At 43.0% G+C, this 144,179-nt stretch overlaps 1 protein-coding gene and 1 long non-coding RNA gene across 4 annotated transcripts in view; one reads left to right on the top strand and one right to left on the bottom strand.

The window, feature by feature from the left end:
- Positions 1-49,063: 49,063 nt before the first annotated feature.
- On the top strand, positions 49,064-99,995 carry LOC137786720 (uncharacterized). Of its 3 annotated transcripts, none has more exons than XR_011077596.1 (4): positions 49,064-49,635; positions 83,933-83,994; positions 97,095-97,159; positions 99,195-99,995. It is a non-coding gene; the product is annotated as an uncharacterized lncRNA (long non-coding RNA). The 3 variants fall into 3 exon arrangements; XR_011077597.1 differs by lacking the exon at positions 99,195-99,995 and adding an exon at positions 97,821-98,628; XR_011077595.1 differs by lacking the exon at positions 99,195-99,995 and adding an exon at positions 97,370-98,628.
- A 41,003-nt stretch (positions 99,996-140,998) lies between these two features.
- The window catches only part of LOC137786296 (transcription factor Sox-9-A-like), a 3,972-nt gene continuing 791 nt past the window's right edge, over positions 140,999-144,179 (bottom strand). Inside the window, exons 2-3 of the mRNA XM_068578065.1 lie at positions 143,603-143,850; positions 140,999-143,256 (exon numbers count right to left, since the gene is read on the bottom strand). Coding sequence (XP_068434166.1) covers positions 142,493-143,256; positions 143,603-143,850 — 1,012 coding nt within the window. The 3' untranslated portion in view covers positions 140,999-142,492. The remainder of the gene's footprint in view (positions 143,257-143,602; positions 143,851-144,179) is intronic.

The raw sequence follows: 144,179 nt of genomic DNA, 5'->3' as shown, positions 1-144,179 counted from the left end.
GAGCCATAATCTTAGGATCAACACTTGTTGCGGATAAACAAACGTCTTCCTTCATGCACTGGCTCTGTTTAAATTTTACTTGTCATTTCTGATTTCCAGCTCCACTGAGTCCAATCATCACATTATGGGGTGTGCAGGTCTTCCTTCAAAACATACCTCTTCCCAACACTTCCTCCCAGACGGGTAAATGCCCTTTGCTTTCCCTCCGTCATGTCAAATGACTCTCATTTATCCGACTGACAAAGCAACAGGAACTCCTCTTTGCAAGGAGTGATTGCTAATTGACTCCCATTTACAATCTGAAGTGAATAACTAAATACTAAATTCCACAGTGCTCCTCCCGCTGCTTTGATGGATTCAAACCAGCTGCATTAGAGCTTCACATTATGAAAGCAACACATTGATGATAAAGTTCCAGACTGCTAATGTTGCACAGCGTGTTATTTAAACCCTGAATTTATGAAGAAATGAATCACACAGAGGAGCAATAAATCCACAATTAGCTGTTTTTACACTTTCTGAATCTGGAGATGAGTGTTATTTTTCCCTAGTGGCACTAATAAGGGAGGTAAAATAAATAAATAAAAATAAATAAATAATGGTCATACATCATGCCAAACCATGCATGGGAAGTTAAAACTATTTAGCTTTTAGTATATCTATATGTTATTGGTCTTCCAGTTCATTTTGATCACCCTTTCTTAATATGAGACTTTTTTAACTGCATGTAATTTGTTGTCAGCCTTCACTTTCCTCAGAATATGCTGTCACAGACGTAATTAATTCATGCCATAATACGTATCACGATTCCATTGCAAGGTGCAAAACAAATCAAATAAACACCCGTGGATAAATCATTAACGATTGGTAACTTAATTGCTGAGGCCTTGATATTTACACATGAAGTTCACAGTATTATTAATCTAACCATAAATAGGAAAAATTGCAAAGCAACTGGTGTTTGTCGGTGCACTTAGAGATATTTGTGTTTGTGTGTGTGTGTGTGTGTAGGTGTGTATGTGTGTGTGTGTAGGTGGGAGGCTGTGGTACACTTAATATATTAGCTTTCGGGCTTCGGGGTGCAGATCTGGCTGCGGCTCAGTTCTCGAGGAGAGGTGTAAACAGAATGCACCGCCATCTGCACAACGCCGACCTCTCAACTAGCAACTACAACTGAAACCGCCGCCATCATTCAGATGGCTTGTAAAAGTAAATTAGAACCGAAAGTGGTCTTGACTCAACACAACTCACCGAATTTATCTGATTTGTTCAATGAAAATATGTTTGCATGAGGAACAAGCTAGCCAGAGCTTAAGTAAATGCAAGCCTTCGTTATCTTGTTGAAACCATAATATGTACATATGCTTGTATGCCACATGCTCTTTTTATTGCATTCAAAAGGTCAAAGCATATCTTCTCGGAACTAATGAATCCATTTGGCTTATCTGCCAATAACAATGTGGCATTTTCTTTTCATGTAACAGTTGTGTTTGACTAAAAATACCCACGCTTAATATTGTAACCTCCGTAGACCGTAAGAAAATGAGGAGGACATCAGTCTATTTGAAATCAACAACCATATACAGACACCACGAACAAGGCTGGCAAGCAAATGAAAGACTTCCAGACATCAGTAGAAGGTTGAGTTTATGCGGAGGCTCATGCTTGTAGGCTTCATGAAACCTAAGTCTGATGTTTTGCTCTGATTTGCTGCCTCTTATATTCTCTGTATCTTGCACAACAGCAGACGTTGAAAGCCTTTTCTCGATGTGACGTGGTGAAATCTGAGGAATGTGTTAAACCTTTCCTCCCCCCAAGCCAACCAGCCTGATATTCGAGAATAAGAAGTCTCTCTTTTTAAAAACGTTAAATTAATTATCTGAGCAACCACAACGTTATTAACTTCTTTTAAAGTGCTACAATACTGTAACCCCTTATGCGACTATACATGTGGTTGAAACAATAAATAAACTGTTGAATTTAAGTACTTAAGTAACTACCGTAACTACAGTACGTAACTACCGCAGCGACCGTAACGTTTCACCAAACTCGTGATGCGTACCCCTTAACCAGGTCAGATTTCACTAACAAACACATTCACGTAACCAGTAATCTATGTCCTTATAAACACCCTAATTGTACCTAAAACGTCACTAAACGGCCGCAAATCTTGCTCATAATCACACTAGTTGTTATAAAATGTTATAAAAAAAATTAAAAATTAAAAAAATGATATAAAATAACAAGTATTAGATGTCATTTGGGGTTCATACGACTACTTGAACATAGGGAACAAGAGCTACAAACCCCAATTGGGGCACGACGGGATGGAAAAGTAACTGTCAAACTTACATGAGCTGGTGTAACATCACATCTAAAGAAGGTCAAGGGTGTCATAAGCACCTGAGTCATTCAGATGATCATCATGAGCCAGATGTGACAGCAGTTTAGCAACATAAAGGCAGAAATGTTTGTACCAACCAATTCATAGTTTGCATTTATGGAGTTTATTGAACTCTTTTCTCAGCCCCGATCAGGCAAAGCCCAGGACTTTATTTTCCCAATTATATTAAACTGTCTAAGCTTTTGTCTTCCCTGCAAATCTAAACTCTTCTGTACTGATGATTCAGTGCATTTCTTGTGGAGCCTTTTATGTGGTTTGAACTCACCAATCATTTGACACATTGATTCTTTATGAAAACAAGGAAAACCTTCTTCTTAAATGTAATAAGAAGTTATGAGAATGATGACATTCCATTGTTTGTGTTTCAAAGTCTTGTCTGTATGTTGTATTGTGTTATCATGGTGTGATAACTAGCAAATGGCCATTTGTCATCTTTGACATTACAGATTATACAAATGATTTAAACACATCCACAGCATGAAAAGAATTGCTTAGCACAACAAAAGGCTCATTTAAATGTCCAGTTTAGTAAGGTCGATGGAAAGCAACGGGCTGGAGATGCGTCCACCTTTCCATCTGTGTGTCTGGGATGAGTTGTTTCCAGCTCAGGCTTTATTCATGCTTTCAATGTGCACCCTGTTGGCCCTGTGGGGATTATCTCCGGTGCCATGGATGTGCATATTCATCCTGCTTAAATGCTACCGCCTTGAGTCTCTCTCTCTCTCACACACACACACACACACACACACACACACACACACACACACACACACACACACACACACGGAACATTATAACATGAATAATTTGTATTTAAGCCACTGAAACATTTATTTATCCAGAGTTTTCTGCCTTTTTTAAGCAAATCCCCTTTTATATAACAGTAACCTTATATCTCCTCGAGGAGAGTCTTCGCCTTCGGGTATGGCCCATCCAGCTCCACTGCCTCCTCTTCAGATGTCCTATACTGTTTCTTGTTTGCTGTGTTCGCTCAGGTTGGTATTGTTGACTGTGTTTGGTCAGTGGATATCCATGAGGGGTCTTAGACCGGGATTGATGTCAATGGCGGTCTTCCAAGTGTCTGATATATTCAGTGCACAGTCTTAACCCCACTTGAGTCCCAGCCATTTTTCTCAAAAATTCTGAATGGTTTGCATACCCATGCTAAATACAAAAATATCTCCTCAACCACAATGGCCATGTGAATCATTTCAAATATGAAATCAAAGGTTTATCATACAGAAAACACTTGTGAGAGCAGTTAAGAGGTTCATATAGATGAAAGAACACATCAAAGAAAAACTGATGTTCTGTCAAGCTCCACTGTATATCGGTCTCTTATTGTTAGTCTGGTTCTTGATACATAAGAGGAAGAGGAAATCAGTCACATCTTACCTAATTCCTTTTGCATGCTGCGCTGGCGTTGGTCTGTTTTCATCTTTAATTGGCTACAACTAAGTCAAAAAGTCACATTAATCAGTAAAGAGGAGGTTCATCAACCCAATCATTCATTTATTGTGAGTAACAGCTAAGGATATAGACTTTAAAAGCTGCATCTAATGTTTGCTCGGAAACGCAGATTACAAAGCCAAGGACAGATGGCTACGTAGGGAGAGACAGAAACGCGACAAGTGGCAAACAGAGTGAGGGCGAGAGCTAGAGAGCTAGATACATAGAAAGAGAGAGAGAAGGTTTCTTTCCTGCAGCAGCTGAGGTGTACTAAACAGCAGAGATGCAGTGACAGATATGGAGATCTCAGCTACTTTGGCTGCAGCAACAAACCCTGTTTCAATTAAGCATCGACCTCTTAATTCATCTTTAATATTGAACACAGCAAGAGTAATGCTGTTATTGAAACCCGCCATGTCTTCTGGGCCGTGTAATTGAGATGGAGATTTGTAAATAGTGCAGTAATGAAATATACATTACCCAGAATAATGTTCTCCAAACAGATTATATGCATTGCAAGGTCGGCTATTCTAGCTGGTGTTTAACACTTTCACATAAATTATGACTCATTAAAATACAATATGCTGGAGTGTTTTGCGGTTTACTCTGTTGTGTTGTTGCACTATGTTACTTTGTATGAAGGTGAGCAAATGGGGACAAATCAACACAGGGAACTAAAAACGTCTAAAAACAAGAGAATAGTCTGCCCATTATTTTTTTCCTGTCACACCCATGATAGTGATGTAAAGGACCACTGCTGATCCCTGACCCAAACGGATCCCCTTCGCGGTTTCGACACATGCGAACCTCGGATTAATTAATCAGTTTAACGCTCAGTGTGAAATAAAGTTTTACTGATAATGGTTATCTACCAATATTCAGTAAAATATGCCATCAGAACATCGCAAAGCATTTATGCTTTTCTAGTCGCCAATATCTAATAGTGTTACATTAATAGTGTGTTAAAATCGACAGATAAAATGTAATAATGTATGTATGTAATATATAGTTACGGTGGTAGCTCCACTAAAGTTGTTGAATTATGTGTTCAAGCTCTGTTCAGTGAAAAGAACTATTGGGCAAAGATAAATTACAATGTATCCATGATGTGTTCAGTGTTCACATGTAACCTTGTAAAATGTAGTGTTTGTGAGAAAGTTGAACAGCATAACTAGATATTGGAGATGAACATGTTTACAGCTCTAAGGATCATATAATACATAAGTAACACTAATTTGTTTTAATACATACAAATAAAATCTTTTATGTCCTCATCACCTATATTGTGTGCTTTTATGAAGGAGGAAACTAACTATAAATTACTATAACAAAGCGAAAGGATAACAATTAGAAATTTTGATGGTTTACACTGACTTCTGAGCGCTTGAAATGGTTTTTGGGACGGGCCTTCTCGACCAGCCAGCTAACTAACCAGCTGTATAATCAAAGCGATCGGTATCTGGGGTTTTCTAAAATATATATTTGCTCCCTTTTTTCCTTTTGTGCTGATCCGATCCGTGACTCTGATCCCTGATACAAGCCGAATCGAGAGTTGTATGACCCGTTGCACCTCTACCTGAGAAGCATCCTTTCAAATCACTGTCACATTGTGCTGCAGGGAGAGCGAAAATCCTCAGCTCGTTGCTCATGTTCACATAACTCCTGGTGACAGTGGCACGCTCTGACACTTGCTACCTGCCTCTGTTGGAGGGGAAACTGACATGGATTGATAGGCCTTAAGGGGAGCAAATTGAGAGACGACAACAGCAGACGTAGCCGTGTTACACTCACTATATAGGTCCGCCACGATTTAGAAGACCCGGGTAAACAGAGTCCACTAGTGTCGGTCAGGAGTGTCCATGGCGTCTCTACACACAGTGAATATTTAGCTTGAGGGGAAGATGATGTTCCGTTTCAAGCATTGTGTCACAGGAATGCAGGTCATCACAAATACAACACTTTGTATTCTGAATGGTTTCCTTTAATGCTGCAACCAAGGTTAGAAACTATTAATTGTTATAAGCTGTGGAACTCCAAACAGATTGCAGCCAACAACACAAGCTTGATAATGTCATAATACATACAGGACAGCAGTTAGGGCAGCGCAGTCAGTTCTGCAAGTTTTAAATGTTTTTAATTAAACAAACACAAAATACCTGAAAACATAGTTCAGACCAGAGTGTTATCAATTCACTACGCCAACTAAACTACATCAGCCGGGCCGCTAGCCGACTTACCAGCTTAATCTCCTTCATAAAGAGGAAAAGCCTCTCTTCTCCTCTTTTCACAGCTCTCTCTCCTCCGTCCCCCACCTCCCTCCTCGGCTTTTGTTCACCTCCCTGACGAGGAGATCAGGATCAGGTGTGTCTCATTCCCACACCTGATCTCAATGCTCTCCTGACGAGGAGTCGAGTAGTGGGTGGAGCCTCCTGGCCATTGGTCTATTACACTATTACACTATATATATATATATATATATATATATATATATATATATATATATATATATATATATATATATATATATACATTCATGTGAGAAGTACCACTGTAGTGTAGAAGTGGAACATTAACTGTGTGTGGACTTGACATCATCGCAGAAAACTACTGTGCCGTGACCTAGCTAATCACAGCAGGTGTCAAGACTAATTTTGGACTTGGTGTATCGGGCGCACACCGACATCCCAACCCCTCCTTGAGATTTGCCCGAGCATCCTGACCTTCAGCAAAGTAACGGAGCAGATTATAAATAAATTGAAGCAGCACTAAAGCCACTGAGCATCTTTATTTAAATGACACACATAAAGATGTAAACATGGAGGTGAGTGACTGCAGCTGTCATGGAGCCGTATGGCGACGTAAAATAAGAACAACACTGATTCAAATCATTGGGCATTGTGTCACAGTAGTAACAATGAGAGTGCATGCTGTCTGCAGGATGGATGCATCTGCTGAAGAGAAAAACAAGATATTGGTATTTTGATGAGTCGTATATGTCACAGTGTGGAATTTAAATGGTTTCATTTCCATGAGAGTGGAAGTGGTGAAGGTTTGAGAGGTATAATGAGTAGCTTTAGTTGGTTTAGATGGACTTAGAGAAACAAGGGGTAGCATGATGAGGTGAGCGGCTCCTGGAACTGAGAGCTGTGACACAAACTAATACAACTTAGGTAATTATTTTTGGCGCGCAACACCGATGAAACATTTCATTTTACTTTGTGCCATCTCGTTAGATAGTTAGACGCTCCACTGGTAATGGCAAGCAATACTGATTCAATTGATTTGGCCAGAGCTTTGGTGCAAAAGCAATTCACCATAGTGTTAAACCATATCTCAAACTAATTAAATTCATACTTTATGCAGCTATTTTTCATGAGCTAATAGGTTTTTCTGGGAAAACACAATATGCCACTTATGTCATGAGTTATGTTGTTATATTATGTCATGAGTTATATTGTAATATATATATATATATATATATATATATATATATATATATATATATGTATATATATATATATATATATATATATATATATATATATATATATATATATATATATGTATGTGTCTATCTTTGCCAGTGATAAAGCAGGCAGTGTTATGAGTTTTGAGAATTTTCAAAAAGTTGATCGCCTTGGGGGATGTGATGAATTGTGGATGATAGTCAGCACAGATGGCTCATCATTAAGGTCAGAAGTGTAATCAAATATAGCCAGAGGACATTAGCGCTTGAGCTAGTTTTGTGGGATTCTCATTCTTATGATGTTATCATTTAAACTTGAAATGGCACTTTGAAACTGTAGTGTGTTTTCTCACAAAGAACTGTCAACCTTGTACAATGATATGTTTTAACATTATAAAATAAATACTATTTATTATGATCATCATTATTGTTGTAATATTTACAGAAACTTTCAAACATTGAGCAGCATCACAAACGTGTCTATTATTAATCCATATGCTTACAATCTTAAAAACAAAAACAAATATGTCTTAATGAACTGTGTATGTTTCCCCTGTTGTCTCTTCAAGAGATTCCTGCTCCTTATTTTTTTATTGACTAAAAACTGAAAATAGTTATTCTTCCCTTTATAAGTCACCTACATGGTAATTTAGTTGTAACAAATGACTTGATTACTGTTTAATAAAAACAATATCAATGCTTTAAATTAGTTAGAAGACAACTTTTTGGGTTGCCAGGTTATGAAAACCACTTGTGTTATAACTAAACCATGTATGAAGAGTGCCTCATTAGAACATGCGTGGTTGGTTCCTCATCTGCTTTTTGTGTTTGAAAATGGCTTGAATACATATCGACAGTTCAGTATTCACTAGTAATTCAATATGCACCTTCATGTGGTCAAGTTTGTCTTTCATCACCCCTCAGCAGAAACAGTAAAATCTCTCTGTGGCTTCCTATTTATGTGTGTGTGTGTGTGTGTGTGTGTGTGTGTGTGTGTGTGTGTGTGTGTGTGTGTGTGTGTGTGTGTGCTCCATGTTTGTGTGTTGGTGTTGAAGTTTATTAAGGTGTCAGAAGAAAAAGGCCCAGGCTCAGGGGAGAGAAACATGTGGCATCATCAATCATGTGCCGAGCAGACGGGACTGCCAAAAGGTCAGACTTCATCCAGTAAACAATGCCTCGGGACGTGGGTTGCTTTGGTAGAAATAGATAGTCCATTTTCAGGTTCATACCTAATCGTCTTGTGATATTACATTTATCCTGTGGAGTTTTCATTGTAAACAAAGTTTGACTTATTATGTTTTTCAACAAAACACAAGCTGCATATCTCATCAATTCATCATCCTGAAGAGTCAGTGCTCTGTTAGGTTGTATCTTGGCCAGCTAATTGATTAATGTGGCAAATAATGAAGGCGGAAGGGGATAGACATTCTTGGTGAATTGTTCTTTAAAAGAGGAAAGGCTTTTTGAGCAATATTTGTTAATTCATCATCCAACCTTTTCTCTGCCTTTTATTGGGATAGTTTTGTTCCTTTCTGGCTCATGAGATGCATAAAACACATCACTTTATTAACCCTTGTTTTTATTCAGTAACTTTTTGCAAGCACCATTGACGGATATGTTATTGGTCCCCCTCTTATTTTGCAATAGGACATTTTCATAGCATGCAAATACAATACCAGCTCACAGTCTAACTGCATTAAAGTTTTGGTCTTTTTTGAAACTAATAAAATATGTGAAACTCTTGATGTGCAACAATCAACAAGAACAATAATAAAACCCAGTTCCAGGTCCATTATAACTTTCATTTCTATGTTTCTAATGACCTGATGAATTATATATTTTATGCAGATATTTTTCATGCAGAGCTCTGCGTGACAAAGCACAATATCAGGTTGCCCCGGGCATGATTTAGGTGAAAATTAGAGCCAGAGGGTTTATCCAGAACATACCTGTTGAGAGAGATTAAAATTATGAGATCCCAAATGGGACATTTGTATCGCGATCGGGGGCTTTATAGCTCGAACTGGTCCATCTTCAACCACGAAGAATAGCAGGAAACCTTAATACTGTGTTCACACGGTCCATCTCCCCATTACTGTTCCATTCCGTCTTGTTCTCTCCAGGTTTAACTATCCACATGAAAACTAGTAATTTAATGACACGCTATATGATTTACCAGATGGACGAAATTAACTATTTTAACACGTGCCTGTCTCACGTTTCCATTCACAGACCAGAGCGAAGCCAGTGTGAGGTTAGAAAAAGAATGTAGCTTTTGAGGGAAAACAAGGTTTTTGATGAAAGCTGTCCGCACCACTTTAAGAGTTAAAGGAAATATGTCAGTCTGATAAGTTAGGGACGGCAAAATGAGTTTTCTGGGCTCCTCTTAATGGTTTTATGGCGCTTTTCAATCTATGAAGCTTTAGGGGATTAGTAATAATACTTTCACATTGAACTGAGATATAAAAGCTTCTTAAAAGCTACGTGCCTCATGCTGGCGGGTTTGTGCCACTTTCTTTTCAGGTTTTCACAGCTCAAAGAGTAATTGTTTTTATGTGATTTTTATCTGCAAGATCAGAGTTTTCCTCTGTTTTTGATTTTTGTTTTAAACTATTGAAGCTTTCACACATCCCAGTTTGACACAGACATAATTTATTTTTCATATTGAGCCAGAACATATCCTGGATCGTATTCAGACTTCATTAAATGATAAGCTAATCAATCCAACTGTGCTATTTTTTTTCTTTCTTATCGATCTATTTTGTAAAACCATGTAGGATCTGTAACATGCACCATGAACTTGTATACTGTGCATTATCTTCAGTAATATGTCTTCAGCATCAGACAATATTAAAGTTCTACATTGTTGATTTATCTTTGGTGATGTGGATATCAGCAGAAACACATTGTTCCCCCTGCTTGCTCTCCTGTTTGCTCCATCCTTGTCAGCGATTTCCATCTGTGTTTGGCCGAGCGAGAGCAACACCAGAGCATTTGAAAGCACAGACACCTGATGTGTTATCACAGACCAAAGATCATAGAACATAAGGAAAGGATATTGCCCAAAACCCCAAGCAGCATTCGTCCTGTGTAACACAAGATTGACCGACAAAGAGGGTTTTGTTTGCAAGAGAAGTGGTGACGGTTTCCTTTTCTTCTGTCTGAAAGTTTAAGGGTTTCTTTACGGTTTCTCATTATGAGAGCAGATAGAAGGCTTGATGACAATCCTTTTCATTATAGCTTCAGTCAGCTGTGTCCCCCACAATCGGTATGAGCAGCTGATCTCAGAAACACAACAATAATCTTGTTCGTGGCCAACAACAGGCTTTGATTTGCAGGCTGCAGAAGATAAGGCTTTCGATAATAACACATTTTTATTATTTATTTTACTGCAGAACACAGAGGGTGTGTCAGGTGCAATAGAACACTTTTAAAATGTTGTTTTAATGTTCACAAAATACATTTGTGTATTCATTTTGTCTGTTTAAATAATATAGATATAAGTGATGTGTACAGATAGAAAACACACTATCTGCAGAATCACGTTACATAACCTCAGACAAAGGATGCACACGTGTCCAAGCATCTACTCTAATGGATATACTAATTTATTACCAACTGCAACCCAAAATACTGCCATTAGTTATAATGGAGTTGGAGGATATTCTCCAACTATCAGCACAACCAATGTTTCATTTAATTATATATATTGGATATAAGATCCGAGCATGAATGAATATTTTACTGTGTCAATGATCCCCATGTGAGGTTTAAAGTGTACTTAACACACAATGTTGATTGTTTATGCCCACATTATATTCATTTTAACATAATTGCACCAATTACATTTTTAGTCAGCCATTATATGTGGGAGGCTCTCCAGCTGTGGATGTGAAAAGTATTGTGTTCACAACCTCTGCGGGATGTACTCTCTGGGCTTAGACAGTTTGCTTTATTGGCAGAATGAGTCCTTCAGTCTGAGACAAAACCATTGTTTGCTGTTTAGTAATAAAGGACACATCTTTAAATACAGTAGATACGTATTTTGAAGGACAACTTAGACCTGTCGGATCCAGGAGCTTTAATAAGCTCTTATAAGATCTAAGCTTTAAGCTCTAATAAGATCTAAGCTTTATTAAGCTCCTGGATCAATTACCACTCTGGTTCCAGATGCTGCTCCTGGCAAGATAAGTGTTGTTTGGATGTTGGAGTCTGAAGCAGCGGGCCGTTGTACAAGATAGTGATTAAGACTTGACTCATGGTCAGTCAGAAGAATGCTCGGCAAACGTCTTTTGATGAAGTCTGTGTCTTGAAACAGAACCGGTTGAGACTAATGAGGAACAGAGTTAAAGGCCAAATGCATAGAGTGTCTTTAATCACGACCACCCTCCGATATTTCCCCTTCTTCGCTTTTATTTTCTTATTCATCAAGATACATATTCCTCAGATTTGTCACTTTTACATTTTGTAATGAACCAGCTCTCTGCTCTGTGGGTCAGAACATTTAAGCAAACTACATGAAGTCAAACAGCCTTCAAGAACAACAAACGCTCTTATTCTCTCACGTAAGATGTCATTATTTTAGCAGCTTATTATCTGTAGATTCGTAGGTATTATAGACTAACACGCCATTTAAACATCAGGAGGCGTCGCATTTAAAACCAGAACCTGGTAAGAGACGTTTGAGTCGTCATTCAAGCCCAATACGACACACGCACACACACACACGCACGTGCTGTCGCAGTCGATGTCTGTGTCCTCTCAACAGATGTTGCACATTTCACACATATTGTACGATCGGCTGACATTGATTGCAAAATCATAGCTGGGGGCATCGCCTCCTCTTCAGCGAAACTACATCTCGATGGCAGAATGTAATTATCACAGAGCGATTTTTACAAATCCATCTGAGCAGTTTGTGAGATTAGTCAATCATGACACCTGTTTCCCCCCTTGAGATACAAATATGTAACACTGAATGCACCTCACTTGTGTTTCAGCTCAGCTAAATGAAAGATGTACGCCGAGAAATTCAGAAGCAAGCTCGATGTTGTCTTGCAATTTCCTGGCAGATTCCTGTGATATCTGCTTGTAAAGTCATATTGCATGAATGCACGTTTAAAAAAAAAAAGAAGAAAATTACATGTTTATATCCACATGAGTCTTCACATATTATTGTTTGATAAATGTTGTGCCTAAGTGTAATTTCACAACATGGATTGCCACTTTACATCCGGTGCTCATTTAAGAATGATTATTTTTGATCAAGTTGATATATTCTAATGAGGCACTCTTCGTACATGGTTTGGTTGTAATTAGGGGTAGCACAAGGGTTTTTTTTTAGATTGATAATAGACACATTCATAATGCTACTAAAGTGGTTTGGAAGTGTCTGTGAAGATAACAACAATAATGATGATCATAATAAATAAAAGGTATATATTTACTAATGTGACATTCTGGGTGTAACTGTGCCTACATGTTTGTTTACCGCTTTCTATGCTGAAGGAAACCAGTCATTCCTGCCAAAGTGTGTTCACACCAAATCTTTTCTGTAGGTGTGGTGGCTCACCAAGACTCGGTGTGCAACCACATCCAGGTTTCATAAGCAGCCTCAGTGACCCATCTGTTGGCCTCCTCTTGTGGCCAATACATGCCCCGCCACCAGCTCTCACCAAGCATTTCTCAGCAGTCACCCCGACTGGAAGACAGCTTGACAGCAAGTGAGCCATCCCCTCAGCCAGCAAAGGAATAATGAATCAAAGAGTGAGTCACATTTCATAATTCAATTAAATTCAGCTTTTTTTTTTTTGTGACGAGATGAGCAAAACAGAAAGCAGAGAATTTCATCAAAAAATGAATTCAGCTCTGCAGGTTGTGTCCTAACCAAATGAGCCACCAGGATGCTCCGTTGTCTTCCTCCGTCTTCACTGTCAGCCTCCATGAGGTGTTACTGCGGATCTGTGCTGTGATGTGCTACGTGCCGAGTCCCCAGTAGACGCTTGAAAATCCCTTCGACCGTCTCCTGACATCGCAGGGTTATCACCATGGCTACTTCAAGTCAGTCGTGACATTCGCGGGGACTCGCTCAGACTTAAATTCTTTTACAAAGATATGAGAGCAGTTGGTGAGCTGCAGGAACTTCTCACCTCCCTCTCTCTCCTTGTCAAGCCAGCTGCCTCACGGGGAACACGTACTGTACTCTGTTGTCCAAGTCAGTCATAGAGCAACAGGGCTGCAAGCTGTGGCGTCTTACAACGTGGAGCCATGCAGGCCGTGTGTAATGTACACTCGTACATGTCTTCAGTCACATTCCTTCCCATCTATAAGTCATCACCCATACCTATTGGGGATATATCATATATCATTTTAGGTTAATACATTTGGGAGTTCGACAACAAGAACATGCTTTAATGTTTTCTCATACTATTCATACTGAGAATAGCTTTCAGTTTTGGGGAAGCTACCTGGAACGTGTAGTCTGCTAAGCTACCAGTTATAGTATTATATGTTAAATGAAGCTTTACTACACTGAAGACATGTAGCATTTATAAATGTTTTCACATTGTACCAACTTCCTTGAAGTCAATACTAATGTTAATATAAAAATGAAACTATGTATATATATCGGACTAAAATTATAATGTATATCATATAATAGAGTTAATTTATACATGAACAATTATGCACCCTATTACCATAACAATATCACTCTAAATGTCTTAAAGTACTGAAGACGTGACCTTTTCATTGCATGTGCCCTTTACATATCATCTAATGGCTGAACTCTTTACAATATTCCTATTGACTGTCCCTTTCAATTAGTTGAAACACAGTGATGTTCTCTTTGATCCGTATCAAAAGAGTTGTATGTGGGTAATTTTGCTTATTACGTGAATGCCGACAGTCTGCACTACAAATAGAAACACATATTGAATGGCAAAACAGCGTTTCAGCTTGTTTTTGTTGTTTTCTTTTTGTCTTGTTTTTCAAAACGAAAATCGAACCATCAATTATCGGTGTTTCATCTGCCTGCTCCAGCTTGTTTCAACTTTCGGTTCTTATTGATTTCAATATGCAGACAATGGACCCAGGTTTTTATTGTATGTGTTTGTTCTCAAACACGAGCTGACTTTTGCTGAGTGTAAAACACCTTCCAGCAAAAACTTTCTGCTTATAAGTATACCGCCACCTTGGGAGCCGTTAAATGCGATCCCTGGCGGTGCTTTATTCATGGTTAGCTCTGCTTTGTTACCATCCTCCCACTGACCGCACTTTTCCTATCACACCAGTATTGGAGTAATTGTTTAACAAAGGCCTAAGCTCTCATAAAATCCTGATGTCGATGCAGAAAAAAGGAAATGCTTGCTGACTCGATGGAAATAAAGAAAGCATATTCATAAAAGAAGCTTCCGCATGAATGCTAATCTGGCTACCAATGCTAATGCTAGTAAGCAGTCATGTATCTCGTTATATCGCGACACATCGCTTGTACACTATATCATAAGCATTACTTTGATGGTAAAAAGATCTTGTGACTTCTTAACATCCTTCGCTTTCCAGCCCCAGATTCTCCGTGCTAGCAGCATTGGCTCTAACCTCCTGCTGTGATCCAGCCTGAAGCGTCTCAATAAGATTTGGTACAGACATGCATTACCCCAACAAGATGCAATTTAATAACTTTCGGGATCTCAAGACCGTTAATGTAATACAAGACAACGTTTTAGTATAATATATTTTTTAATATAAACTAAAGTGATGGACATATAACTGTGACCATGGAATAACCAATTACAATGACAATTGCAATTGCCATTGTAATTGTTGACCAATTGCACGGTTTAATCCATGGCTCCCCTGTCCAAAATTGGAAAGATCCTTGGGCAAGACACTGAACCTGAAATGACTCCCAATGGTCAGGCTAATGTCTCACAGGTTAGCTTGTTGTCATTGATGTGTGTGTGTGTGTGTGTGTGTGTGTGTGTGTGTGTGTGTGTGTGTGTGTGTGTGAGAATAAGATAGTGTCGGCAATAAATGTGGCATGGAAATGCAGTGATCTTACAATTTACCATCTCATGATCTATTCTGTCAGCTGTTTAGTGAGAATATGTAGCATGAGGTGAAGCTCAGAGCAGGTAGCATATGGCTCTGTCAATATCACAGAAGGAGAATCCAGGAAATCATGCTATCGCTCATATGTGTGTTGTGTGTGTGTCCGATGCAAATTTGTTGCTGCAGACACCCCTTCGCTCTACTAAATGCACCTTTCTAGTGTTTCTCTTTTATTTACATTAATAGGCCACATATCAGAATTTATTCTAATGGTACAAAAAAAAACATAGCTTTTGTGACCTGTTTACATATATGAAGCCCAAAAATATGATCAAATGTAGCTGCACTCTGCTGTTTTGTTGCACTTTAAGATGCTCGCCTGCTGTGAAATGGGCTGCTACCGGATGGCAGACTCATGTTGACCTGTTTGGGTGCTTTCAGAGGGAAGCATCTCCCCTCTGTCGCATGAGCCGGGCTTATCTCCCACCTCCACAACCTAATGAATCTTGGTTGAATTATATTGCCTGAAGTAGCATCAAAAAGATAAGCAGAGCGGTTACGTTGTATTGGCAAACAGAAGCCAGAGCCATACTGGAGGAAAATTTAATCAACCTGATGATTTCATCATATTTGACAACCACAATGCACAAAGTGTCACTTGAGGCACAGCTTTGCAGCTGACGAATGGTGTTTGCCTTCAATCTGCTGAATTTGAAACCCTTTACTGCATATTGCTGATAAAATTGCCGGTAGAAAAACTTAATAAGTTGTTTCCTTGGGTTAGCTTGTAAATGCCAAGGTACATCCTGACTTCCTGCCTTGGTTTCTCATCATTAAAGTCACAGCAGCACCTTTACATGTTGCGTCTTCCAGCTCAGAGGCAGATTTACAATATTTGTTTATCAGAATCTTCTCTCCTTCTGTGTGCCGGCTTGGAAAATATTTAGTGCTTCTTTCTGTTTGTGGTTCCAAAAGAACAATAACTAAGTTGAAGGAACATATTTCTGTCAAATAGACACTAGACACTATCCTTTCCAAATTCTCTCTGATAGTGACTCTTTTAAATGAGACCTTTTAAAACATGCACTTATTTTTTCCTCAAACAACAAGAAGGGAGCGGGCTCTAAGCTGCAGTTAATTAGAAGTTATATTATCAAGCCATCTTTCCTGCATTCAGTGTACAACACAGATGGCCTCGATGTAGTGAACATTGTTTTGGGGATCATGCATATCACATATAGTTCAACTGTGTGCATCTCAGCTATGATATGCACACATTAATTCCCCTCAGATACATTTCCGTGAGACTTGACCTTTGTGCTCATCACGATAGCTTTTTAATACATTGTGAGTATTCAATTAAAAATCACTAAAGGGAAGACTGTGACGACAAGCTATTATTATGTGTGCTGTGTCTGTGGCTATGTGACGGCTTCGTAATTACCTGACTGACTAAAAACTCAAATGCCAGACCAGAAGGGAGGCTATATAAAGGAAGGTCATTAAAACAGAACACAGCTCATTAGCCTCTGTTGAATAGCACAGGTCTGACCTGCTGCTCTTTATTCATCCTGGGTATGATAAACATGACTGACGAGTCTCCAGCTATAAGCACATCTCTGAGGCTGTATTGAGGAACAGTTGAGCTCAATGCTAACTCCAGCATGATACAGAGGTTCAGTGACGAGCATCTTTTTCAACTTAGTGTTAGCATTAGAAAATCTGCAAATCAGCAGTTAAGACAACGCATAGTTTAGGTTAGTGGGAGTGTCATTAGTTTTTGCAGGTGTCTAGTCAAAGTATTGCACCATTATCTGGTCTGATACTGTGCTGGCAAAGCTACTCCAATACAACCTACCCCTGTACCACTATAGCTACGTGATGATAACTTCTTGTCAGTTGAGCCAAACAAGCCACCACGCGTCAACAATAACCTGGCTCACAAACAGGTTAAATCCAACATTGTTAGTCATTGTTAGAACTGTAATGTAAGTACTCATATCAGTAGTAGGTCTTGGCAAGTACCCTAAGTTAGTACTTGTACTTATTCTGAATTAGTCAGGTGTTAATGCAATGCTAGCTGGTGCCTATCCCAGAATGCACTGGGTTGGAGGCTATACACCCTGTACAGGTTGCCAAGTTACCACAGTCCTACTTTAGCTTAAGAACCAAGTTCACATACTTCTCCTGCAGATTGCACATAGACTTCACGTAGAGCAACATCCCAATGCGGTCAGAAGATCATTTTCTGCCATAAAGTTACAGTTACGTTTGGTGGGTGTATTGACTGAGTGTAGTTCCTTAGCTTTTGTGTCTCATTGAACCCAGTTGAAGTATTGAAAAACAAAGTCTACAAAAATGAGAAAAGATCTGTGGGGAAATTTGAAATAATTGACTGCTGGAAAAATGAGCAAAGCTCATTTGGTGTTTTGGCCTTTATTGTTCAAATCAATGAAACACATAGGAGACCAGGATCGTACAGAGGAGGGCAGCGGGGGTTCTTTTATAGCTGCTTTGATCAATCTTCTGAGAACTCACACTGCAGAGGCTCTGATGGCACACGCCTGCATCCATTGCAGCTTGTTAAAGCATGCTCCTTCTGAAGCTCTTACTTAACATTAAGCAACGTTCTCTCGTATAGATTGCCCTGTGCAGTCAGAAGTGTGTTTTAGAAAAAGGTAATCTTGTAAACGTCACGATTTGCTGAATTTAATGCGTCATTCATAATCGAACAGACACGGACCCTCGACAGCCCTCCTTGCGTCTAAGAGGTGCTCATCAGTTCTCTTTTTAATAATCTCATCTCACAGTTTTGGAGTGTGCTTTGGTGATGTCAGGAATGATGGGCCCTCGGTGTGGTTTGATTGCACATGCAGGAATGTGTGATTAACGCCCACACGGCAACAACAACGTGTCCATCGAAATGCCACTATCTGCATTTACTCTGCCATTTACCATCCGGTGCTTGAGTTCTGCCCGTCGATAAATTAGCAAATAAATGATTATGACTAAATAATTGTTCCCTAGATACTGTCTCGTTCGGCTGCAGTCCCTCGTGATAAGCACAGCCTTCAGTCATGTCTAGACGTGGCACTATTGATTTCAGGAACAAAAGATCTTCAAGTAACTCTTTTCAGTCCATTCCAGCATTGATATTCTCCTCTATCTGACCGCTCTGAGAGCCCTATAGATTTAGCTTGGAGATTTGTTCAATTTGAGGGCGCCGAGCTCACAGTTAGCATCAGATTTACAAGATTATCAACAAACTGGTCCACCGTCTTTTTTTTTAATACTCTGGCTCTGGATGTTTTTGCAAGGCGAGATGAATGTCAGTGATCTCCGACTGATCCGGTTGAAGCCCTGCTAACGCGAAGTGATCTCTCCCACGTCCACCTCGGTCTGCAGCTTGCAGGGGATCTCGGGCTAAACAGCTTCTCATGCAACCAAAAGGAGATTTTCGGTTGAACGATTTCGTCGGCTTTCCCAGATTTGTGAGAAACATACAGAGCAATTTGGTGGTTTGTTAGTCCCAGATGGCTGTGAAGCTGACATTGGCAGGTTTTTGTTGAGATATTTTATTTGATATGAATCAATGTGTTTATTAATTTAAGCTGACATTGATGTTCATGGACACTCACTTTTGCTTTTAAAAAACAGCAAAGTGACACCGGTAGTGATATAAAGCTTAATGTTTTTCAATGTTTCCAATTTATAGCAAACGTGACAACAAGCGTGAAATAGTTGAGATCAACTTTAGAAATGTACCAAAATAACTCTGCCTGCTTATATTTGTTCATTCAGATGTGATTTTGAATCCTTCCCGCAAACAGAGCCTCTCTCTAGCCGCTCTGCAGACATAAGCGGCGTCTTTTCTCATAAACAGTCACTGTGTCTTTTAGGAAAGCCGAGGCTGCTTTCATACGAGAAAAGGTCTGGAAGCAGTAATTGCTCATGAATGAAGCAGGATGCTGGCAGGGGGCTTCAGAGCGTGCACACTGCCAGGAGGGTTATTTATCAGAGTACAATGGCACAGCGACTCTGATGACACACAAGTGAAGAAATCATCAGCGCGCCGTCCAAAAACGAGATGGAGGAGGCGAAGATCAGGTCACCTGATAGGATTTACTGCAGACAACGTGATAGACCATTGCGATAGGGCTATTGGATATTTCCCCTCAGCATCTGAATTATTTGATGGCAGACTTTATAACCCTGCACAGTGTTAACAACTATAATGATTAACGGCTCTGATTTAGTTTACTTCCTGCATTTCACAAGCAATAGTAATTGTTTAGTCTGAATGTATTGCAAGGTAAAGACTGTTTCACTGATGCTTCAATGCTGTATGTAACAAACACAGGGAATTATTCAGATGTAAGAGCTCCAAAACGCTCAAGATGCATCATTCCTGACTGCTCCTTTTGAAACAAATGAATCCTCTCTCTGCTGTGTGGTGTTGCCACCTGGTGGTCAAACCTTGGTTCTACACATTCTTCTGATCAGAATATGGAACTCCATGGCACACGTGTGTCTTATCAACAAGACTCCTACAGCTCAGGCACAGCGTGGTTGTTCAACCTCAGAGTGCCACAGTGTGTTTGCTCAAGATGGGTTGTCTCGGATGCTCCGGACAAAGCGTTCCATTGTTGGAGTGACTTACAGCACTTTCCCTTCTGCCTCTGTGGACTTATGATAAAGACATAATAACCTGCAGAAAACACGCCCTGTAGAATGTGACTCGGTCATGCATCTCTACCTTTGAGTATTTGCATTTATAATATAATTCACTTGCACGCAAGCTGTATTTCTTTGAGATATCAGTGTCAAAGCTGTACACCTGTCTTTGACAGAAATTCCTAATAAATCCCCCCCCTACCCCCTCCACCATGCAGTTCTCCACCGTATGTGTCCGTTCTTGGCTATCCGTGTTTTTAAGAAGGAAAACCAAACCGGAGGAACAAAGAGCCCACTGTGTCTGCTGGAGATATTCGTCACCTGTGGTAATACTATGATGTAGTGGAGCTGGGATTACACAGGTTTAAGAATGTGAAGGGTGACAGTTTGGACAAGATGGCTATTGTTGAGGGTAACACCTGAACTGGTAGCAGAGGTAAAAAAAACAACAACAAATGATCAGATGGAGATGGGAAACGGCTCATCTCCGGCCAAGTAACCATTCTGGCAAGAGTGCATAAACACGGGCTCTTACTGTTTGTAATGGGCCGCAGAAGAAACACGTCCAGAGCTGATAATAGAGTTACAGCAGGCCATAGTCATGTTTAGGCACATTAAAGCCCAAATGTCCACTTAATAACTAATTCTACATGTTGTTTTCTTCATGTATTTACTGTATTTCAAAAATAAGGTCTGCATTTTAAATGTGTTCTCGTTGTTGTCAAATACAAACGAAGACAGGAATACACTTGTCCATGTACCCCCGACATTACTGATGTTCTCCCTGTGATACGGAGACGCCACATCGATCCTCTGTGCAGTGAATTTACCAGCTGTGTAATATAGGTATAGGTTGGATGTTTTGTAAAAGCTTTTAATCTTGAAAAAATCGTCTGAGTTGGAATCTTTGCCAGAGGCCAATTTATGTTTTGTTGTTTATGTACTACTTTCAGTAAGTATTGTGGCAATGAAACAAACTGCCAGGACAAATGCAGAGCCTTAAGTTTCACTGTTGCTGCATCTATGAAACTCTTTAAATCGTCTTAAAGCCCCCCAAGGCTCGTACAGCTGTTCCCTAGAATCAGCTGTCACAGATCCAGGTAGGAACGTTATGTAGAGTGACTCGCATTACTTTATTTCCAGCCCAGTTGGGCTGCATTAGGAAGTAGGCCTGGTCCAGCATACCCGACTATGTCAGCCATAGCAGGTCTGTGCCCCCGAGCATTAGGTGGCCAGCTGCTAAGAGTTTCAAATATTTCTTTAAAAAAAAAAGAAAGAAAGAAAGGTCAAAACATGGAATGACATTTGCTGGGAATGGGGCTGGGTATTTTTTTCACACATATGTAAGGTGCATGTCACGCAGGGCGGTGAGGGGATGTGAATAGAGCAATTGAGAAGCACGAGACCCCGCGGAATGCACCGGAAACCACTGTCCAGATGTGGAGTGGCAAGACAGGGTGGGGGATATGGGATAGTGGGTGTAGTAGTGGTGGGGTGGAGGACTAGATTTTTTACCAGGACGGTGCAGTCCACACTGAGTTAGTTAAAAGACCGTTATTGGCTTTCTTTGAATGACATGAGCTGAGATGATTGGTTTCTGTTTCATGAGGGTTGTATCTCATAGCAGTGCGCTTCAACATTCATACAGTACACTCAGAAAAGTTCTTAAGAGGAAAGGCCTCTTACAAAACTATGTTGTTTCTTTCTTGCATTCTAACGGTATTGTCAGCTTTCCAAATAGAAAAGGTGAAAGTTTATTTACATCGGACACTAAGTGTGTGTGTGTGTGTGTGTGTGTGTGTGTGTGTGTGTGTGTGTGTGTGTGTGTGTGTGTGTGTGTGTGTGTGTGGTTGTTTATTCATGCATACCTCTATACAGTAGTTGCTTGTAACAAGTAGTTGCTTGTGTGTGGCTCTGCAGTGTATTGTAGTTATTAAAGTCAGTAAGAAAGGAGTCTTTGTCACGGCCATCATCTAAACCCAGTCACACGGGCCATCTTGTGCCAGACAGCCCGACTCATTTTTACCTCCGCATTCCTGGGCTGTTTGGTAAGCCCATAGGGGTCCTTCTCTCCTCCTGCCTCCTTCCATCTCCTCTTGTCTGGATTCTTCATTCCATCACCATGTTGGTCCTCACGGGAACATTACACACACACACACGCACGCACGCACGCACGCACGCACGCACGCACGCACACACACACACACACACACACACACACACACACACACACACACACACACACACACACACACACACACACATCATAAAGTCTACTTTTATGAGGCCTGTCATTTTTTTTTTTTACTTCATCACGGAGCTGTTAATCAAAGTAAAGGTTTTAGCCTTGAGGTCAGAGAGGTAAAGGAGGGTTGTACATTATATTGAAAGGATTCCAAGCATGTAAGGGAAGGACAGATCATTTTTTACAACACTTAATATAATGTATTCCAGTCCACAGTATCTTAAATTTGACCTCAATTGTAATACCTACATTTAAATGTAAGATTGTTTTATAACATACTATTCTAGCCTCAGAACGATCACAACATGATTTGTGTAGAGAGTAAGCCTCAATCACAAGGCTTACTCTCATAAGTTGTAAAATGACATTGTGCCATATATTATATGATTTTTATTCCAAACTGGAGGTTGTGTAATATATGTGGGTCATAGGCTCAATCACCATAACGTGACCTTATTTAATGAAAAGATTGTGACTTTTAATAAAACATTTGTTTTTTAATTATGACTTAAACTTGAGGTGATTATATGAAAAAAGACAAGTAACAAAAACAAGACAAAAAAAACAACATAACAGGGTCATAAACACATAATAATCATTCAGCATTATTGTGATGGGAGAGGTTTAGATTAGAAATTAATTTCAAAAGATAACAAAAGAAAGAAAAAGCCCCCTTGTCCCATTTACGCACACTTCTGAGATGGTCCCTCCTTTCTGCTCGTCAGTTCCTGTTCACTCTCAAGTTCCAGCTGGAAGGCAACACCTGGTGAACATCAGTCAAGCTTTATCCTGCACTATCTTGTACTATTACCTGGTTTCAATAGAAGAGAGACGAGATACTATAAGTTTAGCGAGACATTCGGTATCAATATGATCACTTAAGTTGGCAGACGTTGTGTCGCTATCAGGGAGAAGTTGAACTGATGGGTAACTAGTTAAACTGATGGGTAACCAGTTCACATGATGGGTAACCAGTTAAACTGATTGGTAACCAGTGGCTCTTTTCTCATCCGCATTAGTCACTAGAGTTTTAATGTCTCAGTAAACGTCTGCTGGGTTGCTCCCTGCATCGTTTCAGTGGCTGACAAACAAACAATCCATTCATCGGAGAGCCAGACTTCCCAAGAAACTCAATCATATGTTTATACATTCTTTCAGTGAAAGAGCCTATTTGCGGTTGAGCTATTCTAGTTTCCCATGTTCCACTCTCTCCTCTTGTCTCTCAAACATTTTCCAGACTTTTCTTCCTCCTTCCTCCTTTCCTTCTTTCCCCTAACTTGTGTTTTCTTTTGTGTTTCTTTCAGCAACTTTTTTAAAGTGATATTCAATAGAAAGGGTAGATTATGTGGAATAGAAAACTTTACATTTGCCTTGGACTAGAAAGTATGCAGCCTGTTCCACAGTTTATGTGCGGATGACTTCACCTGAAGTGTATTGGTGATGGTGGCCCCTGAATTGCCTTCCTTCATTTCTTCAACATACCAAAACAACATACTTCAATTCAATTTATAAAAGATGGAAGTAAAAAAGTAAAACAAATCCTTAACAGTCGCACAAAAGTAAGAATATGTGTATAAGCACACAACATGTGTGCATGCAGTTTTATTTGTTGGATGACGACGGTGATGATTATTGAGCACCCCTATCTAATCGCACAGTTGAAAATCAACCTAATTCCCTAATATTAATTTCTGTACCTCACTGTGTGGCGTGAGTCACTTCGGCAGTATAAGTATATGGATATTGTAATTCTAGGAGTTTAACGTTGACATTATGGAGGTTTTATTAAATGCATAACTTTATGCAATGTATTCAGAATATTTGGAAATCCAGAATCACCTCAGTGCAATTTCTCAAAGGGTCGGAAGGGAGGTAGGATTATTATCGGACGATATTTCGGCCTCTAATTCCTGAAGCAATCGGAAAAATATTAATGAACTCTGCTGAATGTACATCACTGCTCACATGCCAGAAGAGCTCGTGGATGACTTGTGTGGTTATTTATCCCCCATGGAGTATAGTGCTGGTAATGATTTTTATCAGTGTTTACCATCCATATCCGTCTGACAGTCTTAATTAGTGTTGTCTCCCTTACAACCGGACCTAATCAGTGGGTTTAACTTAATCCATGGGGTTTAATTCCTGCCTCAGAGTGCCAATGTTTTGGTCTGGCCCGGGCATTTAAGGCCTTGTGACTTCCTGACTCTTCCCTGTTTGTCTTGGCAAAGTATCGCTCTCTGCTGGACCTATTTTGCCACCATGCCTCTCCCTATTACAGCACATCAGCCATGCCCAGCTGCTCAAAAGTCATAGTCCACCTCTGTCATGAAGGCTAAACAAAAAATAGTATGTCACATTAATAAACAGAGAATGGGTGTGCAAAATGGCTCATGTTTCCATAGATGACCATGAAGACAGAGCAGCTCTCTGTTTTCTTAACACATCTTTTTCTCCGTGTAGCTTTGGTCTACTTCATACATAATACTAATAATATTGCTTCAGAACATAATTAATATGTTTGACCTGAGCCATGGCCTCCTTTTTCTCTTTAAAGCTTTTCTTAACATGAACGGTAACAGTGGGTTGGACTGGAGCTCAGCAGGAGTCAAACTCTGATACTGGCTTTTGATCAACAAGTATAGTGATTATTATTATTATTATTATTATTATTATTATTATTATTAAGTGTGCTTCAAGGCAAGATTTTACATTTTCTCCTCACAGTTGTGATATTTTTAAACAATGACGGGTGAGTCAAATCATACTTTTAAGGAGTTCCAGTAATTTGACAAGTCTGGCTTTTTTTTTTAGCTGGGAGAAGAAAATGTTCTTCCTTCCTTCCCCTTCCAGCTGACAAAGCTTGTGAACAGAGACCACAGTGAAAACCTTTCCTCCCTGGATACCCTTAGTATATTACTTCCTTAATTCCTCTGTGGAAACATCTCGACAAACCTGGCTGAATAACTGCCAAGGCACATTCTGTACTACAACAAGTAATGCGTTGTGCCCTGTTTGACTTCGGAGTTGTGGAAACACAGAGGGGCTCAGTTCCCTGGACTCTGCAGGTGCTGGGAGCAGATTTCATAAACACCTGCTGGCAGTTCAGCGTGTGGAACTTTGAATCCTGGCTGATCAACACTGTGATTGTCTGAGGTACAGTTAGTGATGGACAGCCAATGCTGTCAACTGTTAGTCAGTTGAGTCGCCACAAGCTAAATACTTCAACATTGTATTGCAAAGAATTTGGCATGACCAGTCAAATTGCTACCACATATTTGCCATTGCCATTGTCTGTATTCCTCAAATTGAAGTATTTCTGGGTGCTCACTTTATTTGCCAGAGTTCCCAAGTGTGAGGGCTCCCGCCACCCTCTCCCCTCAGCCCCAGCCCTAACCTCAGCATCAACCCTGTGGCGGTTTAGAGAGCAGGACTGGGCGAGCTGACCCAAACTTCCCAGGATGAGAAAACTTTAAATCTAAATGTTATTCTTCTGGGTCCTCAAAGGATACATTGTGTGGGGATCCAGAAGGACATACCAGGCTGTGAAAGAGGCTCTTTCTTGTTTTCTGCCCGTTGGCCCCCTCCCAGTCTCTCCGGGGCGGCCTGTCTCTCTCTGACAACAGCTGCTTGCTGCCTGTGGAGGCCGGGGGTGAGCGGCGGAGCTCCAGACATCTGTAGGCCCTGAGCCTGGGCCGCCTAGCTCTCTTTCTTTTAACACACACACTCACACACACACACACACACACACACACACACACACACACACACACACACACACACACACACACTCTCTCTCTCTCTCTCTCTCTCTCTCTCTCTCTCTCTCACACACACTCACACACACACACACACACACACACACACACACACACACACACACACACATACATTGGAGCCCACAGTCTGCCCGGCACAAAGGACTACATTCATCCCCCTCATACAGTCTCAACTGGTGAAGAGGTCGTCTGAAGCTCCCAAGCTCTCACTCTTTTCTGCCTTCTCTCTCTCCTTCTTCTCCATCTTCTGTCATCCTCTCAGATATTCCCTCCCTTCTCAAACTCCGTCTGTCTCCGTCTCTGTCTTCAGTGGAGTGACTGTTCTGCCATTCAGGTCCATGAGACTCACATAATCATTAAACATTATGAGCCGCGGTTAACCCGAACGACAACGAGGGCCACTAGTCTCAATTACACAAGATATATCGTCCATCTTCGGAAGCGCAGAGACCTGTCTTTTGGCTTTTTGTGTTGTCGAAATGTGGGTGTCTTTTTTTAAAAAGATGTGTGAAAGTATATGCATATGTGTTTGTGTGTCACTCTGTGTGCGTTGTACCTCCTAACCCTGAAAACAGGCATTCCAGCGCAGAGGACTTGCCGACTAAGTTCACAAAGGGATACTGAGAGAGGCCAGAGCGAACAGAGATCCTTTGTACAGAATGAATGTGGCCATGAGAAGTTTGGTAACGGCATGGTTTGAGAAACATCACAAAGTTGCTTTTAAAAAGCTCCACTGGTAGGTGATCATCTACTTTCAAAATAGGAGCCTGACGCTGACCATGTGTTCGCCACCTTGCCTTTGCCGGACAGAGTCAGTCACTCAAGTGTGTGAGACCTCAACCGAAAAACACTCTTTGAATAATGAACGGATCTTTAAGTCCGCTTTGCTGTCATTTTTCTCGTCCAAAATATATGTGTGTGAAAGATGCACCGTCTTTCAGCTGGAGTGTCTTTGTTCAACTGGGTCTCCAAGCATCTGCCCAACTGAAGTGCCCTCGAGCAACACCATTTATTTCCCCCAGCTCATCGTACACACTGCGGTGTAGCTGATTGACTCTTAGCTTGAACACTGGAGGTCCTGACAGGTTGCTTGGCGGTCATTTTGCTTTTACAGCCGCAATGTGCACTTTTTGTAAATGATTCCCGCTGGAACTATTAATGGACTTTTTCTTTGAACAGTTTTCTTGGACCTATTTTATTGCACTTTTTCTGTTGGATCCTTTTCCTTTAGTATTGGACCCGCTGGAATATAAACCACCTGTGTTTTGAGTTTATACACATTTGTTTCAACTTGGTGTTAGTTGTATGTAATTGTCCTAGATTTTATTCTATTTCCTTATGTGCTCAGTTTTTTTATTTTATTTGATGGGACCACTGACTTGGTGGCATTGCCGATCACAACACAAGGTGTGACACTATTGTACAGTAAACCATGCAGCTAATTGATAGTGTCTACTCACAAGGCACAAAAATATGGTTGAATCTCTTCTACTGTCAGTGCTGCAGCAGCTGTAGATATTTGTTATGGAAGACACAATTTACACATAAATAGATACCTTTAAAACTGTTACAATTCATTATTTCTGACAAGAAATAATGAAGACGAGCTGAAATACTGTGTGCCTGGATTTGCACATAATTTGCTGACAGTGGTCATAAAATGTGATGCAGACCAGAGTGCATGTTTTACATCTGCATGTTCTGATCTTGACATAAACCATGTTTTTAACCCCAGTCATGTTCCATTGCTCAGCAGTAAAACCCATCTAAGTTCTACACACACTGTCAGTCACACACACACACACACACACACACACACACACACACACACACACACACACACACACACACACACACACACACACACATAGTCACAGTCAGCGCAGAGCGCAACTTGTCTGCTCATCTGCTTCTGATTAGTGACAACATGAGCAATGCCAAATGGGAGATATGGATCTCATTCCTCTGCAGACAAAGCCTCATTCATTGGCAGAAAGCTCAGATGTAGGAAGACGATTCCTGTGACTTGGACGTGAGCCGGTCAGCTCCTTCTGAGCCTCATATTGTCCTGTGAATGGGGACGGGGGTTGTTCCACATATGTTTTGATGGATAAAGGGATGTTGGATTGGACAGTTGGAAGGTGCACATTTACACACAATACTGTATTCCTGTCTGAAGAGAGAGTCATTTCCATAAGATAAATACATGAAGACAAGGTTCATCTAACTTTTGATGGGAGAGAATATCAAATGTTTACCATTTAAGCACATTTTCCAGGTGAGAAAAGACCAGACTCATCAAAATGAAGAATGGATATTAAAATAAGCCATTGGTGTACTGTACTGTTCTTACAATGAATGTTTTCTAATTACATGTCAAGTGGATGTGTGTGTTTTGGATCACTTACAGGATACCAGTAACCTTTTTATTCATCTCTCTGTTTGTTAATGTTGTGTTTGGCCAGGTAGTAGTGAGTGAGAGGCTCACACACATGACAGCTGTAAAGGTAATGGCACACCTTGAGACGCTAGGCAACCTTGTAATGGCAGTTTACCAACAAGCCCTCTTAACTGCTCTGTGTGACTTACCGGGAGAAAGGTGCCAACGTGAGGGTGAACTTTTACCATTCAGCTCCAACAACTATGACCAATACTGCAAACATTCGGGACAATATTCAAACACTGCCAAGAAATGCAAACCAACACCTCCCAGTACAATGAAGGCCAATAAAGGTCATATTCTGCAGTTTAATGTGGATCACCTTATCAGAACAATGGCTGTAAAGCTCTTTACTGGAATGGCTTGTGCTTTATAGTGTCCTGTTTCACTGTTGATTTATTTGCTAAATATTACATCGCTAGTCCCTTATGATAACTACACACTATTTAGCAATAGCAAAGCATGAGTAAAAACTGTATTTATAATTTATAAAGCATTGTTCCAACATGAACACTCATTAGTAACTCATTACTATGCAATTCATAAACACAGGTATTTTAGTCAACATGTTTTGCTCATAAAACTTGACACTACTAAACATTTAATTTTCATATTTGTTGTCATATGATTATACTGCATGTTTGCTAAGACTGGCATCAGGCTCACAGGGTGTTGACCTGTCATTCAAATATGCGCTGCTGAAATACGTCATGGATAATAATGTGTGTGATCATTGTGTCTTTGTTCTTCCCAGGTTCGCAGTCTCTCACACGATCTGATCTCAGCAGTTACATTGCGTCTGGACTCTGTCTCTCTTATTCTCTCCTTTTCTCGTCTCTTGCTCTGAGAGCAATCCACTCCAAAACGTTTGAGGGTAAACTCATCATAAAGTCATTTCCCCCATCATAATAAGCGTACATTTCTGAGGGGATGAAGGGTCGTTGGAAGATTTATTTCAGATCTGGGAGGCAGCTTTGGTGATTTTGGATTGTGCTTCAAACCTCAACCACATCACACACATGCCCAGAAAACTCGCTCATTAGACTTGAGTGTGTGGGTTTTTGTGTGTGTGTGTCTGTTTAAGACACATCTATGTGTTTTTACTGTCTTGACAGGTCCTGATCAACAAAACCAAAAGAAGTGGTCACAAGCAGCTGTTTTTATAAAAGGACGGGTCTGCTTTGTGTTTCCCAGTAAAATACAATGTGTTACAATTTGTCATGTCATCCTAAAGTGTGAATCCTATTATGTTGACATTATTTTTGTTTAAAGTTGGGCAAAATGACAATAGCAAGTCAACAGAGTTGATTTAATGATTCAGGGTGGGTTTATTGTCGTTATACAACACAGGATTGCACAATGAAATGTAGTTGTAACCTCCTCGATGCTTCACACACAGAAAATGTATTATTTAAATTAGAATAGAATGAAATTACCACATAATATAATAACTATAATACTATATATAATTAAAAAATACGTCAGCAGATACTTCTCTCTTCAATTTTGAAGATTTTCCATGAGTTGAAAATGTGATCACGCCGACTAGTTCGCCTTCACAGCTTCGTCGTGTATTCTCACCCTAATAATGTTTGCTTTTTAATTTTGCTGATTGCATTTAGGCTTACAAATATGAAATTTGTGTTAGTTTGTGAAGATTATCTGGCTGAACACAGCATATGCATTATATCAACTTTTTTTCTTTTGCCACAGAGCTTATACACACAGTCTACTACTGTACACTCAGCAGGTGTCATTGGGATGTCCCCTTCTGCCTGTTTGTGTTAATATCTGTTTGTGCATATAGACTTTTCCTTCCTTGCTTCCATCAATGGCATCCTGAGTCTAAAGGAACTAATGTAACGAGTCAACTTGACAAGATCCGAGTACGGCACCACCAAGTTTTCTGTAATCTGCAAAAACAAGTAAATGTTTTGGGCTTTTCTCTCCTGGGCACTCCCCTCCCTCTGCACAGCATGGAGCAGGGTTCATTTGAAAGGCGCTGTTTGTTAAGGCTTTAGCGGTTAGTAAGTGCTTCCTTTGTTTGGTGGGAGCGCGGAGACAGGGGGTTAATATCTCCCAGGGAGTGCATACAAAGAGAGCCTTCAGCTCCCCTGGCCGGAGAGGGGTGGCGAGATGAATGAGGCCGGGCCGTGGGGCAAAGGTGCTAGGGAGGGCACGGGAGGGTGGGGAAGTGCAGGGGGCAGGAGGCAGGGGCAAGTCCGGGAGGACGTGGGGTATTAGACCAGGGAAGGCTGCAGGGGGCTGCAGGGCTGAGCGTTTACATTTTGGGTTGAGAAATGACTTGAAGGCCAGAGGTCACAATCAGGATCAATGTTAAAAGGTTAAAACAGCCACTCCAAATTTAAGTGAAAAGCATACATATGTATAATAATTCAGGAACTGGGTGATTACACCTTTTTGACATTCCTCCGGTCTGTTTTCAGTGCAGGATAGTTAAATACCTAGTGGTTGGGGTTTGAGGGTATTACGTGATTGCAATAGCCGCCTCTGGACCCAGCTGCGTTTCTACCAAGCAGTCAGTGGTTTGGGTGTTACCGTTAGCAAAGGTTGTGGATGGGTCCAATAGAACTGGAGACTGGAGTTCAACCACTGCAAACCACTGATTGATACGTTTTTTTGATAGCCAAGCGAGGGCCTTTTAATTTATATATACAGAGTTAAAAACCTGTAAAACTATGGGTACACTACACCTGACACACTACATAAGCTACAGGATACAATTGACAGGGTACAATTTCTGTTTGGTTGCCATTGCCATTTTTCGAGTGTCCAGTTGAAGATGACGTTCGGCCTGAGAATAACAACTACAGCGAGGGAGCCTTATCTGCAGTGGAAACCTGGCATACGTGGTTCCTTACGCTAGATGCCACAGGTGGCAGCAGAGTCCAGTGGGGATTGTGTGAAGCAGCGATGCGATCACACAACCTCAAACAGACACGCTCTTCATGGCATCCATACGTCCAGTGAGACTATTGAAGAAGATAGTGGGAACATTTTGAGATGATTAGTGCACATTGGATACATGGAAAATTGTGTTTGCATTTGATGAAATTATGTCAAAGTCAATAAATACTCTTTCAATAAAAAATTTTTTAGTGCAACCAGAACAAAAGCTGTCATCAACGCTATTAGAGTTGGTTTTTTACTTTTAACAGCACATGCACACACAAGTGTTTCTTTCACCACTGTCCTTTGCCCTCCACCCCCCTTACATCTGCTTAGGACATCCACAAGTGTGTGCATGTGTGTATTTCGGTACTGAGTTTAACAGGAGTGCAGAGTTTCCCAATAGAGCTCGATAGTGGAGGGTCAGCGTTGTATCATGAAGAACAATGGGATTTCTGTAGTAGTTTTGGATCAGATTGATGCTTTCATTTCATGGGAATTGGTGTATGCCTTGGATTGCAACATGTGTTGGCTTGGGTTTCGATACAGATAAAATGAATGGGGGATTTTGGCTATGGGATTTTTTTTTAAATTGGGATTTGGCAGAAATAATCGGTTCCTGGTATTGATGGTGGATCCATAACAACAGTCTCATTATTTCCCTGTGTGCTTTTATTCTTTTCTGTTATGTCTGTCCAACATTACAGATAATGAACAAAACTAAATTAATAGTGCATGTTAATAATGACAGATAATGTTTTCCAGAAGTATTGCTCATTTTCTTTTTTTAAATAATGTGATTATTACCTTGAATTTGTCCCCTGCCAGCAGTATTGTAATGGTGCATATTTTATGTCAGATGTAGCTAATGCCTGCTCTGAATTATTGAGGGCTGCTTGGGAGGGCTGTGCTGATGTCTCAATCTCATCGTCTCTGTTACAAACTCATTGAGAAAAGAGAGCGTGAGGGAGAAAGATCTGTCTCATTGAGCCCAACTCTTCCCACGGAAACTCCAACTGAATTCCCACTGCATCTCGGGCCAAACCAATGGTCCCTTTGTGCCCGTCTATCAGAGTTCTTCTCTCCCCTAGACACTGCCCTCTCTGTGCCCTGCAACCCAGGACCAACTATCGTCTCTCGTCCTTGCTGTGGGAATCTGGAGACTGCATCGCCCCCAAGTTCGCTGCCTCTACAGTATGGCTAATCTCATGGAAAGATTTGGGGATGTAGTGGTTGACTGTCACTTTATTAAGAGCCACTTGTACTGATATAATTATGTTCTTTTATGAACAGTTATGTTTACAAGGTTTACAACAAGTAGCCTGCGATATGCCTTGCATACCGTATTAGAAAAGCTGACCAACTGGCTCCTATCTCACAATAATATTTCACAGATCACTGCCGCTATGTGAAGTCATACCAGTCTCCCAAACTAATCCGCATTACAGGACTAAATTGCATCATCTGTTGTCACAATATCATCATGCAGGTCTTCCCAAAAAACAGTGTTGGCTGGCCTGAGAATGCCGTGGGAGCCCCCAGAATGAGCTGGAAAATGTTGCGGGTAAGAGGGAAGCCTGGGTCGGCCTACTGGACCTGCTGCCACCGCGACCCGACCCCGGATAAGCGGCTGAAAATGGATAGATGGAAGGATACTCTTGAACTATGCTATCCTTAAAAAGTCCCTGTACAGATTTTAGACAGCAATTCCCTTTTGACTCGCTCTTGTGTCAACCACAATGATTTACATGATTTGATAGGAAATAGGAATAAAACAAATGCCACATTTATTTGGTATAGTGTGGTTGAACGAATGTAAAAATGTAATTTGGAGTTTCCATTGGCTTGCTGTTGGACCGCTCCGTTAATACAGACTGAGCCTCCCTTTGTGTGCGACAAGCCTGAGGGCAAACTGTTATTTGACCGCAGTGAAAATGTTGTTTTTGAATGGATTAAAGCAGATAATGTTGTTAAAAACATGTTGTGAATTACAGAAATAATCACATCCACCTTTTTTTCCAATAGAGCACAGCGTCGCTTGCTGTGTGAGACATTGAGAGAGAGGAGGTGAACTATTGCATGTAATGTTTCTGTAAGTTATCAATAATAACATCTTGAATGTTAGCGACTAAGCTCCAACACTTCAAACTATACGAGTACATACTAGAACTAGAATTGTATACTGGAGACCAAAAGAGGTGGTGACCCCCGACCTTTGAAGTGGTCATAAATTCTGAATATTTCCATTCTTCGTGAACTTATCTTCTTTTAGTCAACAATGGTCCATCAATCAAAAAATAATACATGTTTTATAAAAATGAATCCAAGTTGTGAATGTTGTCATGCAAAGTCCATTGCTAGCTTTGTTTGTCAAATAAAGGCCACACTTTAACTGACACAAACAATGTTTTTTTCTTGTTGCTTTCTTTCATATAGTCTTTCTCCACTTCTCCCTGTTTAGTTTTCACCCCTTTTCGGTATGCGAAGTATGCTTGTTGCTGAATGTGATTGGCAGGTGGGTTTGAAGTGGATCAAGAAAAGTGTTGAAAATGAAAGTCTTGCACTGTCTCGGAGTGTCATATTTAGAATTTGTATTGTTATTGATAAGTTTTACTCAGGCTGGTTTCGATTAAAGAATTTGATAGTATTCCCCATCTTTGCCGAGCATGAGTTTTGGATTTCAAGGCCACTCCAATGATTCATTGCAGTTTTACGGTATACTCTAATGCCTACACTCCTTCCCTCCATTCCTGTTGGCTTTTTTTTTTTTTTTATCTTTTCCTCTTCCCGCAGAATTTTTTTTAACATTTTTTTTTCTGGGTGTCCATAGCGGCATTTTCCCCTGAATGATCTCATCAGATCCAAACAGTTTAAATATGCTGTTCAACGCTGATTCAAAGCAGTTCTGTGAAAAAAATAATATTTATTCCCTTTAATCCCGCTCTCCACCTCACACACATTCCCCCGCCTACATAACTGCAGGAGTGTGCCAACAATAGCACCCCTCCCTTCTTTCCTCTCTCCCTGCCTCCACTTTGCTCTCTCTCCCGAGTCATCTCGGCTGAATCGGGAGTTGGGAGTGGGGGGTGGGGTTGTGGAGGGGGGCGGGGCGGGGTTCAGGTGTTTGGATAAAATGCCATGGAAAGGTTATAGGAAGTATGGAGTTGGCTCAAAAGTATGTAAAGACAGTTTTAAGTTCTAATATAGTTCTGAAAAACATTGTTATAGACCAATGCCGATAACAATATATCACAGCTGTGGAGCACATGATTTAGTGTGCCAGATAAAACAGTGCTGAAAGGTACCGTTGGGTTTCACTGTTTTGGTTAGCTAAATGAATTTCCTCCAGGTGCAGCAATGGAAATATTGGAGGGATTCAGTAAGTGAAGTACCAAAGATGTTTTTCTCACAGAGTTTTGTTAAAACTGCACTCCTAACGTGGTGATGGCGGTAATAGATTTTGCTCTCTCTCTGCAGAGATTTTACGACTTTAAAGAAAAAACAACCCGTTCACAAAACATTGGAATTTCTGAAAACCTTCAAAAGACATCGATAGTGGTTTATGTTTTGTTCACTCTCACCGCTCTTATGCCCTCATTTTCAGCCAAAGCAGGCAGCTTCTTTCTTTGAACAACATTCACTGGACGCTACCTGCTCAGTCCCAAAAAGCAGACGGACAAAGTTGGCGACTAACACAGTGCAGCATTTAGCAGATAAAGAAACAGATATTTCCCTGAGGAGTTAGTAGAGACCAACAACTCAGTTTAAAGAGACTATTGGACTTACATTCATAGGTGACCAAAAATTCAACCAAAAAATGTGATATGTTATTGTTACACTGCCCACAAGATCATAGTTTAAAGCATCCATCAGGTATGAACTACATAAGTCGGATGCTCTCATTTCATTAAACTCTTTTTTTTTCATTTTCAAACTTCAGCCCCTCATGACCAACTTTATCCAGCTCCCTCTCAAAAAAGTTAGAAGAAAAAAAGCAACTGTCATGATTCAATATTTAAGTAAGGCAGCGATGATTGCTGATCTGAAAGAAGTCAACCACGTTAAATCTGCTGCCACCTCGTTGTCAGTTGATGACTCTCTGCATTGTTGCTAAACGTTGGCAGCGGCGGCCAATGGTGTTGTGCAGAAAGGTCCAATATGAACGGCACTCCCACAAAGTGTTGCTCTTAGCTTGAGATTTCAACACACTGTCTTGACGGACGTAGATGTTTTTCCTTCATGCTTGTGGTCAAAAATGTCTGGCACTATTAGTAAATGGAGCATTTTACCAATGCATTATGATGGAGGAATCCAGCATGTCTCCAGAATGAAGCAAACTACTTGGAAAAGCAAACAACTTGGAAAAGCGCGCACACACACACACACACACACACACACACACACACACACACACGCACACTCATCCTCTTATTCAATTTGAGGAATCTTTGCTCCCATCAGGCAAACTTTGCTCGGGATCATTTGTCATCTGTGATACAAAGACTGAAGTTTGTTAGGAACTCCAAAAGGAGTGAAGTCATCAGCTGTGTGGTCAGGCAATGAAAGAGGAGATGAGGAGAGTGAGTTCACCATGACCTCGCTCTGCCCTGAATCCCGGGACATTGGGTTTGGGTTTGGGCCGAGAGACGGGGAGCGAGGTCAGCGCTCGTGGCACCGCACTCTCTTTGACTCTTGGCTCAGTCGGCGCACACTAGTTGAGGTCCAGGGTACTTCCCTTCAGGAACAACCCTTGCTCAAGCTTTCCTTTGTTCTCTTTGCTTTATCTCTCAATCTCACTGAAGAAACATTGCTCCGCAAGATAACACTGATGCAAAACCCCTGGTACAGCGCAAATGATTGTAGCTAAAACAACGTTTGATATGCCGAGGAATCGCTGTATGTATACATCACACTTGATGAGGGAAAACAATGTGCTCGGTGTGGATTCCCAGCAGTGTCTGTTCAGGTGTCATTACAAGACAGGGGAGACCGAGGATAGGTGTAACGTCTAGACCATAGCTAAACAAAACCTGTGTGATTAGCCAGCTCCCACCCTACCCATGATTTGGCAGAGGTGTTGAGCTGCAATCACAGGTGGAGGAGAAGGGTGAGGTTTTGTGAGTTAAGTAGCTGTCAGAGCTGCCATGTGGACATTATCAGGATTAGTGTGATGAAATTCAAGGAATAATGCATCCAGTCATTGTATCCACTATGTTTTTACAAGTATTATGAATGTTTATGACAATTGATGTTATTTTTTCTGATGACCCAACCACTCAGAGTCACACACCTTCTCTTCATACCTGCACTCTCTCACTCCCACTTCCACTCAACAGTTTCTCACCTTGTGTTTTAACCCCTCCCTCCCCTGTCTCCATCTTTTCCCTCTCCCACTCCATTCCTCCGCTTTCTGCCGCTGAAAAGCCTTTCCGTGACTAGCTGTCATTAATCTTCCCTCTCTAGGGGCAGGATCTTGACTGCGTGCCAGCAAGCGCTCATACAAAGCCAAGACAGCCATCCAAAAACAGAGCCGCTTTTCTTGTTTCCAGAGCACCACGTAACTCGCACTCACGCTGCTGCAGCCCTCGGGGCAGAGCTGCTCCACAACAATGGAATGACTCTGGATGCAGTTCACACATCACACTTAGGCTGATATTCATATGTTTAGTTACACAGAGACGTGCAGCTTGGCACGCACATGAAATCTGCCGGTCTTTCCTCTTGAAAACACTCGCACAGGTGTTGTTTGGATGCCGGCTGCGTTAAGTCAAGGGGATTTTGCTGCTTTCAATTCCTTTTACAAATCCTCTAAAATTAATGTTTATATTTAAATATACTTTTTTCACTGATACAATCATCAGCGTCTTCAGCTGTTTTCACTCATCGGTAGCTGCAGGCTCAACAACACTTGCAGCAGCTTCCGGGAGGAAAACATATAGTTACTACAAGCCCATGAGTCGTTCAACCGTTGGCATACAAGTAGGATATTATCAAACCATAAAGATCTATGTAGCATGATAATCGATCGACCCTCGCGGTTCGGCACGCATGTGAACCAAGGATCAATTACACAGTTTAACAGTGTAACGTTGTTGAGCAGTGTGAAATAAAGTTGAACTCGTTATCTGACAATATTCTACTAAGCAGTGTTTAAATTGACAGGAGGAGAGCTAGTAAGGTTAGCAGCTTCGCTAACGGACAACAAACGAAGGATACATTCTCGTACATTATGATGTGCTCCGGCTCTGTTCAGTGAATTTCATTTGAATAATGTGTTTTTATGAAGAAGAAAAAAACACTTTCGATAACATAGTATACAATAACATTTAGTATTGTTGGTGTTTTAAACTGTCTTTTAGAGCTGTTGAAATAATTTGTTGGGACCGTGGTAAAACAAAAGGATTGTCTGGAGCCTTGTAGACCAGCTTCATAATCCAAAAACAAAGAAATGGATCATCAATGATCATCAATTTGTAGACGCGGGGGGAAAAAATACACGATCAGGGATCATGTAAAAGCGATGGATGTAGCCCAAGTACATTTTTTTCATCATAAAATAAAATAGTTTGATATTGTTTGCATATAATTATTTGCGTTCATATTCCGGCTCGTGTGCCTTGTCTTGTTATTCTGCGTCTGTCAGTTGCCTGCGTGACTCATGAGACACTGTGGGTCACCTGACTGCCTCGCTGTCCCCACAATCAGCTCTGACCGGTGTTCAGTAGGTGAACCGATCCTCCGCGTCATCCTCAGTGTGTTGGCAGCGGACTCTGGACTTTGTGTCAAAGGCAGAAATCACACATCATAGTGCTGGAGAGAAGAATGGGCAGTAATTTCCACAGTTACCCCCAATAAAAGCACAGGTCCTTCACCATCATAAAGAGCTACTGTGAGGTTAACAGTCTATTGTTGGTGCTATAAATGTCGGTCAATGGAATGAGGTGAGAAGGAGTGCAAATTTAGCAGCAGCGCCTTTTGTGTGTGCTCATATATATGCTTGTTTAAAGGGATTTTCGGGCTCTCACTATTTCTTATGAATAGGCTGGATCTTTCTTTGCTATCTTTTCACAGACCTTTTGCTAAACCTGGTCCATCAGGTTTCTCCTTTCCTGTGAGAAGAGATACTGTGATCTGCACAGTAAAAAAGACCGAAGGGGCCACTAGCAAGGGGTGTATTGCAAAAGCTCCTTTTTACAACAAGTGCACCATTCAGCCCCTATCAACCACACCAAAACACACACACTTTAGTACACATCACCCCTCTACAAACCACCACATACTACTTAACTTACCCACATCCCTTTGCCCTCAGATCCTTTTAGCTCCTTCACTTCAATCCAGCCGGACCACCATGCTTTCGCTCAAGAGTTCCCCACCTATTCAGTGATCCCACCGCAGGAACTATGCACCGCTTACACCTCTGACTAAATAAACAAAGTGATTATGATGTTGATATAGTTCTCAAAAACCTTCCAACCTTTTATGGGTTTTGCTTTTGCTCAAACCCACATTGTCCTGTGATACGGGTGCAGAGTGATGTGCTGTGGCTCTGTAGTGCACATGATGTGAAAGATGTTGTAAAGTCGCTGTCACTTGCATTAGCTGTTCATTTATCTTAAACATTCCAGATAAAATAATTGCTGTAAGTGCAGCCCTTTTGACATTGCTGTAGGCTTGAGAAAATATTCCTCTTAAAGTGAGTAACTTTCCATAGCTTTAGCCATCTGAGAGACTTGACTTGAACGGTTTTCAAGCTGTCTACAGATCCAGAACAATGTCAGAGTAGACAGCTGCTGTTGGTCTTAAGAGCCAGGCATGTCACTGACTTTCATTATTGTTTTTACAATCCACGATCAATAGCATTACTTGTTCCCTTCAGCTTTATCTTTAAAAAATCTGTATGCTCGGAGCTTGTGTTCTCACGAATAACTCTGCAGCTCAAAACCAACATTGGGCATGTTAAAAGTTGCCATACTGATATGAAAGCACGTCCACTGTGCCAGCTGAGGAACTGAAGTCTTATATCATGTCGAGGTAGTGGTGACATAAACGTTAGACACTCAAACAGAGCTCAGAGTGCACTATCTGCCCAGAGGCGGGATGGATTTGAATGGGGTGGATTCAAGTAGGATTGTAATGATCCATTCCTGTGTGCATTCCTGTGCGTGCAATAAGTGTGGTGTATCGCAGTAATCACTCTGACTTCTTAAATACAAAGACCAGATAAGCCTGGCGTAATTACCGCTCTTTATAGCAAAGGATCTGCTAATAACAACCCCAAAATGTTCCAGAGTCGCGTCTTTCCTCCGCGCTTCATGTCCTCAGCCCTAAAGCACCAGTCAGTCAGTCATTCAGTCAGTCGTAATTCATTGTGTTTGTCTGGAGAGAGAACACATTAAGCGGCCTCGGCTGTCACGCTAACTCCCAGTTGAGTGAGTCGGCATAAGCAAGAGGAGCTGGACCCCATCATACCATTCACACACATCAAGGAGAGGCTACAGTGACTCTGAGCCTGTGTTCACATATTCAACGCTGTTCCCAGACCAGTTCCTTTGAGCTGAACCCTGCTACAAACAACATGTTGGGAAGTGTGACCTCATTCTGTTGCTAGGTACCTAAAAGAGAAATAATGTCAATCTAAGAGTTATTGGTAATCATACTGGATTTGCAAGTCAGATCATATATTGATTGTTCCTTTTTGAAGTGGTTAATAGCTGGCGTTAGCGTCTGACAACAAGCGATGAATAGCAGTGATGTATGGGTTGCACACAGCCAAACCAAATACCAACACTCTTAGTTTGGTGGGTGGGAACAGCTTTTTAATTTCTGATACTTGTAAATCATCTTTGATGTGAAGCTAAACGTTGGCTCTTGTGGCAGAACTCGGTGACATTGTAATATTTTATTTTCTGATCCTGATCACACTTCTTCCTCCAGAAATGTCACTGAGTTTAGGGATTTTTCAGCTTAGCTTCGAAAGCTATTACAAACATACAGTATATTAAATGAATGAACATGTGGTTTACTGCCATCACCAGCATTGAATGCCTTTTAAAAATACAATAATGTTTTGTTTATTCAAATGAAGCAAAACAAAACCACACTGGTCTACAAATCACTCACAGGCGGCACTCTGACTCCTTTGAAGAGCTGCATGGCCTGCGTGCACGTCCACGGTCTTTCCTCCGTATGGTCGTAATACATCAAACGTCAAAACGACAGCCACATTTTTCACGCTTTTGTTTGCGGATGAGTCTCTTGTCTTCATTTCAAAGCTGCTTTGCCAGTGCTGTTCTATTCTTTGTATGAGCATGCCAGGAAGCCACCATTATATTCCAACTCAGCCCTGTCATTAGCTGGCTGTGGTGTTGGATAAATTGTATACAAACAGCTACCTAGTAAGACCAGAGAGAAAGTGGCACACGCGATGGCCTACAACACTCCCCCAACATGTCTGTCTCTGCCTGCGTGACTGGATGACATTATTCTACTTTGCAGTTAAAGTGTCAAAACAAAGCTGTTGTGCAAGGCCATTGAAGCACACCTGTAACGTCTGCCTCTATTAAAAAAAAAAAATGGTTACCAGTATGGTAAACATGTAACAAATAACATATGTAATAGTTACAATTTTTTAAATGGCATTATGTTACATTACGTCAGCCTACCAAATGCCAAAAGGCATCGTATGCCTTATTGTATTTTATGGATACGCACTGAATTGTTAATACGAGTAATGTATAGGAACAATGATTCCTTTAGCAACAATATGAAAAACAAATTGCGGAGACCACATATTTCATTGTGATTTTGCCACGTTGTTGGTTTGTCTTTAAACACACCTTGCCTTTCACAGCCCGACCCAAGTGTCCCAAGTTGTATCCAGGACATCCACAGGCTTCAAATGGACACAAGCATTTGTTCCCAATGAGAGTGACAGAGAATAACTGAGCATGAAACAAATAGACACAGCGAGATTCAGTTGAGAGCCTAATAAATGAAACTAGAGGAAACTATGGCAAACCTGAAACTACAGAACATGTAGGGGATATAAAGATGTGATGACATTGAGAACTCCTCTTGTCTTCATTTGGATCAGAGTGTTTGCGACAGTATCACGTCTGTAAGAAGTCTCCCTTTATACTCACAAAACCAATTGCTTCATACTCCCAATCAAACAGCCTCTTTGTCTCAGCGTTTCGTCCGCGCACAGGGAAACCGTGCACTGCAATGACGAGACGCAGACAGATTATCTTGTTTGAATGGCTTTTCCAGAGCAGCAGAAGGCCAGCACAACAATAGGTAACTTGTTGTAGGCACAACAACTCTAATATTCATTTAACATAGCATTACCCATGGGGGTGGCCCATACTTGTACAGTAACTGTTTGTATTTGCATAATACACTCCACCTCAGCGAGGCTGCTAATTGGGCTGCTTAGAGAGAGCCAAAAGCCCCTGATGGAAGAGAGCAGCGGCCACAATTATCATAGGAGACACAACAATGTAGGGATTGAAATAATTTCTTTTATGCCTGCATGAGACTCTCTTCTCCTCTCTGACAGTCTGACTTTTCCACATTAATTAAGAGAATGGGGAAATATTCAAAAGGGCTCCAAGCTGAAAAATGTATATCCTTCTTTGAATCTATGACTATATATTTGGTTGAATTCTAATAAATGATGTGTCGCAACAATGAAATGTATTTGGTAAGCGATGGCAATCTTGATTTGTCTGAAATCCCCAGGAATTAACTCAACCCTCAGGTCTGGGTTTGTCAATAGCAGCATGTGAGTATGTGTGGAGACATGCATCCATGTGTGGGTGGGTGTTTGATTGAGCTAAAAAGCTAAAACAGATCCTTCTTTGCCCATACGCTCATTAGAGGCTGATTGAAGTCATATGTGCTGCTGGTAACATTGGCAGAAAGGTTCATGTTTTCTCTTCTTGGACATGATGATCGCCTGTGATGTGTCAGAACCAGTCAGACCTTCCCTCAGGCTCAGCCTCCCAGAGCCAGAGTGCAGTTTGAGGGATGTGCGTGACTGAGATTGGCATTGGTAACAGAGCTGGAGTTCACAGACCAGATTTGGGCTTGTTTTATTACCTTCCTCTCAGTGTTCAACATCTGTTAGATCCCAATCATTCACACGCACCAATAAATATTTTGGATACTATTCACACATCTTGTCTTTGTGAAAGCGGTTCAATGTCCAACAACACATGCCAACTACAGATTACAGAAGGGACTGGAACATGCTCTTGTTGTTGTGTGACATGGAAACATAAATGAGGATTCATACTGAGATTGTGTATTTTTGGAGCATATCTTACACGTTCTCATTTTGCAACTTATCGTGAATCTAACCACCGCATTTGTTTTTTACTCAAACCTGTCGTTTACTTTTGGCACCCTCAGAGAAACACATTTTCCATAGCCTTTAAAATCACATAAATCTTTTGCTATCTATATGTTGAATATATTGATGTGTAATATTTAATAAAGGCTCTATGTTGTACTTGGATGTATGTTTGTATATTTCAATATTTTTTTGTCTTTTGTGTTTCTGATCTCATTTTGTCAGTTGTTTCTGATGCTGAGGTTTAGTTACACACAAAAAAGAATTACACTTTAGGTCACATTATTGTGGCCCTGTTAAGGTTTTGGTCACGGTTTACTGAATGTAATGAAATGAAACATAATCTCTTCTTATATCATGACACAATGAAGGCATTTATTTGTAGTTCCTGCTCTTGCAGGTCAAAGTACATTACGAATGTTTCCAACTGCATCATTGAGTGCACAAAGACCCAGCACTTTGGAGTCCACTAAGACAGCAACAAGCAAAGAGTAAAGGATGCTAGTTGAGCCCGATAGTGGAGAAGTGTTTATCAACTAATTTGGTCGGCCACTCAGCTACAGAGAAAGAAACTGCATACGGAAACAGGTGCTGAGTCAGTGAGGAGAGGAATGTCAGAAGAATGGGGAGGGAAGGGTGGCGTGTCTGTGTGTGTATGTGTGTTAGTGTGTGTGTGTGTGTGTGTGAGAGAGAGTGTGAGTAACGCCGAGTGGGAGCCGAGGAGAGAACAAGGGGAGGAGACTCTCTGGGGATTGCGTGCGGACATCAAATGTTTACCTGTAACAAAAAGAAAGGGGAAGGTGTACAAGGGAAAAAAAGGAGAGGAAAAAAAGGCAGTGGTTTACAGGGGTGGGCGGGGACCCAAAGCCTAAAGCATGAGCTTCGCACGCAACTTAACAATACTACCTTTATGAAGACTGTATTGCGTTAGTCAGTAAGCACACACACACACACGCACACACTTATTCACGTATGATACCGCTGGTGTTAAGACATACGCACGCACACCCACACCCACACACACACACACACACACACACACACACGCGTAACGAAGGCACCTTCCCTGCAGCTACCCATGTGAAACCCTTTGAAAGAGGTGTAGAAAGCGTTCGTGACTTCCAGATAATGGGTTCAAAGAGGCTCAGACTCCTTTGTGGCTACACATTACACACCAAATGGGACCAAATAGCTGACCCCATCTGTTGAACAGCTGGAGTTTCTGTTTGACATAAGAGGTACTTGTTTCTTTTCAAGCTCAACTCCAAACCAAAACTTCTCAAAGCAGATGTTCGGCATTCCCTCTCATCAGCGACCCTCTCTGCGGTTGCCCTGCTCATTTTTTGTCATAATTGGCCAACAAATCAAGACAAAATGAGAGTCAGCCTTTGTTGTAGAAACCACAGAGAGCCCCAGTGATATACAGACGGGCGGCCTCTCTCTTGCCTTTTCTCGGGCGCTCTGTCTGACTGTCTGTCTCCCGCTGTCTCGACATCTACAGTATCTTGGCTCCCCATCTCAAGGTTGCTTTATCTGTACTGAGAACAAAAAGCCTGCAAAAAGCTGGGCTGGTGTAAGTCTGATAATAGATTACTTAACAAAAGCCACAACATGGGTTTGTGTCCTCTCGCCCTTTACAGTAACACCTCTTGGTTATCTCTGGATGCAGCTATAAATATTATGTATCATGCATGGTACACCAGACTCGCATAGAAAAATATTCAACTTTTTAGCATTTGTTTTAACAACTATTTAACGAGGAAATATAATGTTGAATTTAACCATGTAGTCACGTGCATGCAAAAAGGTTTTCAAGACAATTACGCATACAACCAAATCAACATTTGCCCGTTTGCGAGTACTTAGTCCCATCTCTTTGATTGGGTGAAAAATCTGTCAGTCACAGCTCTGATTGGCAGCTTGCGTGTAAAAGGCAGAGTTTTTTGGGATTCAGCCCAGGGCGTCTGCAGTCAGCACAATATGTGTACTATAAATAATTTTACTTTGAATGTCTTGTGATTGTGTGAGCAGAAAGAGGGAGGGAGAGAGAGAGAGGGAGAGAGTGAGAGAGCTACACACACTGAGCTCAGGGCTTCCTCTCCTTCCTCTCCTGTGAGCGTCTGCAGTCAGAGCGCAGGTACAATAGGGAGCATTGTTCGGCTGGCAGGCCCCTGCATGCCGGCTCCCCCTCCGTACCTGAGCACAGGGACAGGTGTATTTCTCCTAGTCACGCATAGCCCTGCCACACTCCCAGCTGCCTACACACAGCCTGCCACTGAGATCACGCACACACACACCTTGGTGAAAAAAACTAGCGTACCTACCTGCTGACTACAGATACTCATTTTATTCCTCACTCGTTGAACTCTGAACATTCAGCCTTTTTTCTTATTTCAAACTTTAACCTGAAACCAACCTTCACAAGGACCCTTCAGGGAGTCGTAAATTCCAAATAAATGTCCCTCAAATGCATATATATTTTTGAAAATGTGCAGGCCGAGCTGTACACTCACTACACGGTACATCCTGCAGGACGTTAGCTGCATTATGTTGACATTTAGGTCTTTACATTTGATGTTTACAATGTGTACTCTTTGACACAGAAGCCCAATAAACCGAGGCACCTGCAGGTTAAAAAAAGAAAGAAATTTCCAAGGCTTCAGGAAGAGTGTGTTTGTCCAAAGAAAGAGTGTGTATTAGGGAGGGAGGAGGAATGAGTCATGCACAGCCAGTCCGGGCTAAAAGTTCATTTAATTTCTGCTTAAGTGGGAAAACATGTTTAAATAAACATTTAAACCCATGTTACAATTCGACATCTTAATGTAAGGCGAGAGGGACACGGCTTGAAGGGAGCAAGGGATAAATATATGACGAGCACTCAGAATAAAGGAAGTTAATTTACCAAAATCTCAACATTGCAGTCCGATGTTAAGAAAAAACAAAGTAGGTGGGGGTGGGGGGTTCGCTTTGAGAGAGCCTCCCTTCCACAGATCTGACTCCCTGAGGTGCTGGAAATAGTCCAACCCGATCAGTCTCATAGCACAAGAGGATTAGCTCTTTATCCTGGGTGATTCTATAGAAAAGAGGTACACGCTGAATTATGTCTTAGGCGCAAGCCTTTTTTAACAGTTTTCAGATGAGTAATCATCACCCGAGTCCCACTGAAACCTTGCCGTGACCTCTGTTTAGCTTCACTTTTCGTGTTCCCACGGAGAGGCCAAAAAACCTAACGGAAATCGGAATATTCGCCTTACATGGAATTACGTGAGCTGCCAACATGGAACCCAACCTCAGGTTTCCTGGCTGATATTTACTGAATTAATTCCCATGCGGATGTAAAAATAATAACACCCATGAAAAGTGGGCGAGTGGGGGAAAAAGGAGGGGAAATCAAGTGTGTCAGGCTAGTGCGCCTGCGGTGGGGGCCATGCCAGTGAAAGGGCATGCTGCTTTTGGGAAATACTTGTCATTTTTTCATCTTAGTTTCTATGACGTCGCCGAATAACGCAGCTCACATCATTCTAAAAGATAGGCGGAGTAGTTAAATAGCAATGGTGTGGTCAGCATTAGTAACTTTCTCAGTCTCTCGGTCTCGTAGGCTCTTGCTCTCTATCCCGTCGCTGGAGCTTGGGCACTCAGAGCCACATAAGGAAACATTTGTTCCCAGTCTGGTTGAATAGAGCCTTGTGTTGGAGGTAGTCAAAGAGATACAAGGGGATAGGACATCCAAACAGTCCAACACAAGAGCTCTGCTCTGAAGCCCCTCTCTGTCTGAGCCGGGCCAGTAATGAATGTCCTCTAGTCTTAATCACTCTCAGAGCACACACTGGAGATATGACTGACTCCATTGTCCTCCTCTCAATGTTTTGTATGTTGAAAGCAAAAGGCGTAGAGGTCATTGCTACCAGTAAATATTAGATTTGTTTCACCACCACGCGGTGATCGCTGTGCCGCTAGCACGGGCTCTTCGGACTCGGTAGCTTTCTATAGCTGCACGGTTTGTTTTTTAAATCCGGCTGCATCACATATGTTGTGCATCTTGATGTGTGCACTGTATGAGCTGCTTATGCTGCCTGAGAGTGTCTGAGGCCTTTCTTCAGGCACTCAGCCTTGTTTCCCCTTGGAGTGTCTGATGCATTCCTCATTTTCCTCCCATCTGTGTGAGTAGCGTTCAAAATGGGTTTGTGCTCTCTGGATATGATTATCCCTGTCACACCAATCTGGAAAACATTTGTGTGCACATTAGCACATACCTATGAACACACGCTGGTGTAAGTGGGGTATGGAGGAGGAGGAGGAGGATGCTCAGAGTAGGAACATGCACACACACACACACACACACACACACACACACACACACACACACACACACACACCCACACACACACACACGTTCTGCAGCAAATACACTTTCAAATAATGTATTTTCATGTCATTTGGCTCTGTTGTGCGGTGGAGTGATTGCTTAAGCATGCCTCTATTGTTAACATCACATTGTTTTGGATACGGGATAATTATCTCTTAATTACCTCTACAAGATAATTGCCTCTACTAATACTTTAATTCAGCCTTGATTCATGATTAATGAGCATGAATCAAAGGAGCACAATTCTTTCTTTTTTTGTGCAAGAAAGAAGTTTAACACAGTGAACCAGATATGTGAGACCTCCCTTTTCTTTATTTTTTCTTAAAAGAAAAGAAAAAAAACCTTCACACAGCAGCGGTGGCATCGGAATGCGAGACAGGAATGCTGTTGAGTTACTATAAAGGGGGTTTGATCACTGCTAACAATGTCTTTGTGTTTTCTTTCCCAGCTCTAGTCACGCAATGCTGTGTGCACAAACCTCCAGCAACTTTTCAACCCCAGCACACAAGAAAGCCATCAAGTACCTGCAATTGACAGAATCGCGTGCAATTCAGGTACTCCAGGATTGCACTGGAGCGCGGCCAAACGGGGAGGAACGTAAAAGGTGGAGTGGATCTTCACCTGCTGAACATGTAATACACACTGGCTTGTGACTGAGATCAGTTACAGTGGTGTAGTGGAGGGTAAAGCCAGTTGGGATGTATTGATGGATTCATGCATGTAAATTATAGGAGGGTAATAAACATATTTTTGAGGGGAATAACTGTTGAAAATATGCAACATTTATTGATCACTTCCGACAGAATTGTCCCTCTTTTGTCCACATATATTATATCTTCTTTTTGACCACTTTTAGCCTCACTTGATCACAATTTGTTTCATCACAGTGGAATTCATAATGACGTCCAATCAAATGATCTCTTAACACATGACAAACACAGAATGAAGACGTTATTTGCGCCAATGCTCATTTAACCAGTTCAACTCTAATTCAGCTTGAGTTTCATCCAACCATCTTAATATACTGAAGGCTCAGTTCAGGTCTAATTTTAGCCTTCGAGGCTGCACTCCGTTCCCAGGAATCCAGTGCTGGTTTTGAGGTTTAAGAGCAGCAATGATCCCAGAAATACAAGCAAGCCTGGAGGTGGTTAGAACATGAAAGTGAGGTAAGAAAGACAAGAGATTCATTCATGGGAAGGTGATTCAAGGTACCGACATCCCTGTATCTGTGCATAGCGACAGAAGATCATTATGACTCACTCAGTGCTCACACGCAAACCTGAGATCAAACTGACAGATGTGTGATCGTAACAAGAATTTAACTGCCTATATTTATGACTTAATACCGTGTATTAATAATACTAATAAATATTATTTTAATATCATAATATTAAAACAAATCATCGACATATATGAACATGCTCACAATTTAGATGATAATGCCTGAGTTAATTAAAAAAAGCTTGAGTTAATTAAAAGGATTTAATGTTAGTATACACATTTTTACAAAACATATTATGCTTTACTTTCTATTTTACTATACTGACACTATATGCTATGCTATAATATCATGCCATATACTATAATATTATTCGTTTTAAATCTACTAACATAATCATTAACACGATTAAGAATGCATTTAATTGATATAGAGCTTTTCATTATAAGTCACTTCAACAACATCTTCAAAACATCCTAAAAGCTATACAATAAAAGAAATAAAATAATAGAACAAACAAAATCAATACAAACAATACATATAGCACACAGTCACACATTAAAAGCGGTTCATGTTCGCAAACAGTTGGCAGCAACGCCACTAAACTCCACCTACCGTCATGCCTTGCGCGCTTACGTTGGCCGAGGGCAGCATGTGCTGCGCTGCTGTGCTCCAACTATGGCTCAGTGCGGCTCCGGCTCTTCACGGGCGCGCAGCGTCTTGGCTGGTTGGAGCTCCAGCAGGGACCATCATCATCTTCATCGTCATCATCATCGTCGTCATCGCACTGGATCACAAGGAGGAACCGGCTACTTTGAGTATTGCTGAGTGGGAATAATCGCACTGATCGATCTGCTCGATTTCCCCCAGCAGCAGTCAACGTTACTCAAGGATTCTTTGGGCGCATTGAAAGGATTAAATGCTGCCGTTACTGCACTGACACACGTGGAGGAGTTAATAGTGTCATTAACACCGGTAACGCTTTGTGGTGACAACATCTGCTGGATTCAACACTCCAGCTGTGCATCGTCCTGTCGGATATGAGGGAATACTGGCTCTTACGCGGGATGAATGGTGTCCATGTCTTCTGCAGGACAAGCAGTGTGTCTCTTGGGATACTTCGCGTGGCCAAGTGTCACAGATGGTCAACACCATGATATGGTTTTGGAAATCGATATTCGTTGCGCTGGATTTTGGAAAGGAATATCGTGGAATATAATTTGAAGGTGCTCGGCAGAAGTCCAGCTGTTTGGATAATGACTCTCCCTCATCCAGCAGGTACGTGAGAAAAGAGAATGACCTACGAGTTGTACTTTCTTGTCAGAGAGATGTTATGTTATTAAGTGAAATGACTGTCAGACAGTCATTTTCGGAATAAAAAAAAAAATCGGTAAAAAAAAAAAAAACGAAGAAAAATTGATTTTTCAAATTCAAAGTAGTGCCAACTAGGAATACCTAAGTTTCACTGGCTGTTATTTCACAAGCTACTGTCGTCATCTCAAGCTACTGTCGTCATACCCCCCCCTCCCCCTGAAGTTATGGGGTCTAATCTGTGTGTGCGTGTGTGTGTGTGCGTGTGTGTGTGTGTGTGTGTGTGTGTGTGTGTGTGTGTGTTTGTGGAGGTGGGGGCTTGTCAAACCCCTGACCTGCTCCACTTATTTAGGTTCACCTGAGAGCACTGCTCCGTTATTTCATTGCGCTCTCACCCTCCAGACTGACTCTCGCTGATGTTACTATGTTTCAGACGCATGACTTGAATCCCCTCATTTTTTTAAACTGTGTTTATGTCACCCTTCCTTACCCGGACGTCACCATACACCTGCAGTGCCAGGTGTCCACAGAGCATTCGCAGGCTTGTCATACTTTGAGAAAGACCAGGTGCAGTAAAGTAAATGAACAGTGTGTATACAGTAACCATAGCGAGCGACGTGCAGTCCACCCACCTCTCCCACAGTGACTCCATTCAGGTGAGAGTAAATCCGTCTCCAGAAGCTTCGCCCACAGGGAGGGGAGGCTCGCCATGTGAAGCAGCTGTCAGTGGTGCGAGCTGCTGCTACCTGACACATGGCGTGCATCAGAGTATGCACTGTGCGGCTAATACACAAACATATTTGGATGGTGTGTCGGTCCTTCGTTTGAGTGGACCCTGCAGGTGCACATGATCTCACTCGATGGCCAGGTTCATGTGAGAGAAGAGCTTGTTTGTTGGCGTTTCCATCTTTTAATGAGCATGTGGTGACATAATGGCATTGCATTCATAGCAGGTGAAGTTATCGGATGAAGCTTCCAGCTCCCTCTTCCTCTTCCCTCACCCTTCAGCTCTCACTCCCCAATAACGTCCACTTCCTTCGCAATGAAGAATTCCATCTATTGTTGGGGCAGGGGACAGAGCCCCACTATATGTCTGTATACAGCGCAGAGCACAGACCGAGCACCCCTCCCTCCAACTCAGCAGCCCCCATACACCCCCTCCATTAAAAATCTTCTCCAAACAAGACCCCCTTTCTCCACTGAAGAGGGACCCTCTGTCTAATGCCAAGTGACTCTCATGGCCAGCATTGACGGTGGGACACTTGCTTTACAAAAGGAGCTGAAGTGTCAAATAAACTCGGTCAGAGCCCCCGACACACAAGAATTCCTTTATCTGGCACCCTGGGAGGCAGACAAAGACAGACTTTGTGTCAGTGAGCAGGCCTTGACTAAACACTGAGGCTTTTTTTTTTTTATACTCCTCTTCTCACAACTTCTGCCTCTTCTTCCTCCTCCTCCTTTTGTCACTTGAACGGCGGAGCGGGAGCATGTCTGTTGACGTGACCCCGCTCGCCCCGTATCTGTCCTGCACACCGCCGACATCACCCCTGTGCGGTGTGAGCGCCACACAAACACGGATGCACCCATCCACGCCCTTTCGCATTTACACCCGCTTCTCCCACTCCGACTCTCAGACATCAAAGCAGCCAGGATATTTCAGTAAACGTCGTTTTTTTCTTCTTCTCTCTTTGGATACTTTTGTTTATGTCTTGGTGCATGGCTGAGAATAGCAAAGCAGGAATTTTCTTTCTCACAGGGCTGAGCTGTCATACGATATGCTTGTGGTGAACCGCAGTAGAAAGTCATATACACACCACGGTCAGAGTCACTTAACAACCCTGTATTTACTCCACTCAACTTTTTCAAGGAACTTTCTCATCACTTGCATTCAGATTCAGCTGCATTGTCTTCTGTTATACTTCAATTCAAATGTAACGAGCTCCTTACGCCTTCAGTTTTAGCAGTTTTTCACAAGCTGTTGGAGGATTAACACAAGTTTACGTTACTTAAAAATGTTACATGGACAAATCCAGTAACACACACTGAAGAGTAAACAGACACACACTCTTTCCACACCAGTGGCGTAATGCAGTAATTCCATGGAGCTCTATAGTCTGCTCCTTGAAGTTATAACCTCTGCGTGGAAGTGCTGGAAAATGACCTAATGCAGCGTTGAGACAGCGCTGGAGCAGCATCACTGAGTTATGGCCCAGAGCTAATGCTAATGCTAATGCTGGCCGGCCGCAGTGACACATGTGCATCAGGCCCCCAGGCATGCTAACGCAGGCCTGCCACAGAGCCATAGTCCCCAGCACAGTGGTTTAAGGTAAACAGATCGAGTTGCTGTGGTCGAGCGTGTTAATGGTGTGTTTATGGGCTTAAGTTGAGTGGTGATTTATCATGTCTGAACTCATGGCTCACCTCGGGTCCTTGCCCTTGATCAAGCTCGGTATCTGGTGTGTGTGCGAGTGTGTGACATTGCACGCAGGTGACAACGCTGACCAAGCGCCGTGACCTCCTGTGAACCGTGCGCCGGTATCGCGGGCCGCTTGAAGGGATGTGGAACGCAATAGAAACTTTTATGACGCATTAATTACACCCTATTGTTGTTGCCAATGTGCCCCTAAGCATTACCTCATCGGGTCTGCGCGGGCACAGGGCTAGAAGTGCAGGAAAATACCCTTCAAGCATGAGTATCAGATAACCTTTTAATGAGCGCCATGAGAAATATCAGGCAGGTAAAAAAAAAAAAAAGGCTGTTGTGTATCCTTTCATATAGAGCACCACTTACAGGCAGTTAGCGTGTGTGTGTGTGTGTCTGTGTGTGTATGTTTAGAATGGGCTCTAAAGTTTGTCTGAACAGGAGAACTGTCATTTATTAGTAGTGCAGGAACAATGGGGAGCTTGTCTCCAGGGTGGTGGGGGCCAGGGGAGGGTGGCCTGAGATTGGGCAGCAGCCTCTGACCAAGAACAAGCCTCTGTCTGATGGAGAGAACTGCTGACCCTTCCTGAGTAAAATGGCACCTTTGTTTCGAGGTGTATGTGTTTGTGCCTATGTGTTTATGTGTGTGTGAGAGGGAGAAGGAGAGAGGTTTTGAAAAGCTGGGAGCACTGTGTAAAGTGTTTTTTTTTTTTTTTCTCTCAGCGCTTTCCCTCCATTTGTGTTTTTTTTTTTCTTTCTTTTTCTTCGCTGTTCTGTGATAGATTAGAAGGAACATGTGTAAGAAGTGGGGGGGCAAATTAACTAGTTATCTGGCACATGACTACATCATGACATGTCCTTTTGTGAGCAGTCATCCCCTTCATAATTTGAAATACATTAATGCAATGTAGTGTTTTAAATACTAGACTTTAAGACCTTGTACTTGTACTCAAAATGCTGAACAGAGGTGCCTTCATTAATACAAAACAGAGTAGCATATCTGTCATGCTACACAAAGCTAGAGACCTCTGTGATGCTACAACACCAGGCCGCCCCTTCAAATTAATTAGCTATTTTGTGTTGTCCTCTGGCCTGTTGCCACAGTCTGTGTGAGGCTTTCTCACTGTAACGATGCTCGGAGGGAGATATGCTCTGTTTAAACAGGGGGGTAAAGCAATAAACGGGAGGAGGTCTAAATACTGGGGCGTAATGGCAGCAGATTGCCGATTTCCGACTGGGAAACCACGACTTAGTGTGTGTGCGTGTCTGCGAGCGTGTGAAGGAGGGTGTTTATCCTGCTTTGGGAGTTATCAGGAAGTGGGAGGCTGAGAGAGACGGACAGCTTGTGCTCGAGTGAGAGTGTGGCAGGGTGCTTTAGAGGAAGTGGTGAACATGAGTGGGGATTCTTCACAAGGATGCCTCTGGGTCTGGCATTTAAAGCGTGCCGTCTTTGATGAACCTCGCTCTGCACCTGGCGTTCAGACCTCCCCTGCCGTATGCTGGCCCGACCGTTCCCCATTGAGCGATAACATCTGACACGCTTCTCTCTGACTGTCATTTAAATCCCGTCACCCCTCCTGTCCTTGACCGCCGGTGGAAGAGCGCACAGCCACGCTGCAGGAATACAGACGAAAGAGAGCAGTGGAGAGATGGAGAGCACAGAAAGGTGAGTGGAAGACGAGCCCCCCCTCCCCCGCCCTCCCTCCAACACAAACAGCGAAGACACACAGTGCAGCACAGGGGCATCTCTGTCGGCCCGGCTGCAGACAGACAGCACGCCATTCAAACTTGGCTCAGCCACAGGAAGGCTGCACGCAGCACCCGCCTCTACCAAGACACTTTGAGTTTGGAGAAGAGTAGTGAGTAAGAGATGCTAAAAACAGGCTACTGGCATAAGGTTTGCGGCGTAGAAGTGCATGGAAGTTGGTTATTCTTCCCCATTGTGATACAGTAATTTGACTTTGTAGCATGTGGGTGTTATTCCTCATGAAAAACCTAGGTGTATTGTGGGTGTTCTTAAGGTGTCTTCTAGACCTCGAGCATCTTTAATGATCTTGGTTAAAATACCAAACGTTCCTTCTCTTGTTTTCTTTCAAACTGACCTCAATTGTTCTTTTGGTGCTTTCGTTTTGGAGGGAAAATTCCTTCCTTTGTGTTCCCCTCGCACAATGTCGCATTCCAACGAACCTGTGACCATATACGTCCTTTACTTTTGCTGGGTGTGGGTCGACACGGCAACGCCACCGCATTTCAGCGAGTCACACCTACACAAGTTAGCCATCCTCGTTCAGGAGTTGTTTTTTTTTTTTTTTTCCATTCGATCCACTCTTTCACTCTTCCCTTTTCTTTGGTTCCCAGTGGGAAGGATAAAGAAGACATTTTCAGTGTGAAGAGGGGCGTGAAATTTCCTCTGTGACCTCCCCGGGACATGACGGACCACCAGGCTCCTCAAACAAATGTGTGTGTGTGTGTGTGTGTGTGTGTGTGTGTTAAATCCTGTGCTTGTGTGTAAAAATCTGTGTAAAGCTCGCTGACAGATTTTCATTTGTGTCTGCTTGAACGAGGTGAACTTACACTGCTTTCCCCACAAAAAGTTGAATGATGTTGGATTAACTTGTGCACAGGAATGATAGTTCACATAAAAGTAGTACAGGCCCCGAAGATTGTGAGGTCCGAGGCTGTCGTATTAGGCCTCTGTGTCAGGTGGTCAAATGATCCCTGAGCTTCTGAGAGACGTGCTGTTGAAGTGGCTGTCAGTGTCCCCGACCAGAGGAACAGATAAGCACGCAGTGCCAAAGCGCTGTAACGACAGCTAAACCGACTGGAGGCCGTCCAGACGTCAGGCTGTCATCACAAGCCATCACTCATTCAACAGGCGGTGGGAAAGAGACGAGCGTCCCTGCTCTTCAATAGGCGGAGGGTTAAAACGTCAGAACTAGCTCATGGACGATACATAAAATGGTTTTATGACAAATTGACATTGATTTATCTTTTCTCTCTGTATAATATTTCATTGAGAATGGCGGTGATGTTATTGCTGTCCCTGGTTGACGTGTTCAGTCGCCTTTGTGTATTTGTGAGACTCTGCTGCACCCTTGTGGACAAAGTAGGCAGTGACAGACTGGTAGTTTTATGGGCTGCGTTCTCTCTGTTGGGCACTAAGGATCTATGGCGCCAAAAAACCTTAGTTAGGACATAAAGGATTTACAGGAAGCTCTTTGTGTTTACAACAATAACTGTCAAATAATCACAGTTAGGTGTATTATGCATAGTCATATAGAACATAAAAGTTCTGTATTTAATATAATAATATAATTTATATATATATATATATATATATATATATATATATATATATATATATATATATATATATATATATATACATATATATATATATATATATATATATATATGTATATATATATATATATATATATATATATATATATACATACATATATATATATAAAGGTTTTTGCCTAAATTCCTATGTTGTACTAAATGCAGAGTGTGTACAACTCATCACACCGTTGTGAGGACTTCTTGAACAGTCTGCGCTTCTCAGTAACACATTTATGTCACTTGGCAGTAGCTTGTGTATCAGATTTGTATTCAGATGTCATGAATCTAACTTTGTATTATGAACGACACATTTCATCCAAAAACAATTTATACATTTAAGTATTTTCAGAGATTTTGCAATGTTTAAACTGTAATAGTTATATTTTGGGTGGGTTTATGTATTCCATTGTAATGTGGGTTGAAGTATTTAATGCCTGGCATTTATTTTCATGTTTAGGTGGATGCATGGCTGTTTTTATGTTAATATTTCAATATTATTTTCACACACATACCACATAAGCAACAAAGGCATGTCCTGATCATTAGTGACCACTAGAGGTCAGTGTTTGTTCCTTGGAGAGAAGGACTCCACTGCTGGATTATTTCCATATACACTACAGGCCTCCGGTCATCAATATAGTGTTGTCAATGACAGCATGTGTGCCCGTGTTTTAGTTAGAGGTCTGCATTGTGTGGAAATATCACACAATACAGACTTTAGGTCAAATCATGTTGCTGATTCTTTTGCTTGATTTTCTGCTCTCGGCTTGACTGCAATAGAGCTTCATTCTTTTCTTGGTGTTTACAATAATAATAATTTCGTAGTAATCACTTTGTGTTAATATAATACTTTTCTTAACATGGTTAGAAAGTAACCAACATGAAAAACAAAAACAATGATATAATAAGAGACAAACAATAAGGGTAATAAAATAAAGTAAATCAAACCCAGCAAGTATAAATTAATTTTTCAGAAAGGATTCAAAAGATGCAGTTAAAGATGTTAAAGATGCAGCCATCTCTGATCTCAATAGTGTTTTTACAGTCGGGCACATAGATAAATGAATATGGTAATTAATATATGCATAAGGTACATAACATCCAGACATGTGGCTCGCACAGAAGTCATGTGTTCGTATTTGTTGGTGTCTGTTAAACTCTTGTGCGGCTGCGTTGTGCACCAGTTGTGTGAGTGTGAAGGGAGTGCAGGCTGGTGCCAACATGAGCTGCTTTACAGTCGGACACAAAGCTGGGTATCATTCACAAAATAATGGTTCTGAATGATCTGGCTGAGAGGAAGCATGCATATAGAAAACAACAGATGCCCCAAAACACACCGTGAGAAACCAACACAAGGAAAAGGATCACTTGAGGAAAGAGCCTTTATTAGCAGAGAAGGTTCTATTGGAGAGGTGAGAACGTAACAGGTTCCCTTTAGAACCACACGTTTCCAGTGGAGGATCGATTGTGTTGAAAGCAGCCCTTGACTGTGAAAGCACAAGGACTGAGCAGTCGGCTCTGGTGCGGGTAAACGTAAGACCTTCACAAGGGCTGCGTTTGTGCCGCGTGAGCGATAGAACCTGACTGAAAATATTCAAAGAAAATGAAAGATGACACAAAAAATATTATTGCGACTTATAAAAGAGATTAATTGGGTTAAAATGACTTTCTCCAGCAAAGAAGAAAGAAGTGATGATTAAGAAATTGGTCTGTGATAACAGAGTGATTTTTAAATTTGTTTTAATGTTCATTAGCATTTTAATAAGTGCACACTTGAGACCATTTCGAAGGAGGTCTGGGAACAATTCCCAAAAAACTAAAGGACCAATTGTGGGGAATATTTCTTTTAAAAACGTTCAAACTGGTCATATTAACTAAAACACCGGTGGAGGATTTAATCTTGAAAACTAATTTACATCTAGTGTTGAGCTCTTCATGGTTTGAAACTGGGTGAACTACAATCTTGTAATATAACGCTGCTACAGTTCACTACGCCAGCCACAAGGTGTCGCTCTTGCACAATGCTGTGAATGGGTCCACAATGTTCTCTTGTGGTCTACAATACATGAGCGCTTCTCTACTTTTGTTTTCTCAGAACTCCACAGTGATGATCAAATGTATTATCAATACGCACATGTTGATATCTTCGACGTGTTACTGTTTAGAAAAAAGATGAAAAGCATTTGTAGAACCAAAAAAAAAAAAATCTCCTTTTACTTTGCTAGAGTTATTTCACAGTTTCCTTTGCATATCTACTTTTGAATATGTTTAGTAAAGTTAAGCTCTCATTAGAGGCAGGTTGCACGTCTGTAAATCTCTCCAGTGGACTAAAGGTTAGTCTCATGTTGAATCACTAGATGGCAATGTGGTAACACGAAACATGGCTCCCTCTCTGAAAAGTAAAAGCTACTTGCATGTCGGGGTCCCTGTGATCTACGGAGTAATGGATGTAGATTGGCATTATTATCTTCTTATTGCTCCTCAGTCTAGCTCATCTCCCTTTGAAGATCAAAGTGGCCGTGAACCTCTGTGCGCACCGATGCTGATAAACCCAGCGTGAACTTCAATAAAGCCAACTGTTCACTGGACATCTTTCGCTCCAAACCCTCTCATGGCCTTACAAGTTGAATTGCTGTTGAACCAGCAGTCAACTGTTGTGCGCCACTTCATGTTGATTGCTCAAAGTAAGAGATTTCAGAGTCATTTCAGCAAAGGGGATGGCATTTTAAGTGTATGAAAGTGTAAGAAGAAACAACCGAAGAGCTAAATATTCGTGAAAAAAATTGATCGGCAGCCAGTCTGACGGTTTGAATCGTGATCCAGAAACTTGGCAAGTCCTTTGGCTCTTTGTTGGCTTCAATTCCTCTCATTGCAAAACCCAGAGAATGACTGAAAGAAAGATACAGGTGACATGCTGAAGGAACAGGTGGGGCAGCTTATGATTGGGTGACATAGCTCGAGTATAATGCCACTTACAGTTTAGTTCCCACAGGTGTCCTGTATGAGTGTCCTAATATTTCAGGTATATCTTGGGCGCATCCTGTTCAGGTATTCATAAATACTGTTTTGTTATTGTTCCATGCATGTGGTTGAACTAATAAAAGTTATCTGAGTCCAGACCTGTATGAGATGTCTGCAAACTCAAATCCTTGAAACCACTGTTGAAACATGACTATTTCATTTCATCTGCTCCTGATTAATCTCTTTTAAATTAATTTCCTTTTGATTACCGTTCCCGAGCGAGCAACAGCCTTGTGCAAGCTTCCACTACATTTTTTTAACGTTGACCAATTGGCTTTCAGCACTTCAGATGTTAAGAGTATGTAGTTATTCTGGTTCCTGTCAGTTGCAGATCATGGTAAAGAGAATCATGGGAAGAAATGTTCGTAGGTGGGTTGTTCCCTGTGTGTTGTGCAAGCTGTTTGATATAAATAGTTTGACCTCGCACGCGGTCATGCATCCATAAAGTATTTCATGTGTGCGCATGTACAGATGGACGGTTTACGATATAGGGTTAGTGCGTTTGTGTATCAGCTCAGTGTCTGTGTACTTTACACACAAAGCCACACCTCTTCACCGGTACAGGTGGATGTCAACTTGTCCGTAATCTCCAGCTAATCAGATTTCTCCTTTTGGGTTTGTCACTAAGAGGACTTTAGCCACCTTGAAGAGCGGCGCAACCAAGTTGTGCGCGCGCACACACACACACACACACACACACACACACACACACACACACACACACAGAAAGACATGCACAGTCTTCTGCATAACCTTTGTAGTATTTCATACACTGTGTGCAGTTCCTCCGGATCTCTCCTATCGACCTTCCTTTCAGACCAAAAACCAAAATCAAATTCCAAACTGTGAGCTTATCAACTGTTGGCTACTATTTGCCTCGGTTCCTTTTTTTTTTTTTTTTTACATTTCTTTTCTATTCATTGTGAGTGAAAGTGCAAGTTTGCCTTTGAAAGGGGGGGTTGTTGACGTTAGCACCTGTGTCAAATCTTGTACATTTTCAGAGTAACCCACAAGGAGTGAATGTTTGCAACACTTGCTTCCAGCTGCTTATCTTCTCCAGATTTACTCATCTCTTCGTAATAATGGATCATCTCAATCCGTCAACAGCTTTTGATAACAGCTCCCGCGAGCCCGACCAGACGTGTCCGAGGCAGGCAGGCCGGTACTGCTCGAGCTCACTTGCCTTCAGGGGAGATTTCCCCCGTTGTTTATTGCAGACAATACGTTGAGGCATAGTAGGGCGGGAAAAGTGAGAAAGTCAAGGTGGAGCTTGGGAGAGATACGGAGGAGGAAGTCTGAGTGTTTTATCAGGCAAGTCGATGTCTCAGGTAAACTTCTGTCTCCTGTCCCGGGTTAATCATCCACTCTGGCTTTCTGTACTTTTCGGGCAAGCAAAGCTTTCGGAAATCATTTGTTCCCGAGCTGCCTTTTTTCACATCTCAAACCACAGAATGCACATGCTGGCTGTTGTGTTAACCACATTTTTGCCGCACTGCAATAAAGCATTACATGGTGAGCCTCTCTCTCTAACTATTCCGTACGGTTCTGTGTCTGAGCTCCCTGTGGTTGAAACTAATGGAGTGCTGTTAGTGCCAGTGGCTCATCACAGGCCTTCCTAACATTTACGTAGCACCCTCAGCCCTCTCCACTCAACACTGTTTCACCCTTCCACTGTGTAACCTCCACTGTGACACGGGGGCTCCGTTGGCAACGTTGGTAATACCTCAATTAGAAACCAGAGGGTAGCGCAATGAAAAAGAATAACCACGTCTTCCCTTCAATGCTGCTCCTGGGGCAGCTCTCAACGGGCAGCGGCCTCAATGGGGTGCATGTGCGCTGTGGCGTGGACAGCTGCAGAAAGGGAGTCTGAAACTCGACTGGCAGCATGTAGACATGTGTGCGTGCGCGCACAAGCACCAACTTATAAACACGAGGATTACATTAGCAGCGGTGCACGGCTGTTGTAAGCTTGGGTTTCAGTGTGATGTAAAGAGGGGAGTTTGTGTGAGGTGGGTACGTATGTTTGTGTGTGTTCCTCCATTCGTTTACAACGCCTGCACCCCTCCACTGTAAACTTTGCCAGCCTAGCCTCTTCCAGACATCTGTCTCCTGCACACACACACACACACACACACACACACACACACACACACACACACACACACACACACACACACACACGTCTATGCCACCTTCTCAATTAATCCCCAAGTCCAAACAAGCTGCAACTTGAAATCCAAACCCATGTGTCCCAAAAATCTGCGCGTATTAAAAATGGGTAATTCATGTGTTAATTGTGCCTTATGTACACTGCGTGGCCTGTAAAGCCAGGGAGGTATGTTTAAGTAGCTGGTTTAGTGCTACTCAGAGGATTGAGGGAGAGCCTGGTCGTATTGAGGCCAGGTCAAAGGTCGCTCAGGTGAGGTTGGACTTTTCCATCGCTTCAAGAGTGACCGGCCTGTGCTCTGGTGGGCTGAGTCCAGTCGAACCGGGGAGAAAAGGCGCAGGGAAGATTGCGAAAAGGTTTTGGAAAAAGTGAGTGAAGTGGTCAGGGACTTAGTGGTTACTGATGGCAGGTTTCCCTCCTGCCAGCTGCCAGCTTATCGACTTTAATGATGTGAGCGAGCGATGGCCAGTCCCTCTGCCCCCTGGGTCTCTGTGTCCTTCATGCCCGCCAAGCCAGCAAGAATGGCAGCAGCACACCAATAAAGCCCCACATGGTACTGATTGAGAGGCATTAAAGTTCCCTTTCCTTTGCTCGAGTTCACCGATTCACTGAATCATGAAGAACAAAGAAATTGGAACAGCCCGACACGTCCGATAATCTCGCTTTCTCAAATTGCCTCGGCCGTAGATTTCTTTTAATCATCTAATGAACATGTTTGGTAAGATAATATAAACACCATCCTCCTGCTAAACCGTTTTTCCGATCAACAATTTCTTAATTCAACAACTTTCTCCTTGTTTTTTGCACTGCAGGGCAAAATGACTTGCCAGTCCCCTTCCTACTGTAATTTTCCTCCCACCTCGCCTATCGTCTCCTCCCTCGGCTCCGCTCTTCCACTGAGCTCTTTTGGAAGGAGCTCCGGGGGCCGCATTCGTTTAAGAGTCAGATATAAACAGGCATTAAAAGGCAGCGTGGTCTTAATTAGCTGAAGCTGCTCTTATGTTTGGTGTGATTGTGTAATGTTTATACTTCAATATGTGAGTGTGTGAGCGTAAGAGTGTGTGTGTGTGTGCACGCTGTGTCGGCCGCCATGCTAATCACCGAGCTCGCGTTTTATTGCAGTATGCGATGTTGTAACGTCGCTGAAGTTAGACAGACCCTGCCACAGTAACATTGGTGACTGATAACCCGTAATGTCACCGAGAAAAAGTGTGGATCTCGGGTCCCCCCCCCCCCTCCCCCCCCATATGTACCATATCTTAGTTTCTGCAGTTGTATGCCTCAACCTCGACCTCACAAAAACATGTTGGGAGGGAGTAATAAGTGGCGCTGATTTCTCTTTCTTCACAAGCAAACATCTTGCAGATTTGCAGAGGCTCCCATGAGGGATGGATCAATGAAAACTTGTTTTCATTTTAGATGCTTGTTTTTTGAAAGGGAACAAAAAACATATGAGCTAGCAGAGTTTATGAGTCAATGTAGCTTAGTTTCATCTGTGTATTTGTGTGCAAACTGCTTGTGTGTGTGTGTGTATTTGTGTGTGTGTGCGTGTGTGCCGGGGCCAATAGTGTACCACAGTGTCTCAGGTTTACGTCAGGGATCCAACAGTGATTATGGAAATGAAATAACTGTCTAGTTCCGTAGAATTGTACAACTACTTGCTGTACAGTAAATAAATGACATTTGGCCCCGTCATAAAGGAGCTACAAGAGCCATAAAAACACCTTACGATGTCTGGGTTTCTGTAGCCAGGCCATTAAGCTGTAAAGCCCTATTGTAAAAATCGAGATTGAACCGATATAGTTGCGGGGAGCGCAGCAAAGATGAAAAGGGCCTCGCTTAGCCATACTTTCATAAACCTGCATTGGGCTTGGTTTTTACCGGTAAGCACACGGGAAAATTCTTTGAATTCCCCGGCCTCACACCCTCGCTCTACTTTTGCCGTCCTGCAGCCAGAACATCCGGCTGCAATGGGCTGGTTTGTGGCGCGTTTGACGTCAAATTAGTTCCTCAAGTCCAGCGAATTGTTGCCTCACCTCTTCCAGTTAAGAAATATATTTTTTGTAGTTTGTACATTGGACTGAATCTGTGGATAAGAAAGAGCATGTGGCCGTAATCTGGCGTGCGCACACACACACGCACACGCGCGCACACACGCGCACACACACACACACACACACTCATATTATACTGTGTAGGTGGGCCAGCTCTACAGTCTGACCGTACTGGAAGCATCCACATGTGTAAGTTTGGACGCCTCCTGCTCTTTTCCTTTGTCCCTCGCCTCCTCTATCTATAATTGTGTCCCAGACCCAGACATGTCCATAAATAAACGGGGTCTCCCTCTCCTCAACCAGACCCAAGCCATGTTTATGTTCAGGCCTGTGTTGGGGGGCCATCTGGACCACTGGGCCGGCCTCACCGCCTCTCTCTCCGGGCTCAGGTGGAATCAAGATGTGCCACCAAACACCAGCGTCTGCTTAATGGACTAACATAGGCTTAAAACATAACCATTGGGTCACTGGAGATATGTTTTTTTTTCTTCTTCAAAACTGTTATTGAAGTTTAAACAATCCTTGACTCCCCCGATTTTTGGTTTTAACCCTTTTCAGTGCCAGCATAGCACTTAAAAACTGTCTAGAAGAAATAGGGGAAAAAAGGTGCAGATCCAAGTGGACTTTGGGAGTAGCTGTCGACTTGTAGTTATTCCTTATAGTTATTTAAAGCTCTGTTATTATACACATAGTTTCATTACTCTAGAATACATACTGTACCTTTTGGTCAGGGTGGTATAATCTCCCAGTTCCTGCTTTACTCTTACGCAATCTGAAAAGAAAGAGAGAGAAAAATGTGTCATGACAGACAGTGGGGTGGATTTTTGGTTTATTTACATTAGCTGGATGTGGTCTCCTGGACTTCATTTCATTTGCTCCAGGAGCCAGGCTATTTAAACTAATGAACACTTATTACCCCGAGTTGGATCCTGAGCTCCTTGCTAAACATCCCTTCTGAAGCTGTTTGTTTGACTTGTACCTGATTATTCAAACGGAGCAGTAAAACATGTGGCTGAGCCGTTGCCGCTGGTCTTTACAGGTTGTCTCATAAACAGTCTGATCTATGATACCTGATTGGACATGAGAGGCACATTTTTATATACGAGCAAACACGGGTGGGCTTCACTTTTTTTTTTTTTTGTTTTTTTGTTAATCATCTTGAACTGAATCCAATATTTCATTTAATGTGCAACCCGATGTGTTGAATCACCAGGACACTATGTCGGTATTAAAAAACAAAACAGACTAAATTGCTGTTTTGAAGAATCCACGCGTCTGCAATCATTTTCACGTCCCTCGTCTTGTCTCCCTTGTTCTTGGTCTGTTCGAATCAGGACATCTGCTTTGCAAATGTGAAAGTCCAGGAGACTACGAAACACAGATTTATGTATTGTGATGTTTAATACTGCTGACTAATACAACAGCATGGTTTTGTTTCTGAGAATTTCTTGAACAAAAAAACATTACTCTGTCCAAGAGTAAATGACAATCCTCTTTTGAAATAAGCTTGCACACGGGGAAGTTAGAATTTTTAAAAATATTAAAATATGCCTCACCTCGTCGCCTTGTTTCAACATCGCCAGGATTTGCTTGCTTGATGGCTTCATTAGTGTTTGCTGATCACCAGGTGTCAGATTATAGCGACAACTGACAGATAAGTGTGTGTGTGTGCGTGTGTACATGGCAGATCATCAGTGGCACTGCGGACTGTTGGTGAGTTTATTTTTCTCCCCTCGTCGAGGCGTTTTTGCAGCATAAATCAGCCTCCAACTGCTCAGGTATTGTCAACTAAAGGAAAGAGCCCTTCTTTCTTCTGCCTCTTCTACTGGCACTTTTTAATATGATATGTGCACAGACGGAAAGCATAGACAAATGAACGACGTGTTAAGTTTCCCCCGCGTCTGTACCAATCTGTCAAAAAGAGATGGAGCTCGACTTTCATCCTCTCTCGCACCGCTTCACCCCACCAGAGCCCCGCCCACTATCCCGCAGCCCCGGTCATACCCAGCTGGAATTTCCCTGGAGTCAGATTTGGCCACTTATACTTGTTTAATGAAATATTGTTGGAAGGTATGCCACTTAATGGCACCTTTGTTTGTCAAATACAAGGTGTGCCTCTTTTAAGAGAAAGGGGAAGAGGCCGAGAGAACACGGGGAACAGGGTGAGCTTCGATGGAAAGGAGTGATAAGCCTGAAAGCGACCGACTGAAAGATAAAAAATATTAATGAACGTTCCTGTCTGTTTTTCCGCCTGTGACGCTTCGCGCCTGAGGAGGTAGCATGTCAACCCTTTTCGCTGAAACTTTATATGGTGAAATTAAAAGGTTGGGCTCCATGAGTCTAGGTCAGAGCAGTGGTTCTTGCGCTCGTGTATCGCATTTCACTTAACATGCTATCATTGTAAAAATCTGTAATTAGATATAGAACACAAGGCACCACACCTATAAATCTAGCACGATTATAAAGGCCTGTGTTGGCCTGATACTCGGACTGCATCTACGTCAGTGGCACAGCTGGCAGTGTGTGTGTGTGTGTGTGTGTGTGCGTGTACTCACAGGTTATAGACTATATCAGTCCCCGTTGGACTTAGTTGCTCTCCAGCTTTGCTCTAAAGAGTGTGGAGATCTCGCCACAGCATGAAACCTTATTTTACAACCTGAATTTTTACTTGTTTAAAATCATAGAACATGCTGGCAACTCGGCAGACAATGGAAAGAACTTTGCAGCATGACGTGGATATTTAGCACACGATTGGGCCCTGGACAGTTGTGTAACGTGAAAGAAAGAAACAGAGAGCAGGAGAGATTCGGGCCAAACATTGTGGGAGAAAATCGAAGGCATGCCTTTGGAAAGAGCTCCGGGTCCTCGGAGTGTCTTAACTGTATAGCTAGCTACTGGTGGAGGAAACACTGAAACCTCACTGCAGGGGCCTTCCTCCATTCTCTCCTGGAGAGAGAGAGTGCCTCCGAAGTGACTGATAGCACACGTTTTTCTTGGATGCCTCACAAAGTCTTTGCTCCGTCTCCCCACGCATCTAAAGATGAATTTTTGATCAGAGAACAGATGACAGGGGTAATCCTTTGGTGTCCTGCCACCCTCCCCCTCCAACTGACCGTTTACTTCCTCTTTTTGTTTTGGTTTCTTTCTTTACCCCCACCTCCCTCTTATCTGCTAATCCCTCCCTATATAGAACGGTCAATTAAGAAGCTTAGTTGATAGAAAACGAGACCATTTTGGATGCATTGAATGTGTGAAATAGCGGTGAAAAGGGGGGTTGTGACTGGCCCTCCACCCAAAGAAAAGAGGGAAATGGAGCCTTTTGCTGGGATTCATTTACCAAAGGAGAGTCTGTGTTGCCTCTGAGAGGTTAGACACCGAGTGTTGAAAAGTGGCACAAAAATTGCGTCGAGGAATCTCACATCCGCGACCGGGTTTGTTACACAAGTGGTTTAGGGATTTCAGACGTCACAATCGGACTATTTTGTAACTGTCGCATTGGCGACTTTGGCATTTTTGACCTTTGTCTTGGATGCTGAAAAAACATGACACAGCTGCATCGTGCACACCGCACACACACACATGCACACACACACGCACACACACACACGCACACACACACACACGCAGGCACACACACGCACACACACGTACACATTTTTTGATCTGCTTACAAAGATTAGACACAAAGGACCTGGCTTATGACGCAGCAAAAATGTGTGATTAAGATGGTTTAAAAGCTTTTAAACATCTAATTTTGTCTCATTAAGAAAAGCACAAGACTAGTTTAACTTGGAGCCCTGAGCTTTTCCCGTCAGCAGCAGTACTTCAGCAAGTTAAAGGAACAATACGTATAATGTCATTGTAAAAGGTGTTTGACTCCCACATCAATAAATCAATTTGAACGAGGATCTTATTACATCACATCCATAATTGCGTTTTAAAGTCATTTCTGCAACCCTTGAAGCCATCCATTTTAAAGCCTGAGTCGGTAGTTCTGTGTGTCCTATGCAACATTAACTGATAAATGAACTGGCAATGATTTCGGTTGGATCTTTTCTCATCCTTCTCAAACTATGGAATTCATTCTCAGCACACATTTCTGCAGCCATAGACGTACATATAATCCGCCTTTTTAAATGCAAGTTCCTGCTGTGAAGTTTGGATACGTCTGGAGGTGAAAGAAATGCTTTCTGTGTACAAAACATTAACGAGATGTGCTTTGGAACAGGCTCGGTGCTGTTGCTGCTGGGGAGGAGAGAAGAGCTGAGGACGAGGGGGGGAAGGTAATTGCCACATTAGGGGAAGGAATTCAAAATAAATTTAATCTCCCAATCCCTTTCACCCCCCAAGAGGTTTACAGTGAGCATGCTCCGTCTTGTTATGAGACACAAGGAGAGTACAGAGAGAGTGAAATGGAGACGGGCAGAAACAGGGCGAGGTTCTGATCGAGGTAACCGACTGGCTCCTAACCAGGGTAAACTTGTGTGGGAAAGGTTCACACAGAAGGAGCTACGCTGTATGCAAAAGCTGTGGAGCCCTCTCGAGTTGGTCGTGCCGTTTGTGCATGTGTGAAGCAGCGCTCGTGACCTTCGATGCCAAAGCCACAGTTTGCATTTAGGCTTCTCGGCTGGCACCTTCCCCACAGTGTTCTCACTGTGGAGCTGAATAGTGTCGTCGAGACCAAGGCGCATGTTTTCCCCCCTCCCAAACCACACCACATCAACTAATTGCAGTGATGGGCACGTCTTTACAGAAAAAGGAAGGAGAAGTGTGGACATCCTTAAAATTAGCTGCTAATAATGTGTTGGGTGAGATCATAAACGCGACATTTCTGGGGTCATGACAGAGGAAGATTTAAAAAGCAGAGATTAAACTCACCAAAGCCTTTATTACGCACACATTCTCCCTTGTGATGTCTTTTATTCCTATTTTTCCACCAACTTGGGACTTGCTAAAGAAGCATCCGCTGTCTTGGATGTCACACCAAATGTTCTTTTCCTGAAAATAACTTCAGGTGAGAGCTCGCCCAACGACGTGGTTGAAGTGTGTCGGCTCGTAAGGTGCAGCGGCAGGGTTAAAGGATCCTACAGTATGTCATCGTGTGGTTTGGGCTCTCAGCAGAACATATGGTGTGGTGTATTTTTATAATGTAATCATTCCTCCTCTTGCAACAACACCGTTAAAACTTTCTGCATGCTGGGGCAAGAATTCAGTCGAGAGCCCTGCTGACCCAGACACAGCAGAGCATAAACAATGGAGCACAGGGCCTTGGCAAACACACATGGACACACAACAGTACACTCCCTGCTCCACACACAACTATTGTTGTTGCCCAAACGCTGCTTCACTTCTCACCGAATTGTCCCGAGTAGCCCTGGTGTTTCCCACACCGTCTATCTGTTTCACAGTCATCAGTTGGAACGTGGATCCTTGGTGGGCTTTTCGATTGGTGTTGCTCGTGTGGCATGTTTACCTGATCAAATGGCACCCGATGTGTTTGGAGTTGAGCCATCTTCCATTGTCAAGGAGTGACGGCGAGGTCAGCTGGAGTTCTTTCCTGCAGGAGCAGTTAAGTGACACTGATTTAGCTTTCAGGTAGTAAAGGTAATCAAGACTGTTGCAAAAGCCTATAATTATGGCCTCTCCCCATGCGTCAACCATGTATGGCGTCTCTTTCCACTCTCATTATCAGCTGTAAATATCTATCCACTGAATGTTTAGTGCTCTACTTATGCTACTTAATATATTGTTTGTGTCGCTGCTGACAAAGTAGTGCTTATTCTCTAACTGTGCATTTAACTTCGACAGATTTAACGATCAACCTCTGTTTAAAAATCGGTGACTGCAGAGAGAAATGTCACCGAACCTGCGTTAGAGGCACAAGAGGATTGACGGCGTGATTGAATGGGATTGTCTTTGTCCCCCACCAGCTCGTGAGGGTTTCAGGGCGCTGACAGGCTGGTTCGGTGTGATGGGGTGCCCTGTGGATGAACATGCCATCCCCTCGGCTGCCGGGTGAACACTGTGGTCTGTGTTGATGGGGACGACGGGCACACATATCACCTTTCCAGCAGAAGCAGGAAGTGAGAATTGGAGGGTTCCTCTTACCAGGCCCCTTCTTTCCTCCCGGTCCGACACGGAGCCAAACTCAAACCATGTGTGTTCTCACCCTGTGGACCTCTGCATACAGCCGGCCTGGCTGACTGGTTGGCAAGTGATGTGGTCTTCCTAGCAACATGTGATCTCTCAGGAAACATACAGTCCCCCCCCTCTTGCCATTGTTATTTGAATCCCCCCTCTGTGTACCTCCATTGGGGTCTCTCGGGGAAAGTGGTAAGCGATTCCTCTCTGTGTCCGGTCTCCAAAGACACACCCCTCCCTCCCGCTTGGAGCTTTCATTGCAGGTTAGGCACACGATGGATGTGATTGGGGAAGTACAGTAGTCTGTCCCCAGGGCCAAAGGTCATTTCCTGATACTCAAGCTGCCACAGGTTAACTAGGAGCAGATTATGAAAAATAGCTTAAACTCACAATGACAATGGAGGAATTAGGCCACTGATAGTTACGCAGTTTTAAACTAATCACTTAAACTAAATAGTATTTGTGACTAATTCTAAGCCGGTGGGAAACATCATTATGATTTATTTTTAAAGTATTTTTTTATTTTTTTATTTTTAAAGCCCTTTCCATTTCTCTTTTGTGTTGAAAATATAAGCCTTAAACTCTGGCCTTCACTTCAAAACACATCACTCCTCACTAATACACACATTATGTGACTCTTACTAATGTAATTGACAGTTATGAAGACATTTTCTTTTTTTTCACACAAAAAACTAGCATCAGACTTTTGTTTCAACACAAACGTTCGAATGTTTTTCACTTTGTACACATACTGATGCTCAGAAGGAGCACACATAGTCACAGTGTCGTCAAAGTTATTGTAGTCATTGCCAGCATGTCCTGCCATGGGAATACCCCGAAAATGAGGTATTTATGTTGATAGAAAGCAACGCTGTATGAGGCTGATTAGGTGAAATACCTGTCTCTGCTCTCAATCCTTCCACTTCAAAACGTCTGTTTACAGAAAACACCGTCTGATTAGGGGATAATCTGTCGAAAGTATACGTGCCACTTCTTTCACTTCTCAGTATTTCTCTCTCTCTTTTCTTGGTTCCTACTTTTTTCCACAAAAAATGCTGCAGTCCTGCATCTGCTGTCAAGTAGTTTGAGTAGGGATTGTTCAGGGCCCGCTCCTGCTTCATTCCTCTTCGCCGTCACCCCCAACCCGCCTCCCGCCATCCATTCTTTTCTAATGAGACACATTGTATGGACACCTGTGGGCTGCCGTTTCCACCAGGGGGAGTGGGGTGGAGGGATGGGGGCGTGTCCACATTGCCAGCTTTTAATCAAGACGTGTTGACTAATCGCCCAAGGATTAACCTCTTAGACAAGGCCTCTTTCATTCTGACACTCCGTGTAGTGCGAGGACTCTGCATGGAGATGGAGAATGGGCGGGACAAGTGCATTTTTGGGGCCAAGGGTAAGTACAGATGGCATACTGTACCTGGATGTGCTTTGTTTGATCATGCCTGAGCCCTCTGCCTGTACACACACACACACACACACACACACACACACACACACACACACACACACACACACACACACACACATCCTAAGGCTAGATCATTCCCCGAGCTCTCTCACAGGAGACAGCTCTGCATATTTCTCACAGCAATCACCAGACTTGCCAACCGTCCAGATTTTCCAGGGAGACTCCTGTTTTTGTTGCCCACATCCAGCTTTTTTCCTGGGATCACAATTCTGTCTTATTTCTCCCAATTTATGACATTTTTGTTATCGGTGTCTGGCAGTGTACAGTGTGTGTAAGCCCCACGACTCTAAAAGTCTTCTGTTTCCACCTGGACAACAATACAGATACACTTGCCTCAGCGAGTGAAAGATGGAGAGAGAGACGTTTCAGACATTTTGGAAAGAATCATTCTGAACATTTTTAAGGAAAGTGGCATGCATTTTGTCAAAACTGCTGCATTTGATACAGGAACTAAAGTCTTTTTCACTTCTGGATAAAGACCCCAGACCGTTCAATATGGTTTTGAAATCATCTCCATGTTTGAGGTCTCAAGATTGGCCAGTATGGAAATCCCTGTGCCTCTAACTGTGCCTGTGGCAGCAGATTGGTGAAGGAATACGTATACACAATAGTTTTTCCTGTGCATGCCGGGCTACAGAAACAAAGGGAAATAAAGACGTGCTTAACTGATTTTGAGACACAAAACCATTGTGCCATCTCGCTCTCAGCCTCTAAAACACACTCTCTCACCATACTAAATTCAGATGACATGTTTTTTGGGAACCATGCCCTTTCTTCAGCTCGCTGACAAACAAACGCACACATGCACACATTCGGGCGCAGACGCGCTCTGAGTGAGATTGAGTTTAGCGTGCCGTGAATGGTTTGTGTATGTGTGTTTGGGAGTGGGCTGTGGACCTGTATATTGTTGTATGTAAATGAAGCGGGGACAGACCATCAGCGCTCTGTGGCGTATCTCGACCGTGATGTTCCCCAGACCCCTCTGCTGTATATTTAGGGATTTGATGAGGTCATTCGACACAAGCACATGAACGCACAACGGCAACGCACACACACACACACACACACACACACACACACACACACACACACACACACACACACACACACACACACACACACAGGTAGACAAAAAAAAGTGAGCCTCACATTGCACATGCAACTACATCCAAGCAGCCAGTATTGATGCATGTTGTAATGGACCTGTGGGGACCTGAGTGGTTTTAAAAGAGTCCTACATTGATTTAGTATTGCACTCCTACACTATGTTGTATACTAACAATGGACAAATACAAAAAAAGGAATCAAAGCTGATGCAGCAGAACCAGAGATATTGTGTTGTATTCAAAACCCAGGGCCCATTACCCATAATACAACTGAACCACTGACAAAACACCTCCTTTAGGGGGAAATAGATCATACCCATGTTCCTTTTGGAAAGCAGAATCACATTTCCAGTGAAGAGGGTGTTGGTTCTCTTTTCTTTCTTCCCACTCTACATGCTCTGCAAACTGTACTGTATATCTTATACACACACGCCATTCCACTGCGTGCTCCACTTGCTAATTTAAAAGAAAACCCGCTCATGTTCATGGTTCTTGAAAGAAAATTCCCAGATTTTTAAGATAATCTGCATTTAGTTTCTTGAAAACTAAGCCTTCAGCACATGACATGCTGTTTTTCAGGATTCTCCATTTGCAGAGTCTGCTTTTAAAGACTGTGAGTTTCAGGTTCCACACACCTTTCAGAGTAACCTGCAACACGCTAAGCCCTCGCTGAATAGAAAAGGGTGCAGAGCAAGCAGGCGCAATCCAACCTTGTAACATGACAAAAGAGGACAAACACCACAGTGATTCTTGTCTTTTTCAAAGACGTCTGTTGGGGTAGCACGTTCCAGTCGCCCCCCATTGTTCTTTCAATTGATTGGAACTTAAGTGTCTGTTTGTACTGAGCTGCCCTCAACTGGCAGCCTGGGTTCATCCAACTATTTTCTTTATGCTGATTTGTTACGTGATGGCTTTTGTAAAGGTCACGCATGTGTGGCGGGCGGGCTGTGCCGAGGTGTGCAACGTCAGACGGATGTTTGCTCAGTGGTCCTATGTGTTCTTTCAACCGTGTACACTCGGAAGTTGCCCTAGCTCAAGCAAACATAGATGAAGAAATATGCAAGAGGGAGGAGGACCTAGCAGTTTAATATGCGGTTTGTAGCATTAAAATCCCAAACTGGAGGAGAGAATCCTTTTCTTGCCGTTTAACTTCTCAGAATCCATTTCTCCGTACTGTGTTTGCTCTCAAACACATACTGCGAACGATTGTTTGTCTAGTCACAGGAGCAGCCTGGCTGCAGCTGCCAACCGGGCTCTGCCATTTGTGTGCTGTTTCACGCAGCTCGTGTGGACAATGATAACAAAGGAAATAAATTTAATGGCACTAAAGTATTTGTGGTCTGGGAGATAGAAAAGGGAGACATACTTTACAGCGAATGGGAGGGGCAAGGTGGAAGCTGAGGCTGCAGGATATGAATAGGTGTGTGTGTGTGTGTGTGTGTGTGTGTGTGGGTGTATGTGTGTGTGTGTTTACGAAGTACAGGGCTGGGAACTAAGTGTTTGGCCCTCCAGGTGTGTGTGCCGGTGGTTGTCGGGGCTTGTGAGGCCCGCTGCGGAGGTGGCTACGTGACAGCGGTAATGATAGGTTGTGGCGGGTGAAGACATGAGTGTGTGTGTGTGTGTGTGTGTGTGTGTGTGTTGCTGCAGGCGAGTGTTAGCTTGGCTCCTGATGACATACACAAGCCCGCGCACACAGTCAACAATGTACCTTATATCAGACTTCACATCCCACGCACCGTGTGCAATTAGACGCATGACATCAGGACGAGTGAGCACTTGCCAAGAGAGGAGGGCCAAGTGGTTCATGTCTGGAGTCAGATGATCCTCAACCAACCAGCTGCGTCTAAAATGCAGGCTCTTAAACCAGGTGACACAAGGGTCAAGTTCAGGCTGAGCTGTAATCTAGCACAGCGGGTCAAGTGCTTCTGATTGCGATTGTCTGATTGTCTCTGACCTGTTGACTTAACAAGATGATCTGTGATTTTAGCTCTTCAGGGTGCGTTTGCGCCAAGTGTATAGTTATTCAATCAGCCTCAGGAACCTTTGTGGTTTATTTGTACAGATGAGAAAAATTCCAGTGATTTAAGACTTCCTGAAAATGTGCGCATCTGTCTTCATGGTTGTGGTGTGCATTGTCGGATTATCACTTAAAACACACCAGCTGTGGAAAAAACAACCTTAAGTGGAAGATGTTTTTTGTTTGTTTGTTTCAAATCCACATTGAGCATAGCCACTATGGTTAAACTACCAAAAAGTCTACCAGCAAGTAACAAATGCATCCATATAACCTCAAGCCCTACTCACTTGAAATTGTGAACCCAAACAAACCAGTATTTTCTTCATAATTTGGGCCAAATTTAAATTTCCGTTAGTCCCCAAAGATTTCAGTTTAATATCCCAAGGTGTTTTGTGATAATATATTTGAGATCAGAAATAGTTGACTGCATTTCCACAGTGCGAATACTGCTAAAAAAAAAAGACTTTCTGCATAGCAGCTTTTCAAATAAAAGCACATGAGCTCAGCTGTGCAGATGTTTGAATTAGTTTCTCATTTTATGACAAGCACATACCTGGAGCTCATTAAATGGGCTCATTCAACACACTACCCTCTCCTGTCATTTGCAGTAATGTGCAAAAAAAGATAATAGTGCTGCACGACAACGACGCTCATTGTTGAGGCTTGCAGCGAGACCTCGCATCTCGGGGAAATGGAACTGGCTGCGGCTAGCTGCCCCACACAATAAAGCTCTCAGGAGGACCTTTTCAGTGCCGGGGCGTTCCACGATGGTCTCACCACTCCGGCCGCATCCGTTTGCCTGCTTCTGAGCTTCTCTGTGTTGTCGTACCGCAACATTTAAAATCACACACACCCACATACGCACACACAGAGGAGAAGAGACAACAGGCAAGCTATTGTCTTGTCTTGCGTATGATGGACTCAGAACTCATGTCTGCATGTCTGATCTTAAAGTATGAGCTGTGGTTTAGTGTAAAACAGTTATGTCAAGATGTGTCTTTAACATGTCAGCGAGCATTCACCCAACCCAAAAGTAAGAAGCATAAGACTGAAGACACAGGAGACAAATGGCTTTGAGAGAGTCCCCGGTCATTGTGAACGAGGCCACATAGCATTCTCAGGAGCAAAGTAATAAAAATGTACTCCCTACTGGATGAACAGCAGGTAACCGCTACTTCTGTTTGGCTTTTTGTCCACAAAGATCAGACGCCATTGTAAAGGGCGTCTGTATAAATCCTTGTGAGATTATTTTTTCTATTACATTTTATGTTCTGAATTGATCTCTAATGGGGCTGAGTTCAAAGAAGTGAAGAGGATATTTCCTGCTGTCTCAGGACTTAGTGCGAGTTCAAAGCCTTCCAACTGTTGACAGCAGCTGGTCTTCTCGGGAGCTCTGACTTTGTCCGACTGTATGAAAAGAAAAGCGACTACTCAGCTTTAGTCAATCCCCAACTGGACAACACTATACACTCCCCACCCCCCAGGTTTTTTTTATTTTTTATGATTTAGACTATTAAGCTGTCTGGAGAGGTTTCAAAGCGTCCCTCCTCCGTCTCTGAATCTCGTTGCTTCTCTTCAGTTCATTTCTTTTCCAGTCCCGGAGACGGCCATGCCCAGAGGCAGTGTCAGTGCTTATATTTGTGATTTTCTTGGCAGGGGAACAATAGTTTAGTTTAGGCGGTGCATTCCTGATTATTGACACACTTTGGTATGGAGGAGGATTAGCGAGCACCTCCTCGGCTTTCTGATTCCTTTTGCGTTGGCTTGTGAGCAACACCTGGGCGTATCCACGACAACGGGCATCACAGCGAACAGTGAATTTCTCCACCAACCGGTTCGACAGAGAGTCTGCGGCGATGCTTGTGCAAGGAGGGTCACCACAGAGAGGACAAGTGGGGAATGTTTGCTTGACACAAAGCACAACGTGAGTGCTTGCAGAAGTGCCATGCGGCTACCATCAGAATGTAGTGTTTCCTGCCAATAAACGACATAAAATGTGTTTATGCACAAGTTTCTATCCTGTATGTTCATGAGAAAAAAAAAGAGGCTTTATAGGGTGGAGATGGCGGTTAATGGTTTCCTGCAAGAAGAACTGGTTGCATTCTAAGAGTCCCGATTACCTTTGTCCGGCGAGCCCACATGAGGTCTGTGGGGAGATGTCCTGATAGCTGAGACTGAGGCAGCATTGTTAGCCGACAAGCAGTTGGCTGAGGGTCTCCTCATGACCTGCTCCTCAATCTTATCAGCAGGAGCCCACAGGAGCCATATCAAGCGTCCCGGTGAAGACTTCCACTGACATCATGGCCTGTAGGTTCAACTCGATTCACCTAGTTTCACACGGGAGCGTTGGCGATCCCAGAAAAGGGCACTTTGGAGCAACCGAGCCTGAGAAGAGTCGCTTCCACTCTGGATCGGTCCGGAGACCGGTTTGTAATCCCACAGACTCTCACTTCCCTCTTGTCCAGCAGCTGGGAAGCAAGACATGGGAACTCATTTGGTATATTGAGGAGTATTTTAGCAGCGTTTATTAATGGGCAAACTGTAACCTACACTGCACATTTTCTTTCAACAACTTGACTGCAAAACTTTCCCTCTGCTCCGATCGGCAACAGCTGTCTGTCTCTCTCTCTCTCTCTCTCTCTCTCTCTCTCTCTCTCTCTCTCTGTCTCTCTCTCTCTCTCTCTCTCTCTCTCTCTCTCTTTCTCTCAACCACACACACACACACACACACACACACACACACAATCATATGCATCATGCTTGATGGAACAATAGATCAGGAGTACAACTGGACTGATGTTTGCGACGCGCCGAGGCGAGCAAATCTGGACTGGAACGATTCCTGATGCGTAGCAGAAACAAGTTTCCAAAGTGAAACATGTTGTTGATCACTTGCGGCTTTATACCAGCCAGTTAGGAGGAGTGAGGAGTCAGCAGTGAATGGCGGTATAGAAACGTCTGTCAACGTTCAACGTTTTTCAAAATAGTCAATCGTGAATCACCACAACCCTGAGAAGTCCTTGAGCATATGGTCATAAATCAGCCTCAAACAGTATTAGGCTGATAGGTCCAGTCATATTTGAGATTAGGGGTGGACGGACAGACAGGTGTGCACACACGCCTGAACGTACACACACGACCAAACGCATAATCAACCCCCAGGCGTGAGAGAATGACACCACATATTGTCTTGAATCAGTTAGGATTTGACTAACTATGTAAATGTGTTCTCCTAAAGAACGTGGAACTGGCAATTGAGACCAGAGACTAATGTTTACTGTGTTTACTGAGGTAATAAAACCAGTGAGAAGTAGGGTCATTTTCTCATAGACTTCCATAGAATCAGATGTTTGCAACCGGGCCAGTCGCCCCGTGCTGGCCAGCAGAGAGATGCACGTTTTACTACACTTCCCCTCTGGCTTCACCTGGCAGAACCGGAGGTTGCTGCCTGACAGAAACCCAGGATGCACGACTGATTTTGTTCAAGAAGTGTTGGATGTCACGAGTGATATTGGAATTACAATAACAGAGGCTCATCTCAGTGTTAGGATGATGGACACATCTGTCAATGTTTTTTTTGTTGACATGACAAATTATGTTTTGTTTTGTTTTTTATGTGAAAGAACATGTGCAGTCCTGGCCTTTTTTTCCAAGAATATTTTGGCAACACTCTACGATGAGTTTGAATGATTACTGTAATCTGTCGAGCGGTTGCTTTCCTTTCCAGAAGATATTATCAAATATTTGCAGAGTAGCTTCTTGCGTTTTTCATTGTATTATCTTTTATATATCATACAGTATTTGGGAAACACAATGCTGTTGTATTGAGTTCAAATTCCTCCTCACAGCCTTTTCTGCTCAGTGCTTAAGCTTCCTTGCAGGACCCAGCATTATGTCTCCCTTGAAGTGCAATTCAAGAGTTGGTTCATTCAGTATCTTTTCCAGTAGATATGAATGCTTGCGGAGGAGAAATCAGTTTGTCCACATCAAGTTACTACGTCCCAGAGGTGACTGTAGTCTACAGCAGAAACTTTATCTCAAACTGTTTCTAACGAGCGCTGATAAGTGAGGTATTCGGTGTATTTGACAACCCTGTGGTGTGCAATCAGAGGTGGTGTCTTTGCAGACAGCTGGCAAACTAAATTTCTCCAACCAACTTAACGTCAGCTCACCTGGACATTAAGTCATTTCTAATGATAATTCTCCGGCACTTTTGCTTTGATCATTTTATTTCTATATACACAATTGTTTTTGTCACGGCCTGTGGAGTGAGGAAAACTCTCAAGTAATTACGAGACTATATTAACAGGTCAATAATCATATAACCACTAAATATAATAATCAGATAATAATCACTCATAACCTTTACCTTCGAGCTTATTATTCATAATTGCTATAGTGGTATTGCCAGCCCTTTATTGGGCAACAGCAGTAACAACAACAACAGTCAAATACAATAATAATTAAAACCCTGAAAAGCTCATCTGAGCATCTGCGTGGTTGGCATCATCTGTGAGAGAAAACAAATAGAAAGAGTTCATCCCGGTAGCTGAGACGTCAAGGAGAAAATGGAAACGGGAATAATGGAAATGAAGGCTGAGCGGAGTGGAACCGGACCTAGCCTGTTCAGGAGCCCTCTCACTCACAACAAGTGGTTTTGTTTGGCACTGTCCCTTTTGTTGACACTGCGAGGTTCTCATGCCTATTAGGTTGCTGTCGGCGAGCGGGCACCGTGATGACATGCCTGCACAATGCCACTGGCAGGCTGTCATTGTCACACCATCAGCTGCTCGCATGATTGCAATAGTTCCAGACTCTTTCTAAATAGTGTAAACTGTATTAATAGATGACATACCTGTACTGGTTAGTTGTTGTTCCACTGTGACATCACTCGCCTACCTGCAAAGCTTCATGTGAACATTTTTTTTTTTTTTTGTGTTAGCCTTGTCATGCTGAAGAGGAAGGACATTTTTTTCTGATGGCTCATCCCTGTGAGAGCACTTGGGCGCCGGACCTTTTCGGAAACAAAATTCCCACTGCCAATAATGAAGAGTGTTACGGGCTTTAACCGTAATCGTATGGTGTGAGGCAGCGTGGGAACTTTGGTGAACTTCCTGACCCCACGCACTACCGCGGCACATTGACCCTCATCACGTGACAAAGGAATGTTCCGCATCTTTTGTTTTAACATCCACGGCACTTATGGAGTTGAGAGCATTTTTGCATACTATAGAATGATTACGAGCTTGGCATTTTGCCTCCCCATTCTCCTCCAGTGTTATTCTCAAACAGGATTTGCAGGCAGCTCTCTCCTGCACCTTTTAAATCACTTCAAGCGCTACTGAAGCCTTTTTCACCCAAAGCGGGCACCAATCTAATGGCATCATTTGGGCCAGCACACATTGAGAGAATCAACCCCTTTTTTTTCCTGTGCTTAAGGTTTTGTGAACAGCGGAAAACAAAAGACCGGCCCAATGAAGCGCATCTTTGCTCGCGGGCTGAATAGAGGGGCCCCTTTCATGGCTGTTTATGAGCACCCCTCTTCAAAAACACACATACAAATCACATCCAGTTCTCCCAATGGCTCCTCTGATACGAGGATGATGGCAGGGAGGGGAGGGGGCTGGAATCTCGTGGTGCCTCTTTCCCCTTTCATATGTTCAAATTGATGGATTTCCACCCAGTGTCACCCCCAGTTTTACTATCGGATCCATCCGTTTGTTTTTATGGGCTGAATCACATGTTACATAAGGGCACGTTGCTGAAAACATCATTAAAATGTTTCATATAACAGATACTGGACAGAAGGCAGCCGTCGACAGCAGGGCTGCCGTTGCTGTTTCAAAACGTAAGATTCAATTAATGGGGAATCTCGTGAAAAATCAAGTATTTTCATGATTAAGTCATTTGCTGCTTATATTTGATCATTTTCAATATATAATAGCAAGTAATTGGCTTTTGTGAGCATGTGCTGCGTCCCCTTATCTTGCATTAAAAATATAGGGGGCATTAAACACTATTTCATTTACTGTATATTAAATAATGTTTGTGGTTTTGAAACAGTCACCTTGAAATGTGAATAACATTTACGTAATTATGAACTTCATGTGTTATGAACTAAATGAATCAGTTAATGTAAAATAAAAAAGTAAAATAAAAGATGGATTAAAAAATAAATATTAATAAATCACTAATTACTGCCATGATCTGTTTTTTTCCCCGAATTGAAATTGTCAAAAAATATAGTGACAAAACCATCTAAATTTCTGATCAACAATCCCAAAGTTATCAGTTTTACAATGATATTAAACCATATTTTAGAATCTGCAATACGTGCATATTGTGTGTTAGATGTTGTTTGACTCAAAAGTACATTTTTATTTTAGTTTTAATTATTGCATGCAGCTCTAGCTCAGTGCAGCAAACTGTAAATAAGTCCAACTGTTATTATTCTGTAGTTTATACTAAACACAGAATTACAGTTGGACTTAATTACAGTTTGTTGCACCACAATGATCATAATGCAAAAGCCACTGTCAAAATGTAATTAACTTCATCAGATTCTTTGTGAGTTCTGTCAAACAATTTATACAAAATGAAATATAAATATATAAGCACAATGTAAATATTGACAATATTTCCATTATTTCCCATTAGGGTTCTTGGTGATTAATGCATACTTAAAAGCAATGTTTTCTCCCTGTGTTTGTTTGCACATGTTCCTACTCAAAGGAGAGAATATATGCTCATGCAAACCTGTGCATGCGTGGGTCAGATATGAAAACTAGAAAGCGGACACCTTTTGAACAAATTGCAAGTCTTTCCTCACGAAGTAGATCTTCTTGTAACTACCTTTTCCGCTCTGTGTCATATCTTGTTCAACAGGTAGAGTTTGATGGACAGGAGGAATGCAGGCTGAGGGATTTGTTTTGTAATGGCACTCCATTCTTTGGGTGTTCTTAAGCAAACAGAGCAGCGCTATGTCCTGTTTTTACGGGTTTCACACGTCACTGTTCAAACTCTCAAACTGGCTGGTCCCCAAGAGTACATGGAGGAGAGCAAACAGTGCTCTAATACTTCACCACTATGACCTTCAGCTAACTTCATACACACATAAACACACACTCACACACACACACACTCACACACACACACACACACACACACACACACACACGCCCCTTCTCCTAATGCAGTCAGACCGTGCTTGTGAAATGTTCGTTTCCATCTCCGGTTTTTGTGGTTGATTAGTTGTGCAACTGAATGAGATAAAGCAACAAAGACCAGGATAATGTTGCTGAAGATCAAATCCGTGCTTTCGCCTTGGAGGGTTGATGAAACACAAGTGTGATGAAACCGAGGAAGTTCAGCTCCGTTTTGGCCTCAGTTCACAGCTTTAACACTTTTTCTCTTTTAATTGTATTTAATGAAGGACTTTCCACTCTCTACATTATAGGAAATATACTTTTCTTTTTTTAAATGGGTCTTATTAATATGGGTATTCTGTGCCGTGTTTAAGTAGCATACGAGTGTGCTGTCCTAATTGAGTGCTGCTTTAATGTATTTGGGTCAAAGGCACGGAAAATAAAAGGGGTGGGAATTCTGTGGGAAAGTTTGAAAGCTCATAACATGATTGATTTCCAAGTGTTCCCTAAAATCCAAAAAAATGTATCGAAACAGTACGATGTCTATTTTTATTAATGGCATGGAAAAATATAGAGGAAACATGTAGTGCTCCCTGTTCGGTGCACACAACGCCGTCTCGGGCTGATTTAGTTTATGTAAGCATGTGTGAAGTAGTGCGGTGCGTATGCGTCTGGACTTGTATGTCACTGCAGTGTGTCTTTATACTACTGCCAAGCTCCCTGCCATGTTGTCCTTTTATACAAAAAGAAAGGAACCAAACAACACCCATCGCTTCTATAGATCCCTCTGCGATCCTCTCTTTAATGTGCTTTTTCTTTCCGCTTGTTTTAAATCTGTCTCTGATATACGAGGCATTCCTTTGTGGTTGTGTAACATGATTTGACGTGAACAGAGAGTGAGGGCGAATGAGGCAGAGAGAGAGAGAGAAAGAGAGAGAGAGAGAGAGAGAGAGAGAGAGAGAGAGAGAGAGAGAGAGGGAGAGGTTTGTCCTGCTGGGTTTCATGTCCTACTGTGCGCTCATATTTCTCAGCCCGCTTCACGGTTGTGGGTAGCTGGCTTATCGTTGGCCTCCTCAGCTCTTTCTGCCATGCGTGGCCTGTGTTAATCTCTCCTGTGTACAGTAAACCTCCCCTAATAACCCTGCACACGATTAAAGCCAACATCTTAATGACGGCCTGCCTCATTATCAACTCACACTGGGAAAATGAGCGGTTCGACCTCACCTCTGTAATCCTTCATATGTGGCTCAGAAACAAGACAACCTGCCTGTAAACAACCGTAAATCTTTGAGCTTGTCTGATTTTCTCATTTTAACAATCAACAGTTTTTTAGGGGGGTATTTCTACATGAAGTAATTGTTACTAATGAGACATATAATGTTCGGCTGTTTATGAAAAGACAGGCAGCAACAATACAAGTGTATGGTGTTGCTCTAGAGGGTGCTGTTTACTGAGGAAATGCCCGGTCTCTCCCTTCATCCCTGCTGCTCTCGCTCAATCGAAATCCTTCTCCAGAAAACATTTCAAAACATCCTATTTATTGGTCCTACAGTAACAGATATCATTATGTATCAGATCTGATTCAACTTTTAAAGGAAAATGAGACGAATAATAAGAAATGTAGGTGTCTCAAAGGAAAGATTTGTCGAGTGTGTGGTATTGTGCTGCAAGGCTTCTCTGACATGACATTAGGCCATTCAAATCCTTGTATGTGTGTCTGTGTGTGCGTGTCCTCCTCACCTGTGGCTCCCACTCCACACGCTCTCTTTCACACACACATACACACACACACACACACACACACACACACACACACACACACACACACACACACACACATGCACAAATGCCTACAGATGTTTACGCAAGTTTCACACAGCCAACAAAGGGAGATGATGAGCTGTCCGTCAGACCTCCAGTGGCAGAGCGGAGATGGGGAAGAAGAATGTGTCCGTGGTGACGGTTCCACCTGTGCTGTCTGTGGTTTCCTGCGGCGGTATGGCAGCGTGTAATCCCTAACATCGCCTGTGTTTATGCTTGTGTTTTAGTTACAGGCCTAATACTCGCATGCTTTCGAGCTTAGATGGGACTTCTGCTTCGCTTACTGCTCAGCCTGGCCCAGGGGCATCCTCCTCAGCCCGCCACACACACAGCCTCATCGGCATGTAGAGAACAGTTCACAAACACAGTAGCTGCTCTCATACATCCTTTTACTCCCTTCATTTCTGTACAGTCAAGTGTGCATTCATAGCAAGTTTGGTTCGTTTAGGTCTCCATTTGCTGCATATCAAACAAGAGACTGTTCTGTCCAAAGCTGTTATGTAAAAGGTAACTCATGCCCAAACTCTGCTCTAAATTTAGAATGTGCAAAACCATATTATTCTGTTGATCTGGACTCGGATTGCCATAATAAGATCATTTACAGGGAACATTCATTTGTGGTTGTTTCCTCGTGTGCTCACAGTATTTGAGGAGGTCTTTTTTTGTTGTTTTATATGGTTTGTGTTTCGTCACGAGTGACGCCGGCTGCACCACTGAGGTCATAAACGGGGAGGAGAAAGTTCCAGTGCCAGCGACTGAACTCACTTTTTATTTTTGTAAATATTCTAAATTTAGAGCTCTGCCACGGCCAAAGGTTCGTCCCAAACTCCCTGAATGACACACCTTTCGAGAAGTGACTCTCAACATCTGCTATTTTTATCACCATCGCACTTTTTCCTTCTGTTTTTGTTCCTTTCTCGCCTCTCTTTTCTCTTGACAGTCCCATTATGAATGATGCAGTCCTGTTTTTCATTTATAAGATTGGTTTGGTAGATTAGGATACCAAATCCCACTCAAAGGAACGACATGCTGAAGCCGTGTTTGTGAACACCCTGCGCTCTGACGTGAGTGGCAGTAGAGACCAGTAGCGGGTCCTCACTGATAACACACCCTCCCAACACCGCTGCCCAGCGAATGGTCACCTGTAATGGGGACATTTCAACACTTTCAAAGTAAAATGGCCAATTGGATGTTGAGATTTGCTTTGCCGCCATGACAGTGCATTTAGTGACAGTTTATGCTGACTAAGTATGATGTGACATTGACGAGATCCGCCTGTCGCCCGTCTGTTATTTCTGTCCCTGACCCATTATTGTTAAGCGCCGCTCGGCGTCAAGGTAAAGCGGTCAATGTTTGGGAACCTGGTCCTGTGGGTTGAGACTTTTAACCGTTTTCCATCCGTGCCTCGTATTACATGCTCCGACACTGTTTTACCTAAATGAACCCAGCTGGACAAATGGAGTTGGGAGTGAAGCACATATAGCAATGGAATACTATATGCTGTAGTTTTATGAAGTGACGTTTGTCCTCTTTTGATTTTTTTTTTCACAGTGAAGGAATCCAAGTTCTTGGAATGAGATGTCAACCTTTAATTGCTTCCCAGGGAATTTCTGGTGAGTAGCCTATATTTTTCTAAAGACTGCAAATAGTCCAAGCAGAAGTTTACAGGAGAGAACTGAAACACCACGAGCACACTATGGCCGTGAGCTTAACCGTGTGTCCCGGTTTAGCGACCACAAGGTGATGTTGTGTTCTTATTTTCTCCAAAGAAAACGTGTCCTGTGGTGTTTTACCTTCCAGCTCTTGTCGCTCAGGTGTGTTGGATGTTTTTTACTATCCGTAACAAAGAAGACGTATACCTCAGACCGTTAATGTTACTCTTCTTGAGACTCATATATCTCACAAAACTGCAATCCCAGTTGTCACATCTGGGAGCCAAATATGAATTATTTAGGTTCACATGAAGAATATATTTGTTGTGATGTGCCAAAGAGATTGTGAACATGTTTGTTTTTTAACTCAAAGCATTTAATCACACAGCTTCTTAAAGGCACACAGCCACTAGTATTGTTTTGGGACTGTGTTGTAGCCTGCAGTACTCGATGCATTCAGCCCCTCTCCCACATCCCATCAGCCCCCCACTCCCCCTCCTCCCCACTGGTGCCCACTATCCCTTACTCCCTCATTCAGCTGGTCCACCCTCTACCGACCAGTGTGTGCCTGTCAGCGTGTCACCCCAGGGTGATGCCCCTCTCTCAGCCCCTCGGGGCCCTTTTGACTCCGCAGCACTCCGTGTTTGCCCAATCATTTGGGAGCCGGATACGGGGATGAATTGTTAACTACAGCAGGTCGGCCTGTGCCCCACAACCCCCCGGCCTTCTCTGACCCCCCCTCCCGCCTCCCCACACCCTGCTGTTGACTCATCTCCATGGAAATGGGGCAAGAATTTGTTTTCTCTCTCGTGCTCGCTGCCAACCAGCTCCCCGCCACAAGCGCCCCCTCTTCTCTTCATTCTCGTCGCCTGTGAGCGTCCAATCAAAAGGCAGCTGAAAGGAAGTCACATGGTCAGGAAGTGTTGAGGGTGCATCCCACTGAGAGAAGCGCTGCTGTCACTCAAGCTTTGCTCTGCTCTGCTGGGAAAGAATGCCGAAAGTAATTAAGTAATTCATTAAAAAAGTAATTACAGTCATTGATGATCTCACGACACACACACACACACACACACACACATAGACATTTTTAACCGCACGATCACAAATGGACACTACAAGGAGGGTTCATACAGACGTGGTTTATAATGTGCTGCTTAGTATGAAATACATTTTGTAAAAGCATTTTAAATTCTCCTCTTTCAGCCATTGTGATGGCCTTAGTAAAAATATCTCATCTTCTGGTTAATTTTGCAATGCAATGATTAAGAGAAACTCTAAAATTAGTGAGCCTACCATATACATTATAAATGTGTACCAGTCGATTTCCACACGTCACATAGCTCAGTACCAAGTACAAAGACACACAGATCTCCTGCATTTCTCATTGCTATTATTTCTGTCCCCAAAAAAATGCTCCCAAAGATGAAATGTGGTACTTTCTCTTTTTTTTTTTGCAATTTTGAGCAGTTTTAATTCCCATCATTGTCTCAACATATTGAAGCTTATGTGTGTGTGTGTGTGTGTGTGTGTGTGTGTGTGTGTGTGTGTGTGTGTGTGTGTGTGTGTTTTTGTGTTTGCCCTCACAAGAGTTATTAGCTTAGGGCAGGTGAGTGTTTGCCTACCCGTCTCCCTTTATGAAGTGAGTGTTTGCCCAAGGAATGCACCACGTCCGATTTGTCATTGACTCTTATTGTTCGGCTCATTCAACTGGTGCCTTGAGGTTGAGCTGCACTGCGCCCTGGCAAGTGAGAAATATGTGCTTTTCTTCCTTTTTTTTCTTCTCCTCTCCTGCTCGGTGTATTCACACATGTTCCTGTAAGAAAATTTGACTTGGTGGAAAAGTATTAGGATGGTGAATGCATTTGGAATGAAAGTGAGATGTGTCCAGACCTTTTTTTATCGAGCAAAAGAACAATTGTTCATTGTCACCGAGTTGAGAGAATTCACAAAAGTTTTGATGAAAGACAGGGTTTGAGCTGTCCGTCCGTAACTACATGGAACGTTCTTGTTTTGGACCCAGATCAGTTGAGAGAGAAAATTACACAAGTCGTCACTCTTTAATTATGCATTTTGTAAACTCAAGTGAGAAAAAAGAGAAAAGGTATGACGTGATTGAGAGGAATTACTTCTAACCAGGCACATCCTGTAGATACATATGAACCCCGATGAGCAAAGTTGGCTCCCTCGCTCTGTGGTAATGAGGAAGCCTCAGCAAACTAATCCCTCCCACTGCACTTGAGTGGTTAACTGAGTCATTACAAATGACATGTGCAGCTTTTCATGCTTGTTTATTTCCAGAGGGTTTTAATCTTTAACATCTAATATAGCAACGCTTTTGCTTGCGTTCAAGTCTGTTTGTTTAAGGCTGTGGGTATCTGTGTAGAAAAAAAAGGTCAATGTTAGTGCTTGTGCGAATATATTTAGTATATTTGAATGTGTGCGCCTGTGTCTGTTTGTGCGGCTGTCGTCCTGTGCCACCAGCTGGGTGGTCCTCACGGCTGGTTTGATGGTAATCCCCCTGTCCCATAAATCAGTGTCCGGGCTCGGGCCGGGAGCTGATGCTGTGTGACCACTGGAGCGAGGGGCCTGAGGCACTAAGCCGAGACCCCAGCCGCTGCTCTGGCCCGGCCCGGCCACACGTCAGCTCTCCACACCACCTTTAGAATAACTCGTCATGCATGGCTGACTTCGGGCAACTGCCTCAGCTCCAAGTCCATACGAGCCACCAACATTATAAGCCATAGTAGATATGAGCACACTCATAAACTGGACCACCAGGAGATACAGTTCCACGACTTAGAGCTGGAACAGCTCGTGACTGCAGAGCCTTTCACTCAATATCCAGGTTTTCAAAACTTAGTCATTATGGATAATATTATTTTTGCAACTTTCAAATATTATTTCATGTATTTACTCAAATACGATTTGTTTGTTGTGACCGGTGGCTTCTGATAGCCTCCCAGAGAGCTGATCTCAGTTCAAATGTTTCCGACTGAAAGTGCTAAGATTAAAGCCACATCTTAGTCTTTGTAGGGCCTATACCTCTCTCTGGGAATGAGGAGGGAGGATGAAGGCCTGTTGGAGCCGTCTGGCTTGCATACAGCTCTCCGCTGAGCTTTTATCTAGGGAGATTGGTTGCAGCTCTCTCCGGACCCCAGCTCCCGGGGAGTGCACAGTCCTGAGACCTGTGGCATTAATAAAGATAATGCTGTTTGGAATAATAACAGCCAATTCTGCCAAATAGAGGAGAGAGACAACAGAGTGGAGCGGAATACAAAAGAAGCCAAGATGAAAGGCTGAAGCGTAGGCCTGTGCACCTCTCTGCCTCTCTACTGGGAATTGATGGTACCGTTATCAGCATACTCGCACTGAGAGGGACCCTATGCCGATTTTGACCCTCGGGTGTCATGACGCAGAAATGCAATTTGTTCTTTTGTCTGCCTAGATCACAGAGGGAGAGCAGTGACTTGTCTTTCTCTTTATTCTTACTTCTTTTTTTCCTCTTGCTCCCCTCCTTTTCATTCTCTCTGTACCCCATTGCCTTGAGTGAGTGCAATTTAGTTTGTTGAGCAGGTGGTCTTTTTTTGAATCTCACAGTGGTTTTGGCTCCCACCTCTGGCGTGTGGGGCTTTCAGTCGGAGTCAGTCATGTAGGCCAGGATTAGAGGGGTGAAGGAGAAGGAGGAGGAAGTCCAGTAAGAGTCTTCTTGGTATTGGCGACCTCAGCGCCCTGCAGTCAGAACCATGCAGAGTGCAGATTGAAAGAGTTATTTTGTTGCTAAAGCTCTCAGCCGCACCCCAGATGGCTTTTGTGCATGCCGGGGACATGTTTGGGGACAGGGTTTAGGCAACAGCGTCCCGAAGGCTTGGTGAGGCTAGGGGCCCAGCAGGTAAAGCTCTGTGGGCCAGAGAGACGGAGAGGACAAAACGTTGTGGTCTCGGCACTTTTCCACCTTGAATCTGAACAGTAGAGCGGAACAAAATAGGTGGATTAGACCAAAGGGAAGACATTGCTCTGAACACACACACACACACACACACACACACACACACACACACACACACACACACACACACACAATGAGATTAAGGCCTCCAAACATTCACCCAAGTAGAGACTTATTGGAGCATCTCATCTGATGTCACATAAGACAAAGGAGCTGGGAAACATGCTGCGTCTGCATTTCCAGTGGAATCCCTCTCACCTCTTGCACACTTTTTCCTTGCCGCAAAAAAACTGACCAAATTACAAACTGCTTTCCCTGCTTTACTTTTGATCTCTGTTTTTATCACACTCGCTCGCTAATGTGCCAACCCTGTTACTACTTAAAGGAATTTATGGCCCACTTTATCTGTCCAACATTCCTCTGCAATAATCTCCATGGTGACTCCTTGACAAGTAATCAATATTTGTCAATAATGCTAAACAGGTGTGCTGCTCTGCTTTCTTTCTTGTGTTGACTTGTGTCATAAAATCCCTTCTGCCCTGAAGCATGAGGACTTTCCAGACACTCAAATATTAAACCTCATGGAGTGATACAAACAAGTATGGTCTGTTCCTCTGGTTTGTAACAAAGTTATTGGCAAGTCGTGTCACATTGGAACATATTAGGGCCAATATATTAATCTAGGGCTACCAATTTGATTATGAATCTAAAAACCAATCCCCCCCGAGGGCGAAAGACTGAGCGATTGTTGTATAAAACTGTAAATCATAGCTTGTTTTATGAAGAACAAAAAGCCCCAAACCTCTCTATTTGGATGTATTGAACACCATAATTAATACACAAGTGAAATATATGGCTTGGTACATGAGAAAATTTAAATGTCACAGATTTTCAGATTTTCTCTGTACTAAACCCTCTCTAACTTTGTTCTGCTTCACTTTATTAAAGTCAACCTTTGCAGAGAGAATGTTCACATATTGTGCTATGATTTGGGAGGGGTTTAGACCTTACAGCTGCATAATTTAATATAAACAATAATCCTTTCTAAACGGACCTAAAACCTTTTTATTTTTGCTCTGTTATCTTGATTTACTCTTAAAGTAAATTATAGACTGATATATACACATCTGAACAAAATCTCAAATGTGTAGTAGCCTTTCATTACAATACCAACATAATGTAGTGGTAACAAAATGGCCCCTTTGGTCTGAATATCAAGCTGAGTCTCAGATCTGAGATGTAAAACAAAGTGGGAGGAGCGATTGGTTGGAATCCTGTGTTCGCCATTATGGGTTTGTCATGGAGTTTTCACAACTGGCCGTTTCTACTCTCACTGATAAACAGCCGGGATTGGATCCAGATCCTGCCGGGTTCTATCTGGACACCGGGGGGCTTCAAACCACACAGACCGAGAACGTTACTCATTTGTTTATTATTGGTGATATTTGTCCGCTCCTAATCCCTGGCTAGATTAGACTTGATGTGGTCCCACCTTTCTTCACCGTTGCAGTCCCAGCATTTACACAAGGAGTTTTGTGTGTTTTGTTAATGTGTACATGGACAATATGCACACACGCGCGTGCACACATGCATGCAAAATTGTGCTTCTAGTGCGCCGATGCATTAATGTGTTTCATGTGTGGGCCATTTCACATGTGTCGCTGAAGGATGTTTGTAATCAAGGCAGTTAAGACAGATATCCCCTCTAACTCCATCTCATGTAACGCTGTGATCCGTGGTGATAGGAAAACTCTGTTTCTGGGGCAGATATCTTCTCCCACGCCAGGGCATCTTGCTCTGCAGCTGAGCTTGTGGCTGATGGCGTATTTGGGTCTTGAAATTTAGGGCTCCAGAGAGTGTTTTTTTGTTAAAAAAAAAGGAAACGCATAAAAAGCCCGATAGGAACTAATTAATCAAAGACGCTGAACGTCAGCTTGGCGTCATTGGGAATCGGAAATGGCTGATGTCATGAGGCAGTCGGAGTGCTTACGTGTCTGTCCTATGTGTTGTGAAACTATTGGCCCAGAGTCACCTGGATCAGAGAGGGAACAGGGCTTACTGAGCAGACCTAACTTGTTCAATGTGACCTTTTAAAGAGCTGATCCCTAACACTACATAAATATGTTTCCAGTGTCAAAAACACGACATGCTATACTTGTTTTTGTGGGTGAGAAAGTCCTGCAACTCTGCACGAAACTTACTTGCACACAAACGCTGCTCCACAATTCCTCCCACGAACATACACAGAAGAAGATGCACCAGCGCAAGACTCACAGACATTTTTGTGACATAGGTATGTAATTATCTTTGTTTAAGAGTGTGGGCGTTGAGGCCAAGAGGTTAAGGATGACACGTCATATCCTTCTGGAATAACTTGACTAAAACTTGTCTGGGTGAGAACTACATCTCACTGGATGGCACAAAGTGTACTAGACGTGATTTGGGACAAAGTAGATCAAAGTTTCAACTCATTTAGGACAAGAAACCTGCAAGCAAATTGCAAGTCAAAAATAGAGAATGCATAGTGTAACCTCCGGCAACTAAAAATCAATATTCTTAGTGCAGTTGCAATGCCGCATGACTGAGAAGAGTTAAGGCACGGACATTGACATAGACTGATTTAAAATGTGTAACATGACCTTTCGGTTTGTCCATCCGTCTGTCCATCCATTTGGTCCAGTCTGACGATCGTGATAGCTCAGAAACGCTCGGAGAAAATGTCTTCAAAAGTGGCACAAACACCACCTGAGAGGCTAAAGATCGAGGTCACTGTGACCTCACGTTTGCACCATTGTCGTGATTTTCCAGGAAAGTCTTGAGCAGCTTTTTTCATATTTGGCACAAACCTCTACTTGCACTGAAAGATTAACTGATTATAAATTGTCGGTCAGAGGTCACTGTGACCTCACAAAACATCTTTGGCTCTAACTCAAGAATACATATACTGTGGTAATTATCACAATTTTACACAAATGAAGTGTCATTTTTGACAGAGATGGATGTAAAGGTAATATTCTCTGCTATTCTATTCTAAGATGTTGCATTTTCATTTTCAATCCATGGTGCTAAGAACAGTTCATTTGGTCAAAGGTCAAAACTTGAGACTTAATAGTCGGATTTTAAGTTTCTTGGCAAGTCAGGTTTCGGAGCAGTCAAGTGCAAGTCAAGTTTGAACTTTTATGACTTGGGTCCAAATTTTGAATTGAATCCAGCTCAGTAAACCCTCAAAGAGAGTCTGACCCTCCCTCCACATCCTTTGTTACGCTGCTCAGAAAGTGTTTTTTCTCGCTGCACATGGAAGCTGTCCAGCTGAAGCGGTCACAACTGAGCTTCATGGGGTGCTGGTTAATTGGCAGTTTTTGGTAAGTGCAGTTATGCTCCACTATGCATATCTTCCTCAATGTCCCTTGCACTATTTGCCTTTTTAAAGTGTCCTTTAATTGGCTGCACAGTCACAGTCTCCTGCTTTAACTGTCCCCTGTGGCACCTGAATGTGGCCTATTTGACCCTGAGGCCCTGCGGTGAAAACCTCATATTTTGCAGCCAAAACCAATGACCATTAACACAATTTGTGTTCTGCTTTAGGTTTCAGTCTCCATGTTTTTTTTTTCTACCTCTGTTTTTGTCTTTAAAAAAAAAGGTTTTGAAGGTGATCTCTTTTCAATAGGGACAAAATCGGGCCTCTGAAAACTCAAATCCGCTCAGTTTCAACACCTCCTCATAATCCTTACCGTGCCTGTATTTGTGTGAGTGTCTGCCAGCCTCAGTCAGGCGGTTCTGTCAACATGGTAACATGTCTGCCTCCTGAGCCCTAAAGCAAGGCCTCATATTTGGGCTCTAGAGGAACCCTGCCTAGTCCATCTGATAGATCTGGCCACTGCTTCTCCCTGCACACCAGCCACTTCCAACTAGGCTACATCAGCAGTACTGAAAGGCCTGCGAGTACCGTGATCCCACCATGGGGTGTATGGCTGTGGCTCCGGCTGCACTACACTTTAATCCCCTTCCCTTTTAACCACAATGGGAAACATGTGCTTACTCTGTGTAGGGTACAGGCCCACCATGGGAGAGGCTGTTTACTTTCACTCCAAAACTAACATTTCACAGCTCCTGTGACCACTTCTGGTTACTACCTCTGCCGGGTTAAAAAGGTGATATCATTTTGTGACATTTTTTTTGGTTTCATCCCCACTGTTGCTTCTGAATTGAAGCGTCTTCTCACTTCTCACCTTGTAAAATTTGACACACAAATTAGTTTTTTTCCACAGCGTGCTCACCAAGGGAGGTGGGTTGTGCTGTCAAATTTGTCTTGTTAAAGAGCTGCTTGATGTTACTTTATTATGGTCTTAAATTTCCCCTCCACAAGTGAGTTTTGGGTCAGTGTGTGACACCGATGATTGCACCTCTCTGCCTCTTGGTGAGAGAATTAAGTAAAACTGGAAACGGTGCTTGTCAAAACTATACCCTAAACCAACATTATCCACCGTGTAGGATTTTTCCAGATGTGGGAAGTGCATCTCATCACTTTACATTTTCAACACCCAGAACAGAAGTCTAAGGTCGTGGTCCTTGTCCCTGAAGTTCTGTTTCAAATGGGTGGATAGCTGTTTCTGTGCAGGCGGGGAGCTGCAACAGAGAGTGGCTATGTTGTAGAGGAGCCACTAGCATATGCCAAGCCAGAGGACAGGAAATGCACTCCAGATGAAGATACTACAGCATGGTTTGTTTTACCGGTGTGTGTGTGTGTGTGTGTGTGTGTGTGTGTGTGTGTGTGTGTTGTCAGGAATATGTGCTGCAGGACCGACCATATGTCTCTCATATTGCATCACAGCATTTATATATCCGGTTGCTTACTACGCCAGCAGTTTATTTTTATCAATGAATTGATCGCTTGTTCAGCTCATAAGTGTCAAAAAATAATGGTCAAATAATAATCTTTACCAGAGCCCCCATTTAATCAATTTACAATTATGTATCCTTCATGTGACTCTGCAACTTATGTTCCTGCACTAAAAAATAATAGAAAACTAATATCTGTATTCCACATCTAATAACTATGACGTGCTTTGAAAAAAAGGTTGCCAGCATTTTTGGCCAAAACATGTAAAACCACCAGTACAGTAACTGATTGTACACGGGTGCTGGAAGGGCCCCAACTGTACATCCGTTTACATTGAGTCCAGCTCCTGGCGTGTGGCTCTGCGTGACTGAATCGGGTCCTGACCTCCACAGGTGATCTGAGGGATGAGTGAGCGCTTCCTGGGGTAACAGTAGCTCCGGCCAGCTCCCCCTGCTGCCCTTTCCTGTCGTCTTATCTGAGCATTCAGTGCAATCTAACCCAGGGAGCGGTGCCTCTGCTCCTCCATTCGCCTCGCTGCCGGTCTCCATCGCTAAACTTCTCCGATGTCACTGTGGAGATAGAATCAACCCGCTTGAGCTGAACTTGAGTTGGCCTGACTGACAGAGTCCTGACACCCCATTGTAGGCACAATGCTCTCAACTTCCTGCCACCCACAGCTTCCCACCCTCTGACCTCCATGGTACCGAGGGCAAAAAGAAGAACAGACAATGAGCTACACAGCTGATCTGTTTAGGATGTCCCTGATTATGATGAACGCAGAGGACAGCCGTGATTGATTTTCCAGACTCGATAGAGAAGTAATTTAAGCTTCCTTAAAAAGTTACGAAGACAAATGAGATTTGGTTGTTTGTTGGGCCAGGGGGACATGCTGATGTAGTTGAAGGGCTTTCTGATTAGCAGAGTGGAGACTTAAAGGAGATCCTGTAGGGACAGAGGCTTGTACTTCCTCCAACTGTCTGGGTTTAATTAGGCCGACCGGTCCACCAGCAGCCAGCCAGCCAAACAGCTTCTTTTACATTGTATTGCAAATCCGATCAGTGAAGCTAAAATGTGAAGAGACGTTAAAAGTAGAAGCAGACATTATGGAAACCTTTGCATGCTCAATATGTTTATCACTCTGACTCTGCTTATTCAACGATTTACGTTCTTGTTTATCTGCCAACTCAATGGAATAATTACAATAAATATAATAGGTCCTGACCTCCTGAATAGGACTTGAATCATTTGGAATCATCTATCATTTGCATTCCTGCCAAACACACTATAAACATGTTTCCACATGTGCTCATTCCACAGCAGAGCTGCCAAACAGCAGTCGAGCACTGCTGAAAGGAGGCTTATCACAGCGCTCTATGATTTTCCTTGACAAAGAAATTGTTTTGTTCTTTAAGGGAATCTGTGTCCTTAGGTACACTCACTTTAGCAGAAAGTTCATATCTGCTGTATTTGCTGTATTCTCTAATTCTCACATTTTGAGACTAGTCTTGGCCGATACTTGCAGTTTGCGAACAGAGTGTGTGACAGAATCTGATTAAGCTGTGTGTGTGTGTGTGTGTGTGTGTGTGTGTGTGTGTGTGTGTGTGTGTGTGTGTGTGTGTGTGTGTGTGTTTTATGGTCCTGAGCCCCAAGCTTTAAATGTGTGTGTGTGTCTGTGTGTGGACTTGCAGACCTCAGCTTGGAGATGTAATCTGATTTGCAGAAATGAACGGGTCGTTTCACATGACTGGTTTAAAGGACCACTGGCGCAAGGTTGTGCCATGTCCCTAACTTGTGTGTGTGGGTGTGTGTGCGTGTGTGTGTGTGTTTGTGTGTGTGTGTGTGTGTGTGTGTGTGGGCGTGTGTGTGTGTGTGTGAGAGAAGGGATTTTTGCATGCATGTGTGCCTGCATGTTTTCGAGTATACACCGACCAATATTTATTTGCTTCCACAAAGCGCACGGCAGAAATATGAACATTTGTTTGTGCAGCCTCCTAAACAGTGGAAATAGAAAGGTGTTGTATTTTGCTATGTGGTTGAACAAACCAAAATGCTGCATTCATTCCGTTTTAAATCGGCTTCATTTGGGAAAAGGTTTTATGAACGTAAGGCCACTGCTTATTTACAGTCGATTACACATCTGGAAAAAGTACAGCTCTGCTACAGACTCTGATGCAGGTTTTGTTTGTAGCTTTCTGTATACACATCCCTCATAATCAGAGCTTTATTTTGAACTAATGGACCATCAGAAATTATATCAAATAATTGAAATCATCCTATAGCCTCAGCCCTCTTTATAGGACTGCTGCGATCAAATCCCCTGAAAGCCTTGCCTCTGAATTCTTTCTCTTTTTTCACAATGTTTGTTGATGTTTTTTTCGGGGGGGTTAGGGGGAGGGGGGATTCTCTGCTGGACGTGGTCCATCATGTGATTTTCATTGGATGGTGGCCGGAGGAGACGACCACAGTACAAGCAAGTGAGCGTGTGTTTGTGTGTCATCTGGCCTTGTTAATGAAGTCAGGTTGTTTTCCATCTGGGGGTCATCAGTTGTGGTCATTATATGGGCTACACAAGTGGAAGAGGTGGGGGGGAGGGGGGTGGAGGCTAGGAGGTGACGTTTGCAGCCGTGTGTGTGCTTGTCAGTGTGTCCGTACATACTCATTGCCCTGAACACACAAGCATGCACACAACACGTGAGTGTGTGTACGATCTCCCAGCGTCCTCCCTGAGAAGTACGAGTGTGTGAGCTTTGGTGTTTGATTGTGTGTTTTTCCTCCTGTGTGTGGGTGCGTGTGGAGACCTCATAAGCAGGACGATGCAGCCGGCAAGGAGCTCTAATCCCATCAGACGTGTCAGCAAGGGCATTTTTTCATAAGGTGGTAATCTTACTACACAAAAGAGTGTCCAATATTCGAGAGAGCCCCATACCCCTGAGCTAATCAAGACCTGACCAACCCTTCCCCGGGCTCGCCAGCCCTCTAAACATTACCTCATCTGGAGGCTTAGCCTAGCCACATGCTGCTCAGGCCTGCTGGTCGACATGATAACTCACTTAGCTCAGTACGATAGCCAAAGAAAACGGAAATATAAGAAGTTATAGAAAAGAAATCGGACCAGCACAGCACACAACTACCTATAGTGCCTGGTGCCAGGGAAAGGTATTTTAAAAGGGAGAGGAAAGAAAGAATCATTTTACTGTGTCTTCCAGAAACTTTGGGAAGCAATTTGCCGGTATTCAGTTTCTCTCCCCGCCGTCCTGTTATTGCTGTTTTCCCCTCAACTCCTGGAGCCTTCGACCTGAAAGGAGGTTTTTAAGTTCAGGCTTTGTGTCACTCGGAAACAGTGCATTTGTTGCCGAGGTAACCGGTCTGGGACAGTGAAACTCAGAAGTAGAGAGCACCTTTGTCCTTGAATGGATGAAGAGGGACTGACTGCAGTCGGTCCAGAGAGCACAGCTTCAGTCCTCAACATGTCTGGATGAAGGAACATGGGATTGCAAGAAGTTTCTTGATCCAATATCAACCTGAACTTGTTAACTTTATATAATATAACTAGCACAAGTAATTTAAAATGGTGCTTTAGAAAAGCCACTTTGACTGCCTCCCTTCTCCTGGCCTGCCAGCTGCTGCAGAGTTTTTAATATCAATTTACTCCAGGTTTGGCTTATTTAAATGATCTGTAAAGATACAGGAGAAGGTCTTGAGTCTTGTGGTCATTATTAAACCTGGTTTGTTTGACCAAGAGCCTAAAAACTACACGTTGAGATGGTAGTCAGGGCAGTTTCCTGGATTTTGATGTTGGGGCAACGCGTGTTTAGGCCAAACAGCTGCCAACCTTTTCTCGGTCTCGTGTAAGACAATATTTTCACGGACCAGCCTTCACGGTGTGGGAGATGAAAATAACTTAATAAAAACAAATATAAAGTGTATAACAATTAGTGGGATCCCTGAGCTTGTTTCTCAGCAACGGACCGGTCCCATCTCGGAGTGATGGTCGCCCATCATTACTTGTTCATCATCTTAAGATTCCTCAAATTTATTTTGACACTTAAAGGTTGAAAACAACTGCCCTGTAACCTCATCATACCTGTGAAAACAGAGGAAAAAACTGATTGCTCCCTCATTGTATTGTAGAAAAAGAAATATTCTGTCGGAGTATCGCTGCAAGTTTGGGCAGAGCAATTACATCTGGTTCCTCTGTTTTTTTGTCGAATGTGTTTACTCTTCAACGAGCTCCTCTCTGAATCATTTTATTTCCCTATCCTTAATCTTTTTCAGATGATCTCAGGTGAGCACAGAGAAGAGGCTGAGTAATGGAAACACGATCTCAAGAGATACAACAGGTAAGGATGACTGTTTTATGTTTTGTTTGATCTTCATTCAAGTGGAATATGTGATCACACACAGTGCAGCCTTATTATGAACTGGCAGTTGCTATAAACAACCAGAGTATGGCACATCCACCCTTCAAACAAAGATAGCAGTAGTTCACATATATGTGAGACATGATCAGGGTGGTGGCTTTACGCCGATGTTCTTGCTTTTTTTGATAGTGTAACTCAAGTCATGACAGCGCGGTAAAGAATGCAGTGGCACAGAGATATCACTTCAAACACGGCGTCTCTCAGGAGCCTCAGATCCTTTCAGTGGACATGAATGAAGATATGCTTTGATGGCCCACCACTGAGTCGGTGCCCTTCAAAGAAACTCGTTGATGGGCTTGCGCGGGGCAGCCAGCAGGCTCAATGCGTGGTACTGTATACGTGTGCATCTCAGGGTAGCCGTGGGTGTTCTCCATGGAGGTCAAACTTGCTTGACCCTGACATGAGTAGTCCTTTTCTATAGATTTCAGGCTTGCGTAATCTCTTTTTTCCCCCCTCCTGATTCTCTGGGTAACTGAAGGGGGACTGTGTGTGTGTATGTGTGTGTGTGTGTGTGTGTGTGTGTGTGTGTGTGTGTGTGTGTGTGTGTGTGTGTGTGTGTGTGTGTGTGTGTGAATGGCAGGGTGCCAGCAGACAGGTACAGTAGATGTGCTGATGAGGGAGGGCGATAGGGGCCGGCCTCAGTCGCAGGCCCGAGGCACAGCCCGGCGTACCCGGGCAGGCTGAGACTCAAAGGCAGGTCTGGACCCGGTTCTGTGTGCTGATGCTGCTCAGCTGGCTCTGCTCCAAGGTGAGGCATAGGAGATGAACGTGGGAAGGGAAAAAACAGAATAGAGGGCAAAGGGAGCGATAGAGAAAATCAGGTGAAAGGACGATTGTTGAGTGGTGGAGCTGAAAAATAGAAGGGTATATAATAACAGAGAGTGTTAACAAAAAGAAACAGAGTGGTTGTGGCTTAGAGGAAGCAAGCTCGAGAGGGAGAGAGATGATGATGATGATGTGTGAGGCCCAGGGTGAAAGATGAAGAAAGAGCTACGGCAGTCAGGCCACATCCTGTATGCCGGTGGAACGTGACTCCTCGCAGGTAAACCGGCTCGGAGGTGCAGACAGGCAGAAAGAAGACGAGAAACATTGACGGGCGTTTACTCATCCTCTGACACATTGTTCCTTCCCCGGGCAAAGCGGGACAGTCCGGTCCCGCCACTCTGGCTGAGTGAATGGTGTGCGTGGGGCCAGACGACGTAATGCCATGTTGTGGGTGGTTGCCCAAGTACGGGAGAAGCAGGCTACAGGTTGTCAAGAGGCCGCCTACCTGCATTACCTCACCTGTCTGTCGCTGAGGTAAAAAAAATCAGATGTTTTACTCTGATCAACAGCGTTCTCATTAGACAACAACATATTCATCTTACTGTTTTAAGAGATGTAAAACAAGTGTCTTATCTTCTTCTCACACATGTATGTGAGATAAAAGTCTATTTTTATTGATTTAATAATCATTGAAATGTAACATTTATTTCAAATCAGTACTTTCTGTGGGTCTGGAGCGATGTTCGGTTTGTTTGACATCTTAATTCTGGTATTCGAGCTCCAACTGGAGGAAGCTCAGTGATTTCTAACTTCTCGGCTGGAAGAACAACCCTTTTGCCACCACTTGTAATGTGATAATAATGTGCATGTGGATCTTCATCTGCATCTTCTTTATGCCAGTTTGGATCCTCCAGCCCCTTTTGTTTTGAGTGGAAAGTTTGTAAAAGCAGCCAAACCTGCTGAAGGCATCGGTGGGGAAGAACTTTGTGTTGATCAATTCTGAGTGTTTTATGAATCTCTGCTTGTTTTAAGTACTTCACAGTTACTTCTAACATTTAAAAGTGAATGTTGCCAGAAAAGATCAAAACCTCATGCCCATCTGAAAAATAAGGGCATGAGGATACATGTGTCAATGCTCAAGTGTCTTTTTGGCCTCCTTGAATCATTGCTTTCTGTATTTTGTTTCTAGGATCAGACTAAATCCTGGTTTGGACCGCGGACCAGCATCCCCGGCAGCAGATGTTTGCTCCTGGCGTGGCAGCAAACAAGCTCCATCACTGACAAGCCGGCCCCCAGGATCCCTTGGAGAAGCTGTGGCATCTCAGCCAGACAGTGGAGTGTATTCGGCCGCTCAGATATTATAGAACAGATCAGTCAACCCTGTCTGGAAAGTCAACTCAGCCGGACTTACGATTACCGTCGTTACCACAATGGATCTACACATTGTTTGACTCTTTCTAAATTGAACCTGGATTAATATTCCCCTGTATGTACATCTGCTTTTGATATTCAGTGTTTATTCACACAGTTGCTTGTGTGCTGCAGTTGTGACATATACTGTGTTATTCTGGATACAGTATTAACAAATGCTGGAACGGTACATGGAAAATAATCAGATGCTGTTTTTTTTTCATTTTTTAAGATCTATTATTTTTACAGCCGGAAAACAGCACTTACACCAATGCAGTCGCAGACAAAGTGCATTTTGTGAGGAGCACAATACATGTCCCCTCTTGTGTAGAATTAATTAATACGCATTTCTCAGAAGGATTACTCAATGCCAACAATGTCAATGGACATTTGACATCTTCCCTTTGCGATCACAAAGAAGTCATTGTAATCAAGGTGCCTATTAAATACGACTACTGACACCTCATCTCATTGGCAGCATTTTTGGTTAATAGACTTGTCATGCTGGTTGTTCTAATCACGATGTAGAGCTTCACAATTGTTTTGTGTTTGTGAAACCCTGCAACAGAAATAAAAACAAAAGGTGTGTCCACGTTGCTGTCAGTTTTTTTGTCACTGCGGCTGCAGATCTACGAGATTAACAGCCAAAAAATGCTTTCATCGTGTGTATTATTATTTATTGTTTGTATTTCTTTCTCCTGCTCAGTAAATGAGAAACAAAGTGGAAGTGAAGTATGACGTGAAAGTGGAAAAATTTGACATTTAAATGTTGATGGTGCTGAATTATCGGGAATCACGGGGTTTTACTTCACTCACGCCAATTCTTTGGTATAACAATTTATTGTGCAAAATGATCATTTATTTTTACTTTTATCGTAAGAGATGACATCATGGAACATGTGTCTGCCACCGAGTTTAGTTTTTGTAAACCTTTATGTGTGATGTTGACAGAGATGTGTTTAATGTCACAGTCAACACAAGTGAAACTCCGGGAAAGTTTTCACTATTTTGGGGCTAAAAATCCCTGCAGCTCCTCGTCTTCTGCAGAAAGACATTCCAGCGCATACTACAAATGCATTTATCGTTTTCACTTATTTTAAGTGAGTTTAACAATTCAGCAGTGACTTCCCATTCAACTGTCTTTCACTGTCAATTTCAGCTGTGATTCAATAAGAGGGGAGCAGCCAGGAATAGGACGTTGGTGCGGGAGCGCGGCAATGCAGAGTTGCTAAGGGGGTAATTATTCCTCAAGGGGTTGCTTATTGTTGTCTTTCTCTCTTCCATAAAACAAAGCGGAGCGGGTTGGACCCCATTGCAGTTTGCACCGGCTTTCATTCGAGCGCTTGACAATGTTCTGACAAGTTGTTCAAAGCATCATAGAGATCATATTAAGAATCAAATTTGTGGGGGACGAGGTCATCTCCATCTGTAAAAGAAAAGGGGTGTGAAGGCCCCGGCGCTGATGTTTTGGAAGTTGAGCTTCATGACATCTTTATGGCCCTGCTTATGGTCAACAACATTAGCATGTCCACAATGGACTTCCCTACTTGCCTGCCTCCCCCTCTTTTATTTTTCTCCCCCGCTTTTTCTCACACACATACACAGCTCAGGGGAAAAATGACCTCTCTGCAGCTCTCAATTCACTGCACTTCTATAGCCCTGAATGGACCAGCTCAACAAAAGGTGACATAATTTTCTCAGGGCTTGATTGGCCCCCTCCATGCCACAGGATGACATCATGCAACCCCCACCCCTCTATATAGATCACAACCAGCACCAGCACACAACCAACCCTCCCCTCCATGTTCTTGGATGCTGGGTTCCCAAGACAACAGAGGCTTTGGGGCAGGACTTGGCAATATATCGCGGCTTGGCTGTCCATAATGAGCTCGGGCGGTGTTGCTCTTGTGTTTGTGGTAAACAGCCTTGGGAAATGATTGAAGACGGGAAGAAGGGGAGGTATGATAAGCACTGTCTTGGATATAACGGTGGCCTCTTCATTCCACCTCTGCTCTATTGGGAGCATTGATGTAATGCACAAAATAAATGTATTCCAGCGAGAAGTGTCAAGCCACAAACCTTTAATGTCAAGCACGAGCTTTGTGTCAGCCGCCGGGCTCTCACTTGAAGCTGCGCCAAGTTTTGGTGCAAGTTTCATTGTGTCTCTCACTTTCTCTCTCATGAGGTTCAAGGAGGGAGTGTGTGCGTTTGTGGGATGGACGAGGGGGGCATTTGGAGAGGGACGTGGGCTCATGCATTGCCCACAAGTCACCAATAATTTTCTCTAATTAATGAAGACACAGGATTCACGCCTGCTCAATCTTCCCTCGCTTGAGTTTTTCTGCCTTATTCATCTTTTTTTAGTACTTTTTTTCGTACACGACGACTCTGATTTTCTAAGTTTCATTTCAACTTTCCAAGTTTGCAGGATGCATGACATGTTTTAGCAGATAAAGATGTGTTTTTCTTTTTCTATGTACGCACAATATAAAAAGGGCAGTCATTGGACAAATTGACATTTGTCGCTCTGACGTCAACTGACACATCCTGGGTTCAGTATCAGAGCTGCTATTGGCTGCCTCGGTTCGGTACAACCCGTGACCCTAACTAATAAATGCCACTTTTCATGCTGATGTGCGTCCAGTACTATATCACACGCATACAAATGGCCGTTTCCACTTGGAAATGTCGCTAATGAGGATAATTTGAAGTGAGGTTGACGTGCAGCCCTGAGCCAAACCTTGTTGGTTTCAAACACTCCTGCAGCACAGTGGCCTTTAAACACACTCCAAACCATTTCCTCAAATTGGAGCTGCATCCGAAGAAAGAGTGACACAATTACAACTTGGTCTTGGAAAATGTCCACACTTGATGTTGAGTGTTACATATTGCATTAATGACTTGCTTATGACGCATGGCAGTGTGCTGGTACATACTGGTCTTAATGGAAAAAAATAAGATTGTTTTCTCTTTTTGCTCTTCCCGTAGAGCTTTCTGTCTTTATCTAGCCCATCATGCCAAGTCTCTTACCCACTTTAAAGTGCACCTCTTTACAGTTTGCATGCTTTCCCTTTCTTGCCGTTCCTTGTGGTGTGATGTGATTAACTGTGGTGTGTCGGGTTGGCCACTCCTTGGACTTTGTTGGAAGAAAGCACAACTTTAGTGGGTTTTTGAGCTTGGATGAGCGCTGACTGGGTATCGGTTACCTCTGGCATGCTGAGGGTGCGTGGGCTCCCAGTGACTATGACGTAGATCCACTCAGCTCTGCTTGCACAGGAGAAATGGTGGGAATCCACTACTTTCCCTCTTTTTTTGGTTTTTACACAATTGTTCTTTATAGAGGTAGCCTATTTTCCAACAGGTTTTCACTTTTTAATGTGTCGTGGGATTTACCTTGAGTTTATTATGACCATATTTTCCCAAGTAAGAACCTTATCAATACGTCAAAAGCAAATTGCTAGTGACATTTAAGGTGATGTACTTCCCCAAAATAATAAAACATGCCGCAGTGGTTCTGGTTTAATCACGGTGACGGTCTTGATTGGCAAGGTGACATAGATGAGGCAGTTGCATGGGAAACCATCCCTCAGTCTGGGCAAGCATCCTCTCTCACCCTCTCCATCCCGCGCCCCTCTCCCTCTCTCTTAATCCCCATTGAGAAGGGGAAGGGGAGACTCGGGAAGCAGGAGAGGATGAAGAGGAGGAGGGGAGCAACAGAACAGGCCAAAGGCTCCGCTGACATCCATGGGAATCTGCAGATCCATTCACTCGTAATTATGAGCATCAATGCAAAGAGGCAGTCGCAAGGCGAGGGGCGGGGGCAAGGGGGTGTGGGAGAGTTTTGGGGGTGGAGTTGTTCAGGATGGGGCGGGCAAGGGAGGGGGGCGGGCAAGGGAGGGGGGCGGGGGGTGTCAGTTCAAGATGGAAATCAATCAGCAGAGGAGCCAAGAGGTTGTAATGAGAGTGAGGAAGAGAGACGTGGAGAGGGAAGCAGGGCTACTTTCAATTGTGGCAGAGATGATGTGAGCAGCATTCCATTTCCTCCGTGTCTGGTCTCGAGAAAAGTGATCACAAAAAAGTACATATTTATAGTCAGAGGAACTACACAACACATGAAATGTGAAGCCGCATAGACATTTTTATCTCTGGTTAAGTATTTTTTTCCATTTGATTTTATAGTTTAGGTCACATATGACTGACTTCAAAGCATTAAAATGAACTTAATAGCAGCAAGTTCTCATACTTTTGGATTAGAACTTAATTTCAAACTTTGTTGTTGAATTGTTTGCCTCCTACAACACATTCGTCACGAGAGTATATCATGAATTTTCATGCAGATGTGTGAGACAGTAAAATAAACCTTGTGCATGAGTGCTTCCTGTCTGTTTGCATGAGGGGCATGGTAGACATTCTCCCTCCAGGATGCCAGCCCTCTGTCCCCTCTACATCATACATCACCCTGACAAGCCATTTCACTCCTGGATTCAGAATTCCAGCTGAGAGACCACCTCAAACACTTCGGGTTGTCCCTGCTTGGTGAGAACGTCACTCCAAGCCCACTGAACGCCACGTTTGAACTTTTGCCGACTGGCCGTTGAGCCTCGTCTGTCCGACGGGGGAAATTATGACAAATGGTATATTATTTTCTCCCTTTTCTTTCATAAGAAAATTTTAAACATTTCCAGCGAAGGGTGATTCAGTACAGCAGTTTTAGTGGCCTGACCTTTAACAGATTGGCAAAGAGGAAGGTTCAGATTTAAATGGAAGACAGAAACATTTGTGCATTTTCAGTGTTGCTCATTTCTTCTCTTTGTGAAAGACAGGTCATGTCAAAGGTCAGGTCAGCACTTGTCTTCCTCTTTAGAAGGTCTGGTTGTACTCTGGAGTTTACCTTTGGAAACAGTCAGATAGAGATGTCTCATTATGCCTCTGGTGAATTTAGACAGAGGGTGTCAACCTGTCAGCTGCAGGAATAAATTATGTCTTCATGTGAAGCTGTCAGAAAGAAATGTTACAATGAGCTGGGCACATTATTTGCGCTGCTCCCTCCAGGACCAATGTACCTCATCCCTCGGTATATTTTCAAGTGTTTATAATTAAATAAGTCCGAATGTAATTTGTCTTTTGTTTGAGAGTTGTGATTTAACTGGATATCAGGATTGTATTAGTTTTGTCTAAAACAAGTTCTCTCTGCCTCCATGACTGCTGGAATCCTCTGGTCAGAGAAACCAGTGACCCCTTGACCCACAATCTCAAAGTTCCTTTTTGCATGCAGCACTTGAATTTCGTTTCTCAATGTGTAGAGCTGGCAGAGGGGTGAGGAACAACAATAACTCACACGGACATGTATCACAATGTTCGCACAGACAAAGATGGCGGCGTGTCAATCATGCAGCGGTGGCGTCGTGTGCAACGTGGATATTTATTTAATGTCTTCCTGGACAAAGTCTGAACCGAGCGTACGTAAAACAAAAAATAGTTTTTGCATGGACAGACACACACACACGCATGCACAAACACATGCACATGCACACGTACACACCCACATAGACATGTATCTCACACAGCCAATCCCAGTTACAGATAAGACCTGTCATTCCTGGGTTTTGGAACGGTCGATAACCATCAGCTCTCAGGGAAGTCGGGCCCTGTTTACACAGCCAGTGAGGCCCTCAGCAGCAACACACACTTCTGAATCAGTTGCTTCACCCCCTTTGCACATGTACATACACCAGGAAAACTGTCGGACACCCATATTTGCTCACAGTCAAGGGCAAAACAAAGATACGGACAAAATCGACACCGTCCGAGCCTTTCCCTCCTATATTTGGGAACCATGGCACACTTTCAATCCACCAGTGTTGAATATGCTGAAAAGTGAAAGAGTAAGAGACCAAATTACATATTCTATAGTGCCAAACAAACTGCTGCCTTTACTCTAGATTTTAATAAGTTTATATCGAAGCAGCTAATAGCTGACAATGATACCAAAAAGGGTAAAGGTCAAAGCCAGCGTGCATTCTGTAGAAGGAAATCGGATGAATCCACGACAAAATTAGGGCCTGCTTTCATCTTTAAACAGAGGATGATCAAAATACTGCAGACTCAGGGTTTTTATTCACTTGTGTTTGTATTTCAAAGGCAGCTTTGTCTTCCTGTCCATCCTGCTTGAAATGTAGCCCAGAAAGTTGACGTTGTGTGATCTTATCAGCGAGTTCCAGAATGGTCTTGTCCGCGCCAGGAATTCAAAACACTTCCTACTTCATCGAAAATGGGGTCAACACCTTTCATAATTAATTTGAGTATATCATGTTTAATCAATTTTCAATGCATTGATTCAAGAAACTCATCATTTAATTATCATGTATCACATGGTATTATGTTGTAATAATTGTAATTTTGAGATCCTCAAACCGTTTGCATGAATGTTCCTTTATTTTTAAATCAGAGTTTAAATTAATATTGACATAACGATGTGTCCAATAAACAGTCATATTTCATTTCAGTTGTTTAAGTCACTCACAGGAACCAACCAAACAGGGACAACATTGCCCCATAGCAATAGTGGCCTCATAGTGTATTGGAATTGAAAAACATACATGTATTTGTTGCATATGGAAAAGGTCACCTCGGAGAGTTGTATATAGTTTCAAAGCCAATCAAATCATAAGTAGTTTAATGCACTTTTTTAAGGGGATTTTATTTAGATGGAGAAATGCATTGCATTGGCTTTAGTCCTGGAGTAAAGTGCTGCGGTAGCGTCTGTCAGTGGCATCATATACCACACAACACAACCAGATCAGGAAGCGTGTAGCACAAAAAGAAAAGGTAAAAAAGACAAGACCCGAAGATATGAATGTTTTGTGTGACACGATCTTATACAAAGGCCCGTTTTGATTTTCTGCAGCTTACATGACCGCAGCACATCGCTGGTGTTTTAGGAATGGGGCCTGATGTGACGATGTCTCCTCTATATATGTGCTCTGGGCTTCGCTGCCTCACAGCCTCCTCTGAAAACCAGGTTGCAAGGCTCTTGTGCCAAAATGCTGCTTACTGTTGTTTCTGTGTATTGTTCAGCTTGGGAAAATGCAGGACCTTATACTTGTTTATTTGTTGCTTTGGTTGTGTGCTTCTGTCAGGTGTGTTTTAATTGAATTGAGTCTTGCATGGTGTGATTCAGGTCTTTCCGTGAAAGTTTCATTGTTCTCACCGGTGGATAAAAAGCATTCCCACGCTGAATCCTCCTGAGAACAGCCGTACGCAAATGGTCCCATCTACTCCTCCAGCACTTTAAATGACACGATCATCTTTGCAGGTGAGTGTAATTGTGCACCTGTTGGGATCAGGCCCCGTCTCTCATGGAATATAATGCAAACATATTCTGGGCTAATTAGAAAATGAGTGTATTGACACGGACAGCCTTTCAATTGTCTTCTTTTCTATACAGTGAGAAGCATATTTAACTTATTCTCACCCAGTTAAATTACACAACCTTTGTTTGCCTCTTAAAGACTACACCTTAGAGACCTAACTAAAATTGAATCTGATCGCACTGTTCTCATACTGAGAGTCAGGCCATTAAATGCCCCTTACTCACATCAAGCTGTCCTCTCCCTCCTTGCAATCATTCACCTGGGAACTCCCCTTAGAGAGGGAAAGCAAGAGGGACTTATTCAGTATAACAGAGAGAGGAAAATTACAGTTACTTTGTGGTGCAGAATAGGGAAATATTCCGCTCAGCTATCTAAAGAATCCCTCCAAGAGTCCCTCCAGCGTAATAATGTGCTCGGCTTTTGTTTTTGTGTTTACAACCGCGTTGGAGTAACTCAGCGAGCTAAAGGACACGGGTGTGAAGCTGTGGCCTTGAAGCTGAAGCCGAGCTTCGTACATCACATGATTAGAGCTCTCGTGATGGCCATAATGACAGTGGCGGTGCTGGGTTTACCAAAAGGTTACGACTGGCTGAGGGAGAGCGACGGTTTATAGCCACATGGGGCGGGGATTAATTAACTGTGACGCCACAATGTTTTTTCAGGTTTCACATCCATAACTTAGTGTCGTTTAAAGGCATTATTCATAACTGTTTTAATAGACTCCATAAAAATGAGGAACATAGTTTGAAGAAACTGCTTTGCATGATTGATAACAAACCCAGAGTGTGGGACGAATGGATGAGAGCGAAAGACTGTCTTGGGACTGGATCACATCCTGTCAGCTGAGCTCCCGCTCTACCTCTCCCTCCGTTGCTCCTCTTAACAGCTGGTGCAGGGTGATGTGTGGGTTGAAGGGGTCTCTCCTCGGGGTGTCCAGCTGAATCTGGGCTTGGCCTGGAGTGTTGCTCTGGGGTTACCTGACCCTTTGACCCCTGGGTTAACCTCTCAACTTCATCTCTCCCCAGGGCCATTCACATAGCCATACTGAACACATTAACCCGCTAACCACCCTCTGTCCTGCTTATTGATACACAGTGCACTTCATCCTCCCTCAGTAGTAACAATAGCTATTATCGCACGCCTCAAGACACTCGTTTGCAAATAGTAGGAAACGTGAAATATGAGGTATGATAAACCGTTTGAGGTGACCGGGAAAAGCTCAGATCATGCTAATGCTGAGAGGACAGGGGCAGTTTAGGACACAGCTACGCCAACAGCAGGCTCAAAATCTGTTCAGCCAGATAGCCGCAACTAATCAAAGTTGAAGGCTGAGCCTCCGGGCCTGCAGGCTGCAGGGCTGCCAGGCTGGTCAGGTGGAAGGCTCGGGGCTGGGTGACTGCCGCGGGGTAGCACCACTCCTCCCTCAGTCCCTGATCTGCCCAGCGTGCACAGGACTTAGGGCAAAAGCTGGGGATTATCTCCACTGCACTTCCACCCCTACCACCCACGCAACGCAACACCATGCAGTACTTCACCTCCTCCCCCCCCACTTTCTGCTCTACACCTGTAAGTAGTCTGACAGAGCACACACACACAAATACACACACACACACACACACACACACACACACACACACACACACACACACACACACACACACACACACACACACTCTTATCCACAGCACTGCCAAGGTTTTCGTCACATTTAAAACTGGTTTTCTCCCTTACTCCTTCCCTGTTACACACACATTCTGATCACCTGATCACTGGGCAGCCTCCATAGCCAAACACTGTCTGTGAAATTAATGGATGTTGGCCAAATGTGCATGAATGGAAATGCTTTATTGTTTTAGTTTTTTCATGTCAAACTTAGCAGTGACAGACAAGTAACAATTCTTGTTTTACATGTTCTTCCTCCTTGGTTACTCGCCCACACACTCAGTCATCGCTCTGCAATCATTTCAGACCGCGTTTGCAATGAGGTGACATGTAATGACATATAAGATTGACATCTCAAGATACTGTGATAAGTGTTTTCTTTTGTTTATTTCGATAAAATAAACATAACCCAACACTAAACCTGTTGTATATTCCATATTTAATAAAGTAAGGTATACCTAAGTGTGCAAACATTTCTATAATGTTGGTTTTGCCTTAAAACAACTTTGGACAGTGCAGCCTTTTAATGTGGTTTGCATGATCAAACAGATCTTTGTGTAAAGGATAATGATGGATGCTTAGTGTGAAGAGATGACCGATGGCACTAAAGCCCTCTACCTTTCTCTCTGTAGAAATATTCCCCACAGGATGTGTCTTTAGAAGGGGTCTTTCATTTCCCTATGACTCATGGCCTACTGTGTGTTCCATGTCGCTCCCCTTCCTTCCCCTCTGTAAGTTTGCTTCTCCTTGCGCAAAGAACAAACCCAACTTGCACCCTAATAAGCTGTCTCTCACTCATGATGTCATGTGTGAGCATTGACAAGAATCTTCTCTCTATGAGGGTTGAAAAGCAAACAGTAGCTGAATAAGATGTCTACTGATAGAAAAAAAAAAAAAAAAGAAGATACTCATAATCGGATGACATCAGCTAGCCTGTGGCTGACCCTGCAACAAAAGGCATGGAGAGATTAAAACCCAGCAGATTCATCAAACCTAAAGGATGAAGAGAAGATTAAAGAATTACCTCATTATGTTTGAATAGAGCAGCGTCTCTTGCAATGATTCAATTATATTCTTTTTTGCACTGTCGATGTGCGTTGCAGCTGTGGGGTGGGATCTGCTTGGCACAGTGACATCATTTTTGTGTTAAAGCTGAAGTCTGGGAGATGTATACAATTCCCTGGGCATTTCATTGCATTGTGTTCCTCATGTAAAGTGACATCAAAATGTTGTAGGACGACAAACGTATTCCAGCTTCTGAGTGGCTCCTCCGCTCAGGCTCAGACAAACTAAGCGAGCTAAAATGGCCTCTGTTGTGGATGTGTGGGGACATGTTCCTATGGCGCTGCCTGCTGCAGGCTTTGGCTTCAACTCCGGAGGAGAGGTGCCAATATGTGTGTATACATGTGTGTGTGTGTGTGTGTGTGTGTGTGTGTGTGTGTGTGTGTGTGTGTGTGTGTTTGTGTGTGTACATACATGCTTGTGTATTTTAGTGGGGCAAAGCGGGGAGTGGCAGGCAACAAAAAAGTGGGCTCGATGCCAGGTGAGATAATGACACTGGCGAACAGGATTTTGGGTGATGGGGCCGATAGTTGCTGTGGAAAGAAAATGATGTCATCAAGCACATTGGGCCATACCTAGAACCATTGGTTACATGGAAGGTGGCCGTTTTAACTTGAAGAGGAAAGGGGATAAGGAAGGAGAGATAAGAATTGGAAAGGGCTCAAGGAGGGTGGATGTAGGTGTTTATAAGAGTGTGCTCACAGGGAGGGCTGCGATGGATGTGATATGGAGGGGATTACGTGTTGTTTAACTGCGTCTTATGCCATATGCATGAATATAATGCATATGGCATCTCTATACGCAGAGCATGGTGGCAGAGTCACGTGTACTACATAGGAGATTATTCATAGTACATTCTCTCCTCCTCCCTCCCTTGTAAAAAACATTCTGCAGGCACGTAGCCACTGCACCCCTCCCTTCACCTGCCTCTGTCTGCAACCACATTACCCTCACACACTGCTGGCAGAATGCCACGGAGGCAATGTGCAGACCGTATTTGCCCGCATGGCCGAATACCCACACCTGACAGACTGTTGAGGCTCAATGGAGGTAGAGAGTAATGAGCATCAAAGTAGCAGCCACATTGCTTTCCTGTGCTTTTCAACAGCATACAGCATTGCTATTATTTCTGAGGTTTGAAAGAGTCAAAATATGTAGACAGCACACAGACCAACAGCCTAAAAGATCAGGGTAGTTCTGTCTCTTCATTTTTATCAGCTGAACACATATAGTGCACCTCAAAAAGAAACAGGAAGTATTGTGGCAATACAGGAAGTTCCGACAATGACCTTAACTCTGTGCTGGTTCAGCAAGATCAGGATTAACAAAAGATAACAAATATAAAGAGGTTTGAAAGAGCCTGCATGGTTTACAGAGAGCATTGAGCAAAGCTCACAGAGAGATTAACAAGAGTAAATAACCGTGGACCATAGAAATGTGATTGAGATTCATCGTGCAAGATGGAAATGTAAAGAGATTTATAATGCATCAAAGGTCGTGCTTTCAAAAGAGCTAACCCGATTTAGCCGCCGCACTTTTATGGTATAGTTTGGATCGGTGGGTGAGGGCTGCCTGCGGTTTGAGCTGAAACGCAAGGCCTCGCAGTCTAGGTGGGCCTACTGTGTTAGCCTAACTCCGACAGCACCTGGGACTGGTTAGCATCCCAGCTGGAGCCAGATAGAGCTGCTGGACAAAGTTCAGCTATGTGGGAGAGGAATCAAAATTACAACGAGAGAGAGGGCTTTAAAATATAAGCATGAGGTGAATGCTGCCACACATCCCATTGACAAATCAGTTCACACATGCTCAGTGTAATTTCTGTGTTTCTATCCATCATATACAAGTAGGCACAGATGTGTCACACTAGGAACCACATTGTAGTGTGGGCAGGTCCATTGCATACAGCTGTGCAGAGGGCAAATAATGCAAAGCAAATGGGCAAACAATATCTAATCTATTTAATGTTGTGTAATTTTTCATTTATTGCTGAATTCAAATTTGCACTATTCGTTACATGGTATCTGGCCTACAGCTCAAAGCCGTGTAAATAACAAATATGTTGTTGTAAAGGCTCTTAAATTACAACAAAAAGTTGTAATAGATGGAAATTTCACCACCACCTTTCAATAAGAACGTTTATTTGACCAATGTTAATATATGACGGCATGTGGACACATTTCAGGCCATTACATAGATTAATAAACTGTGTACAAAACAAAAAGCTGTAATGCAAAATGTGCAGAGTGCCAGAGCAAAATATATTTTTTATGAAAATTCTGAACAAAGTGTGCAAAAATAAAGCCTTTTTCCCCTAAAGTATAAACATTTGGAGATTTAACTCCAATAAACTATATTAAGCTTAATATATGAAAATGTATTTCATATTACAAAGACACTCAACTATAATAGATACGGTTACATGTTTAAAGATTTGTGAAATTATGTTTAGTTTATGAGTTATTCTCACTTCCATAGTCTGTATTCATTTTCAGTATAAGAAAAAAAATACTATAAATAAAAAATTGGATTAGATACAAACACTTATCCAACTTCCACACCTTAATTTATATCTCAGCCAATACTAACTCCAAAATTAAAGACTTCAAACCCCTGTATACTCTCACTACTGTAAATCACAATCATGATGTGGTGCATGGCTAACAACGTGCACAAAGGATAATCTACATGTTATGTGTTTCACTCACAATTTATTTTGAACCCTGTTGTGCCATGCTGGATCACAAAACGTCTCGCACCGGAGCCTTGGAAAACAACAGTGACCCGGCAGAAGCAATTTAAAGTGAGTTTCTCGACTGCAGCATTCCAGAGATATTTAAAATATTGTAATTTTTGTATTTTGATGTCATATACGCCATTGCTGTGGGAGGTGGGAGTTTAAGTGGGTGATGTTCCTGCGTGGGCCGTGCAATTTCAGTTTTTGGTTTTCTTTTATTAGTTAATGTTTGGACTGTAAAAAGTGGTGGGTGTTTAATACTACCTTCTGAAAAAGTAATTTACAGTAAAGTTCATTCGTCTCTCAGCAGGATGTATTCTGCCACAGCTTCAATTCATCCACTAAGGGTACTGTGCCCTCATCCCAAAATGGTCCTTCCCTTTGCTCTCACATACGGCCTTACTTTTCACATTAGTGTAACGCTGGAGCAGTGGTTCCACCTCCATTGCCAGTTGGCTGTGATCCTTGTTCCGGCTCCAGCATCTGCACCAGTACAGCAGCATGGCAGCTAGTCCAAAAGGGGTTGCTCAGACTAAGGTCACGGGTCAGGGAGAGGGGCTTCGCTCTTGCGACGCAGTTGCTGGATGGATGGGGCGATGTTCTTCCCTGGCCGGGGTTGACCCGACTAGACGACCACAAGCACTTGGCTGGCTCCGGCTCATTTTTGGGCTGCCAGCCCACCCCCATGTTCTGTGCTCCATTTGGGCTTTCTTGATCCGTCCCAAACAAAACCACAGAAGTGGAGGGGCTAATGCAGTGAGGTTGCTGAGCAGCTCTACCCAGCCACAGAGCAATGTGGTCATAGACTGTATGCCCCAGCCTAATGCTTGGCATGATGCATGGGAACTGTCTTTGGATCTCTCTCAGCAGCCATACCTTCTATCCCCTCTTCGTTTTCTCCTCCATCTCTTTCCTGCCCTCTACAACACAGCTTTCTGAGTGTCAAGGATCTGACGTCCTAGCACCTCATCATCCTTTAATGTACGGACATATGGTATCTATATCATGGTCATATATTACTCATCCTTGACTCTCTAAAGATCCCATCCACGAATGATACACTAGCTTTCCCACACGGCACAAATCATTAGTGTCTCTCCATCTTGGCATTACAAAATGGCTCTATGACGTGATATGTTAGCATAACAGCAGCGGTGCCAAAACAGGGCTATATGGTTAGGCAGACAGGATTTCATATTCAGATACTGTTACATGTCACATACGGGTATCAACTCTTGAGCCAAACCCTAGCTTTCTCAGAATGCAACATATCTCTTACATTTCGTAATTGCTGTCTTGCTAAACTGGACATAAAGTATGTTTTTTATGAGACAGGCATAAAGACACAGAGATTTACAGTGCACAGCGAGGGTGTCAGTTTACATGGTCAGAGACACAACGGCTTTTCTCTAGGGACGAGAGGAAACTGATGAGTGGCAATGGGGTACAACAAAATAGCTGTATCCTCCAAATTGGATATCATTCATGCTGCATCCTGCTTTCTAGTATTTGGTCCGACAATGTTGCCCTGTGCAACAGCATGTGCCAAGCAATTGTAAATAGGAAAGAGGAGAACTTTAGATGTCCTCCCATGTCTGCTCTGCAGTGACTTGCACACAGAGGACTGTAACACTTCTCCAGCTCGGTTACTGCCTGGGCAAGCTCCAAGGGCAATTTTGTTGTACCATACAGTGTTGAATGGTAATAACCCTCTGTTGTACAAACTGTGCTGCACTTTTATGCAGAGCATGATGAGACATGCACAGCTTGGGAACGTATTGCTTGTCAGTCATACATTACCTTGTTCTAACACCTTCTCAGACACAAAGGTGCCAGTATTGTTTCTATAATGCTCCCTCTTCCCAGGGTTTAATTCTTTATTTTACAGTGGTAGAGAAAAAAAAACTCACTTCCTGCATCGGAACGTGTCATGTTTCTGTCTCACACAAACAGCCCCTTGTCTCGCACTGCAATTTACCTGTCCCATAGCCGTGAGGGCTGTTGTTTCCCTTCGCTTCGACAGGGCACAGCGCACAGTTCACTGGGAGGACAGGCCTTTATAGATGTTGTCTTGGTGATACGCAACCAGTTGTCAATGAGTCGGGACTCAAATTATGGCATTTCATATATGGCTGTATGAGGGAATGGTGCAGCTCTTTGTGAGAGAACATCTCCAGTGAAGCAAGTCTCTGCTCTCTTGTGTTTAACAAAGCTTTTTTTCTCGGGGGGAATCAGGTGTTTATGTCATGAAGAATGAAGCAATTGAACCTTCACCTCCATGCACAAAATAATACAGAGCTGCTAAAATAATCATGGTTAAGACTTTGACAAAGTACTCATATGTGTGCTAATTCTAAAAGACTCCACCATGCAGCAGTATGAATATTGTGCTGTCTTGCCAGGTCTGGTGCCACAGGAAAAGGTACATGAGCCCCACCCTGTTGCAACTACCTACTGTGCCGAATGAAAAGTAGATGAATATACACTGCTCAGACTTGTTTGGTCTGTCACTGAAGCTGGAGAGTATCAGTCCAAAGTAACTGTCAGCAATTCAAGTTGATGTCTCTTTGCATGGTGTGTGTGCGTGTGTGTGTGTGTGCATGTGTGTGTGTCTGTGCGTGTGTGTGTGTGTGTGTCTCTGTGTGTGTTTGTGTGTGTGTGTGTGTGTGTGTGTGTGTGTTTGAACACTTGCATGTATTGGTATGGATGTGAGTGAACTGGGTGAGAGAGCAAAGGTGAGCATTTGAGAGAAATAATGTGTGTGTGTGTGTGTGTCTGTGTGTGTGTGTGTGTGTGTGTGTGTGTGTGTGTGTGTGTGTGTGTGTGTGTGTGTGTGTGTGTGTGTATGTGTGTGGGTGTGTGAGAGAGAGTGTGTGTGTGATGCCCTGTATTTATGTATTGGCAGAGCACAACACAAACTGCTCCTCGTCCAGTATTCTGACAGTTGTGGCTCATTAACAGATTGGATACTACAAGGTTTCCAAACTCCATTCATGCCTTGAAATGTCAGAATTTTCATTGTGCGTCACTTGAAAAGCCTCTTCTTAAATTTACCATGGAACTGTCGTCAGATTGCCCTCGTTACAATTCTTGCTTGCTACTTCATTACTACATGCCTTGAAAATTAGAAGAATAAATGAAGGGGGTGGAGGAGAGGAGGTGAAGGGAGGGGGGGGAGAACTTAGGTGGGGGTGCAAACCTTTTATGATGTTATGACCCTGCTTGTAAAAGCAGACTGGCGATGATTTCACATGGGTGGAAAATGATTCATAAATCACGTAGCTGCACAATGACAAATCTCTCCGACGCTCCCCTCTGCATGACCATGACTTGCAAAGAGACCAGGATGTCAAAGCACGTTAACACAAAACTGTGTAAGTTTGACAGGTTCAACTGACGGGTGGATCTGTTGTGCTGGGTGCTCGTCTGCAAACCTAATGCCTAAAAAATTTAAATATTGATGGATCACAAAAAATATTTCTCTTAGAAAGCACAAATTTCTCTTAGAAAGCACAAATAGGAGCTTACTAGTCACAACATATAGCTTTGTGTGTCAAGGTTTTGTCTTCTCTTCATCCCATATATGCATCAATTACATATACATATAATGCTGTCTGATTGCAAGGAGGGATGTCTGAAGCATCACATATTTTAGGGGGAATATAATGCATTGAGCTTTTCTCCCACCTTCACCTCCTAGACGGAGCAGTTTGACAAATTTGCTCACAAAGAGGGCAGTGGAGATTTATCATCTTTCAGTGAAGCGACATGTCAACACATAAACAAGTGCAATATGTCAACAGTGTTTTCCTTTTACATTATCGTAACATTGCTTTTCCATTTGTATGTTTTCAGCTCTCTGAGTGCACTATTGCGATGCAATACAAACAGCGTTTGTTGTGTGCACCAGGGAAACACGTTGGATGGTAGATTACACATGTGCCACAACACATGCATGCTTCATTTGACTATTATATTATACTGTGTCGTACTTCACGAAGATCTGGCAATTTCAGCCAAACCAAGCGTGCAGGAAAATAATTGCATAGTTTGCCAAAATATTACATATAGGAGGCTGACATGTATCAGCCCAATCCTGCTGTGAGGTGAAGTGCTATTTTCCATTCAGTGAGTATTCATTAGAATTGCATAATGAGCAGAGCAGCTGTTTAGTCACATCATGTAGTCAGGCATGTCTGGGTTATTTTCCCCTTTCACATACATGCAGACACATACATGACAATCAGTTCTGATGTCGTAAATGAAAGGTTCTTGTCACTGACTGTGCGTTGAACCTTACATTTTATTCAATCATTCCTTGCATTTGTGCATGCCATTAGATATTCTTCAGCCCCATTTGCTTCTTGTTGTGCTGTATCTATGCAAACAGGCCACTAATCAGAAAATCTGAGTCATGCAGAACACATAAGCTGACCGTTTGTGCCCAGTAGACTGTGCTGGGTGAGTGACACACATGAACCGGTATGCGCTACTTGTTCGCCACACTTGCACAAGTTAATTTATCAACCTATATGCCTACTTAGAAAAACATTATAGTTGTTAACTGAGTGTGTATACTGGGCTGTACCTGCCCACCTTAACTTTGTACTGAGATAATGCAACGTATTGACTCTTTACTGTCTCATTGTTTGTTGAACTGCTTTAACCTCTTTTATTCAGTCCTGCAATTTCCCACATTATCACACATTTGGGGCAAAAACATTCAATACCTGTTTCAAGCTTCATCTCCAATATTAGGTTTATTCATATAAATCCAGATGTGCATCTGTGTTACTTTCAAGCACCGACTTGTTTCCCTTCTATCATATCTATGAACCTGATGGAGATGACAGCTTTGTTTCGTGTGAAATAATTGGACTGTATGGTGCATATGAAGACACAGTAGTTGCCCAGGGTAGAGTGTGATAACTGAGGCACTGCTACCTGCTGCTGCTTGTCTCACAAGAACTAATTGGGGTGTGTGTGTGTGTGTGTTTATTCAAGCGCGCATGTGTGTTAGAGACCGGGGTGGTGCCAAGGAGGGCCTATATGGATGGAGGGGTGTGCACTAAATGTACTGCATGTAGGGGTAGGAAGCATATAGAGTATTAGAGAAGGCTTCAGTGGTTTTGACAAAAGAAATGTCAAGAGGGGTGGAGTGATGGAGTGATCCTTAATGGCTGGGTGGAAATTCTGCTCTGACACAGGCCTGTCAGCACTCCCAGCAGCCATCTCAGAGCACTGCCATCGCTATGGTGACTGCTGAGTGTTTTCTTTAATAATAGGCAACTGTGAGCCCGTGAGCGTCCCCGTGCACAGATACACTTACTCATACTTTAACGACACCTGTCAGAGAAGCCGTCTCCTCCAAACCCGATGAGCTCAACAACGGCTACTGCGAGGAAACGTGCATACATGTGTATGGTCATGCAGACACACACACACACGCACGCACGCAGATCCCTTACAGATGAGTGGAGTCATCAGTGCAGTCAACAGTTTGGAAGTCAAAGTCCTCATGAAATGGGCCTGGAGGAGAAGAGTTTTGACAAGGAATCTGTCTTTCTGTCTCCGCTTGACAAAACAAAAGCTGACGTACACTCACTGGAACTCTGGGGAAGTGAGAGCCGAACAAATTAGCGATATTGTTTGCGGAGGGATGTTTGGGGGCCTGCATCTGATGCTATCGGCACTGTCTGATGGGTATCTCACCTTGAAGTGATCCTGGGAGATGTGCACCAGGAAGCGAGGCTCGGTCACGTCTCATTGCCGTAAGCTTGATATCACGCAGTCGTTTAGAGCCCTAAATCCAGATTGGGCCCTCCGCTGAGTCCGCTTATTATTATTTTTGTTTTATTGCGATGAAGTTCCCTAACTTCCGAAACATTTCTCCTCACAGTCCTGTTTGATATTGTGTTGACATGAATATGATAGTTGAAAGATGTGATTTACTCGCTTCCATATAAACTACAGTCATTATCAAAGTATAAATCTGCCAACGGCTGACTTTGCATCGGCCTTAAAATAACAACCGCGATCATAAAATGCATTTTTCATGCTGCTCTAAGGAAGACACTCAGATGATAGCTGGTGACTCTACTTATTAACCTTGAGTACAGAAGGTGCTCGTTAAACCTGAAATTGATATAGCTCTCTATCTCCAGTTGCTTGACGCTTTTGTTCAGCATGGGAATGGCAGTATAACCCAGAGTGCTTGGCAGTGGAGCAGTGGCTCGTATTGGCTCTGTGGCCTGTTGTGTCTTTGTCAATCACCTGGGCCTGGGAGGAAATGGCTGTCTGTTGCATGGGCCAGCAACATCCTGGCAGGCACCTAGGACAGCTGAAACCATGGGAATGTCTACTGAATAGAAACCCTAGGCACTTCTATTATTGCATTGTACAGCATTATTGTGTGTTTGCCGTTGAAGAGGTTTTCTTTTGGGGAAAGGGGAACCTGTTGGAACGTTCCTTGTTTAATGAATTGATTAAGATTGCGCTCAGGATTTGTGGATTGTTGTGATCGCTACTTTCATCAGTTCATCTTCCTGCTCAACTCTTCATGCACTGGCTGAATCATTTGATAGCCACATGCCAGCAGATTTTTTTGTTAGACAGTGCAGTTGATGATCCAAAGTGTAAGCCTCACTCCTCAAATGACATGCATTGATAAAGCCAGAAACGTCATTCTGCATTTACTGTTGCGCCTCAATAATCACAGTTTTTGTGCCAAAACTATAGGGCATGAAAGAAAGAACGAAAGAAAAAAAGATGAACCCTATTATGCATGATATCATATGTGGATGAAAGAAGATATACATCTTTTTTAATAAAGTAATATGATATAAAAATGACCTTCTTATTGAAATGTTGTTACTTCTGAGGTTCTCTGATGACATTTAATATGAAAAGTTGATGTCATGGTTGTCAGCCATATTCTCCTCGCGGGCATATTATCACTTTGTAACAAAGACACACACCGTCAAGCAGAGTGCGTGTGTGTGTGTGTGTATGTGTGTGTGTGTGTGTGTGTGTGTGTGTGTGTGTGTGTGTGTGTGTGTGTGTGTGTGTGTGTGTGTGTGCGTGTGTGTTTTTCTGTATCAGCACCTGGATGTAACTGCTGAGTGTTCAGATACAGGGTCAAATGCAAAGGCAAATCATCCCTGTAAAGTCTTTTTTTTCAGTAACGTGGTCAGTAACAAGCAGCAAGAGGCCAATAAATTACTTAGCAGCTTGGCTTGAAAACTATTTTCCAAATATTTGTATAATTAAAAGCATTTGTTCTCTATTCAAGTGCAGCTTCTTGGAGCCAGTAGCACCTCAATGGACATTTAAAGGTCATTATCTGTGGGTTGATGCTTTTAGTTATTGAGTTTTCGTGCAGCAATACAAACATCCTGGTCCTTCCTCTACGACCTGAGCTAGTTATCATTGCTTTACATACAGCGGCAACATAGCAACATAAAGTTGGCCAATGGAGAACACATTAGGAGAATCCATGTAGTTTCTCATCTATTGAGGCAAAGCTCAGTCATGATCCTGTAATCTCTCTGAACCCATATAACAAAGAACAGACCGTGCCAGTAAATCTGATTCAAAGCAATTTGTTCAATTATAGGGAGCTGGAAAGTGAAAAGTGATACCCCATATGAGACTTAAGTTCCACTGCATACAGCAGAGGACGCTGGAAAAATCCTTGTTCTGTAGCTACGCCTGCTGCTGCATTTCTCCCATAGCATTGTGCAGCGGTGTTTGTGACACATGTGCTGCACAATTTGTCGTGATGAGGAGGTGAGACTGGTGTGGAGAGAGTCTGGTACTGTCAGCATTCAAGACACGCTTAGGGGGAATAATGTTAACGCGTACAGTAACTGAATACTGCATCCAAGAATACCAACTATGCTTCATTTCAAAGGTCTTGCTGAGGAAAGCACTTTTCCATCTGCTCAGTCTCTGTTTCTTGTATGACCCTTCTGTTGAATAAAGTTCAAAATAATAAAATAAAAAATAAACATGCGGTAATTGTTTGTCACAGAAATGTTCAATTAAATTTTTTAATTTTAGATCTCAAAGTGAACATTTAGAAAATACAATGCATCCCTTTTCATGTTTTTTTCATAAAAAATAAATCTTGTAATTTTATAAAATAAAAAGTAATTATATATATATATATATATATATATATATATATATATATATATATATATATATATATATATATATATATATATATGTGTGTGTGTGTGTGTGTGTGTGTGTGTGTGTGTGTGTGTGTGTGTGTGTGTGTGTGTGTGTGTGTATACATTTTATATTAGATGATTCCGTTTACTAAAGTGACACAGTTGGGTTTACACTGTTTTAAATGACATATTAACAAGCACAAAATGACTCATTATATGTCAGAAACACATACCTCAGTGTATTACTCTTTAAATAGGACTATAATGATTTCACAATAATAAAACAAAACAAGGAGTCACTCCTCATTATAAAATCAAGGAAAACCTGATCTCATTCGATGGTTATTATGTCAGAAGTTGGTAATAGTAAGATAATTTAATTACTTGATCATATCGAACCCATGTTTTTTTTCTAAATTTCACACGGTATAGACATTCTCAGCGTGATCAGATGTTTGATCTTCATGACACACCTTGACATCATCATTGTGGACTGAACACAAACATTATGTACTTTCACTTCTCTATGTTTTGTCACGTCTGCCTGACACAAGTAATATGATGCAGACACATTTTCGTTTTTTTAACCAGCCTTTAAAGGGGAAGTTTTGCTGTGTGTGTCTGAAGGCGCCGTCCTCTCAGTCATTCCCGCTATGACTGTGACGATTTCTTTCTGTGTATAGTCTGTTTTAACCCCAGTGGTTCGTGCTTCTCTTTTCTACAGAGATGGCTTGAGAGTTCTGCGGCTTCCTGGGGTGCATTCCCTTTGCCATGGGGAGTACAAATGATCACATGTTCCCAGCTGTAGCCTTCTGGGAGCGGGGATTCACAGCTTCGGTCTCAACATGCTTACTCGCTTGTTTCCAAGTCCAACTTGCCCTCGTGGCTGTATGTTTTCCACACCGTGAGCATGGGTTAAAAATTCCCAATTGCCTCTCAAAGCTGCCGTAACAGTTTGTGTCTTCATGTTAAAGGTCAGGGATTTGACAAGAACAGAACTGAAAGCTTTCCTGTAAACTACAAAAAGAATTAAACATCAAAAGGTCACCATTTATTATGGAAATTCCAGATTCACTTCTTAGATTGCAAGGTATGTATAGACAATGTGTATCAATGAGTTCTAAAAGCAAATAAACACATATAACCTCATGCAACATATGTGCACAAGCCCACATGTACACTTTCACATGCACCTAGTCACAGAACAAGAAGTATTTAAACCATTGTAAGTTTCTGTTCTGGGGGCCAAATTTATGGTGAGAACACAGCAGAGAGCAAACAAGAAGGGAAGTGTGGGACGCTTCATGAATACTAATTTTGGTGCTATTAGCCAAAAGACTACCACATGAGACAGCTGGAAAATGCCTGATAGCAGAATCTGTTAAACAGGCGGATAATCGTTGTTTGAGCAACATTGCGAACCTTTAGTCAACTTTTGCCTGACATCACTTGCTTTTACCACCCATATTAGCATATGCCGGACAATGCACCATTGTGAGACTCTTGTGTGAGATGGTGACCCGTCTGGCCAAGCACTGCTGTTGTGAGTGGAAAGTGGGAAGGATGGAAGGAATAGGAGGAAGAGGCAATAACAACCTGGATCAGTGGAGCCAGGAGCTTGACAGGTACCTACACTAGCGTACTGACTTCAGTCTTGCTCCTGAGTGTGCATGTGTGTGTTTATGTGTGGCTCTGTGTGTGTGTGGGTGTTTCACAGGAATGGCAAGAGGTCATCTGTGACAAAGACATTTTCTGGTTTTCTCATTAATAATCCGCTCTTTATTTTGCCCGATTTTTTGGTAATCCCGTGCCCCTAGGGATGTAAAGAGTTGGGATTAAACCATCCTTAATGGACATGTTGGATATGCCCACGGCTTCCATATTGCAAAGCCAGCCCATAAGAACTGGGTCAACTGCCAAGTGAAGGTGATTAAGGGTTGTCTGTTTGACAGGCACCCAAAGCCTGACAAAGAGAGGTTAACTTAACTCAGGCGCCTTACTTCTCATTGAGGTGAAAGATGAAGGCACCCACCCAAAGCCCATAGAACTATAAGGGCGGGGCACCCCACCCTCTGATTGCTTACACACAAATTTCCTCCAGCTCAGCAGTGATCCAAAGCTATTACTTTCATCTTGGACCAATCTACCTTCCTTTATTATTACCACTCCTTGACCATACAGCGTTTTATTGCAAAAATCACTGACAAACATGACTTTTATGTACAGTAGATTCCAGCTACGTAGTCAGGGGTGCAAGGTGAACTAGGCACTACAAAGGGCTATGTGTGGGTTATAGATATAGGGGTATGCACTCAATGGGAAATTATGTCATTTATGGATGTTACTGGCATAAACCCTCCACTGGTTGTGTTGGATCTCTGGCGGCTTAATTGATTGTTGGGTCCCACAATGTCAATGTCCAAAAGCATGACTTGATCTGTCCAGTAAAAGCAAGCAGGCCCACTGCTTCCACAGGCCTGGCTCGACTTGGCTGGGAAAGCGGTGCACTGGGTTTGCTGCAGATGGCTGCAGCTGCCAGACAGCTACGTCAGAAGAAACTGACTGATGAGGATAAACAAAATAAGCCCGATGTGTTTGGACCCAGAAAGTATGATATGTTGTTTTCTATCAGAATTTGATATCAATGCAATGAAGAAAATACAAAAAATGGTGTTATTGTGATGTGTGATTTCAGTGAATTATGTGCTGAAAGCTATCCAGACAGATGGCTTACCTGCACTTGCAGAATATTGGAGTGTAGGATTGAGTATTCTCCCTATGCAGCTCAGATGTTGTATGTTCATGTTCAACAATATGTGTGTCAAGTATGTGACTTCAGAGCAAATACACCACAATTATATTGCAATACTTAATGGTAAAACTTCACGGTTCACGGTTTACTGTTGCTTTCGCTTTGCCTTTCTGCTCCGTAATGCAAAACAGGTGAGGGAGGCAGTGCCACTGAGGAACGGCCTGAATGTCTCGCCAGTTTGGATTGGGCAGCTCGTGCCCATATATCCTCCCATAATGCATCAACCCTCCCCCCTGTCTGCGATGTCCCCACCCTCACCCCTTTTCACCCAGACCTGGTCCATTAATGACATCCATTTTAGGAGGCGGTAAGAGAGGTCCTTTTATGTGGCAGCGATTAAATAGCTTTTTGCCTATGCTTAGCAATGGTGCTGCTCCGGGCAGTAGACCATTACGTGAAAATAAACCTAATTATTTTCAGTGCCGCTGCAACTGTGGCCCCCAGACTCCAGCTGCAAACTCAGACTATTGCTCTGGCCTCAGCTCCTGGGCCTCACAAACCTCAGCCCTCCCTCAAACTGTAAAGCTAACCAAAAGAGTAAGATTGATTCACTTAACCAATAACAAGAACAATGGTCTTAACTCTTAAATTATAAACATCATCAGATTGTGTCTACTATTACAATCTGTGATGTGTATACTTTCAGTGCATTAACTCCAACCTGATGTAAACAGGTTTGAAAAAAAAAATATCCAGGGACTATATCTGCTCAATCTTAATCTAATAATTCCCATTTGAGCTTGAATACATATGTAAATGAGGCTGGAGGGGTTGCGTAAACGGGGCAAAGTGGTGTAAGTCTGACATGCAACAAACATGAACCATATGTGTTTCTCTCTTTGTCTCTAAATGCAGTCAGATGGCTTTGTTCTTGCAGTACACCCTAGGAGACGATTCTGTTCAACCCAGATCTCCACTGTTTCCTCCTGTCCCCTTCCCACTTCGTCCTCGGTCCCTTCAGGCAGCCACAGACCTCTGCAGCCTGCTGAAGCTTTATTTCCTGGAAGATCCTCCTTCGTGTGTCCCTCTGCCAGATAAGGATAGTGTGTGTGGGTAGTGGCAGTGTGGCTAGGATAACTCAAAATATCTGTGACCAAGCCCAGAATAACTGCATTATTAAGGGGAGGTGGACCGGAGTGGCCAGAAGGCAGGAGAAACCACAGTCTCTAAAGAATAAGGATAGGAAATAGATGTCAATCCACTGCAAGATTTTTTGCGTCTTGTCTTAGATGCCAAGGCTTGGCCAGGTGGAGCGCTGCACAGGCCCAACCGACGAGGAAGTGCCTTTCACAGTGGGAAATAGGGTTCATTGCTTGGCAGCTCATGTGTACCGCTGGGAATGTGACAATGAGAAAAAGAGCATTGCTTATAAGTCTTAATAATGCCAATAATAATCGCTTTGCACTCTGTCTAGACGAGGAACGGTTAAATTGGGTGTGTGAGCGTGTGAGGGTGTTTGGGCGCGGGGGGCGGCCACTGCTGGAATGGGTGAGTAAAGTGAGCATTCTATTGAGGTCTTAGTTTGGCTAATCTCCCCCATGTGACAGCACAGCCAGATTTGCTGCCATGGAATGCCACAGGCTGTTGTGCAGGGGACAAAAAGAGACAGAGGCTTAAACTGCAGGGGGGCAACACTCCGTGGTCCTGGAGAGCAGCGCAGCTACGCCGAGAGAGAGAAAAAAAAGTTCTCAGGGTTTCCACACACACACACACACACACCCCTTCCTCTCCCGCCTTCCACTCCCCTCTACCAACATCCCTCCACCTCCAACAGTCATCACCATCAGTGCGCGCTCACCGCCAACCATGACACACGTGTGCACACACACACACAAATGCACAAGCACCAAGTTCTCACCCGCTACTGGAGGCTGACCAGAAGGGTTTTGGGAGGTGTCTTGCACACATTCGACCAATCTTTTTCTTCTCTTCCTCTCTTCTCTCTCTCCCTGGGTCTCCAGTGCCAGCAGTGGTCCCTGTCCTGCTACACAGTCAGCTTACGACCACATCTGGTCCACAGCCGCACAGGGTACACAGCCTTCCTATGAATACCAAAACCGTGGCGAGGACAAACAATAAAGATCCTGGGGGTGGATCACTCATCTACCCCAACATTCAATGTTGTTATGCCTTCGTCCTTTGTGGTGCACATCATCTCAAGGGAACAGGACAGAAACGTGCAAAAACTGCCTTCAGTTTTACGCTGCAGTAACAGACATTGCAACTATCAATCGTTAGCTAGTGTGTTGTGACCAGTTCCAGGTCAACTCACAGCTATCCCCCTGAATCCATATTCTCTGGGGTTTAGCTTTTTTTTCATAAATTACATTGCAATGATAAACATGATACGCTTTGGTGAGGAACATTTCTTCCTTGTGAGGTCATGTGACCTCACGCGTAAAGGTATGATACAAAGAGCCCACGTGAAAACCTCAGGGCATTGATCATTACAATTGTGTGAGCCCATTGAATATATTTGAGCCCTTCAATGGAGATGCTGTAAGCCAGCTTTCTTTGCAGTAACTGCAAAAAAGATCTTGTAACTTGTTTGGGGCTTAGATACAATTTTAGCCTCTCATGCAATATAGGCGACCTGTGTCACCATTTCAAAAGCTCAGCCTCAATCCCCTAACCCAACCAGCCTTTCAAAAACCAGCCAAATCCCCCAGAGCCCCAGATCTCCAGTCTGGGACGGACGTGAGAATCCTTGTCTAGAAGGGGTAAGGACATGCAGTTCTGTCAGTGTCAACTCCACCCCTTCTCCCCTCTGGCCCCCCTCTGATGCTTTAATTAAAGAAATAATCAGGATTTGCATCACAATGGCACCCAGGGCTCTTACCATTAGTGGCCCGTTTGCCATCAGAAGTCTAATGAAAATGTAACATCACCTAAGCCCTCCTTCACAGATTCTCAGATTAGCAATAGCGGACTAGAAGAGAAAGCTCGGACCTTGAGTTGGTTTAATTCTTTTGTATGATAAGCATCGGCCCCCTAAATCCAGCCCTGCCAAATCCTCTTGAGAGGGGCTAAGTGGCAGAGCTGAGTGAAGAGAGAAGAGGAAAGAAGAGGAGAGGACAGGGGAGCAGAGAGGAGAGAGGAGAGGAGGTATCCTAGGCAGCCATACCAGGCTCAGTCTAGGCCAGACCCCTCCTCCCTTGCTTGCCTCCGCCCCATTGCCCTCCCCCCTCAGCTGTCCTGGGCCACAATAGGCTGAGCATCTTTTGTGGCATTAACGGTTTGTAGGAGCAGGAGAACAATGTATGAGAAGTGAGGAGCGCGGGGTTCCCACACACAGGGCCGGCATGTCCTCAAACCCCCACCCAGCCACCCCTCAAAGACGGCAACCTGCACACAGCTGATCGTGGTGCCCCTCTGTGCCCCCCCCCCCCCTCTTTTACACAAAACACACTTTCCTCCACATGCATGTACAAACACACACACACACACACACACTTACAAAGCAAACACGCACATAAATATGCATTGCTGGTTCTGACACAGATATTTGCTCATGTTTAATGCATGAATAATAATTCATGACGTGGGATGCAGTTGGTGATATGGCTGCATATTAGCAGGCACACATGCACTTACACTTGCACATGTAGTTTAATTGCCTGGTGAGCCCATAGAGGGCCTGGGGAAATCCTTTTGTTGCATTGAGGGTGAGGGTTTGTCTGGGATGTTGATTAATTTCTACTGTCATATGTGGGAGGGGTCTTTCATCGGGGGGTGCAGGGTGGGAATGTCACTTACTTGAGGTTCCTCCCTGACAAATAGACTGACAGTAAAGGTCTCCGCGCTTGATTGAAATTTGCACAAATGACTTATCCACAGCCAGAAAGTACATCTGTAGAATTGTGTAAATTGGTATATTTAGTCATGGTAAATACACATCAGAATTTGAGTGCAGGCCAAAACAATATGAAACCTCTTTCCTTGTGTCACATATGTTGTATTCTCTGTAAGAAACAGTTTGTGCCCTGCACGAGAAATCACTTACATTGTGATGTGTGATAAATGATAGGTACATCCAGTGGCAGGCCGTCAGGGCCTTCTAAGCCTTCTCTGAAAGCCTACACTTAATCCTAAAGTTATAGCTATTTTATTCTTTAATGTATATATATATATATATATATATATATATATATATATATATATATATATATATATATATATATATATTATAATAAAACATTATAGCTTTTTTTAATATAATGTAATTGTTCGTCAATTGTTTTTGTGGTGTTGTTTGAGAGACTTTCTTCTTGTTTTTTTTTTGTTTATTTATTAGTTCAGTGACTTATTTTTTATTTCCTTATATAATTTTGCTGCACCTCTCTGGACCTCCAGGAATGGCTGTTGACATGTTTAGGCCAAGCAGCAGCCATGGTGCCATGCTTTAGCATGCACTCAGCCGTGGGGGAAAAGAATGAGACCGCGAGCTCAGCAAGTGTGTGTTTGTGCAAGACAGAAAGCGAGTGTACATACATGCATGCATATTTGCACTAAACCAGGGCATTTAGTCTCCTAATAGCTCAACATGCCACTGTCAGCAGTTGCATTGTTAACCCTAAACAGTGTAATTGCTGCAGGACTGTGGTGTCATTAAACAAGCTGCACAAACATGCAAAATATGAATTGTGCGTAAGTGCTCGGAAGCCATCTGTTAACGTGTCTTTCTCATTTATCCTGTGTTATGTGTGCATGCGTTCGGAGCGTGTCCTTGTCAGTCTGTCAAAATGTCATTGTGATAATGTGGAATAACGTGTCTTTGCCCCTCCCCCTTCCTCCCTGCACTTCAAGCGCTCTCTCACCCTCCATCATCCAATTTAGCTGTGTGTGGCACTCAGTGGATTCCCACACTCCACTGCTCTTGTGCTGTCAGGCCCAATCATTGGCCGGATCTGTATTGATTTTCAGCCACCTGTGCCAGGAGTCTTGCTGCTGCAAGGACTCCCCGCTCCCTTCCTCCTCTGCTCTCCTTCCCTGCCCCGAGGTCGGCCACTGTCTCCCGGGGCAACTGACGCACAGTGTGCAGTGCAGTCCATTTGTCACCAATTGTCAGCGTTTAGCAGGGCAATGATGTGTGGCAAGATGGGGAGGAAGGGACGGACGGAGGGAGGGAGGGAGAGAGAGAGGGAGGGAGGGAGGGACGGGGAATTTGGGGGCAGGTGGAGTGGGTGGGAGAGCTCCCTCCAATGGGATGAGGAACCACATCCCACCACAAAACCCTTTGCAATGAGGACACATTACGCGAGCGGGAAATGTGTGACATGTGTGTATGTTTGTGTGTGTGTGTGTGTGTGTGTGTGTGTGTGTGTGTGTGTGTGTGTGTATTTTCTCCTTTGCTCCTCCCAGTGTAGTAGCTGGAAAACTTGAGCCTCCTTCCCTGCACACACTCAGTGTGCTATCAAATCCACAGATGTCTCATTCACTTTACAGGATAAATGCTGGGCTACACTGGCTGTGCATTCCAAATCACCATAACCTGATTTGATTTTCAACAGGGGAATATTGAGTTGCACCAGCAATCTAGTATATTGCCTGGGGACGGCATTTGTTAGCACTGAGAGTGAGTGAGTCTGATGTCCTTGTTTGTTTTCCTTAATAACCAGAGACTTTTTAAGAATGTCAAGGGCTGGATGTCATTAGCGGGGTGCGGCTGGTCCGTAGTGAGACAAGGCCTGAGTTCAGCTTACTCACTTCCAGCTCTGAGTCAACAGAGAAGCGGCAGCTTTCCTCCATCACAGCGCCCATCGCAAAGCTCAGTCCCTGAACTCAGTCAGGACTGAGAGAGGTGCCCCAGTCGGAGAGGAGATACCAGGGTCCTATAATGGATCTGTTTTCATTCCCCGGGAAGTGGTTATTTAAGTAGACTATGGGGAGAGCCCCCTTCTCCAAACATCCACACAGGGGTTTATACTCTGAGAGTGAATTGGTGTTTTGAATAGAGGAGAGGCTATCACTGAGACTCCTTTTTTTCTCTGCTGATAGAGCCCAAACCAAAAGGAGGTACACCAGAGAAATTATCACGGTCTCATTTATATTCAGTGTTGCAGACATCGGTCATTGTGAGATCGTCCTATATCACTATGACGAATCTCCCGGAAAGCTTAATGCACCTTTTTTGGTATACTGGCGGCAAATGACCAAACAGTTCAAACTTTTCCACATTTCACATTTTCTTTCAGAGCAGTAGGTGGACGTACCGTTGCAATGACCGGTACCAGTCTTAAGTCCAGCTGCCAGTATTTAGTTTGGCAGTGAATCGTAAGATACTTTAGACTTCCACCTTGTTAAAATTATTTGACACTTCATTCCAAGGTTGACAAAGAGGCACAGATTCTTTAAGGATGTGATCTGAATGTGACAACCTGATATTTTTCTTCAACAGATGAAATGCTTTTGAAATGCATTCCTCATAAATGGCCCTTTTCACAGGCTGCCAGGTAAAGTGTGTTGACTTGGCCTTGACTTCAGGTGCCTCCAACAATTATGAAAATATGATGGGTGTAATCTTTGTGTATAAGTGCATGTGGAAATGGTGAGGGGGGTTGCTGCTCTGCTTGGTGCCACTGTGCAGTATGCGTTAATGGACCTTCAGTAGGGGGTGTCCTGATTGCCCGACGCCTTTCGTCTACTCTCTTCCCGGGCTGCAGTGCCAGAGAACGAGTCTCGGGACACATTTTGGGTATCAGCTCATGTAAACACAGACTGACCATGCCTGGGTCCATATGGAAGAGATCATTACGTAGAGGGTGGTGTGACGCCTGTTATAGTGAGGCCATGGGATTATATCCCCACCCATTCCCCTAAATATCTCACTGCTCTTCTTCTCCTAAATAGCCCTCCCAAGAAAATACTTTTGAATCTGTCAACAGGGCTCGCAACCTGGAAAGTTCTCCTGGTCTTTCTAAATCACTGACTGAGCTCCTGGCCTCCCTGGCTTGGCTGGTGGATCCTATGAGGATTGTTGCTTACTTCTAAGGCCACCACTAACAAATACTCAACCTGTTATCAAACCAAATTAAATATATAACAGAAAATTAAAATCGAACACGTCCCGCGCTGCTATGTCCTGAAGCTTAGAGGTTAATGAGCAGCAGTGTAATTACTGTGCTGAGGACTTGCTTCTTCTCATCATGGATGACTGGTTTGGGATTAACTCATTACCCCCTGTCCTGACCATGCAATTAGGCCTTGCACCACAATTAAGTCTCCATGTTACGCCTCACTAGGCACTAGACACAGTGATCGCTGTCAGCACACCATCACACTATCACTGCAACCTCTTATCGCCACTGTGCGGATGATCACTGAGCTATGGCTAGTGATTGTCATGACAGCTTTTGTTTCTGCCAGTCCTATCTGGTGTGTGCTATTGATTAGGTTGGGTGTGTGCTCCGACTCCGGTGTAGACAGACAGGCACAGATGCAGAAGACGTGGGTTGTCTGTGGCTGCTGTCAATAACGTTTTGGGTCTTGCAGGGTCTTCCAGACGTCTGCCAGGGTGGGCCAGGAACAATGCTGCCCATCTGGAAGCAGCTCCTTCTGAGTCTGGACAATCTGATGGATGGGGAGATCTTTCTAGGATGTCCAGCTGAGCCTGCTGACAGTGACCCAATCAATCACTCCCGCCTCCTGCCCCCACTGACGGGCACCCACGCAAACTAAGACCCACAGGTCAAGGGTTCTGTCGAGGCATCTTCAGCTCCTTACAAACGTCCCTTGACCATAGGAGAACTTATTTGATCAATGTGAGTGTCTCTTTATACTAGGAGTGTTCATTGTCCATCTATTTGTTGCAGTCACATTCAGATTAGCATTTTACCTTTGCTATGATTGCTGTTTGGGTTTACTAGCTCCTTTGTTTTTCTGGTGGACTGCTGCTTTGCCCATTAATTTCTGTATTAGTTTATTTTGGTAGCTCCTGAAAAAAGAGAAGCAACTGATTCTGAGTGGGGTAAGTGTAAGATGGAGATGTTGCAAAATACCAGGTTGTCTGATAAGATATAATAGCCCGTGCTTTAAACTGCATAATGGTCTACTTCCACAGCATGTATGGACGCAATATAAGTGGTTTTCTTCCAATAGCAACAATAGTGATACTTTATCACTTAGCATTGCTGAACACTCTAGAAATTCTTTGATCTACGATCAATACGTCTAATCAGTCAAGCCATTTTGACAGCTTCACAATCTATTATCTTGTCAGGATCTCAGACCAGACTGTTAGTGAAAAGCAGTTCTCTCACCTGACCTCCTGTGCTGTGATTGATGGGGTTCCATCGCTCTGGAGACTCTACTTGTCAAGAGACAGCTCAGGTTTCTAACAATAGTTCCCAGTTGCAGTTTGAGACACATGTAGAGCCACATACAACATGGAAATGTAAGTTATTGATGATAACAATATGTGTAGTGTATTTATATTTGATAGCATTCATAGTGACAGCGCAACACAGGGGAATTTTATATTGTTCAAGTCTGTGTGTGCACGAAGGCATTGTTAAAAAGAAAGATGGAAAGATAGATACAACTAGATACAGAGCCAATGGGAGGACTTTCTTCTTGTCACTCAGTTGGCCCACCTCGGCACTTGTCTGTCATAATGACAAATGGCAGCGCTTGATGAAACAGAGGGGTTACGTTATCACTTCCCTAATGAGGCAGCTCACAGCAGGAGGAGGAAAGGGGGAGCAAGACGGACAGTATGGAGGGAGAGATGGATAAAAAGGAAGAAGGGGAAGACCACTTTACTGTTGCCAAATACCCGTGGCTGCCCAGAAATTGTCTGTATTTATCAATGAACCAATTTTAGGATCGCTGTGGAGAAACTGTAATCAGTTATATAATAGAAGTATATCTCAAATGATTACTTTTGTTCTAGATTCCAACCAAATATCACATTAAAGTGTTCCTTTGTACAGATCAAATAAGCCTACTTAGGACAGATATTTGAGCTAAGCCATCTGTTGTTTGGAACCCACTTATGGAAAGCCATGTGGTAAAAAAAACAAAACAACAGTGACTCAATGTACATTTAAACAGTAGCACTTCAGAACTTTTACTCATAAAGCCAGTAGGGAAAGAGATAAAGTGGATTGTTGAAATATTTATTTTTCACTCCACAACATGTGATTTGTCGGGGCATTTGTTGTGAATGTAGCGTGGTAGCAGCAGCAGCAGCCGGGCCAGAGGACGATCCCTGTGGGCCTTGTCTCTCCGTGTCTTTATGGCTGGCTCTGGACTTGGCGCTGGACTCCGAGGGGAAGATTATCTGGCCTGTCTGCCTTCAGGAGCTCTCAGGGTTTGTGTCTTTGTGCAGCAGTAGAGCTGGCTGGGAGTGTGCCCACCGAGAAAGGGGAAATGTGTTTGACATACGCTCAGTGCACACGGTCGGGGAGGCTGGAACAGCAGGATACGATTAATGACCACAGAATAAGATTGTTACAATATGGCTTCCCTCACCCCCACCTTCTTCACCGTTGGGCTGTCATATTTCACGGACTTGCCTCTGTGTGTTTGTCGTGTGTTTGTGTGTGTGTGTGTATGTGTGTGTGACTGTGTTAGAAAGGGGCCCTTTCATCCTCTCTTTGTGTTGTCTCTCTCTCTCTCTCTCTCTTTCTCTCTCTCTCTCTCTCTCTCTCTCTCTCTCTCTTTGTCTCTTTCTCTGTTGATGTGGGTCATTGATATGCAACAGTGCATTCCTGGATCTTACAGGAGAGCCTGTTCTAATGGATAATGTGGAGTACTTTGGCAAATTAGAGACAGGGACACAGGTCCATTGGACTTTTGTCATGGTCTAGGTAGGACATGAAACCTGTAATGTAGAGGTTAACAGACCCTTGAATTATCAGATGTAGAACTGAGTGGAAATTGAAAAAGGAATTGCAACTTTAGAGAAATCAGTTTTGTTTCTCAGCTGGAGTCCAATCCTATGGATTGATGATTGTGTGATGATAAAGTTGTGTTTGGTATCTATCATTACAGACTACAATAAGCAAAAAAACATAAACATATGAAAGAAACATATTAATTTGCTGGACAACAATACAGAGACGCTTTAAAAGGAGCTTCATGGGGAAACATCAGGGGAAACAATCTGGGAGCCAAATGTTGTGGTGGTTAGACTTCTTCGGGTAGGGGTCAGTGCCCAGAGTCCAAAGGGCCTGAGAGGCATGGATGTGCAAGGCTAGATAAAGCAGGAGGAACGAGAGGAAACCCTTAACAAGGTGTCAAACAGGCTTGTTGGATCTTTGCACATGAGCACACGCATAGCTGAACCTGCGCTGTGATGTTTGTTGACACGTCTGGGAGAGAATTTTGAAGTTTTCACAGCTATCATAAATCCGGAGAGGGCATGGTTTTTCCCAGGCTTAGGAGCTTCATCTCGTATGCTGTTGGCCGATGCCAATGGGCCATCGAGGCCCACAAACGGCAACAGGCTTTATTACCATGGAAACCAATGTGCGCTCTTGTGCAGTTTGATACCAAGAGCCTCTCCCTCTCATCTGCTTGGGGTTGAACTTATCAATGATGACATTTGCCAGGTAGGGAGACAACTGAAGCGTTAAAATGCAATGGACACAACAATACAATACACTTTCAAAACATGCAGTCTTGCATTCAAGTTGGCTTTTTTAAGGGCACAAGAAAACCAAATGTCTGCTTCCTCATGACGTCTCCGTGGAATTTCACAGTAAGTTAAAGAAAGTGACTTTAGAGAGAGAGAGGGGGAGAGAGAGAGAGAGGAGAGAGAGAGAGAGAGAGAGAGAGAGAGAGAGAGAGAGAGAGAGAGAGAGAGAGAGAGAGACCTGGCAGCTTTGGCTCTGTACTTGGGCACAACACTCACTCATTTATTGAAATCCCACTTTGTGATCATCCTGCCCCAAAGTGAGGGATTCAAATTCCTCCCCTATCAAGCCCACGCCAAAAAGACACTAATTACATTTGTATTAAAGTTTTTCCCAAATGTGCTGGCTAGTTTCCTCTACTTTTCCTCTACGTGGACAAACATTGGTCTAATTGACAGACTCATCTCTCTCTCTCTCTCTCTCTCTCTCTCTCTCTCTCTCTCTCTCTCTCTCTCTCTCTCTCTCTCTCTCTCTCTCTCTCTCTCTCTCTCTCTCTCTCTCTCTCTCCCTCTCTCGGTTTTTATGCATTTAACATGTGGCAGACTTCATCACCATCACCATGCGCTCATGACACACACCTGTTCCCAACAGCTGTTGCTGCAAGGCACTCTGGGACATGATGGTAATTCCATGTTGTCTAAGTCACTGGTAGAAAAAAAAAGAGAGCTGAAAAAGCTTACTTTTTTTTCTTATTTTTTATAAGCTGTCGAATGAGGAAGAGTTGTATCTTAACTTATGTGAGCTTGGGCCAGACTAAACGATATCCTGCCAGAAAAGAGACATTACCATCAAACAGATGAAACTGTCTGAGAGGAATGGGCATCTGTAAAAACAACTGCTCTCTAAAATTAGAGTTGCATAAAAGCTTCCTGCAGAGAGTCCCCCTGCACCAAAGTATTCCCTTCTGCACATGATGAGGCCAAAACTGCTGATGCTTCAGAGGTAGTTGGAAAGCACTAAACTGCCTGTGGAGAAAATAATAGGGGCACACAGAAGAACAACCCAGAACCCTGCCCAACCCCCATCCCAGAACTGCTACCAATTAATGCGCTAAAGAGGCTGCACATGTAACTTTGTGAAAGTTGCAGGATGGTAGCTCAACATGATGCTGTTCTCGCAGTAATCTTCCCAGCAAACCTGAAGCAGGGAATCACGAGACACTCTTATTAGTCTCTTTAATCAAATTAAATAACTGCTTCTGTTTACTACAGTGAAGTGATATTTACTTTAATTCAAAGGTAACTCAATACTGTCTGCTTCCTCATGTGCTGTCAGCATCAGTGCTGGGGGGTCTGCTTAGCGCTCTCTGACAGAGCACTGCATGGAGGAAATGAGGCCGGTGAAGACCCCATTGACCGTAAGGCATTCTGCCCATATTTCACTAAGCCCTTCTCCCAAAGGGGAAAGCAGCAGACACGAACCATATCAGAACACATGCTGAGGTGGGGGGGGGGGGGGGGGGTCAACAAGGGAAAAAGGAGGGTGAGAAGTAGAGAGAAGAAATGAACATACACACACTTTTAAAACATACAAACTCAAACACGTGATGGCAGAATAATAAAACAAATTTAACAGGGACATTTTACTTTAAAGGCAAAACAAAAACAGATAATTTTCTGCATTAGTGTGTATGACTCAGTGTGAGAGAGAGAGAGAGAGAGAGAGAGAGAGAGAGAGAGAGAGAGAGAGAGAGAGAGAGAGAGCGAGAGAGAGAGAGAGAGAGAGAGAGAGAGAGAGAGACGCCTGTCCGCCTGCAGATTTGTGTGTGTGTCACTTTGTCACTCTGTGTGTAATTAATTGGTTTACTGCCAGGTTATGCTCAGTGTGTCCGCCTGGAATCTGCATCTGGCCCTGAACTTTACTTTTACATGTTAGTTGAGGTATTAACTTATTTGGACAAGGGATTAAGTCTCACTGGTTGTCCCATAGATGGAATGGACAAACACAGGGGAGGTATGTTTGAGATGCTGGGCCCCGTAAGTAAAGAAATAGCTGCCGACAATCACTGTATAGTCGCCACCAGAACTCGCAGCTAATACTTCTGCTTCCACGAAAAGATACACACGTCACATAACATACACTCCTGCAACTCCTCCCACTCTGGCTCGGATCTGAGAAGTGTTGAATTGACATTTAATCCTGCTGTTATTCAGAACAGGACAAACATACAAAAAAATGTATGACACGAGAAAGCACGCAAACAGAAACCTCTTAACAGCTCTCCTGATTGCAATTCAGTAACTGAACAAATTTTAAAAAATGTAAGAAAAAAATACTTTATTGCGACCAAGTTTTGATTATTTTATACATAGCTGTGGTACTAATTTAAAACAATGAAACAACACAGGAACATCTGATTTATTGTGTTACATGTCACATAATGCCTCAAAATGTGTAACTCGGTTATGCCTCAGGGATGGACTGCCAGATCATGGCTTACAGTCAGCGCTCATGCTTTTGCTGACGTGTCGATTTGCAACCCCTCAAACAACCTGTGCCAAATTGGGCATGTGCACTGTAAAATGATATGTTCTGTGGAGATTTACTAGCTGCAGACGAGGGAATTAGCTAAGAAAACTACTGTGTCCGTGGTTGGTTGGACAGCCCAAGGTTTTCTTTCTGTGTCTTAATCAGAAACAAATGTAGAAAGGGTTGGAAATCTCATTATTATTAGAGAGAATCCTTTTCTAAAGCAGGAGGGATAATACAGATAAGGATGAGAAAGGTTGATTAAATGAAGCTTAAAGACAGACCCACTTGATCCATCATCTTTTTTTGGCTCCTGGTTTCACTTATGGAGCATTGTCTTCCTTTTTAGCACAAAAAAAGTCTTCTTTTAGTCATTTAGTAAGTCTCAAGGACAATAGGTTGCACATACTGTGATAAAACACTGGCTTCAATTGAGGGTTACATTAATAAATGACCTTATTATACATATATTTGCACATTCATATTATCTGACATCACCGTCTTAGATATAAGGTAATTAATCTACAGCATACGCAGTCTGCATGCACATAAGATATCATTAATGGCCTCAAACAGTGTCATCTCCATTTCTTCAGCCACAAAACCACCCACTGCCATCTCTCACCTACCTCCTCCAGACTGAGCTAGAGCTCATGAGGCCTCAGACACACTTAATGGGATTATGGTAATATCATTTTGGGACGCTGACCTCGGGCCGGTGCCAGGTTTCTTCCACATCCTCAGACAAAGGCAGGGAGCTCACCAAGGGTTCCAGCAGGCTGGCCCAGCTCGGCCTCTTGGCACAGGCCGATGTCCTCATGGGCCCAGCGCAAGATGGATGGCTGCGGGGCAAAGTCTCACTTCCTAAGTCTACTCAAACAGAGCGCACAATCAAACAGTGGCAAGAAGGTATCGTAAACTTAGATACATATCATCCCTCAGGAGTTAGCGGACTCTTGTGACCGTTATACAGGGAATTCTTCCGATTCAATGTATACAATAATCAATACGCTTCAGGATGTAGGAAATGTTAGCTCCCATCTTGAATCAGCACATAGTCGTTTTTCAGCTGAGGGTGTAGCTCCCATGGTAACGGCCTTGTAGTCGGCTTGTCTTGCTCAGTGATTTAGCAGGGGTTTCCTCCACTGGATGTTTCTTATTAGTTTAAGAAAGGATTTTATGGACTGAACAATTTAAAAGCAACTCAGTGTGGGGGTCAATTCAAGCTGTCCCTGTGGGCAATCAAAACAGAGGAATGGTTACCGACAGCACATATCCTTAAAGAAAACACAATAAACTGGTCATACAGCGTTATGTTTGAAATACAAACACATATGTGGATAAGTTGATTTGGCCTTGATTACATTTAGAAACGGTTTTCTTTTTGATACTGTAACAGACAATTATACACACAAAGCAGTCCACCAGGGGAGACGGAGTAAGCTTGCAATATGCCGGAGTGCCGTTTCACTCGTCATCTCATTTTACTTTGTTGTATGTTTTATTGTTGTCCAGTCTCCACGGGTGTATCACCAGATTTTTTTCTTCCCCTTTTCCTTTTCTTTTCCTCTTCCCCTTTGCCGTCAGTAAGACCACCCATAGGGATCGGAGGGGGCAGACATCTCTGTGGAATAATAATGGGGTCGTCCTGGGAAAATTGCCCATGGAAAGGCCTGTCTGAAAAAGAAAGAAAGAAAAATTTGGTCTTGTTTCCGATCCTTCTTGGAAACATTCATCAGGGCACTCCTGCTGTTCAGAGGGGAGCGGTCTCATCATAGCCCCCGATCACACCAACTGGCTGGGTCACTCTGCCACTGCCAAGGCTCTCTGAGCCCAGGACAGCAGGCTGGGGTTCATGCTTTAGAAAAGATGCTTTTTATTTGCCTCGTCTTTAATACAGTGTGTATGGAACGCATTATATGTATCATTGTGTTTGCGCTGCTACTGGGCAAGGCTGTCGGTGGCAGAAAAGCTCAACACATGAGTCAGCGTGGTCTCACCCAGGGAAAGCCTCAATCCTGATGTAATTTCCTGATTTGGTGACACACGTGACACAGTATTCTGATGAAACACGATGAAAGTAGCTCTCACCGTCCAGCTACTCTAACTTTAACTCTTTAACTTTATTGCACACACAACAACATTGTATCATCTGACTTTTATTGAAAACTTTTATCCCATCCACACGCTTGATTTCATTCTGTTATGGAAAGAGTTGTTGTTATTCATAAAATAAAATGTCAAAATAGTAGTTATTTCCTAAAAGTGATACTAATACGATCACCTGATTCCAGTATATCTGAACTCATTCTGAGCTGGACTTGAGCATGTAAACATTTCACATTTTCCCATGCGCGCACACGCCAACAAACTGAGAATTAAACAATTGAGCAAACGTGTTCTGGTCCTTCTCTGAAGCTGGAAGAACCTGGGCCCGTGTCGACCAAAGTCGACTTTTCCCCTTGTTTGCTGAACAGAAATGTTGGCTCCAGTTTAACTCTCGGTCAACGTCTTCCATCAGGAGCCAACCATGTCCTAAAGTGCTGTGTTACTCTATGCCTGTTGGAGCCAGCTCAGACAGCATCAGGACATTGGGATGGCGTTTGCCAATTGCTTGAGTCAGGCAGGATTTCTTTTACATTTAGAACTCCTCCTAACAACTATAATGTCAATGTTTGTGTTGAAAACGCTCCATTATTCCCCTTCAACTTGTCTTTCTGAAAGTCTGCTGTTTTTTTTTTTTTATGTTTTAGAGTCCTATTTTGAGTTCTTCTAAAATATGTAGTGACCCAGCATCTTAATTAATGTCTCAGACGTGTCAGTCATTCACACCATTCCTTGGTTTGGAAGACAACAACAAAAAAGGTTCCTGTCCTGGTGATCCCCCTGCTAAACCTTTCGGTTCTCCCTCGAGCCATCACTAACTAGCCTCCCTTTGCCCTGTTAGGGCCCCGGGGCCCCGCTGCCTCGCTCCGGGTCTGAGCCACTGGAGATCCAGTGATGGATGTGCCTCAGGGGAGCTCTCTGTGGGAGGTGGGCTCAGGACTTCACACACTCAACCCTCATATTTAACCAGAGACAGCAGAGTCAAGCCTGCACTAGGATCAGTGTTTTACATATATGTATCAATGTTTTTTTAAAAGTTCATATAACACAACACTGTTTTAATCAGCAGCTAGTATCTCGCAACAGCAGTTTGAAGCAAAGTTACTAAAGAAGAAGCCGACATAGCCAAGTGTTGTATTGTTTTTACTGCAAAACAATACATTGTGGAAACCAACTTTAAATCATAATTCTAAGTGTAGGCTACACTGCCCGATACACTGTCATCATCAGTCAGTGAATACGGGTAGAATGCGGTATTGTGTGTTAAAATAGTGAGTTTCCCTTTCAGCCGAACCCGCAATCCCAAAGTTTAGTTACTGTTTTCCACTCTCAACAAACCCCACAGCATGTGAGAGAGCTAAAGGTGCAGCTTAGGATAGTACCGTATAATGATATGATAGCAATATATAGAAGTATAGACAGCATTACTTCTAGCATTTTGAATAGAAATACACTGACAGTTATTTGATTCACTAACATTCTATGTAATTTAGACAATTAAAGTCAGTTAACAAATAGATAAATGTGCTCAAGGAGTCCTTTTTTATTCCTCTTTACACGTTGGTGTAGCATAGTGAAAAAAAACAAACTGGTTCCCTTTTTCAGTAGTTCTCATCAAGAAATGGTGAGAGGAAGTTACAGAGTGGTGGCAATGCTAAAATTTTATTATGAGGTATGAAATTAAATGTGATTAAATGTGATTTCAAGTTCCCTTAGAGAAACAAACGTAATGTGAAAATTCCCTCATTCGTTGGAATATTTCTTTATTTCAATGTATTTCTAATTTTCTGCAAAAGTTCAACTTATGAAGGTCAAACTTAAAAACTTGTTGGATATAACACTGTAATTATCTGTCCATTTTAGTGATTGCCAAGAATAGTCTTTGTATATCTGAAGGAACTTTAAAAAATAAAACTGTCCAGTCATCACAGTGAGATGAGGGGCAGTGGTGGGTGGCAGAGAAAGGTTCAGTCAAGTTGATGTGAGGAAAGAGACGTCATCTGTGAATGTGCCTCAAATTTCAACACAAAGCTATAGTACCTGATTGTGTTTACGCTGCCACTGATTTATTAAGGTCAGCTCTATTCCTATATTACTTGGCAAGTAATGAATAAACAATATTCAATGTATAGTTTGTTTCTTTAAGCTGTGTTGTATACAGGCGGCGGGGGAAGGGCGCGGACATACGTCTCCTCAAAAGTCTGTGGTAATAATGGACCTATGACCTCATGGTCTGAGAAGCCAGAAGCACAACCACTGTTCCCAGTGCCACCACGTGCATGTACCGACTTTCATTTTCACTTCACATTGGTCAAAAAGAAAACTTTAACCAAGCTGCTGCAGTGGGTGTCGGATTAATGTAGAAGTTATAGTAACTGGGTCGCATAACAATCCTATGTTTTGTGATTCAAACTCAGTAAACAACACCTCTGTTGGGCCAGGCCTCGGCCATCTTGTCATAACTGACCTCACTGATTGTCGTCTGACAAATACAACAGAGATAATACAGTATGAAGCATGCTTATGATTAATTGCACCAGACGATTGCATATTTCTCAGTGTTTTGTTTTTATTGCAAACAATATAATACAAAAGATAAGCTTTTAAGACAATGCCATGTTCACCTACCGAAACTGCATTAAGGAGATGACAAGATGAGAACTAATGATACAGAATATAAAATGAGGAACACAACTTTTTTTCAAAAACAAAAAGTATTCTGTTGATTCCAGCAAATTCTTTACAAAAAACAGCCACAGCTTTCATATCCATTAATTAATTTGTTAGGAAAAAGAAAAAAAAGAAAAATTCCAGTTTTTCTGTTTTTAGAAAAAGACTCATTGTGTAATAATAAGTAATCTGTACATAAACTAGATCATGAATAAACACTTTAATATGGAAACATTTACAAATGATAAATAAACAAATTTGTACCACATATGACAGCAAACTACTTCACTGAAAACCTCTCATCTCAGTTAGCTGCTGCTGAATTAAAAAGATAATTGCAAATAGTTATTCTCAAATAAAATTAATGCTAAAGAATAAATTAAGAAAAAAAGGTTAGAAACAAGGATGAGGCTTTAGGAATGATAGAAGCATGCCAGACTCAGACCTGCTGGCTGCTGAGGAGAATCGGGTCAAAGGTCACTTCCTGCATCTCCTCAAGCAGGAAGTCAAAACTATGCCGTGGTTTCAACACTGCAATGCCAGTGTTGAATGCCAGAGCCTCTCCACTGGGGCTCCGGAGGCACCAATGGTATCAAGGCAGTACCCAGATAAAAGCAAGCGTTGCACAGTTACATCAAGCAACACAGTAAGGCCCCTAGTAGAATTAAATGGCACCTGCTATAGCGATTCCAACACAATCATTTGAGCTAAAGCAAAGAACAAGAAGAAGAATATTTGACTAATTCACTGATGACACAGTCATATCATGGCCAAAAAAATGTAAATCTATTTTGAACCTGCATTGCTCAATTCTTGCATCTCATGGGAATTACAATAAAATATGTACAGTACAAAAATTCAAAGCAGAATGTAGCTGTAGGCATTATAAGACGGCAGTGTCAGTAAACTGATGTTTCTTACTTGTGTAGAAAAAATAAAGACGTAAGGCCACGGATGGTATTTTTACCCGGCATTCCCGCTACTTTAGATTAATTAAACCTTCAAATTGTGATGATGAAGATGCTAATGACGATGATAATGACACTGAGTATGACGATGATGATGACAAGAGCAAAACACATACACAGTACATACTAAAATATTTATAACCAGTATGTCCTCACAGAGGATTTAACTTCTTTTTTTTTAAAACATTATATCTAAAAAAATATAATCACAATTCCAACCAATACAAAAGGCACTGTTGTGAGCCAATCCAAAGATATATTTTCAGTACTATAAAAAAAGTCCAAGTCATGTTTTTTAAGTTGACAATGAAGGGTGTGTGTCATGGTGGAACAAAGACCACCATGCAGAAACAAAAAGGTCTATGGAAGTGATGGGTGTTGTACAGTCAGTGCTGATGGCCGCCTCCTCAAGGCCTGGAGAGCTGTGTGTAAATGGGCTGCTGCTCCCAGTGCTGCGGACTATGGGTCTGCGGCACGGAGGGCACCCCGGTGGTGTCGGCGATCGGGGTGTACATGGGCCTTTGACTGGGACTCATGTAGCTGAAGGTGGAGTACAGGCCGGAGCCCTGGCCAGCCGCATGGCTGTAGTAGGAGTTGGCACCACCTTGATGGTCTGAATAGTCATACTGTGCTCTTGTGATTGAGGGGTACGAGGCGGTGCTGTAGTGCTGCAGGTTGAAGGACCCGTAGGTGACGTGCTGCGGGGAGCCCTGCTGCTCACTGTAGTGGCTCGGGCTCAGCTGCTCCGTCTTGATCTGGGTGGTTCTCTGTTGACCCTGTTGGCCTTGCTCTCCTCCTCCACCCAGGGGGGTCAGAGAGTGCTGCTGCTGCTGCTGCTTGGACATCCAGGCGTGGGCCCCGACATTGGCCGCATGACCGACTGAGGAGTTGCTGATGCCGTAGCTGCCGGTGTAGCCGGCCTGGGCCACTCCCGTCACTCCGACGTGGCTGTGAGGTGGCAGGTACTGATCGAACTCATCGACGTCAAAGCTGCCCATGTTGGATATGACCTCGCTGCTCAGCTCGCCGATGTCCACAGCACCAAAGTCGATGTTGAGCTGGCGACTGGTGCCCTCTTGTATGGGGCGACCCTCGCGCTTCAGGTCACCCTTGCTGATGGGGAGATCTGTCTTGGGGGTGGTCGGCGGTGTTGGCGGGCCCTGGGACTGACCTGGTTAGAGGAAAGGCAGCGTTAGCCTTGAAATCAAATCCAGCTCCACCAGGGACTAGTGCATCGGAATACCAGTATAGTTGCAAATGGTTTCAGAAGGAGGAGTTTGTTGACACTATACTGACATATATCTGCATTATGGCTTGTAAAGCACTAATCACTAATCATTAGCAGGTGTCTGTTCAAGGCCCTCTCAGCTTATAATTGGATTTTTACACACAGTGAATCCTGCTTGGAAAAACAATACCAGTAATTGTTTTTTCTTCATTATTATTATTATTATTATTATTATTATTATTATTATTATTATTATTATTATTATTATTATTATTATTTGTTGTCTTACCTGAATGTTCTCCTGGAGAATGCACCTCGCCCAGACTTGAAGCTGGAGAATCGGCCCGCTGCAGCGCCTTGAAGATCGCATTTGGAGAGATGTGGGTTTGCTCGCCGTCCTCGGGGTCGTTTTGTCCGTTCTTCACTGACTTTCTCCGCCTCGGCTGATATTTGTAGTCGGGGTGGTCCTTTTTGTGCTGCACTCTGAGACGCTCGGCTTCTTCCACAAACGGACGCTTCTCTCCTTCGTTGAGCAATCTGAAAATATCACAGAATTGTACATTCACATTAAAACGCATTCAATGAGCAACACGCACAAGACACAGTTGATTAAATAGTTTAGGAGATGTGAAATTAACTGAATTATTGCAGGCACTGTTTTACTATTAACTATCAACAAGAAGAAGGCGCTAAAATAAAAGTGTGTGCATCCTAAAGCTAAACTTCTAGAAACTACTCGACCATACAATTAAGAAGTGACGCCGCAGTCACAATCAAATATCATTTAATTGAGAAAAAATAATGTGTCCAGAAAGCTTGTGAATCTCTCAGGCAGGTGGTGCCTAAATAGTGCGAAGAATCGTAGA

Source organism: Clinocottus analis, unplaced genomic scaffold (genome assembly GCF_023055335.1).
Source record: "Clinocottus analis isolate CAN_PGR_092001 unplaced genomic scaffold, fCliAna1.0.p SCAF_16, whole genome shotgun sequence".
Classification (NCBI taxonomy): Eukaryota; Metazoa; Chordata; class Actinopteri; order Perciformes; family Cottidae; genus Clinocottus; species Clinocottus analis.
Note: the sequence above shows the minus strand (reverse complement) of the source record. Positions and strands in the feature narration are given on the sequence as shown.